Here is a 144179-nt window from a genome sequence, read left to right on the forward strand (position 1 = left end):
TTTATGTGCTAATTTAGTTGTACATTTGAGTAACATTGGATTGGAATACACTTGTATAGGCACACATAACGTATATATATGGAGGGAGAGAGAATGAACCAAATTCTCAGGTATTTTGATTCCATAATACCTCTATCATTAAAAAAACATATTTTTTCCCATTTAAAAAAAAATGTCTTTATTGACTGGCTGCTATGAGAAGCCATCTTTGCATTGTTCCTGTGGCTTCCTCTCTGCTCGCTGCAACCACCTCTGCCGCGCGCCTCCTCCACCGCCGTGGACTCCAGCAGCTTTTTTGCCAGAGTCCTCCAACTCTCGCTTTTTTAAAAAAAATCCTCTGCATAGGACCACCAGCGTGCACTACCATGTCAGACACGGCCGTGGACACCAGCTCCGAGATCACCACCAAGGATTTAAAGGAGAAGAAGGAAGTTATGGAGGAGGCAGAGAATGGAAGAGATTCACCTACGAATAGAAATGCTAATGAGGAAAATGGGGAGCAGGAGGCTGACAATGAGGTAGATGAAGTAGAGGAAGAAGGAGGGGAGGAGGAGGAGGAGGAAGAGGAAGGTGATGGTGAGGAAGAGGATGGAGATGAAATGAGGAGGCTGAGGCAGCTACAGGCAAACGGTCAGCTGAAGATGGTGAGGATGATGATGTTGACACCAAGAAACAGAAGACGGATGAGGATGACTAGACAACAAAAAAAGGAAAAGGTAAAGGCCTCCGTGACCAATTCACCTTCCACTTCCCGTCTCAGAATCTAAACATGGTCACCTTCGAGTAGAAACTCCCCCCCCCCACGCCTGCCCACCCGCCACCACAGGCAGCGCCACCTGCAGACCACACTCGCTCTTCACCACCCAACCAAAACCACAACATGAATTTGCAACAGGGGAGAAAAAAAGAACCAAAACTTCCAAGGCCCTGCTTTTTTTCTTAAAAGTACTTTAAAAAGGAAAATTTGTTTGTATTTTTATTTACATTTTATATTTTTGTACATATTGTTAGGGGTCAGCCATTTTTTATGACCTTGGGATGACCAAACCAGCCTTTGGAGCATTCTCTGTCCTATTTCTGACTTTACTTGTGGTGTGACCATGTTCATTATAATCTCAAAGGAGAAAAAAAAAAAAAAACATTGTAAAAAAAAAGCAAAAACAACAACAAAAAAACCAATCTTATTCCAAGCATTTCAGTAACTTTGTGTATGTACTTAGGTGTACTATAAGTAGTTGGTTTGTATGAGATGGTTAAAAAGGCCAAAGATAAAAAGATTTCTTTTTTCCCTTTTTTTGTCTATGAAATTGCTGTTTATTTATTTATTTATGTATTTATTTATTTAGTTATTTTGGCCTGTTTGATGTATGTGTGAAACAATGTTGTCCACAATAAACGGGAATTTTATTTTGCTGAGTTGTTCTAACAAAAAACAACAAAAAATGTCTTTATTGATTAAGGTATTACATATGTGTCCTTATTCCCCCATTTCTCCCCACATCGCCTCCACTCATGCCCTCAACCCCTTGTTGTCTGTGTCCATTGGTTAGGCTTGTATGCATGCGTACAAGTCCTTTGGTTGATCTCTACCCTTACCCCCATCTTCCCCTATCTTCCCTCTGAAGTTTGACCATCTAATCGATGTTTCTCTGTCTCTGGATCTGTTTTTGATCATCAGTTTATGTTGTTCATTATATTCCATAAGTGAGTGAGATCATGTGATATTTATCTTTCTCTGACTGACTTATTTCCCTTAGCATAATGCTCTCCAGTTCCATCTATGCTGTTGCAAATAGTAAGAACACCTTCTTTTTTACCGCTGAATTCCATTGTGCAGAAGTACCAAAGTTTTTTAATCCACTCATCTGCTGATGGACACTTAGGCTGTTTCCAAATCCTAGCTATGGTCAATTGTGTTGCTATGAACATAGTGGTGCATATATCCTTTCTGATTGGTGTTTCTAGTTTCTTGGGATATATTCCTAGAAGTTGGATCACTGGGTCAAATGTGAATTCCATTTTTAGTTTTTTGAGGAAACTCCATACTGTTCTCCACAGTGGCTGCACCAGTCTGCATTCCCACTAGCAGTGCACGAGGGTTCCTGTTACTCCACATCCTCGCCAGCACTTGTCCTTTGTTGATTTTTTGATGATAGCCATTCTGACAGGTGTGAGATGGTACCACATTGTTGTTTTGATTTGCATCTCTTGGATGATTAGTGACTTTGTGCATGTTTTCATATGTCTCTTGGCCTTCCTTCTGTCTTCTTTTGAAAAGTATCTATTTAGGTCTGTTGCCCATTTTTTGATTGGGTTTTTCATCTTCCTTTTGTTATGTTGTATGAGTTCCCTGTAAATGTTGGAGATTAAACCCTTATCAGTGATAACATTGGAATATATGTTCTCCCATGCAGTGGGCTTTCTTGTTGTTTTGTTGATGGTTTCCTTTTCTGTGCAAAAGCTTTTTATTTTGATGTAGTCCCATTTGTTTATTTTCTCTTTAGTTTCAATTGTCCTAGGAGCAGTATCAGTGAAGAAATTGCTTCAGCATATGTCTGAGATTTTGCCGCCGGTGGATTCCTCTAGTATTTTTATGATTTCCCGTCTTATGTTTAAGTCCTTTATCCATTTTGCTTTTATTTTTTTGTATGGTGTAAGTTGGTGGTCTAGTTTCATTTTTTTGCATATATCTGTCCAATTTTCCCAACACCATTTATTGAAGAGACTGTCTTGACTCCATTGTATGTCCATGCCTCCTTTGTTGAATATTAAATGGGCATAATGGTTTGGGTTGATTTCTGGGTTCTCTATTCTATTCAATTGATCTATATGTCTGTTCTTGTGCCAGTACCAGGCTGTTTTGAGAACAGTGGCTAAAAGAACGTATTTTGATCCTGATGCATAGCTAGTGTTGAGTAGCTTTGCTTTGTTGTATTTTTCCTGAATTAACGAGTATCAATTTATATTGAGAATATATATTAAAAATTTTATAACTATGAATATTGACAGATATTATCTAGATATATTGCATAGAACATTTTGCAATACATCCAAAGTATTGGATCATTGTGTTGAATACTTGAAACTAATATATGTTATTATACCTCCATAAAAAAAGAAAAAAATAATATAACAATAAGCAATCAATGGCAAAAATGAAAGACCACCATGGACCAGTAAGTCAACAACTCAGAATGTAAATGGATCAAAAGTAACTTTAAAATAGGAATAATGAATTTACCTTGAAAACAATATGGTAAGTAAAATAAACTTGTCACAAAAGATTATACACTGTATATTTTCATTTATTGAAATGTCCAGAAGAGGCAAATTTTTAGAGACAGAAAGTAGACTAATGGTTGTCTAGAGCTTAGGAGATGGATGGGAAGTGACTGCTAATTGGAATGGATGTTTGTTTTTTGAAGGGATTGATGAAAATGTTCTGAACTTAGATTGTGGTGATTTTTGTAGTATGCTAAGAATATCCTAATAAATAAAAGAAAATACAGAGGGTGGACAAAAGTAGGTTTACAGTTTTTCCTATGGAAAATAATACAATAATTAATAAATAATAATATAAGAGACACTATTTTGCATACTCACAATTATAAACCTACTTTTGCCTATCTCTGACATATACTATGGTCTTCTCATGTTGGAAATAATGGCTATGCTCAACAGCAGCCTGAGGAAAATATGTCAAAGAAACATAAATGTTTTCAGAATTAATAGTATTCTCAGTATCCCTTTTTGAATCCTTATTCTGCTCCTGACAAACTGCTACCCAGATAATATTCTTGGAGCTCATTGTACCAGAATTTTCTCCTCGGTGAACTGTTAGCAAAACTGTATGAGGATTCAGCAAATAAACCTTTATTCAAGAATTTTCCAAGATATATTCCTCAAAACATTAGTTCAGAGGTTGTTTTTAGAAAGCATTCTATAAAAAAATTTTTAAGATAAAATATGTTTGGGAAGTGCTGACTTAAAAAAAAGGTAAACAAGTTTCTTTAATGAAAGACCTCTCAAATAATTTAATATGCAAGGGGTGCATTGAGAGTGGGCAATACCTCCACTTATTTGATCATAGAATCCCCTTTTGATAGGGAATATATTGATTGAGGCCCTAGGGTTCCAAATAAGGCACTTAGAAAAGCATTACCTCCTGCTGTTCTCTCTTCCTGGATACTCTAATTTCAGTGAGAACTCTTAAAGGCTAGAATCCTACATATCCTAAAGGTATACATATGTCACAATTGGACTTTAGACTCCGTAAGAGGCTAATGAGGGAGATGTTATGGAGCAGAAGGCATTCCAAGTACTTTCAGAATCACACCTGAAGTCTTTCCTGATGACTTGCAAAGTTAGCTTTAGTGTTTAGTCTTCACCATCAATCTAAAAATCAGATAAAGCTCTTGTATCCTAATGGAATATTGGCATATATGGAAATATGTTCCTGTTTTAACTTAAACCAGAGTGAAGCTGCTTAGTGTTTTGTGGTACCATCATGCTACACATTGCCTCAAATTACTTCACGTGTAAGCAGTCTCAAATAGTTTACTACCCACAACAGAAACCAGATATTGGAAATGAAGCCATTTAATTCTAATGCTCTGCCAGATGAATCAGAAAAAAAATGGGAATATTTCCTCAGTGATGCCCAGGGGCAAATGGCAATAGAAAGACGAGGAATGCTAAAATCAAATTCCCTTACCAAAGTTGTTTGACATAGAAGCACACCTTGTTTTATTGAGCAAGGCTCTAACTCTCTTTAAGTCTGTCAAGGCTGAGAGAGGTGAGGAAGCTGCAGAAAAAAACAACAACTTTGAAGCTAGTAGAGGTTGATTCATGAGGAAAGATGCCATCTCATTAATATAAAAGTTGAAGGTGAAGCAGCAAGTGCTGATGTAGAAGCTGCAGCAAATTATTTAGAAGCTCTAGTTATAATAATTAATAAAGGTAGCTAAACTAGACAGCAGATTTTCAATATAGATGAAACAATCTTGTATTGGAAGATGATGTTATTAAAGACTTTCTTTCATAGCTACAGAGCAGAAGTCAGTGGCTGGCTTCAAAGCTTCTAAGGACAGGCTGATTCTTTTGGTAGGTGCTAATGCAGCTGATAACTTTAAGTTGAAGCCAATTCTAATTTGTCATTCCCCAAATCCTAAGGCTTTTAAGTATTACAATAAATCTACTCTGCCTGTGCTGTATAAATGGAACAACAAACCATGGATGAAAGCACATCCGTTTGCAACATGATTTATTGTATATTTTAAGCCCACTGTTGAGGCTTACTGCTAACAATATAAGATATCTTACAAAATATTATGCTTAAGCACATAGTGCCCAAAGCACTCTGATGGTGTGTACAATAATTGGGTGAATATATACTGAGAAATGTTCATGTCTTCTTGATGTAGTGTTCCCTTTGTCATTATAAAATGTCAATATTTGTCACAATGGGATTAATGTTGTTTTTATGCCTGCTAATACAGCATCCATTCTGCAGCCCATGAGTAAAGAGTAATTGTGACTTTCAAATGATATTATTTAAGAAATATATCTCAAAAAGCTATAGCTGCCTTAAATAATGATTTATCTGATGGATCTGGGCAGTCAATGAAAACCTTATAGAAAGGATTCACCATTCTATATGCCAGTAAGAACATTTATGATTTGTGGAAATTGGTCAAAATATCAAAATTAACAAGAGGTTGAAGGTTGATTACAGTGGATGATTTTCAGAAGTTCAAGACATAAGTAAAAGGAGAAAGTGCAGATGTGGTGAAACAATCAAGAGAATTAGGATTTGAGGTAGAGCCTGAAGATGTTACTGAATTGGTGTAATCTCATGGTAAAATATCAATGAATGAGAAGTTTCCTGTTCTGGATAAGCAAAGAAAAAAAATTTTTTTGAGATGGAATCTACTCCTGGTGAATATACCCTTGTGAACGAAAGAAGCCACCTGCTAACCTGACAAGCTCAAGGGAGGCCTGTGTGGCAGTCTTGAAAACTCAGAGACCTAAAATAACCACAAAAGATGGTCTGAAAATTAAATATTTAACTACAAACAGGTTATAGTGGGCAGTCATTCCTAAGCTGATATCTTCCCTGACAAAGATCAACTTAGATCTTCTTTCCTGAGCCCATTTGCCTTTTTGCCTCTAAGATAACATATCTGTGAGATGTCTGGGTAACTTGTAACTTCCTTCTTTTGCTGGAGCCCCTGGGGCACAACCAAATGTTGTGGGCGCCAGGACAGATGCCTCAAATTCCTTCATTATCATGTTAATTGTTCCTGTACCCACCTAAGTATGTGTCCATCATTTTACTTTTTATCCAATCCCAGGGGTTTCCCACCGTTTGACTTTATCCCATCTCCTTAATCCATCACCAATGAATTTCATGTAGCCCACCTATGTCCCTCCTTTGATGGCAATGTATAAAAGTAGATGTAACCCTGCATTCTCCGGAGCATTATCTCAATTCATTGAGGTTCTGCTTCCCGGCATATGTCGACAGTTTGGCTCAAATAAACTCACTAAAATTCTTTACAGGTTTCAATGTTTTTTTTTTTTCATTAACACCCTGAATATTGTTAAATCAAAAACAAAGCATTTAGAATATTACATACAGTTAGTTGATACAGTGGCAGGGTTGGAGAGTATTTAAAAAGTTCTACTGTGAACAAAATGCAATCAAAAGCATCACATGGTACAGAGAAATCATTTGAGAAAGGTAGAATCAATTGATGCAGCAAACTTCACTGTTGTCTTAAGAAATCATTGCAGCCAACTCAGTCTTTAGCAACATTGAGTCAAGACCCTTAACCAGCAAAATGATTGACTCATTGAAATCTCAAATTATGTTTAGCATTTTATAGCAATACAGCACTTCTAATTTAGGTGTGCACATTGCTTTTTATGCATAACTAGGGGCCCAGTGCACGAATTTGTGCACCTTGAAAGGAACTGTGGGCCACGAGGCTGCAGTGGGCACAAGGGGGGGGTCTCAGCCCATTCTCTGCACCCCCTCCCGTCCCCTCCCACCACGGCCCCCAGTCCTCTGTCTGCTGGCAGCCCCGCTTCTGCTGCTGCCTCTCCCACACGCTGACAGTACTGATCCTGCTCCCACTCGCTGATGGCACAAAGTGATTGGGGCAGGCATCAGCAGCAGGTGCGAGTAGTGGCTGCTGCCCCGATCACACCTCAGGAGCAGGGGGAGGTGGATAAGCCCACAGGGGCAATCGGGGCTGGCAGCCACCGCTTGCACCTGCTGATAGCATCGAGCGATTTGGATCAGCACTGGATGCCAGCAGCGGGGGTGAGTGGTGGCGCCAGCTGTGGGTGCAAGTCGGGCTGGTGCTGGCAGTGGGTGTTAGTGGGGCTGTCATCAGCAGTGAGTGCGAGAAGTGGCTGCTGGCCCTGATTGCCCCTAAGGAGCAGGGGGAGGTGGAGTAGCCCTGTGGGATGATCGGGGCATCAGCTACCACTTGCACCCACTGATGCCACCAAGCAATCGGGGTCGATACTGAGAACCAGCAGCAAGTGTGAGCGGTGGCTCTGGTGCCAGCAGTGGGTGTGAGTGGGGCTGGTGCTGGTGCTGGCAGCAGGTGCAGGCACTGGCAGCAGGTGTGACTGCCCAGTGGGACTGCAGTGTGTGGGAGCAAAGAATTTTCAGTAACCACCAGAGGCTCTCCCTGAAGACAGTGACCAGTGCCCCGCCTTCATCTGGTGCCCCCACTCACCTGCTCCACCATCCTGCCATGGCTGATGCCTGCCATGTTCTGCGCATGCCCCCTGGTGGTCAGCACACATCATAGCAACAAGTTGTTCAGTTGTTTGGTTGTTCCGCTGTTCAGTCTATTCGCATATTCGGGTTTTATATAGATAGATTAAATTGCACACATTATAAACAACAGCATAATGTAAACATAACTTTTATATGCACTGGGGGGAAAATTGTGTGACTTAATTTATTGTGATTATTTGCTTTATTGTAGTGGTTTAGAAGCAAATCTGCAATATCTCTGGAGTATGCCTATATTATGTAGGTTTCTCTTAATCTTACATGCTAAGTCAGCAAAGTCCAGACTGGAATTTAAGATATGAAACCTGGAATTAATGTTTCCTGGATCCCAGGTATTTAGACACATAATATGTGTGGATATTTATCCATTTTTTGCCCAACATACTAAGAATGGCATTCCTAATATAATTTTTTTAAATATATTTTATTGATTTTTTACAGAGAGGAAGGGAGAGGGATAGAGAGTTAGAAACATTGATGAGAGAGAAACATCAATCAGCTGCCTCCTGCACACCTCCTATAGGGGATATGCCCGCAACCAAGGTACATGCCCTTGACCGAAATTGAACCTGGAACTTTTCAGTCCATAGGCCAATGCTCTATCCACTGAGCCAAACCGGTTTGGGCTCTAATATCATTTTATATCACAACATTGCAATCATAGGTGATAGCCTTAGGCAGTGGGGAGTTTGTTCATTAGTATATTCTGTTACAAACAATGTATTTTATTTAACAATCAAGTGAATTCATCTATTTTATTATTTGTTAGAAAATATTGAAAGGCTCTTGATTCTGCCAGCTTTCTCTTTCTTTTTTCTGAAGGAAATAAATAAATTTCATATATATTAAAATATTTCAAAGTAAAATACTTCCTCTGACTTATGGTGATGCAAAATCCTATCTAATAAAAAAGTAATATGCAAATCGACCGTACTCCCCTACACCCACAAGCCATGCCCATAAGCCACGCCCACCAGCCAATCAGGAGTGAATATGCAAATAAACCCAACCAAGATGGCTGTGGCCATAGAAAACAGGAGGGAGGCTTGGGTTTCCCTGGCAATGGAGGAAGCCAAGCTTTACAGCTGCCCTTGCCGGCCTAGGCCTCCATTCAATGTTACAAAGTTTCAATAATAGAAGATAATTAAAAACCAACAAAAATGGTGGCACCCACAGAGCTGGAGAGAGCAGGAGGCTAGGGTTGCCCCCAGCGATGGAGGAAGCCAAGCTTCTGCAGCCCTGGCTGGCCTAGACCTCCACTCCAGGCTACAAAGTTTCAGTTGTAGAAGATAAATAAATTCCAGATACCAGGCCCTTCACTTGGGTCTCTGGGGGGCATGGCCAGCCTGCAAACCACCACAGGCCCCTCGCCAAGGCCGCCCCATGCCCCAAAGGAATGCCCACCCTGATCCGGGACACCCTTCAGGGCAAACCAGCTGGCCCCCACCCATGGACCAGGCCTCTATTCTATCTTATAAAAGAGTAATATGCAGATTGACCATCACTCCAACACACAAGATGGCTGCCCCCATGTGGTCAAAGATCCTGTCCCCATGTGGACACAAGATGGCCACCACAAGATGGCCAGCAGGGGAGGGCAGTTGGGGGTGATCAAGCCTGTAGGAGAGGGCAGTTAGGGGTGACCAGGCTGGCAGAGGAGGGAAGTTGGGGGTGACTGGGCCTGAAGGAAGGGCAGTTGGGGGGACCCAGGCCTGCAGGGGAGGGCAGTTAGAGGCAAACAGGCTGGCAAGGGAGAAGTTAGGCATCAATCGGGCTGGCATGGGAGTGATTAGGGGGAGATCTGGCTGGCAGGAAGAAGCGGTTAGGGGCAATCAGGAAGGCAGGCAGGCGAGCAGGTGGGAGCCAGCAGTCCTGGATTGTGAGAGGGATGTCGGGCAATCTGACATCCCTTGAGGGGTCCCAGATTGAAGAGGGTGCAGGCTGGGCTGAGAGACACCCCCCCATGCACAAATTTTGTGCACTGGGCCTCTAGTTTTATATATAACCTGCAAAACTAGACACCATCTATAATAATGTATGTGATCTGATTTAGTGCTAGATTCATTTGCTTTGCTTTGCTTTGATTTTTACCTTTTTTTTTTTTTCTTTTAGAAACATGCATCAGAAAAGTAAATTAAATGCCTTAGAAAGGAAGGCCAACTTCTGTGAAGAAAGTGATGACATCCTATCTAGAGTCTGATGGACTCAAAAACAGACAGAATACTTCTTGGTGTACTTTCTGACTTCAAAGTCATTCAGGGAGCTTGGGCATTAAAGGCTTCTGTTTTGTAGATAGTAATAAGGTGTCTATGCTCATCCAACTTTTCTCCCTCACAAACTAATCAAATTTTCTAGAGAGACTGCCTAAATGCACAAAAATCTCATGTCCTCTATTTTGACCCTGGAGGACTAAATACCCCAGTGTTCCTTATAGTTACACTGAGACTATGTGACTATCTTCTGACCTATAAAATATATCAGGCAGTATTCAAAATGGATAAGCCATGAGTTAGAAGAAGGTCTCTGAGACAAAGCTGGAAGAGCTGAACAAGAAAATCGCTCCATCTGATGTGAAGGAAGAGTAAGTTGTTGTATTAAAGTCTCTAAGATTAGTTCACATGATTTTAATGACTGGCAATTCTGAAATTTGTAGGTCTGACTGACTGGAAACTCAGACAGGAATTGATACTTCAAACTTGAAACTGAATTTTTCTTCTATGGGGAACCTCTGTTTTTGTTTCAAGGACTTTCAAATGAATAGACATGGCCTATCTGCATTATCCAGGGTGAACTGATTGTAAATTTTAACACAACTACAAAATACTTTCATAGCAACATGAGGATTACTGTATGGTTAAATAACTGGGTGCTATAGCCTAGCCTATTTGACACAAAACTAACCATCACTTCCCACTCACCAACAACTTGGTATTTATTCAAAGTTTGAGATTGTAGCTTGGTTTAAACTTTTTTTAGTGTTATATATTTTATTACTGTAGGCACAGATACACTAATAGTCATAGGGCAATGACCAAGTCATAGACCATAAATCGTGTTCATTTGTGCTATATTTAAACCATACCTATCAGTTATTGACCTCATAAAATACAGAGTTCTGTCATCCTGAAATTTACGATGATAAAGCATACTTACCCCACAGCCCCACAGGGGTATGACAAGTATTTTAATATGCCAGAACTATAACATTTTATGTAGAGAGGCAATAAAATTACAGAACAATTCACAATGTCTAAGCATTTGTATTTTTTTGCATCAACATTAATTTCTCAAAAATATTTGAGTTGGACAGCCTTTGTTAAAAAAAAATTCTCAATCCAATTTGGACACAAAACAAGTATTTCATTCATTTTGTTTTTATTTAATCTTCACCTGAGGACATTTTTTCCATTGATTTTAGAGCATGGAAGGGAGGGAGGAGGAGGAGGAGAGAGAGAGACAGGCAGAGAAACAGACAGAAAGAGAGAGAATCAGAGAGAGAGAGAGAGAGAGAGAGAGAGAGAGAGAGAGAGAGACATCGATGTGAGTGAGACATATCAATTAGTTGTCTCCAACACATGCCCCAGCCTGGGTCAGAGGTCAAACCTGCAACCCATAGACACAGACAATAGTATGGTGAAGGTCTGGGGTGGTGGGTGGGATGGATTTATATATATATATATATATGTGTGTGTTTATATATATATATATATATATATGTGTGTGTGTATATATATACTATATATATATATATATATATATATATATATATATACACACTAGAGGCCCAGTGCACGAAATTCTTGCACTTGGGATGGAGGGGGTTCCCTCAGCCTGGAGTGTGAGAGGACGCAGGCCAGGCTGAGGGACCCCACAGGTACACAATCAGGGCCGAGGAGGGATGTGGGAGTTTGGCCAGCCAGAGAGAGACCACAGGAGGGCTCCAGGGTGTGTCTGGCCGGTCTCACTCAGTCCCGATTGGCTGGACCCTAGCAGCAAGCCAACCTATCGGTCAGATCGTCTGCCTCCTGGTGGTCAGTGTACATCATAGCAAGCGGTTGAGTGGCCTTAGCATATCACTATCATAATATGCTTTGATTGGTTGAATGGACGATTGGGTGACCAGACACTTATATATATATATATATATATATATATATATATATATATATATATACATACACACATATATACACTGAGTGGCCAGATTATTATGATCTCTGGATGCATAATAATCTGGCCACTCAGTATATATATTAGAGGCCCAGTGAATGAATTAATGCATGGATGGGGTCTGGCCAGCCTGGCCAGTGGGAGGGGACATGGGCGGTTGGCCGGCCTGCCTGCTGGTCAAACTCCTGGTTGAGGGGACAATTTGCATATGAGCCTTTTATTATATAGGATATACACTGAGTGGCCAGATTATTATGCATTCAGAGTTCATAATAATCTGGCCATTCAGTATATGTATATATATTTACTGTATATATAGGTGTACTGGTTAATGTGGATTTTGTAATCAAAGAAAACATGAAAATTTCAAGAGAAACATCAAAAGTGCTTTATTCCAAGTAATGTCCATCACTTGCTACACATTTCCCCCATCTTTCAAGTAATTTGTGGATACCATCCCAATAGAACTTTTCTTGTTTTGAGGCAAACCATTCAGAGACCCAATTTTCAACTTCTTTCAAATGCAGAGCATTGTCTTATTTTGGAAGCAATTTGGCCTTGTAGTCAATGTTGATGATTGACCTGGATCAACCTATGATTTTGTACATTTGGGATTCTCATAATAAATCCACTTTTCATTGCCAGTCACAATTTGATGGGAAAAAAAAGACTTTCTTTCATGCCACTGAAGCAACATTTTACTGATAACTTTCTGGTTTTCCATTTGTCTTTCATTCAGTTGGTGGGGCACCCATTTTCCTTCCTTTAAAATCTTTCCCATTGCTTGTAAATAATCAGAAATTGTTTGCTGAGCAACGTTTAATCTTTCTGCAAGTTGTTTTTGAGTTTGACATGCATCTTCCTCCAATAATGCTTGTAATTGTTGGTCTTCAAACTTTTTTGGTTGACCTGGACATTCTTTGTCTTTCACATAGAAGAAGTCATCACTTTTTAAAAAAAAATTTGTTGTTTAAGGTATTACAAAGAGTAGTACATATGTCTCTTTTTTCCCTCCACTGACATGTCCCCATCCTCCCCTACTCCCTGACACTTACCCTCACCCCCCTACCCCCAGTGTCTTACATCTGTTGGTTGTGCTTATATGCATGCATTTAAACCAGTGTTCACAAGTATCTTAATATGGAGCATGTTCACCATAAGCTTCCCAAAGTATATGATAACTTTCAGCAGCACTTTTCTTCAAAATAAAGTAATGAATTAAAACTTCCCACAAATGCTCTTTTTTTGGCATGAAATTCAACATTTTTAAGCATAAAATATCTATGATGTTAACACATTCAGCAAATTTGACATATGAAGTTTTGAAGCTTGCTGTCAATACAACAAAATAGCATACATATGTTAGAAATAAGGCGAGCCCCCCAAGTCAAGGGTTCTGGTAGAATACAAAACATACTCAGGAGCCAGGCAGCAAGGCAAACATCTTTACTTCTACATAGAAGGGTGCACACACATGGTCTGGAAGCACATGCACACCAAGCAGGTGGGCTGTTCAGCTTTATAATACCTGATGCACGATTGGCTAATTGAAAGGGAGGGGCTGGCCTTTGCTGTTTCAAGATGGTGGCCCCCAGGGGAGCTGCAAGCCATGCGGCCAACATGGTGGCTGCCAAGTCACGCAGTCCAAAATGGTGGCTGTCTAAACTGTTCTTTGGCAGAAAAGATGATTTGTTTATTCTCACAATTCCCCCCTTTTCTTTAGTTAAACTCTTTTTCTTCAAACTTTGCTGACATTCATTGACTTTCATGCTCTGCAGTGTCTAGGAGGAGACTAATTTGCTGTTTGGTCAATGCAGTTTCAATTAACCCTTGTATAAGACATGGGATGATGTGACATCCCATCACTGTAGCTCCTAATCAAAGGGGTGAAGTGGACACCATTTCTCTAGTGCATCAGAGAAAGGACCCTTGGTCCCAGGCTCCAGCTCACTCGTCACTAAAGCTGCCAGTGCCTTAGGCTCAGTGACAGTCCATCTTCTGTGTTGTCAAGGATGAATGTACAGCACTGGCCCCAACATTACACATCTTCCTCGTTCTTCTGCCTGTTCTCCCAGGGCACCCTGCTGCTGGCATCTAGCTGTTCACTATCCCTTTAACTGCGTCTCGAGTGTAGTTAACCAGCCCTTGCTGGTTCTAGAAAATATAACTAATCCACCACATTCTTGTTCACAGTGGGCCACCAACACAGGACAGACTCAAACCCTGCAGCAATCTGATTTCTAGCCTTAAACTCCTTGACACTCCTTCTAGAACCCAAATGTGTGTATATGGGGATAAAAGGAACCCCCTAGACTCTCTTTCCTCTTCCTAGTCTTTCTGTCCATTGAAAAAGGCTTATGATATGCCAACATGAAAGGGATAGCCAATTGTATCAGAGCACAAGGTCTACTCCATTTGCTGGGCAAGGCCACAATTCAGGGTCTTCCATGACACCACCAGACATCAGCACAGGGTACCAACAGTGCAGCACAATGGGCTTCTGAGGATGCCATTTACGCCTCCGGGTACATTTCTCATAAACTCTGAGCACTTCCCAACCCCCACCCCTTGAGAGGCAGGCGGTATAGTTTACATCAGAGGACAGGCAGGATTTTTTTTTTTTTTTTTTGGGGGGGTGGTTCTAGCTTTTTACCTCTGTTGGATGGGAACAACAGGGCGAGAGTATTACAGGAAGCATTTCCTCAGGTGGTTTCCTCCTGGTACAAGGCAAGCACATATTCCATCCCTTTACTGTCTGAGGTCCAACCAAATGGGAATAGGACCACTTGGGCCTCTAGCCTTCCTGCTACACAAGCGTAACAGTTGCTTTTATTCAGGGTGTGTACAGAATATTTAATCCATTCCACCCAGGCATTTGTTCCCTTATATCCTACTTCTATTTGCATGGTGGTGGCAGTGGCCTAAGGTATCTTGTTCTGTGACATCTACTTCTAAATCTAGTCCTAGCCAATCTTTTGACCTAAAGGCTGAAATATCCAAGTCATTCAAGTTATCTATAACCAATAACTTAACTGGGAAAGCATAATCCAGATTGTACACATTTCTCCAGCTCACATTGTAAGCCTCTGCAATTTGCCAGATTCCTTAAGCAAATAGAGCCCAGTACATGATGGTTATTAAGACAGCTCACAGTTTTTAGCATCAGTTTCAAGGGGATATGTCCTGGTATGGCCTCACCCTGTGTGTGATGGGTCCAACCTCGCTCTGCAGTCTGAACAGCAGTCTCTGTGGTAAGCAAGACAGGTAAGGTCCTTCCCAGGAGGGTTCCAAATTGCTTTCTTTCCAAATCTTGATTAGAACAAACGTAGTCTTCTGGTCAATGGCGATAAACCAGAAAACTCAAGAGGAGGGCCTTGGGTCAGGATGCCTTCTAACCTGAGAGAGATTAAAGTAGAAGAGATACCCAGTACATAGTTCTTAAGAAATTGGTCCCTAGTTTCCATTGTAGGAAGATATTGAGGCATTCCAGGGCCTATTGGAATCACCTACAGCCAATTTTAGGTTAAAAAAAAAAAAAAAACTTTTCTTAAAATTCAAACCCTAGGAAGGTTGTCAAACTTGATTTTACCAAAAGATTATATATTAAAGTGTATTAGACAGGAACATAGGCCAGCAAACTTCAGTTCCTATGATTAAAAGATGGTCTTTTTATTAAATACCCAATTAATATAACATAATTATTTTACTAGAAAAGAACTAACCAAAATAAGGCTTATTTTCTAACTTTATTTGTCCTTGGGTGTGGACAACAAATGACACTAATTGGATTTCTCCCATCAGTCTTTCTGAGTACTTTGGCATAAGCTATTTACCCTCTGTTTAGGGAGACAAAATACAAATCATTGACTCTTAAGTGTCCTTGGTTTAGGGAAGACAGAGTTTTCTAGATGGTTGCAAACTGCTGTTTTAATATTTAAGTTTCCCTGCTCTGTCCGGGCTTACTGGCCTGTATCATTTAATCAATTTCCTTTTAATATTTCTTTTTATAAACTTCTTATAATTTCCACAGACATTCTTACAACTTTCAAAAACATCTTTACAATTTCCAGAAATATCCACCTTTAGAAACCACCTTCTTTTTTCCTTCAAAATGCATAACCATGCCTCAGTCCTTCCATTAAGCATCTCCATTCCAATATTTTTTCTTTCTGTCACACCATAAGCAATTTGTACAGACCTTTTCTTTTATTTTTTAATGTATTAGAATTCTTCATTCTTAGAAACCTTAATTTTTCAATAATTTACCAAAAAGTAAACAGCCAGCATTTCTTTTTATTTTAATATATTTTATTGATTTTTTACAGAGAGGAAGGGAAAGGGATAAGGAGTTAGAAACATCGATGAGAGAGAAACATTGATCAGCTGCCTCCTGCACACTCCCCACTGGGGATGTGCCTGCAACCAAGGTACATGCCCTTGACTGGAATCGAACCTGGGACCCTTCAGTCCATAGGCGGACGCTCTATCCACTGAGCAAAACCAGTTAGGGCACAGCCAGCATTTCTTAGATTAACATTTATCAACACACTTTTTGTAATTATTTTAAAAGACATTAATTAAATTTGCCAAAACCGGTTTGGCTCAGTGGATAGAGCGTCGGCCTGCGGACTGAAAGGTCCCAGGTTCGATTCCGGTCAAGGGCATGTACCTTGGTTGCGGGCACATCCCCGGTAGGGGGTGTGCAGGAGGCAGCTGGTTGATGTTTCTCTCTCATCGATGTTTCTAGCTTTCTATCCCTCTCCCTTCCTCTCTGTAAAAATCAATAAAAGACATTAATTAAATTTAAACCAGTTTTAATATTAAAAATTTGGTTCAGACCAATAAATCCTCTTTTTTTATCAGGTCAATAAAATATTATATCCTAGGTGAAATTTTACCACACATATTACACATAAAGACTACAATATATTTTGAACTAATTTTTCCAGAGAAAATACAAAAACTATTTTTCTCAAAAATGAATTTCTATACTTTATGAATTTTTTACAACCATATAATTTCTCCCAACTTAATTTGAACTTTTAACTTTTAGAAACATCAAATTTTAGGTGGCAAGTTAAATAATTAGCATTTCTCAGATTAGTAATACATTTCTATTTTAAGGGTATATCTCAAATAAAGTACAAGACATATTTTATTAATAGATTCAAATCTATCCTCTAGATTTTTCATACGAGGCAAACTTAGATTTATATTTCATTTTAAAATACCTAGATATTTAATAATTTTTATTATTTAATTCAGCAAACTCCAAAGTTTTAAGTTACCAAAGACTTTGGGGAATTATGTATAAACTGCTACACTCTTCCTTAGAGATACATCACCTAAGGTTAGTGCTGCCGCTTCTGTTTCTGGCTCTCCTGGCCAGCCCTTCCCTAGGCCATTTTCTTGAGATGTCAAGCCAACTATTGGTGACAAAATGTAATTTATAATATTTCTTGGCCCAACAGGTCCCCTGGGTATGGCCCAGAGTACTTTCTCATTTGATAGTACATAGAAGGGTGCACACCGATGGTCTGGAAGCACGTGCACACCAAGCAGGAGGGCTGCTCAGCTTTATAATCCCTGATGCACGTGACCTGTCCCTTGCTCTTTATTGGAGTTTAGGCTCACAGTCTTTCACAATTGGCTAATTGAAAGGGAAGGGTTGGCCTTTGCTGTTTCAAGATGGAGCTGTAAGCCATGCGGCCAACATGGTGGCTGCCAAGTCACTCAGTCCAAAATGGTGGCTGTCTAAACTGTTCTTTGACAGAAAAGATGATTTGTTTATTCTCACACTTATCAGATCTTATATATATCAATATATGTATAACTCCATCTATTGAAAAATATCCTCATTATTTACTGGTACACCTGATATATATATATATATATATATATATATATATATATATATATATATATACAAACTTCAGTAAAAAAAAATCATTGCTGCCAATCTGGTGTGGCTCAGTGGTTGAGTGTCGACTTATGAACCACAAGGTCAGGGTTTGATTCCTGGTTAGGGCACATGACAGGGTTGTGAGCTCAGTACCCAGTGTGGGGCATGCAGGAGGCAGCTGTTCAATGATTCTCTCTCATTATTGATGTTTTTTTCTCTCTCTCCCTCTCCCTTCCTCTTTGAAATCAATAAAAAATTTTTTTTTCAAAAATCATTGCTTTCACACATTCATATAATAGTCAATCACATGGAGAATTGGTAAATTAAATATTTCCCCCATTAGTTGTATTCTCTACTATAGTTTCTTTTTGAAGTATGTTTGCATAAGTACAAAATCTATAAGAAATTCAGCTTTTATATTACCTGGTTATTCAAATCATAAAATAGAAAAGTCCAAGCATTATTTTAATCTTTTTATATTTTTATTCTTTTAGAGAAAGTAAATTTCAGGTGTACAACCTACTAATTTGATTTTGTATATATTGTAAAATGATCTAGCTAACATCTGTCACCATACATATTCAAAATAGTCTAGCTAACATCTGTCACCATACATATTCACAATTTATTACACCTGTGATTAGAATTTTAAAATGTACTCCCATAGCAGTTTTTTATATGCAATACAGTGTCATTGACTATATTTATTATGCTGCTCATAATATCTCTATGACTTACATATTTGATAACTGTAAGTTTATACTTTTTGATCACTTCACCCATTTTGCCCACCGAATACCCTGTGCATCTGACAACCACCATTTTTTAATTAACTTTATTGGGGTGACATTGGTTAATAACATTGTATACATTTCAAGTGTACAATTCTATAATACATCATCTGTATATTGCACTGTGAGCTCACCAACCAAAGTCTAATCTCCTTCTGCCACCATACATTTCACCCTCTTTACCCTTTTCAACCTCCCCCCACTCTTGTTCCTTTCTCATAACCACCATACAGAAAAACCACCAATTTGTTCTCTATATCTGATTTCAGTTTGTTTGTTTGTTTGTTTGTTGTCATTCCACATATAAGGGATATCATACATTAATTGTCTTCCTCTGTCTGACTTGTTTCACTTGGCATAATGCACTCAAGCCTATCCATATTATCACAAATGGCAAGGTTTTCTTCTGCTATATAAAGATTTTTAAATATATTTTATTGATTTTTTAAAAAATATATTTTATTGATTTTTTACAGAAAGGAAGGGAGAGGGATAGAGAGTTAGAAACATCAATGGGAGAGAAACATCGATCAGCTGCCTCCTGCACACCTCCTACTGGGGATGTGCCCACAAACAAGGTACATGCCCTTCACCGGAATTGAACCTGGGACCTTTCAGTCTGCAGGCCGATGCTCTATCCACTGAGCCAAACCAGTTAGGGACTGTTATATAGAGTTTTAACAAAAAACTAACCATCACATTCTATTTCCCTTATCCATTCATTCTTTTATGGGCTCCTTGCCATCTTTTGTGTTTTGGCTATTATGAGTAATGCTGGAATAAACATACAGATAAATAAAATTGAGTAGTGGAATTAATGGAACATATGGTAGATCTATTATTAAAATTTCAAGGTACCTCCACACAGTTTTCCATAATGTATGCACCAATTTTTGTGTCCTCCACCAGTACACAAGTGTCTCTTTCTCTTCATTTCCTTGCCAAAAATTGATATTGTTTGTAATTTTAATAATAGCCACTCTACCAAGCTTGGAGCAATATCTCATTGTGGTTTTGATTTGTATTTTCCTGATTATTAGCACCTTTTCATATACCTATACACTACCTGTATGTCTTTTTGAAAATATGTATATTTATATCTACATCCTCTGCCTATTTATTAATCAGATTGTTTGTTTTTATCCTTTTGAGTTATATGTTCTCTATATATTTTGTGTATACCAGTATATATGCACATATGTGTATTTATGTATATACTAGAGGTCCAGTGCACAAAATTCATGCACTGGGGGGGGGGGCGTTCCTCAGCCCAGCCTGCTCCTTCTCACAGTCCGGGAGCCCTCAGGGTATGTCCTACAGACAGATTAGACCCTCTCCCTGCTCCCTCTGCTGGAGGTGACCCTGTGATCAGGGGAAGGTGATGCCTCCATCATGCCCCTGCTGCTGACACTGCTGGCAACGAGGCTGCTTGAACCATGGTCATCGCAGCCACTGTGGCTTGCCTGAGCCTCACTAGGCCCTTATTGCCTGAGCCTCGGGCCCTCACAGTGACAGCGGCCATCGGCGGCTTGCTGGAGCCCCGGGCTGGCCCTGGGCAAGTGGCAGTGGCCATTGGCGGCTTGCTGGAGCCCTGGACCAAACCTGAGCAAGCAGCAGTGGCCATCGGTGGCTTACAAGAGCCCTGGGCCAGCCCTGGGCTCCATTGTATGCTCTTGCTTCCTTTGTCAAAAATTAATTGACCATAACAGTGTGGGTGGATTTCTTGGTTCTCTGATCTGTTTCATTGATCTACTAGTATATACCTGTTTTTGTGCCAGTACCAGGCTATTTTTATTACAATGGCTTTGTAAGTTTGATATCCAATATTGTGACTGCTCCAAATTTGTTCTTCTTTCTCAAGAATGTTGTAGCTATTCAGTATCTTTTTTGTTCCATATGTATTTTTGGAATATTTGTTCTAGATCTGTGAGATTTGCTAATCTACCTAATAAAAGAGTAACATGCTAATTGACCGTACCTTCACGATGCCCACCAGTCAATCCGGAGTGAGTATGCAAATTAACCCAACAAAGATGGCCTCTGGGCAGCATGGGAAGGCAGAAAGGCAGCTCTGGGCCAGAGTGGAAAGGCTGCTTTGGCCAGAGCGAAGGCCGTGCCAGCAGCCAGAGAAACAAAGGCCCATTCTTGCATGAATCTTCATTTGTGCATCAGGCCACTAGTCCTATCTAATAAAAGAGTAATATGCAAATTAACCATCACTTTGCGACAAAGATGGTGGCACCCATAGCCACAAAGATGGCCATGCCAGCCGGAACCACAGAGCCAGTGGACACACAAGCTCGCAAGGGGGGTCCGGACCCCAGCCCCAGCCCCACGGAGGCCACGGCACTTGGCTGCTGGGGCCAGAGCCAGCATACACACAAGGCTGCAGGGGTTCTGAATCCCAGCCCCAGCCCCATGGAGGCCACGGCACTGGGCTGCTGAGGCTGGAGCCAGTGGATAAACCCTGAATCCCTAGGTCCCCTCCTCTCATTTCCAGGAAATAAAATGTCTGCTGTGCACCCACCTTTTGGCAAAGCCTCTGCCCGCTGCGGGCACCCCCTCCCCCAGCAGGCAGCGCTGCACAACTCCAGGGCACCCGTCTTCCCATACCTTATATGGACAAATGCATGCAGGCAAAGTCAGGAATTCAGGCCCCTGACATCAGCTTCCAGTTCTCAGGGCACCACACAGGAGACCAAGGGTGGGGGTGGGGACAGTGGGAGGAAGAAGGGGAAAAGGCACCAAACAGCAGTTGCTCCAGCCCTGCCAAAGTTTTACTTTATGTCAGTGGGTTCACTCCCAGGCCCCATGCGAGCTTTCCCTGGATAAGTAGCTTTAGAAAGCAGGTGGACAGCCGGGCACTGCAAGGTTAAGGCTGGTTGCACAGTCCAGGGTGTGAGACATGCTGTGGGGCACGGGGCCAGGACTGTCCAGGGCTGGGGACAATGAGAGGGGGAGTGCCTGGGCACCTCCTCCTACGCCTTAGCCTCCGCCTCCAGATGCTGCCACCACTGCCACTGCCCCGACTGCCTCCTCCCAGAGGTATTGTTGCAAATTCTTCTTCCCTGCCCCCTTTGCCTGCGGGTGCCTCAGGAACCCCCAGCCTACCCTGGCATGAGTGCCTCTGGGGTGGCAGCAGTACGGGTGCAGGGTGTGGAGTGTGGCCCTGCCTGGGTGGAAGGGCCCGTGGTGCAGAAGTGCCAGCTGTGGTGCAATCACAGGGTACATGCCATTGATGGGAGACCCCAAGTTTTTTGAGAAGCTCAGATCGTGGTCTGGGCAGGGTTGGAGCCCTTCCCTGTGTGACCCCAGCCTGGGCCTTTCTGGGCACCCAGGGGCTGGGGCCACACCCAGCTTCTTAGAGCTTTCATGGAATCCCAGTTGTCACCATGAATGGGAACTAGGAATCCAGTTATCCAAGCCCCCATTTTACAGTTGGGGCAACTGAGGTCCAGAGAGAAGGAGGGCCTCCCCAGAAATCAGTCACTAAAGGCCAAACTGTAATGAAAATAAATGGCTCCCAATTCCTAATTTCCATTCTGCAGCATTTCTCCAGTGCCCACAGGCCAGCAGGGGGGGGGGGGGGGGGAGTTGGGGGCGATCAGGCTGGCAGGCAGAGTGGTTAGGGGTGATCAGGCAGGCAGGCACGTGAGCAGTTAGGAGCCAGTAGTCCTGAATTGCGAGAGGGATGTCCAACTGCTGGTGTGGGATTGGGCCTAAACCAGCGGTCTGACATCCCCTGAGGGGCCAGATTGGAGAGGGTGCAGGCCAGGCTGAGGAACCACCCCCCCATGCACGAATTTTGTGCACCAGGCCACTAATAGTATTATAATAGGGATTGCATTGAACCTATAAATTACTTTGGGTAGTATGAATGTTTTAATGATGTCAATATCTCCAATTCATGAACATAGTATATGCTTCCAATTGTATCTTTCTCTATTTCATTTTTCAATATCCTGTAGTTTTCTGAGTATAGGTCTTTTACCTCATTGGTTATGGTTATTTGAAGGTATCTTTTTTATTGTTGCATAGGTAAATGGGATCTGTTTTCAGTTTCTTTTACTGAGAGGTTTTTATTAGTGTATAAAAATGCCAGTGATTTCTGGATGTTAATATTGTATCCTCCTACTTTGCCACATTTATTTATTAAACTCATGGCCTGGTGCACAAAATTTGTGCACATTAAAAGGGAATTAATTAGAGGAAATATTTTAATAATGCTATTTGCCCTTTCTCTATAATAGAAGTGTCAGAGATGAAAGAAAATTAGTAAAATGTATATGAAAATATCCTTCCTGTCAGAGACTGGGGCATGGCCATGGGACCTAGAGTAAAGTTCCCATCCACCACCTGCACCTACTTTAAAAATGCAGGAGACCCAGACCCAGCCGGCCCCACCCCCGTCAAGCCCCTCCATGTGGGGGTTGCAGCCTAAGGTCCCCCAGCCTGGCGCTAGGGCTGGGAGTGCATGGCCTGAGGTCCCCTGTCAAGCCCTGCCAGATGGGGGGCATGACCTGAGGTCCCCCATCAAGCCCCACTGGGCGAGGGGTGCACCATGAGGTCCCTGTCAAGCCCTGTGGGGTGGGGGGGGGGGCACGGCCTGAGGTCCCTCGCCCTGGCCAGGCGCCATAAAGCCTTAGGTTCCTGCTGTTCGGTCGTGACGTTATGGCATCCCAGCTTATTTGCATATTCCTCTATTATATAGATAGATCTATTAGTTTTTTGGTGGAGTCTTTAGGGTTTTCTATGTATACATCATGTCATCTTCAAATAATGACATTTTACTTCATCCTTTCCAATTTGTATGCCTTTTATTTTTCCTTCATGTCTAATCACTGTGGCTACAATTTGGAATATTCTGTTGAGTAAGAGTGGTGAAAGTAGACATCCTTGTCTGGTTCCTTTTCTTAAGGGGAATGCTTTTAGTATTTGCCCATTGAGTATAATGTTGCCTGTAGATTTGTCGTATATGCTATTTATTATGTTGAGTTATAATCATTCTATTTCCACTTGGTTGAGAGTTTTTATAAAAATGAATGCTAAATTCTTTAAATGCATTTTCTGCATCTACTGATATAAGCATGTGATGTTTATCCTTCAGTCTATTTACATGGTGCATCACATTTTTTGATTTGGGAATATTATACCAGCATGGTATCCCTATAATACACCCGACTTGGTCATGGTGTATGACATTTTAAAAAAATTATTTATTGTTTAAAGTATTACATATAGTATTACATATGTCTCCTTTTTTTTTTACATCAATGATGAGAGAGAATCATTGATCGACTATATATGTCTCCTTTTTACCCCATTGACTTCTCCCCGGCCACTCCCCGCTACACATGCCCTCAACCCCCTAGTGTCTGTGCCCATTGGTTATGCTTATATGCATGCATACAAGCCCTTTGGTTGATCTCTTACCCACCTCCTGCCTTCCCTCTGAAGTTTGACAGTCTGTTTGATGCTTGTCTGTCTCTGGATCTATTTATGTTAATCAGTCTATGTTATTTATTATATTCCACAAATGCGTGAGATCATGTGATATTTATCTTTCTCCGATTGGCTTATTTAACTTAGCATAATGCTCTCCATGTCCATCCATGCTGTTGTGAATGCTAAGAGTTCTTTCTTTTTTACAATAGCATAGCATTTCATTGTGTAGATGTACCACAGATTTTTAATCCACTCATCTACTGATGGGCACTTCAGCAGTTTCCAAATCTTAGTTATTGTAAATTGTGCTGCTATGAACATAGGGATGCATATGTCCTTTCTGATTGGTTTTCTGATTTCTTGGGATATATTCCTAGAAGTGGGATTAGGGTGTCAAATAGGAGTTCCATTTTTAACTTTTTGAGGAAACTCCATACTGTTTTCCTCAGTGGCTACACCAGTCTGCATTCCCACCAGCAGTGCACAAGGGTTCCTTTTTCTCTGCATCCTCACCAGCACTTGTTCTTTGTCAATTTGTTTATGATAGCCATTCTGACAGGTGTGAGATGGTATATCATTGTCATTTTGATTGGCATCTCTCGGGTGATTAGAGACTTTTTAAACATATTAATGGATCTGACTTGCTAAAGTTTTTTGAGGTTTTTAGCATCTACATACATCATGTATATTGATCTGCAATTTTCTTTATTTGTAGTGTCTTTATCTAGTTTTGGAATAAGGATAATTCTGGCTTCATAAAAAGATCTTGGAAGTCCTCTCTTTTCTTGAAATTTTTTGGAATAGTTTGAGGAGGATAAGTGTCAGTTTGTCTTTAACAGTTTGGTAAAACTCACCTGTGATGCCATCCTGTCCAGGGCTTTGGTTTACTTAGAGTTTTTTTTTCCTTTTATTATAGCTTCAATTTCATTATTTGTTATAGACCTATTCAGGTTTTCTGATTATTCCTGATTGAGTTTTGCAAGATTGTATTTTTTTTCCAGGAATTTTTCCATTTCACCCACATTGTCCATTTTGTTGCCATATAAGTGTTCAAAGTATTTTCTCACAATCCTTTTTATTCCTTTGGTGTCAGTTGTTACTTTTCCTCTTGCATTTCTGATTTTATTTATTTGAGTTCTCTCTCTTCGTTTCTTGATGAGTCTGGCTAAAGCTTCCCAATCGTGTTCATCTTTTCAAACATCAAGCTCTTGGTATCATTGATATTTTGTACTGTTTTTTAGTCTCTGTGTCACTTATTTACACTCTGATCTTTATTATTTCTTGTCTTCTACATACTCTGGGCTTTTCTTATTGTTCTCTAACAAATTTTTTATTTGAATGTTTAAATAATTTATTTAACCTTTTTCTGGATTCTTGAGGTAGGCCTGTAATGGTATGAATTTCCTTCTCGGGACTGGTTTCATTGTGTCCCATAGATTTTGGCTTGGTTTGTGAAGGAAAAAAAGGTACACAAATTCAGGAAGCACAGGGAATCCCAAGCAAGAAAAATCCAAATAGGCCCACACCTAGACACATCATAGTTAAAATGTCAAAAATTAAACACAAAGAGAAAATCTTAAAGGCAACAACAGAAAAGCAATCTGTTACCTACAAGGGACCTCCCATAAGCTGTCAGTTAAGTTCTTAACAGAAACTCTAAAAGCCAGAATGGAATTGCATGAGGTGTTCAAGGTAATGGAAGGCAAAGATCTGAAACTAGGACTACATTATCCAGCAAGGTGATCTCTCAAAATAAAAGTGAAATAAAGAGCTTTTGAGCCAAAATAAAAATGCTAAAAGAGATTATTACTACCAAACCAGCATTTCAAAAAATATTAAAGGGACTGCTGTAATAATAATAATAAGAAGAAATATATATAGGGAAACATAGTCATAAAGAATAAAATTTATGCCCTAGCCGGGTTGGCTCAGTGGATAGAGTATCAGCCTATGGACTGAACGGTCCTGGGTTTGATTCCAGTCAAGGGCACATGCCCAGGTTATGGGCTCAATCCCTAGTAGGGGTCTTGCAAGAGGCAGCCAATCAATGATTCTCTCTCATCATTGATATTTCTATCTCTTTCCCTCTTTCTTTCTCTCTCTTAAATCAATAAAAATATTTTTAAAAAATAAAATAAAATAAAGGAAATTCTGACTATTAATCTAAAAATATTCAAACCTGTAAAGAATTTTTTAAAAATAATAAAATTTGCAATAAATAAATACTTATCAATAATAATTTTAAATGTAAATACATTAAATGATTCAATCAAAAGATTTAGAATAGCTAGTAGCAGCTCGAACTCAGCAGAGCAGGAAGCTCATGGTGAAGTTTTGTGGAATGGTGGTAAAGCCGACATATTTGGAGGACATGTTGATATCCTTGGGTAAACCTGGGGACTTGAAATATAAGTTCTGCATGATGGTGGCTGGGTTCCTTCTGAGACCAGGGATAATTCATAAATAAACCTGTCCTCAAATAATCCACTGGGAGGAATTGACCATAGGAATCAAGGGATCCAAGTGTCAGTTTGCCTGCACAACCATGGAAACAAGGTGGCAGCATAGGTAAACACCGTACTAACTGCCTCCCACAACCCCCTAAAAATTATAACTAAATTACAAAACAACCCTCATTCAGAATCACCTGAAATCTGACTGAATGGCAGTCCTAAAACTAGAGAAGTAAAGAAAAAAGCACATTGAAAATGGTAGGAGGAGCAGAGGCACAGAATGGACAAGACCAACACACAGGTGATAGTTTTCTTTAAATTGGGATAGATATCTTAGCTTCAGAGACCCCGGCCCCTGAGTAGTAAGGGGTCCCAGCCCCACACCAGACCCCCAGCCCAGGGTTCCAGACCTGGAAAGAGAAGTTCCCATAACGTCAGGCTATAAAAACCAGCAGAAATTGTGGCTGAGTGACATGGAAGCTGCTAGGGACCCAGTTATTCCTCTTAAAGGCTCTTTACACAAACTGACTCAGACTCGATCCCTCTGAGCTCCAGCACCACGTGGCTTTGGGGGACTCAGGGACATACGGAGGGGTGGCTAGATTGTCTGTCATCAGGGCAGGAACTCAGGGACACATTCTCCCAGACAAGGGTGCTTATGAGGGTCATTGTTCCTGTGCTGAGACCTCTCCTGTCACAGGGCTGACTGGCAGACATATCTGAGTCTCCCTTAGGCTGGCTCACATGGTTCATTCCACCCTGGTGATTCTCTGAGACCTCACCCCATCCAATTAGCAGGACCACCCAATTTGTTTGCAGCTGCTTTTCCATATGAATTATCTGTCCTGGCTCAGGCTGCAGACTTTGCTAAAATCTCTCAAGCAAGCAATCGCTGGTGTCAGTGTGCTCCAAACCTATCAGTGAAAGGCTCAAGACTCAGCACTATCGTCATTCCTGCCTTGCTTCACAGCTGAGCCTCAAAGCCTTGGCACTTCCAAGCCCAATACAAGTAGCAGCCAGCTACAGACCTCTCTATAGCTCCTGCAAGGTGGCTCCAGGCAGTGGATGACTTTGCATCTTTCAGGAGGTTCCAGAGCCAGTGCACCAGGTGGGACAGCTTTAGACCATACCAGATTAGAACTCTACACATCCATAATTGACACACTCATGGGGCAGATTCAGTGAGCACCAAAGCCCCACTAATGCAAGTCCTGCTCCATGGGGTGTCTCCTACACAGCTGCTCTTCCACTGTAGTCATAGCTGGTCATTACAGCCAACTGGCCTGGAGGTCAATTCCTCCCACTAAGGCCAATAACAATCAAGGTTCAACTACAAGACTGTGCACACAGCCCACATAGGAGCATACCTCAAGTGGCCAGTTCAGGTGACAGGGGAAGCTGAGCCACTGGGCCCTACATGACACCTACTACACCAGGCCACTATACCAATTCCAGGAGAAATAGCAGCTCTACCTAATACATAGAAACAAATACAGGGAAGCAGCCTAAATGTGGAGACAAAGAAACATGTCACAACTTAAAGAAACGGAAGCAAGGAAACTACTGGACACAGAGTTCAAAACCATGGTTATAATTTTAGTCAAGGAACTTAATAAGAGCTTCAAGGGACTTAGTGAGACTTTCAAGGATCTTGAGAATTTCAAAAACATGAAAAAGACCAGTCAGATATTAAGCATACATTAACTGAAATAAAGAAATATTTACAGAACAAAGATGGCGACCGGCAAGAAGGTAGAAAGGGAGGGTTTGTGAGAGAGTGAGGGAGCGATAGAGTAGTGTGTGGACATGTGTGGTGTGTGTGAGTGAGAGCTAGAGACAGTTATATCCTATAAGTCTTCCAAGGAGCTGCCAAACCGGGCAGTCTTAGACGGTGAAACCCCGCTGCCACCGCAAATACTCCAGGGAGGACACCGCTGGCACAGAGACCATGCTATCTTGAAGAACAGAACTGCTTGATTCTACGATCCTAGCCTTGCCACTACCCAATCTGGTCTCAGTTGCAAACCAGGACCCTACAGCCACTCGGGTAAAAGACTTGCAACCACAGCTGCAGACTCAGGGACACCAAGACCCCAGGAACTCTGGCTGTAGATTTCTGTGAGTCAGAGCCAATCCCCCTCCCCACAGGCCCTGAAGCAGTGGCATAGAAACTTCCAGAACCTCTCCAAACAAACAGGCCTCCTGCCCACACACAGCAGCAGCAGTTCTACCTGAATTTGAGCCTTGGTGTGCGGACAAGGGAAGTTTGTTTCCCGTGACCAGACTCCACACCCAGGCAGGGAGGCAGTGCTGAATTTGAGCCTGGGGGCACAAACTCAGGGAGTTTGTTTCCCATAACCAGACCCTGCCCCCAAGCAGGGAGGCTGTGCTGAATTTGAGCCTAGGTGCGTGATCTTGGGAAGTTTGTTTTCCACAACCAGACCCCGTGCCCACACAGGGGAGCAGTGCTGAATTTCATCCTGGGGGCATGAATTCGGGGAGTTTGTTTCCCACGACCATACCCTGCGCCCAAGGAGGGAGACTGTGCTGAATTTGAGCCTAGGTTTGCAATCTTGGGGAGTTTGTTTTCCATAACCAGACTCTGCGCCCATGAGGGAGGCAGAGCTGAATTTGAGCCTGGGGTCGCAAACTCAGGGAGTTTGTTTCCCGTGACCAGACCCTGCACCCAAGCAGGGAGGCAGTGCTGAATTTGAGCCTGGGTGCACGGACATGGGGAGTTTGTTTCCTGCATTGCACACCTACGTGACTAGACCCCATACCCACACTGGGCAGCAGTGCCACCTGACTTTGATTTAGGTCAAGCACCCACAGAAGGCTGTTTTCCTCAGGGCAGGAGTGGACCTCCTGCCAACACAGTGCAACTGTGCAACCCTGTCCCCCAAGCAGACTGGGGACACTGATTCTCCATGCAAGAGGCAGCACTGAGAACCAGTGACTTGACTCTCTGTCTCATCGTGAGCACATGGGATCCATGATTCCTGGTGCATTCACACTAAGAGCCAGTGACTAATTCTTGGTGCATGCAAACACAGGGACCCTGATTCTCGGCACAAGACCACACCAAGCAACAGAGACTCTGATACTCAATTCTTGGAGTGGACACAGGGGGTCTCTGACTCCTGACACACACTAGGAGACTCTGATATTTGGCACATGCCAGCGGGGACTCTGTTTCAGCATGGTTCATCAGGGTCCCTGATTCTAGGTGCATACATGAGGCCACACCAAGTGCCTGTGACTGTGATCCTAGGTGAGTGTGGATCCCACCAACCCATGGCAGCCAAACGTCTTGGTGTCAAAGCTCTTTAGTGGCACTCGGGTGTGCAAAGCTCACACTGCACATGGCCCAGGCCCCTGCAACTCAACATTTGAACCTTTGGGTGATAGTCAGAATGTGTAGACAACGAAAGAATCCCCAGAAGAAAGAAAAGGAGGAATCGCCAAGAAAGGAAATAAGTGAAACAGAGGCATGCAACATGACAGAAAAATAATTCAGAGTAATGGCCTTACAGTTCATACACCGGATAGATGAGACAATCAACAACTTATGCAAAAATCAGGAAGAACTCAAAAGTGATATAGCTACAATCAAAAACACCATGAAATGTTTCAACAGTGGACTAGAAGAAGCAGAAGAATGAATTAGTGAGTTATAAGATAAGACACAGAAACAAGCCCAATCTGAACAGCAACTGGAGAAAAAAATTAAAAAGCAGGAGGAGAGCCTAAGGGAGCTTTGGGACAATGCAAAACAAAGTAACTTACATATAATAGGGCTGCCAGAAGGACAAGAAGAGCAGCAAGGATTAGAAAATCTATTTGAAGAAATAATGACAGAAAAATTCCCTGATATAGGGAAGAAAAAAGTTACACAAGTACAGAGAGTCCGAAGCAAGATGAATCCCAAAAGACCCACACCAAGACATGTCATAATTACAATAGCAAATGTTAAAGACAAAGAGGGAATCTTAAAGGCAGCAAGAGAGAAACAGAGAGTTACCTACACAAAGGAACCTCATCAGATTATCAAATGATATCTCAACAGAAACACATCAAGCTAGAAGGGAATGGAAGGAGGTATAAAAGGTGTGGCAAAGCAAAGGACTGAAGCCAAGAATAGTCTATTCAGCAAGACTATCAACCAAAATTGAAGGGTAAATCAGGAGTTTCACAGACAAATATAGGCTAGGAAAGTTTATCATTACCAAGTCAGCAATGCAAGAAATGCTAAAAGGAATGCTATAAAAAGAATAAATAAAAAGGTAAGAAGGAACACAGGCTCATAAATAGAAATGGCTACAAACAAGTACCTTTCAATAATAACTTTAAACATAAACGGAATAAATGTTCCAATCAAAATATATCAAGTGGCTGAATGGATAAGAAAACATGACACATATATATGCTATCTACAGGAAACCCACCTCAGAACAAGGGACTCACACAGACTGAAAGTGAAGGGATGGAAAAATATCTTTCAGGCAAATGGAAATGAAAAAAAAAGCTGGGGTAGCAATACTTATATCTGACAAAATAGACCTCAAAGTGAAGGCAATAACAAGAGATAAGGAAGGCCACTTCATAATACTAAAGGGATTGATACAACAAGAGGATATAACCCTGATAAACATATATGCACTCAATGCAGGAGCACCCAAATACATTAAAAAACTACTGGATGATATCAAGGGAGAGATAAACAACAATACAATAATAGTAGGGTACTTTAATACAACACGAACATCCCTGGTTAAATCCTCTAGACAAAAAAATCAGCAAAGAACAGCATCTTAAATGACTCACTAGATCAGATGGACTTAATTGACATCTTAAGAACATTTCACCGCAAAGCCACAGAATATATGTTCTTCTCAAGTGCACATGGACATTTTCAAAAATAGACCACATATTGGGTCACAAGAAAATTCTCCCCAAATTCAAGAAAATTGAAATCATACCAAACATCTTCTCAGATCACAATGGATTAATATTAGAAATAAGCTACAATAAAAACAATCCAAAAAACTCAATCACTTGGAAGCTCAATAGCTTGCTATTAAACAGTGATTTGGTTACCAATGAGACCAATGAAGAAATTAAAAACATCATGGTAACTAATGACAATAAAAACACAACAATCCAAAATCTATGGGACACAATGAAAGCAGTCCTGAGAGGTAAGTTTACAGCTCTACAGGCCTACCTCAAAAAAAAAAAAAAAAAATGGTAGTAAATCACCTAACTCTAGAACTCAAATAATTTGAAAGAGAGCAACAAGAAAAGCCCAGAGTGAGCAGAAGGAAGTAAATAATAAAGATCAGAGCAGAAATAAATGACATAGAGACCAAAGAAACAATACAAAAGATCAATAAATCTAGTTCTTTGAAAGGATAAACAAGATTGATGAACCTCTAGCCAAGCTCACCAAGAAGCAAAGAGAGAAGACCCAAATAAACAAAATCAGAAATGAAAGAGGCGAAATAACAACAGACCTCACAGAAATACAAAGGATTGTTAAAAAATAATATTAAAAACTTTATTCCAACAAAGTAGACAACCTGGAGGAAACTGACATATTCCCAGAAAAATACAACCTTCCAAAACTCAATCAGAAAGAATCAATAAACCTCAATAGGCTGAAAACTATGGAAGAAATCGAAGCAGTCATCAAAAAGCTTCCAGCAAACAAAACCCCAGGGACAGACAGCTTCAGAGGGGAGTTATACCAAACATTCAAGGAAGAATTAAAACCAATTCCCTCAGACTATTCTAAAGAATTCAAGAGGAAGGAACACTTCCACGATTATTCTATGAATCCAGCATCATCCTAATACTAAGACCAGATAAAGACAACACAATGAAAGAGAATTATAAGACAATATCCATCATAAACAAAGATGAGAAAATCCTCAACAAAATTCTAGCAAATCGGATCCAGCAGTATATCAGAAAGATCATACAACATGACGAAGTAGGGTTTATCTTGGGGCTGCAAGTATGGTACAATATCTGCAAATCAATAAATGAGATACATCACATAAACAAAATGAGAGATTAAAATCTCATAGTCATATAAATTGATGCAGAAAAAGCATTTGACAAAATCCAACACCCTTTCTCGATAAAAACTCTCAACAAAGTGGGAATAGAAGGATCATACCTCAACACAATAAAGGCAATATATGACAAACTCACAGCCAACATTATACTCAATGGACAAAAACTAAAACCATTTCTCCTAAGAACAGGAAAAAGACAGGGATGCCCACTCTCACCACTCCTGTTTAAGATAGTACTGGAAGTACTAGCCATTGTGATTAGACAAGAAGAAGAAATAAAAGGCATCCAAATTGGAAAAGAAGAATTAAAATTGTCCTTATTCACAGATGACATGATACTCTACATAGAAAACCCTAAAGACTCTATAAAAAAATTATTAGACTTAATAAGTGAATTTGGCAATGTAGCAGGATATAAAATTAACACCAAGAAATTCATGGTATTTCTATACAGTAATAGTATAATAGAACTTTCAGAATGAGAGACTAAAAAAGCAATCCTATATACCATTGCACCCCCCCCCCAAAAAAAAATTAAGATACCTGGGATTAAACTTAACTAAGGCGGTAAAAGACCTATATGTGAAAAAGTACACGACTCTGAAAAAAGAGATAGAGGAAGACATAAACAGATGGAAGAACATACAATTTTCATGGATGGGTAGAATCAACATCATCAAAATGTCCCTGTTACCCAAAACAATCTATAGATTCAATGCAATCCCCAATAAAATGCCAATGGAATGTTTTAAAAACCTAGAATGAACTCTCCAAAAATTGATCTGGAATAAAAAAAGACCCCGAATAGCTGTAGCGATCCAATGAAAGAAGGAAAAAGTAGGTGGGATCTAAATACCAGATATCAAGCTGTATTGCAAAGACACTGTTCTCAAAACAGCCTGGTATTGGCACAAGAACAGACATATAGATAAATGGAATAGAATAGAGAACCCAGAAATCGACCCAAACCACTATGCCAATTTAATACTCGACAAAGGGGGCATGGACATACATTGGAGTCAAGACAGTCTCTTCAATAAATGGTGCTGGGAAAATTGGACAGATACATGCAAAAAAATGAAACTAGTCCAGCAACTTACACCATATACAAAGATAAACTCAAAAGGGTTAAAAGACTTAAACATAATACGGGAAACCATAAAAATACTAGAGGAATCCACAGGCAGCAAAATCTCAGACACATGCTGAAGGAATTTCTTCACTAATACTGCCCCCAGGGCCATGGAAACTAAAGAGAAATAAACAAATGGGACTACATCAAAATAAAATGCTTTTGAACAGAAAAGGAAACCATCAACAAAACAACAAGAAAGCCCACTGCATGGGAGAACATATTTGCCAATGTTATCACTGATAAGGGTTTTATCTACAACATTTATAGGGAACTCATACAACATAACAAAAGGAAGATAAACAATCCAATCAAAAAATGGGCAATGGCCCTAAATAGATACTTTTTGAAAGAAGACAGAAGGAAGGCCAAGAGACATATGAAAACATGCTCAAAGTCACTAATCATTTGACAGATGCAAATCAAAATGAAAACTCAGTACCATCTCACACCTGTCAGAATGGCTATCATAAACACATCAACAGGAGGACCAAGATGGCAGCATAGGGTGGATGCCTGTTTGTTGCCTACCACAACAATTTTGAAACTACAACTGGAAAACAGAGCAGACACCATCCAGAACCACCAGAGGGCTGGCTGAGCGAATGCTCTACAACTAGAATAAAAGAGAGGGGGACGCGGGATGATGCTGATGCCAGTGAGCCAAAGATCACACTTTAAGAACTACGGCTCTGGCGACACAATAGCGGCCTGGAACGTGCTCAGTGCGGTTCCCCAGGTGGTCTCTGGCTGAGGGGACGGCTCTGCTCACTGCTGAGCACGGACAGATGAGCCCCTGGGGGACATGGGGTGGGAGACTCCGCGCTTGATGACCTCCGAGTCCTCGAGAATCTCTGCGCCCCGAAAGGGGCCAGGTGCGCACTCCCGGTGACCGGCCGCCGCGACCGGCCGCCGCTGCAGATCTGAGCGCCATCACAGTGACCTCGGACCAGCCCGCCACAGCGCAACGGGCACACCGGAGCCTCGCCGAGTCCGCCGCACAGCGAGTTCCTCGGCAGCCGCACCGGAACTTTGAGAAAATGGCCGGAGGAATTGCTGAGAACGAATTGACAGATGGGAGTTGGGATTGGGAAGATGAGGCCCAGGTAGGTCCCAAATCCAGGAGCACTCGCCTGGCGACTGGTTGCCGTTGCAGACCCGAGTGCCGCTGCAGCGACCTCGGACCAGCCCACCGCTGTGCACCGGGTGCACTAGAGCTTCGCCAAGCCCGCCGCCCAGCATGTTCTGCGGCAGCCGCCCAGGAGCTTTGAGAAAATGGCCAAAGTAATTGCTGAGAGGGAATTGACCGACAGGAATTGGGATCAAGAAGACGAAGCCCCGCTGGGTCCCGGGTCCAGGTGAAGCCACGCGCCCCTGGGTCCAGGTGAGGCCACACACCCCTGGGTCCGGGCGAGGCTGGGTCCCGGGTCCGGGTGAGGCCACACGCCCCTGGGTCCGGGTGAGGCTGCATTCCGGGTCCAGGTGAGGCCGCACGTCCCCGGGTCCAGGTGAGGCCACACGCCCCTGGGTCTGGGTGAGGCCATGCGCCCCTGTGTCTGGGTGAGGCTGGGTCCCGGGTATGGGTGAGGCTGCTCCCCTGGGTCCAGGAGAGGCCACGTGCCCCTGGGTCTGGGTGAGGCTGGAACCTGGGCCCAGGTGAGGCCGCATGCCCCTGGGTCCGGGTGAGGCCATGCCCCTGGGTCCGGGCGAGACCAAACCAGAGGGAGTCAGACCTGCATTACCACCATATGTCCACCATCCAGAACTGAAAAGTCAGTGCTGACATGTACCCATAAGGAACTGGTGGAAATTGGGTCTCAAAAGAACTGTTGATCCAGAAAGAAACTCACTACAGACTGATTCATTTGCCTGTCAACATAACTATTATTGCTCGTCTCACATTCGGTTCTTATAAGTATATTTCTAGTAACACATGATCTCACTCATCTAGGGGAAATGATGAACAACATAGACTGATGAACAAGAACAGACCCAGAAACAAGGAGGCATCGATCGGACTGTCGGGCCTCAGAGGGAGGGGAGGGGAGGGTGGGGGTAGGGGGGATAGATTAACCAAAGGACTTGTGTGCATGCATACAAGCCTAACCAATGGTTAAGGACAACAGGGGGGTGGGGGCATCCATGGGGACGGGTGTGGGATGGGAATGGGGGAATGAGGACAAATATGTGACACCTTAATCAATAAAGAAATTAAAAAAAAAACAACAACACATCAACAAATGACAAGCATTGGTGAGGATGTTTAGAAAAAGGAACCCTCGTGCACTGCTGGTGGGAATGCAGACTGGTGCAGCCACTGTGGAGAACAGTATGGAGTTTCCTCAATAATTAAACATGGAACTCCCATTTGACCAGTAATACCACTTCTCGGAGTATACCCCAAGCAAACAGAAACACCAATCAGAGAGGATATATGCACCCCTATGTTCATAGCAGCACAATTCACAATAGCTAAGATTTTGAAACAGCCTAAGTGCTCATCAGCAGATGAGTGAATTAAAAAATTTGGTACTTTTACACAATGGAATACTATGCTGTGGTAATAAAGAAGGAATTCTTACCTTTTCAACAGCATGAATGGAACTGGAGAGCATTATGCTAAGTGAAAAAAGCCCCTGTCAGAGAATAATAAATATCACACGATCTCACTCATTTATGTAATATAATGAACAAGTAAACTGATGTTGTAATATAATGAACAACAAAAACAGATCCAGAGACAAGAAAGCATTGATCAGAAACCTCAGAGGGAAGGTGGGGGAGGGTGGAGGTAAGGGAGAGTGATCAACCAAAGGACTTATATGCATGTATATAAACCTAACCAATGGACACGGGGAACAGGTGGGTGAGGGCATGATTGGGGGTTTGGGAGGTATAATGGGGGATGAATAATACCTTATTCAATAAAGAAATTAAAAAAGAAGAAGAAATATTTACAAGGATTCAACAATAGAGTAGAGGATTCAGTAATTCAAATCAATGATTTGGAACATTGGAAGCAAAAAGCACCCAATCAGAAGAGCAAAAATAAAAAAGAATCTATAAATATGACAATAGGCCCTAGTTGGATTGGCTCAGTGGATAGAGCGTCGGCCTGTGGACTGAAGGGTCCCAGGTTTGATTTTAGTCAAGGGCACATGCCCAGTTTTCAGGCTCAGTCCCCAGTGGGGGATGTGCAGGAGGCAGCTGATCAATGATTCTCTCTTATAATTGATGTTTATATCTCTCTCTCCCTCTCCCTTTCTCCCTGAAATCAATAAAATATATTTTAAAAATAAAATAAATAATATATAAATATGAGAATAGTGTAAGGAGATTCTGGAACAACTTTAAGCATACCAACATTCACATTATGGTTGTCCCAGAAGAAGAAAGAGAGCAAGATATTGCAAATCTATTTGAAGAAATAATGACAGAAAACTTCCCCAACCTGGTGAATGAAATAGAGTTATAAGTCCAGGAAGCACAGGGAGTTCCAAATAAGAGGAACTCAAAGAGCCCCATACCTTGACACATCAGAATTAAAATGCAAAGGATTAAAGACAAAGACAGAATCTTAAAAGCAGCAGGAGAAAAGAGAAAAGGGAGCACCCATAGGACTGTCAGCTGATTTCTCAACAGAAACTTTGCAGGACAGAAGGGAGTGGCAAGAAATATTCAGTGATGAATAGCAAGGACCTTTAACCAAGCTAAGCTATATTTTTGAATTAATGATCAGATAAAGAACTTCACAGACAAGAAAAAGCTAAAGGAGCTCATCATCACCAAACTAGTATTACATGAAATGTTGAAAGGCATTATTAAAAAGAGGAAGAAAGAAGAAGAAGAAGAAGAAGAAGAAGAAGAAGAAGAAGAAGAAGAAGAAGAAGAAGAAGAAGAAGAAGAAGAAAAAGGAAAAGGAGGAGGAGGAGGAGGAGGAGGAGGAGGAGGAGGAGGGGAAGAGAACAAGAACAAGAAGCAGAACAAGAAGGGTAAGATAAAAATATGAACAATAAAATGGAAATAAACACACATCTATCAACAATTGAATATAAAATAAACAAACAAGAAAGCTAATGAACAAAATAAGCTGGTGAATAAAAAAAGAATCAGAGGTATTAAAACATGAAACAGACTGACGAATCTCAGAGGGAAGGGGGAGCAGGAAGAGATTAACCACAAAGATTGTATATGCATTACTTATGGACACATACAATAGGGTGGTGAAGGCCTGAGGTGGGACATGTACTAGGAGGAGGGGGGTAATGGGAAGAGAAAAGGAGGTTATCTGCAATATTCTCAACAATAAAGATTTTTTTAAAGAGATAGGGTAGCTGAATGGATATATATATATATATATATATATATATATATATTCTAGCTTTCCCGTTGCAGGAAAATTCCTGCAATGGGATTTCCTGCTGCACTCTACCCCGCCTCCGTTCTCCCTTGCCGCCCGCCTCGCCTTCTCCTCCAGCCCTCCTGTGTTTCCCTTCACCCCCGGCCCCGCCTCCGCCCCACCCTTGTCACCGGCCCCGCCTTCTCCTCCAGCCCACCTGCGTTTCCCTTTGCCCCCGGCCCCGCCTCCGCCCCGCCCTTGCCGCCCACCTCGCCTTCTCCTCCAGCCCGCCCGCGTTTCCCTTCGCCCCCGGCCCCGCCTCCGCCCCAGCCTTGTCACCGGCCCCGCCTTCTCCTCCAGCCGGCCCGCGTTTCCCTTCGCCCCCGGCTCCGCCTCCGCCCCACCCTTGTCACTGGCCCTGCCTTCTCCTCCAGCCCACCCGCGTTTCCCTTCGGCCCCGGCCCCGCCTCCGCTCCGCCCTTGCCGCCGGCCCCGCCTTCTCCTCCAGCCCGCCTTCGTTTCCCTTCGCCTATGGCCCTGACTTCGCTCCTCCCTTCTCCTCCCCCCGCCCCCCTGGCTTGCTTGCTTCTTCGAAGCTTTACTCCCCTTTGCAGCTCTTGGCTTCTTTCGACACTGTCTTGATATGCAAATTAGCCGCCATCTTTGTTGGGGCAATTTGCATACTCGTCCTGATTGGTTGGTGGGCGTGGCTTGGCTTGTGGGCGTGGCTTAGGTGTAGCGAAGGTGCGGTCAATTTGCATATTTGTCTATTATTAGATATATGTATTTCCTATAAGATACCCACCTCAGAAAAAATGATACACAAAGGCTGAAAGTGAATCCATGCAAATGGGAATGAAAAAAACAGAGGTAGTGATATTTATATCTGTCAAAATTAACTTCAAAGCAAAGACCATAAGAAGACACAAAGAAGTTCACTACATAATACTAAAGAGATTGATCCAACAAGAGGATATAATCCAGGTAAACATTATGCAGCCAATATAGGACCAACTAAATATGTATTACTCTTGGAGGACTTTAAGGGAGAGGTCAATAGCAATACATTCACAGTAGGGCACTTCAACACCCCAGTGACTCCACTGGATAGAAATTAAAAAAAAAAATCAACAATGAAATAGTGACCCTAAATGATACACTAGACTAGATGGATTAATTGACATTTACAGAACATTTCAAAACCAAAGCTGCATAATATACATTCTTCCCCAGTCCACATGGGTCATTCTCAAAGATAGAACACATTTTAGGACACAAACTAAGTTCAAGAAGATTGAAATCATATCAAGCATCTTCTTGAATCACAATGGCATGAATCTGAAGATCAACTACAATAAAAACCCTCAAAAATATTCAAACACATGGAGGCTAAATAACATGTTATTAAACAATGAATGGGTTACCAAGGAGATCAAGGAAGATATCAAAAACTTCCTGGAAACAAATGAAAATGAACAACAACCCAAAATACATGGGACACAGCAAAAGCAGTCCCGAGCCAGGCTGATGTGGCTCAGTGGTTGAGCATCAACTCATGAACCAGGAGGTCACAGTTTAACTCCTGGCCACGGCACATGGCTGGGTCACCAGCTCAACCCCTGGTATGGGGCATGCAAGAGGCAGTCAATTAATGATTCTCTCTAAACACTGATGTTTCTTTCTTTCTCCTCTCCTCTTTTCTCCTCTCTTAAATCATAAAAAAAAATACATTTTTTTTTTAAAAATCAGTCCTGAGAGAAAAGTTCATAATACTACAGGCCCACCTCAAGAAACAAGAAAAATGCTAATAACCTACCTAATCCTACAATGAAAATAATTAGAGAGAGTGAAACAAGAAAAGCCAAAGTAGAAGGAAGGAAATAATAAAGATTAGAGCAGAAATAAATGACATAGAGAGTAAAAAAAGAATACAAAGATCAATGAAACCAAGAGCTGGTTATTTGGATGAACCAGCAGCCAGACTCATCAGGAAACAAAGATAGAGGACCCAAAGAAATAAAATAAAAAATGAAAGAAGTGAAATAAGAACTGAAATACAAAGGATTATAAGAAAATATTGCAAACAACTATATGCCAACAAAATGGACAAGCTTTGCAAAATGGACAAATTCAGAGAAACATATAATTTTCCCAAACTGACTCAGGAAGAATCAGAAGCTCTGAAGAGACCAATAAGAACTAATAAAATTGAAGTACTAATCTAAAACTTCCCAACAAACAAAAGTACTGGACCAGATGGTTTCACAGGGGAATTTACCAAACATTCAAAGAAGAACTAATACCTATAATCCTCAAACTATTACAAAAAGTGTCAAGATGGAAGACTTCCAACCTATTTTTATGAGGACAGAATTATCCTAATTCCAAAACAAGATAAAAACACCAGAAAGAAAGAAAATTACAGGCCAATATCACTGCTGAATGTGTATGCCAAAACTCTCAACAAAATATTAGTAAATCAGATCCAAAAATATATTTAAAAGATTATTCCCCATGACAAAGTGTAATTTATCCCAAAGATGCATGACTGATACAGCATTTGCAACTTAATAAATGTGATACATCATGTAAACAAAATGAAAGATAAAAATTACATGATATTATCTGATTGTATCAATAGATGCAGATAAAGCATTTGACAAAATTCAGCACCCATTTTTGATAAAACTCTTAGCAAAGTGGGAATAGAGGGATCATACTTCAACCCAATAAATGCCACATGTGACAACCCACAGCCCATATCATACTCAATGGGCAAAAATTTAAAGCATTTCCCTTAAGAACAGGAATAAGACTGTGATGTCCACTTTCACCACTCTTATTCAACATAGTACTGGAAATCTTAATCACAGTGATCAGACAAGAAGAAGAAATAAAAGGCATCCAAATTGGAAAGGAGGAATCAAACTGTCATTATTTGCAGATGACATGATATTGTACATAGAAAACACAAAAATACCCACTCAAAACCTGCTAGATTTAATAAAATAATTTGGCTAAATATCAAGATACAAAATTGACATCCAGAAACCACTGACATTTTTATACACCAAGAATGAACTCTCAGAATGAGAAACTAAAAATAAATAAATAAATCACATTTACCATTGCAACAACTACAAAAAAGATACCTAGAAATAAATATAACCAAGGAGGTGAAAGACATATTTGGAAAACTACAGGCATTGAAAAAAGAAATAGAGGAAGATACAAACAACAGGAATAATATACCATATTCATGGATTGGTAGAATTAACATCATTAAATACTACCCAAAGCAATCTATAGATTCAATGCAATCCCTATTAAAATACCAATGGCATATTTCACAGTTCTAGAATAAACACTACAAAAATTTATATGGAACCAGAAAAGACCCAGAATAGCCACAGTAATCTTGAGAAAGAAGAGCAAAGTTAGAAGGGTTCACATTACCAGATAGCAAACTGTACTATAAAACCATTGTAATAAATGAAAAAAAGAAAAAAAAAAAGCCTGGTACTGGCACAAGAACAAGCATATAGATCAATGAAACAGAAGAGAGAAGTCAGAAATCCACCCATGCCATTTTGGTCAATTAATTTTTGACTAAGGCAAGAGCATACTTTGGAGTAAAGTCAGCCTCTTCAATAAATGGTGTTGGGAAAATTGGACAGGTACATGCAATAAAAAATGAAACTATATCTCCAACTTATACCATATTCAAGAATAAACTCAAAACAGATGAAATACTTAAATTTAAGTCTTGAAACTGTAACATCCTAGAAGAAATCATAGACTGCCAAATCTCAGTAATCTATTATAGATATATTTTTGCAGATACATCTCCTAGTGCTGTGGTCGGCAAACTGCGGCCTCGCGAGCCACATGCAGCTCTTTGGCCCCTTGAGTGTGGCTCTTCCACAAAATACCACGGCCTGGGCGAGTCTATTTTGAAGAAGTGGCGTTAGAAGAAGTTTAAGTTTAAAAAATTTGGCTCTCAAAAGAAATTTCAACCATTGTACTGTTGATATTTGGCTGTGTTGACTATTGAGTTTGCCAACCTAGTGCAAGGGAAACAAAGGAAACAATAAACAAATGTGACTACATACAAATTAAAGCTTCTACGTACAACCGGAGGCCCGATTCATGAAATCTATGCAAGGGCCTTGGCCCTGGCCCCTGCCTGCCTCCGTAGCCAGGGGCCTCTGCCGCCTCTGCTACGGCCCCCGCCTGCTGTGGCTTTGTCCAGAAGGAAGGACTTCCAGAAGGATGTCTGGTCTAATTAGCATTATGATGCTTTTTTTATTATAGATAACTAATACCTGGAAACTACTCAAAGGCCCATTAGTAAATGGATGAGTTGATAAGAAAGCTGTGGTACATTTACACAATCAAATAATATGCAGCTGTATAAAAGAAATATCTCTTATCTTTTGAAAAAGCATGGAGGGAACTGGATATTATTATGCTAAGTGAAAGATAAGTATCACATGATCTCACTTATATGTGGAATCTAATGAACAAAATAAGCTAATGAACAAATACTTTCAACAATAAAGATAGATAGATAGATGATAGATAGATAGATAGATAGATAGATAGATAGATAGATAGATAGATAAAAATAGACCCAGACACATGGAAGCATGGAACAGATTGATGAATCTCAGAGGGTGTGAGGGAAGAGAATAACCAAAGAACTTATTCGTATATATGCATAACTCATGGGCACAGAGAATACTGTGGTAAACTTGGGGTGGGGCTGGTGTGGTGTTGAGGGAGTTAAAGTATTGTAATACTTTCAACAATAAAGATAAATAAATAAAAATTTAGACTTTTTTGTTTGTGAAAATGTCATTGAAATTATAATAGACATTTTATTGAATCTGTAGAGAGCTTTATGTAATACGGACATTTTAAGAATATTCATTATTCAAATTCATGAGCATAAAATATCTTTCCATTTACTTGTGACTTCTTCAATTTATCTTCATTTTATTTTTATTTTTTTAATTTAAAATGTTTTAAATTACATTTTAGCCCAGCCAGCATTGCTCAGTGGTATGAACCAGGTCACAGTTTGATTCTAGGTCAGGGCATATGCCCAGGTTGCAGGCTCAATCCCCAGTTTGGCACATGCAGAAGGCAGCTAATTAATGATTCTCTCTCATCATTGATGTTTCTATCTCTCTCTCCCTCTTCCTTCCTCTCTGAAATCAATAAAACAATATATTGAAAAATACATTTTACATCCAATATTAATTTGTTTCTATTTGTTTCAGGAATACAGCATATAGTGATTTGGTAATAATATATTTTACTAAGTGTTCCCCCTTATATTTCCAGTACCCAACTAGAACCATTAACACTTACTACAATATTACTGACTACTATAGGCCTGGTGCACGAATTCATGCATGGGGGAATCCCTCAGCCTGTCAGCGATCTGGGTGGATCAGGGCCTTGGGAGGTTGGCCAGGGGGAGGGGCCGCAGGAGGTTGGGCGGCTGAGGGGAGGGGCTGTGGGAAGTTGACTGGCTGGCCCAATCGGGGCCATTGGGGCCAGCTGGCCATGGGGGGGGGGAACATGGGAGGTTGGCTGGCCAGTGGGAAGGGCTGCAGGAGGTTCCAATGGAGGCCATCAGGGCCAGCCAGCTGGGGAAAGGGGCTGCGGGAGGTTGGCTGGCTACGGGAGGTTGGCTGTGGGAGCTCACTGACCACCAGGGAGCAGCTCCTGCATTGAGTGTCTTCCCTCTGGTGGTCACTGTGCATCATAGTGACTGGTCGACCAGTCATTCAGTCATTCAGTTGTTCAGTCGTTAGGTTGCTTAGACTTTTATATATATAGATATTTCCTATGTTGTACTTTACATTCCCATGACTATTTTTGTAACCACCAATCTGCACTTTACCTTCCCTTCACCTTTTTCACCCAGTATCCATCCCACTCCCCTCTGGCAACCATCAGACTGTTCTCTGTATCTATGTGTACCAGTATTACACCTCCTTGATTAAGTATATTTTGAAGTATTTTACTCTTTTTGTTACAACTACAAATGAGATTGTTTCTTAAATTTTCTTTCTGATAATTTGTTGTTAGTGTGTAGAAACAGACTGATATTTGTATATTGATTTTGTATCCTGAAAATTTTCTGAATATATTTATTGCTTCTAGCAGATTTTGCTTTTGTAAGATTTGCTTCTTACATATATATGTGTGTGTGTATATATATATATATATATATATATATATATATATTACTCGGGCCAAAGATTTTATTGATTCTGTGTACTTGATTTACACATTGATGAAGTGGAGTTGTAAAGTACCCTATTATTGTTGTATTGATGTATATTTTTATATTTAATATTTACTTTGCATATTTAAGTGCTCCTATGTTGAGTGCAGTAATATTAGAAAATGTTGTATACTTTTTTTGGATTAATGTCTTTATCATTACTAATATTTATTGTATACAAAACACATAATAGTAATATACAGGATGTGGCAAAAGGTTTACAGTTTTCATATGGAAAATAATAGAATAACTAATTAATAATCATACAAGAATAAACCCTGTATTTTGTGTACTCACAACTATAAATATACTTTTGCCCACACTGTGTGTATATATCCAATCAATTAATAAAACAGAAATATGCAAATTGACAGTACCTCCGCTATGCACACTAGCCACACCCACCAGCCAATCAGGAGTGAGTATGCAAATTAACCCAACAAATATGGCAGCTGCTATGGAGCTGGAGCAAGCAGGAGGCTTGGGTTGCCCCCAGAGATGGAGGAAACCAAGCTTCCTGCCTGCCCTGGTGGGCCCTGGCCTCCACTCAAGGTTATAAAGTTTCAATTATAGAAGATAAATAAATCCCAATGAAAATGGCATCAGCCATGGAGCTAGAGAGAGCAGGAGGCTTGGGTTGCCCCTGGCGATGGAGGAAACCAAGCTTCCCACCCGCCCTGGCTTGCCCTGGCCTCCGCTCAAGGCTACAAATTTTCAATTATAGAAGATAAATAAATCCCAGATACCAGGGCCTCCACTTGGTTCGCCGGGGGCGTGACCAGCCTGCAAAACACCACAGGTCCCTTGTGCAGGCTGCCCCCTGCCCCAAGGGAACCTCCACCCTGATTCAGGACACCCTCAGAAAAACCAGCCGGCCCCCACCAGTGCACCAGGCCTCTATCCTACCTAATAAAAGATTAATATGCAAATTGACCATCACTCCAACACACAAGCTGACTGCCCCCATGTGGACACAAGATGGCCACCACAAGATGGCCAGCAGGGGAGGACAGTTGGGACAGACCAGGCCTGCAAGGGAGGATAGTTGGGGGGGATCAAGCCTGCAGGGGAGAGCAGTTAGGGGTAACCAAGCTGGCAGAGGTGGGAAGTTAGGGGTGACCAGGCCTGCAGGGAAGGGCAGTTGGGGGAACCCAAGCCTGCAGGGGAGGGCAGTTGTGGGGGACCAGGCCTGCAGGGGAGGGCAGTTAGGGGTGACCAGGACTTCAGGGGAGGGCAGTTAGGTGTGACCAGGCTGGCAGAGGTGGGAAGTTGGGGGCGACTGGGCCTGCATGGAAGGGCAGTTTGGGGGGACCCAGGCCTGCAGGGGAGAGCAGTTGGGGGGGGACAAGGCCTGCTGGAGAGGGTAGTTAGGGGCAATCAGGCTGGCAGAGGAGCAGTTAGGCATCAATCAGGCTGGCAGGGGGGTGGTTAAGGGGTGATCAGCTGGCAGGCAGAAATGGTTAGGGGCAATCAGGAAGGCAGGCAGGTGAGCATTTGGGAGCCAGCAGTCCTGGATTGTAAGAAGGGTGTCTGACTGCCAATTAAGGTAGGATCGGGCCTAAACGGGCAGTCAGACATTGCTTGAGGGGTCCCAGATTGCAGAGGGTACAGGCTGGGTTGAGGGACACCCCCCCCCCGTGCACAAATTTTGTGCACTGGGCCTCTAGTATATCTATAATAATAAAAGCACAATATGCTAATTAGACTGAATGTCCTTCTGAACATTTTTCCGGACGACCTTCCCGATGAAGCCGCAGCAGCGGGGACCAAGGTAGAAGTGGCCGTGGCAGCAGTGGTGGGGGCCGAGGTAGCCGCAGCCGCGGTGGGGGCCAAGCCCCTTTCATGAACTTCATGCATCAGGCCTCTATATATATATACAGACACATACATATATTCATATCATCTTTAATACAGTTTTATGTCTTAATTTCCAATTTGAATGACTTTGATTTCTCTGTCTTATCTAATTGCACTGGCTACACTTCCAATATTATATTTAATAAAGCTAACAAGAGTTGGCATTGTTGTTGTTTCTGAACTTAGTGAAAAAGCCTTCAGCTTTTTATCTTTGGGTGTGATGTTAGTCATGGTCCTGCTACATATGGCCTTTACTATGTTTGAAAGCTGTTTCCTCTATAGACACTTTGTTGAGAGTTTTGACATGAATGGATGCTGAATTTTATCAAATGCTTTTTCTACATCTATTGAGATGATTATATAATTTTAATCCTTTATTTTGTTAATATGGGATATCACATTCATTGATTTGCCAATGTTGAACCACTCTCGTATCCCTGGAATAAATCTGTGTTTATCATGTTACATGAACCTTTTAATGAATTCTTGAAATTAGTTTGCTAATATTTTGTTAATTATTTTTTTTGCAGATGATTTTTAAACTTTATTTTTATTGTTGACCCACCCAGCATTTACAATGGTGTACCTACTTACCCTATTATGTAGAAGATTCTGGTAGCATGCCACAAGAATAAGATATTGAATCAGACAGACCTAGGTCTAAGTGTGAGTTCCAACTCACTACTTATGTAATTTAGACACATTTATTAAAGTCACTACTTCTAAATTTTGCATATATAATTCCAACAGTTGTGGTCAATGTTTTCATTAATCTTGGATGACATCAACAAAGCTTCATACAAGGGTCCTGTTATTTATTTCACATAGATCAAGTTATTTTCATATTTCTTATGTTTCTCTTAGTAATTACTGCTTCCACTGAATTTGTTCAATTTCCAGATCATCTCACTTTTCTGTTGTTCCTTTTGTGTGTACTTTGTGCCTCTGCTAGATTGTACCTTAATTCCTTTGCTTCTTAAAGTAAGTTTACACTATCTGTGCAAGGGAAGAGAATATATTGAATTGAAGATATTTCCATTTTTACCAATTCTTTGGTTATTATAGTCACAGCAATTTTTCACTGGACATTTTTCTTTCTCTTCAGCTCAGCTGGACACCTTATTGTTCATTTTCAACTCTGCCTTCACTGATTCCTTCCCTCTCTTGTGCTCTGCCCCCCAAAATACTTATTGGCAGTGCTGAAAAAGGCACCAGATGTTAGACCTGTGGAGTCAGACTAGACTTTGGTTCAGCAACCTCAGCACTTGTGTTCAGCTAAGAATGAATTCAGAGCCAAAACTCAAACTACAAGAGAAAGTTTATTTAGAAATGAATCAGAAGAAATGGGCTCAGGTAGCAAGTTACAGAGGCAAAAGAAGGGGCCCTTGGAGCTTAAGAGAGAGAAGGCTAAAGGTAATGTGCCTGGGCGGGGCAGGGAGGGGGCGGGAAGAGATGGGGGGCAGGAAAAGTGCAGGCATGCTCCAGAGGGAGAGGCACACTGGGTGCTCTGTCCTGTGGGTGTTTATTTGGAGGTCTCAGGGAAGAATCCCAAAAGAATATTCATCCGTTTCCCAGGTGTGTCCTTTCAGAGTTGTGGTCTCTACTTACTGATTGGCTCCGGGGCAAGGGGTCATTAGTCAATGCAGCTGGTCCTGATGTTAGCTATGGTGTTGCTTGTCTATTTTTGGTGCTTTCCTGGGCCTGGAGCTGAAACACAACTGAGGTCTAGATATACCTGATATGGGTCAGAACCTCGTTGTTCTGGGGGCTTAATGCTTAACAGCTATTCTCTTACCTCCTTGTTTGTTCTCCCTCTAAGGGTGTGTAATCTGTGTGACTATCAACATGCTAGAAGAAGGAAGATCAGGGGAGGGTCTGAGCCACATGAGTGGCATTATGAAAGTGTAGGGAGTCCAAACTGCATGAACAGTGATATGAGAGGGGGGGGAAAGGTTACCCTGGGGATAAGGTTCTTGTTTTCCCAGTTTTGATTGTTGGTAGGCACCCGGGACTTTCTTTCCTGGTAACCTTCTGTACCTAACCCATTGTCCTTGCTCTGCTTTTGTCTGTCTAACTGCCTACCACATACTGAAGATTTTTAAGAAAAATGATTTCTTATTTTTCTCTTTCTCTTTAGCTCTTTATTTTCTATCACAAATCGTGCCTATCAAGGTATTTTCCTAAATAAACACAGTTCTATCACAGGAAGAAATATTTGGAGCAACTGTTCAAAATAACATTGGTCACTATCTATGTAATGATATTAATCTATACTCATTAAATAGTATTTAGTCAGGATTAAATAATACATATGAAAGTATTTTTGAAGCATTTAATAAACTATAAAACAACTTATGATGTTAGATATTGAGGGCAACGAGTTGTGTGGAATAAAAAAAAAATTATTGTCTTGATGCCAATGGTTGTTTGACTGTATTTTTAACCCTAAATATTTCTTCAGAACTTACCTTACCAGGACAGGTAGTGACTTCAGAATCTCCAAGAGTTTAAAAACAGTAATTCTTAATTCTTTTATCTGTTGGGTAAAAGAAAGAATCCCCTCATTTGGAAAGATTAGGTCTTGTAAAACCCCAATGAATAGACACATGTTAGCATATTTGTTTCAAAACGAAATTACTCTCACAGCTGCCCACTCTTTCCTTGCCTTTCCCTTCTTTTCAGTTCTCCTGATTACATATGGAGGAGAGAGGCATTTAAGTGCAAATGATCTAATGCACCACCCTTTATCTATTGCTAATTTCCCTTGTGACTGGAAGGGTAAATGGAAACATCAATAGAATTAGGGGGGGGGCAATGGGGGGATGAGGACACATTTGTAATACCTTAATCAATAAAGGGAAAAAAAGAATAAAATAAAAAAAGAAGCAGGTGGGAGATGGGGTCACAAAAGGGCAGTGCTATGGTTATTGGAAACTAAGGATTTGAATTTTCAAACAGCAGCCTTGCCAGGAGTGCTTACCATTTCTTTTCATAGAAAGGTTCAGACAATCATACACTTTATAAAGCGTTCCCCTGATATTTCTAGTACCCAATTGGCACCATACATAGTTATTACGGTATTATTGACTATATTCCCTATACTATACTTTACATCCTCATGACTATTTTGTAACTACCAATCTGTACTTCTCAATCCCTTCACCTTTTTCACTTAGTTTCTCTACCCTCCTCCCCTCTGACACCATTGGACTCTGTATTTATGAGTCTGTTTCTGTTTTGTTTGTTCATTTTTATTGTTATTTAGATTCCACATATACCCAGTAGGCTGTACACCTGAAACTAATATAAAATAATATTGAATATAAACTCCAATTGAATTTTTAAAAAAAAAATTAAAAAGGAAGTTCTTGGAGTAGGTTTCAGTAATAGGCCATAAAGGACACAGTTTGTATAATATTTGCTTGAGTTAATAAACAATGTCTAAAAACATGGATAGTATAGCTTAGTCTTAAGAATTTATACACTATAAAGTTGCAAAGATTAAAAATTCAGTAAAATCCACCAAAATTCTTAAAATCCAACCACTTCAAATGTTCTTGGCAGTACCTATGGGGATCTCATTTGCTAGATCCTTAAGAGACTAGTTTGAGACTTAAGAGCAGAGAGCACTATCAGTTCATTTGGCTCTACTTGCACCCAGGGAAAAAAAGCTACAGACTCGTAGCAAAAGCTGTCATCTATTATTCTCACTTTTCTGCCATTACCTTTCTCCAGGCAGATCAGAACCACCTGAACCATTGAGCCATTAAGGCTTGGGAACCCCTTCCAAATACAGAAGGCTGTGTGGTATAGAGAAAATAGAAACTTTGAAACTGGAGATCCATGTGTTTTACCATTAGCTCTGAGAAGTATTAGTGCTACAACCTTATTCCATCATTTGAATGATAATACTTCAGCCTTAGGCTCATAGCATGTACCAGTAAACAAAATTATCTTTTCTCAGTTATGCATATACTAGATCTCTCTTTTACATACTCTTTATTTATTAGCTATGATACTGCTATGATAATTTGTATATGTTCATTATTTTTCAATTTCTAAAAGTTATTTTGAACCAGTATATTTTATTCTTGTTTTTGATTATAGATCATGTGGCTTTAATCTTCTTGTTTTTTTGTTTTTCTCTTTTATATTTTTAACTCTTCCCGTTTGATTTTATTATTTTATATTTTTAAGTCCCCTTTGGAGGCTAATTTTGAGGAAGACATGTGTATGTATAATTCCTTTGAAACTGTGAAGAATTGTCAAGATTCTTGTATTGTCTTGGGCAGGTTCTTTTACAGTGCATGTTCTTAACGCTTCTTATTTTCTCATTCTTCATTTTTTCTTTATTGATGCAGTTTGTGTACAAGTATTATGTAACTTATGCATACTTCCAAATTCAATCACTCAAATAAAGAATATCTATATACATCCCTTTCAGAATAATTTTTAAGTGTGGAAACATTTGTGTTTCCTCTTTCAGGTCCAAGAAGACATTTTTCTTAATGGCAACATCAAGGTCAGTTTTTTTCTCTCGTTATATTCTTAGCCAGTATCATAGTGCCTGATGTAAAATAGGTACTCAATACATAATTTTAAGTGAATGAATAATTAACTATGTCTGTGCTTAGCATGCTGCTGTTTTCAACATTGATGTCGTTATTTGTTAGGTATTTCATAATTTATGGCTTGAGCTTTTTACCAGTTTCCTTCTTTAAGTGAAGGTGAACATTTTTTCAGAATGTTTTTATTTTAATCACTGTATTATGTATTTCAAAAGAAGAAAGTATTGTAAAAAAACACTTTTATTCCTCCAGTTTTAACCAGAAATGTTACCCATCCTTTAATGTTTAAGTGTTATCAGTCATTAAGTGCTACTCTACATGCATTATCATTTTTAATATTTATAACTCTATCATGTTGATATTATTATTGGGTAAACTAAGCCCAAATGAGGCTAAGCAATTTGCTAACTATTGCAGTAAAAATAAACGTTGAAGCCAAAATTCAAATCCACATTTGCTTGTTTCTAAACATTCAGTTCTATACTTCTGCCTTCTAGGAGATTGTTATACTGCCTCTTTTATTTAAGTTCGTGAAAAAGCATGGGAAGCATTTAGTCATGAGAAAGACACTTAGATTTTCCTCTAGGAACTTGTAGCCAGGTTAAGGAGATCAGCAGCTTTGACTAGAATGAACTCAACTGCAAAACAGGAGATGTCAATTAACATAAGAATAATGCTATGTAAATTCTACTGTCAGGAGGATCACTTCCCAATGAGCTGGTCCAGAAAAGCCCTTTAATGAGGAAATATGCTTATACTAAAGCTTAGTTGCAAAGCAAGTACCAGGTAAAAGCACAGTGTACTTGGTCAACTTAAAATTCTATGAAACTACTGGAAGTATATAGTCTTTATTTTTGCTGGGGGCATATGTTGTCAGATAAAAAGTATAAATATGATCGTTTTCCTCTAAAACTGTGTGTGTATGGGTATGTGTCTGAAATGTTTCTGCATTTATACTAAAACTAGTGGCCCGGTGCACAAAATTTGTGCACATTAAAAGGGGATTAATTAGAGGAAATATTTTAATATTGTTATTTGCCCTTTCTCTATAAGAGAAGTGTCAGAGATGAAAGAAAATTAGTAAAATGTATAGGAAAATCTTCCTCCTGTCAGAGTCTGGGGTGCGCCATGGGACCCAGAGCCAAGTCTCCGCCCACTCATGGTGCATCAAAATTGAGACCCAGACCCTGCTGGCCCCACCCCCATTGGGCGAGATGCAGACCTGGCTGGCTCCACCCTTATCAAGTCCCACTGGGTAGAGAGCACAGCTCAGGTCCCCTGGCCCAGCGCCAGGCAGGGGGCATAGCCTCAGGGCCCCCGTCAAGCCCCGCCAGGCATGGGGCGTGGCCTGAGGTCCCCTGGCCCAGTGCCAGGGGGGGATGGCCTGAGGGCCCCCCATCAAGCCGTGCTGGGCGGGGGGCACAGTCTGAGGTCCCACAGCTTGGCGCCAGGGCCAGGGAATGGCCTGAGGTCTTGGGTCAAGCCCCACCAGGTGGGGGGCGCAGCCTCAGATCCCCTGCCCCAGCCCAGAGCCACGCAGTCTCAGGTCCCTGCTTATTGCTCATTAAGGCTCGTTACATGAACTCAGCCTCCACTGTGAGTGCAGCCATCTTGTGTTACAGAAACCCCGCCTCCACTGTGGGCACCACCGCCTTTGTGATGGTGTGACAGTCAATTTGCATATTACCTCTTTATTAGATAGGATACTTAGCGAAGTTTACATAGTTATGACATGAAAGCAATGATATTTGAATGTCAGCAGTAATTGCCAGTGCAACTGTAATAGAAGCTTGGATTTCTTGCATGATTTGAGTGATTATTTTTCTCCACTTAGATTATCTGAATTTGGACATGACATGTATGTTTGTCTTAGTGTTGGATGCTTGGAACATAAAGTCTTCAGGTTCTGTTCTATTTTCCTCAGAATATAGATACAATCACAGAATACAAAAGAATACTCTACTCCCAGTAGTAAAGCTGTTTGATACCATTAAATTTGTGTCAGTTAACTTGAACACTAATCCTAGTTATATATCATGGAATGTTTGGTGATTTCAGGTGACCCTAGATTACAAATATCACTGAATCTTGGCTTCCTAAGCTGTGAAATGATAATAACACCTACTTTTCATTGTCATTATAATTGAAATAATTTATGTCAATATTTAGCATTTTGACTAGGTTATAGGTACTGAATATGTCAGTTTCCTTCTTTTCTTGGCTTGTTCCATATATTTTGTATCACTGTTTTTCCCCTCTTAATTATAATTATTTTAATTGTGTTAAAATATATATAACATAATATTTATAATTTTATCCATTTGTAAGTATATAATTTAATGAAATTAAATGCATTGCACAATTTTGTATAATTATCATTATTATCTATATCCAAAACTTTTCATCATCTACAATAAAATTCCATACCCATAAAATAAAGCATTTAATTTTCCCTTTCCTCCCACACCCTGGAAACCTCTATTTACTTTTGTATTTCTGACTATTAATTCACCATTTTAGACATAGCATAAGTAGATTCACACAATATGTAACTTTCTGTGCCTGGTCTATTTAATAAAGCCTGATACTTGCCAGGGCCATCTATTTTGTAACATATATCAAAAGTTCCTTTTTTTTTTTAAGTAAAAGATATGTTACAAGACATTGCTTACTGTGTGATCATTTGAGTATATGTAGTAGTAGTAGTTACAGTGGATAAACAAATATAAAAATACTAGACGCCCGGTGCACGAAATTCGTGCACAGGGGTCCCTCAGCCCAACCTGCACCCTCTACAATCCAGGAGCTCTCAGGAGATGTCCTACTGATGGCTTAGGCCCACTCCCCGTGGTTCTCTGCTCTCTGCGGGCCTGGAGGTTTCGCTGCAGCCATGGATATGAAGCCCCCATGCCCTGCTCTCGCTTTCTGCCAGCCTCCCCATGCGCCATGTGAAAGAAGCCCCAATGCCCTGCAGTATGCTCTGTCTGCCAGGCTGGGGTCTTTGAGGACACTGACACACTAAGGAAGCCCCCATGCCCTGCTGTCCAGGCTCTGTTTGCAGGGCCCGGGGCTTCCCCGCTGCCGCAGAAGCCGCCATGCCCTGCAGTCCCAGCCCGGCTCTGTCTGCAGGGCCCGGGGCTTCCCCGCTGCTGGGGAAGCCTCCATGTCCTGCTGTCCTGGCTCTTACTGCCATGTCTGGGGGCAGATCAAAAACCCCTCCGGAGGTGGTTCCAGCTTCGCTACTCCTGCCGACAGGCTGGACACTCCAGCAGTGGAGCTGAGCGGACAGGGCGCCGCCATTTTTGTCGCAGAGGTAGGTTAATTTGCATATCACTCTATTATTAGATAGGACTAGTGGCCCAGTGCACAAAATTCATGCACTGGGGGGGGGGTGTCCCTCAGCCCAGCCTACACCATCTCCAATCTGGGACCCCTGTGGGATCTGGCTTAAACTGGACATTCCTCTGGTCGGACATCCCTCCCGCAATCTGGGACAGCTGGCTCCTAACCACTCGCCTGCCTGCCTGCCTGATTGCCCCTAACTGCTTCTGCCTGCTAGCCTGATCACCCCCAAACTGCTCCCCTGCCGGGCTGATTGCCCCCAACTGCCCTCCTCTGCTGGCCTGATAACACCTAAGGCTTTTATTAGTGTAGATATGACCCTTCACAGAAAATTTCACTAACCCTGCTTTACAATAAGGGCTTGACGATTGAATTATTGGGGCCAGATACCAAGATTTCCTTTCTTTGAATAGAGGAGGGAATAATTATCTTGTCTTTAAGTTGCCTTGAACATCAAATGAAATAATGACTTAGAAAAGTATAAAAGCACCATATAGAGACAATTGTCTTTTTCATGTACTGAAAAGACAATAAAGTGATAAAATGAAAAACACTATTTTTATTCTCTCCCTTCCTTCCTTTACAGCCTTTATTTAAACTGTGAAATTTATAAAAATTTCACTCCTATTTTATTTTATTTACATTTGATATTATTTTGTATTAGTTTCAGGTTTTATATTAGTTACAGAATAGTGGTTAGACAATCATATACTTTACAATGTGTTCCCCGATATTTCCAGTATCCACCTGGCATCATACCATCATTACAACACTATTGACTATAGTCCCTATTTAAGTGACAATAGGTTTACAGGTTCCTTCCAACATTTCTTTTGTGTTGCTTGTCCTTTCTTTTCTTTCTCACTTCTTCCCTCATTTTCTTTATATAGTATTTCAATTGGCCCTCAAAACTCAGTGAATGCACTGGGACATGCTTAATCCATTTACAGACCAGGAAACTGAGGCCAATTCCAGTTGGCTGTGGAACGTGACTCAGTGTGCAGGGAGCCCTCACAGCCAGCTCTCCACCCTTCCTAAGGGGCAGTAGTGGGGCAGACAGAACAAATCTCCTCAACAGGCTTCTGAGCCTTGTTCTCAAGCACCTCTTCATCGCAGACGCTCCACATTCTTTTATCTCTCCCACCTCCCACTCCCATTCTTTAATGCCTCCCCTTCTTGAGAGCAGGTGGTAGGCTTCACACTCACTGCACAGGCGTGCGCCCCTGTGGGGCAGGGCAGGAACTGGGGGCAGGGTAGGTGCAGGCTTGCTTTTGGGCTGAGGTGGGAGCAGGAGTCACTGCCTCTCAAGTGTGTAAGCACCTGGCGGTTACTGGTCTTGCCATGGAGCAGAAAGGTGAGCATTGAAACGGCCTTCATCATGAGGGGCAGCGGCCACCAGGCTGAGGCCCGGTTAGCACTGGGATCTTCGCTGAACTGCCGCAGTCGGGTACCTGGCAGTGTGGCGCCCCTCCACTGAGGTGGCGCCACCCCTCAACCCCTGCCTCAGTGCTGCAGGGCTGTGCCCCTCCACCAGGGCATCCTTCCACATTGCCAGTCATCAGCCCTTGTTCCCTGCTGGGCTGACCCATGTCTTGGGGCCACTACAGAACCTCACTCTCTGTGAGCGAGGCAGATCCCCACTTGCTGTCCCCCTGTCCCGGCCTGAGCCCCCTCCAGTGCACCCCACCTAGGTGCTACTCGGTGCTTCTTGGGCCGCCTACCTCCTGGCCAGCCACTTCGCCAAAGCCATAGCGCTCACCCGGGATCTGCCCCTCAGGCGGAAGCCTGCCCATGTGCCTGTGGACCCCCGACCTGGGCCGCCGTGGCCCCACCCCCATCCCTGACACTGCAAGTCCCCGCCAACCTGCGCCTGCTGCGCACGCAGCCTGCTGATCAATCATTATTGTGATGGCGTCCCAACCAATTTGCATATTACCCTATTATTAGATAGATTAACCCTCATTATCTTGGTGAGATTATGGGAGAGTTTTATTTATTAATTTATTTTTTCCATCATTATTTATCCCCCCTCAAAATGTTAATTCGTTAAGACTGAATAATACGCTGTTTTATGTACATATCACATTTTGTTCATCCATTTATCTGGGATAGGTGGGTTATTTTCACCTTTTGGTTATTATGAACTAGAGGCCCAGTGCACAAAATTCGTGCATGGGGGGGTGTCCCACAGCCCAGTCTGCACCCTCTCCCATCTGGTACCCCTCAAGGGATGTCCGACTGCCCATTTAGGCCAGATCCCCGAACGGGCAGTCGGACATCCCTCTCACAATCCAGGACTGCTGGCTCTCAACTACTCGCCTGCATGCCTTCCTGATTGCCCCTAACTGCTTCTGCCTGCCAGCCTGATCACCCCCTAATCACTCCCCTGCCAGCCTGATTGATGCCTAACTGCTCCCCTGCCAGCCTGTTTGCCCCTAACTGCCCTCCCCTGCAGGCCTGGTCACCCCCAACTGCTCTCCCCTTCAGTCTTGGGTCCCCCCCTAACTGCCCTTCCCTGCAGGCCTGGGCCCCCCCCAACTGCCCTTTCCTGCAGGCCCGGTCACCTCCAACTGCCCTCCTCTGCTGGCCTGGTCATCCCTAACTGCCCTTGCCTGCAGGCTTGATCACCCCCAACTGCCCTCCCTTGCAGGCCTGGTCCCTCCCAATTGCCCTCCCCTGCTGGCCATCTTGTGGTGGCCATCTTGTGTCCACATGGGGGCAGGATCTTTGACCACATGGGGGCAGCCACCTTGTGTGTTGGAGTGATAGTCAATCTGCATATTACTTTTTTGTTAGATTGGATAGAGGCCTGGTGCATGGGTGGGGGCTAGCTGGTTTGCCTGAAGGATATCCCGGATCAGGGTGTGGGTTCCCTTGGGGCATGGGGCAGCCTGGGCGAGGGGCCTGTGGTGGTTTGCAGGCCAGCTACGCCCACCAGCGACCCAAGCAGAGGCCCTGGTATCTGGGATTTATTTATCTTCTACAATTGAAACTTTGTAGCCTGGAGCAGAGCCAAGCTTCCTGTTTCCTACATGGCAGCAGCCATTTCTGTTGGGATTTATTTATCTTCTATAATTGAAACTTTTTAGCCTTAAGCAGAGGCCAAGACAGGCCAGGGCTGCAGAAGCTTGGCTTCCTCCATCGCTGGGGGCAACTCTAGCCTCCTGCTCTCTACAGCTCCGTGGCTGCCGCCATTTTTGTTGGGATTTATTTATGTTCTATAATTTAAATGTTGTAGCCTTGAGTGGAGGCCTGGGCCTGCCAGGTTGTGTGGAAAGCCGGGGAAACCCAAGCCTCCTTCCTGCTCACTCCGTGGCCACAGCCATCTTGGTTGGGGTTAATTTGCATACTCACTCCTGATTGGCTGGTGGGTGTGGCTTGTGGGTGTAGTGGAGTGATGATTAATTTGCATATTACTCTTTTATTATATAGAATAACTAGAGGTCCGGTGCACAAATCCGTGCATGGGTGGGATACCTCGGCAATCGGGGCAGATCGGGGCTAGCTGGCCAGTGGGAGGGACCACAGGAGGTTGACTGTGGGAGTGCACTAACCACCAGGTGGCAGCTCCTGCATTGAGCGTCTGCCTTCTTGTGGTCAGTGCCTGTCACAGTGACTGGTCGACCAGTCATAATGGTCACTTAGGCTTTTATATATATAGATGTTACTATTATAAACATAGCTGTGCATTATCTGTTTGAGTCCCTGTTTTCAATTCTTTTAAATGTATAATACTAAGAATGAAATTGTTGGGTCATTTGGTAGTAAATAATTTTACATAATTTTACTCAGCTACTTTGATTTGTAGATTTCTATATATCAACAAATTTTGGAAGTTTTGAACATTGTTTTTTCAAATATTCATTTTGCCATTTTCTCTCTTCTCCTCCTGATATCTTTTTTTCTTTTTGTACCTTAGACAAAATTATTTCATTTGTCCTATCTTCAAGAGTACTGATATCTTTCTTCTGCTTGTTTAAGTCTCCTTTTGTGACCTTTAGTGTTAAACTATATTACATTCATATTTTTATACTTTTCAGCTTAAAAATTTATTTATGATTTCTTTTTATAAGACCTATTTATTGGTATTCCAATTTTTCATACATTGTTTTTCTGTCTTTGTCTATGTCTTTAACTCTGAGAATCTTTTAGTATTTGTTTTGTTTGTTTGTTTTTTTAAATGTGGTACAAAGCTTTATTTGCATGGAATTACATCTCTGGGTGTGCAAAGTCCCATTTCCTTTAAACTAGTCCTGGGAAATGTGCAGCTGTGGATTCAGAAGCACTAAGAGCAAAGCCGATATCCAAAGTTTCCTACCATGGTAGAGTCTGGTTTAGCATCAGGCTACTTTTAGTCCATTAGTCCATTGTATGTGGGGCCTACATGGCCTAAGGCAAATGAAGGAGCATGAGAGACCTGCAGGCCTGAAGTCAAGGCATGAGTAAGCAAAAGCTAGTTAGTTGTTTTAAGTTTGTGTTCCATAACTCTAATATCTTGACTTCCTCAGGTATATTTTCTTCAATTTTTTTGTTTCTTTGAGTGGACCATATATACCTTGTGATTTTATTGCTATTGTTGTAAACAGGACAATTGAATTTTATAATGTGTTAATTCTTGGAATCAGATTCTTTCCTTTCCCAGAGTTTGTTGCTGTTACTATGGTCATTATTGTTATTGTTATAGTGTGGTACTATACCAAATATCAACCTGAGGTTAAAACTTAGTACCTTCTCAGGTTTTTTCTGAGCTTCTGTTTTTAAAGAGCATGTATGGTAGAGTTTCTAAAACTCTCCATATATACAATTGGTTTGGTAAGCCCCCAAAAAATAGGTACAGTTTCTTTAAATCCCCTGAATGCTGCTTTAGCAATTTGGGAGTGAAACTATGGCATGTTGCCAGTTTATGTACCTGGATTTCAGGGAATAGAATCAGAATACCTTAATCAGAACACAGAACTCAAATATCTATAGGATAAATTCCTTCAATCCTACACTGATTTTTGCAGAACAATTTGTCAATATCCTCACTGCTGCCTGGCACAGGCCTGGGGAGGGGTAGGTGGTCACTATCACAATGAGGGTTGAAATTGTCCAATCCTATATAATAAAAGCCTAATATGGTAAGTGTCCGACCATTCGACCAGTCGCTATGACACACACTGACCACCAGGAGGCAGATGCTCAAACCTGTAACTTAGCTTGCTGCTGGGGTCCAGCCGATCGGGACTGGGTGAGATAGACCAGACACGCCCTGGAGTCCTCCCATGGTCCCTCCCTGGCCCCAATTGTGCGCCAGTGGGGTAACTTGGCCTGGCCTGTGCCCTCTCACAATCGGGACTCCTCAGGGGATGTCAGAGAGCTGGTTTCAGCTCAATCCCTGCAGGCGAGGCCAAGGGACCCCACCGGTGCATGGATGCGGGCCTCTAGTATTAACCATAATTTTCTAGCCAAGCTTTCCCTTGGGAACTGCATGGATTCTAGTAGAGTCCCGAATTCCAAAATGGTTGTTCCAAAAGATTGTGCCAGTACAATTGGTGTCTTGGTGGACATATTCATGGTTCCTTCTACTTGCCATCTTCCATAATGTCACTTCTTGTATAACACTGTATTTGTCGTACTTCTTCTTGCTTCCTAATCATAACTAAAAGGAGACAAACTACAGGCAGTATTTCAAGAGCTCCTTATAATTACTACCATGTGTTCCTACCCTAAATAAGCCCTTTCTCACCTACATATTGACATAACTATCCCTTACATGTATATGGTCTGGTATTTTATAGAACTTTAACATGAGTCATGGTTCTCCTATTAACTTTCTCCTGTACATATCAAAACTTCTATTCTATAGGACAGAAACTGAGGTTTAGAGAGTTTAATGATTTGCTCAATATCACTTTATCAATAAGAGTGCAAGGCAGGCTAGAGGGAATATCAGTTCTTGCTTAAATAAGGGCTTGACAAATGGAGAAGGGTAAAAATTTGATCTATTAGACCACAGAGTCTATAACCAGAATGAATGAGAGAAGTTGCAGAGATATCATATATAACTGGACATCACTAAATTCACTATCCTCCTCCAAACGTCTTCTGGTTCTATCCATAGATTTATAGAATTTTCTTACCTATAGTATTTACCTAAAATATCTTACTCAACTTTCAAGACCCAGGTCTCATATCATATATTTTATGAAGCATTTTTGAAATACCAAGAAATTTTCTTTCTTCTCAAATCTCCTCATTTTGATTTATGCAATTTTTGTTTAGATTATATCCTATTTTATTATAATTATTTGCTTACATGTTTCCCTTCTATTACATAGTAAAATCCATGAGATCAGTGACAATGTCTTAACTCATTTTGAATCTGTAATGCTTATCGTTGTGTTTTGTATGTAATATATGGTTAATAAATAATTAATGTGCCTCAGTTTCCTCATCTGTAAATAGGAATTATAATTATACCTACCTCTTATGACTGCTGTGAATAATAAATAAGATAAAATATATGTAAAATACTTAGAACAGTGTTTAAAATAGAGTTAGTGAATAACAATTGTTAATTGTTATTATAATAAATATTATCATAATTATTAAATTGATGTCCAATTATGCTGGCAAAGTAAAGTGAACCCTGTTCTCAAAGTTTGATGTGCATTCTATTATTCCAGCCTTCTCAGCTGTCTCTTGCTGTCCTTGGTTATTGTCTTCCCATCACTACTTTCTTGTGATACCTCAGCAGAATACCTCCCTCTGTGCAATCTTGGCCAATGGTAGAGACTCCAATACTCCATTTCTGTCTATGGTGTAGACAGGGAGTGACTGCAGGACCCTCCATCAGAAAGCCTGAAGATGCAACAGACCTTAGCCTACCTCCTGATGTTGGACATGGCACCTGCACATCCAGGAGAGCTCTTTGGAGTCTGTGGGGAACCCCTGGATATAAGCTTGCCAATGTCTTCTGCACAGACCCTGTGTACCTGCCCCTCTGACGTGGACCGCCAGGCCCACCCTCTGACTGTTGGGTAGCTAAGGTAAAAATTTCAAACCATGCTACAAAGCTATAATTATCAAACAGTATTTTATTGCCAGAAAACAGACACTAAAATCAATGGAGTAGAATTGAGAGCCAGAAATGAACCTGCAAACATGTGGAAAACTAATTTGGTTCCAACAGAGGAGCCAAAGACATACAATAGAGAATAAAAAGACTCTAATTGTATTGGTAAAACTAGATTGCCACATGTAAAACAATGAAACTAGACCACTATCTGAAACCATAAAAGGATTAACTCAAAATGGAGCAAAGACTTTAATGGAAGACCTGAAACCATAAATCTCCTAGAAGGGAAAAAAAAACACACAAAAAAACCACACGTGGCAAGCTCCTTGACATCAATATTAGAAAGAATTTTGTTGACTTGACTCAAAGGAAAAGTAAAAGCAAACATAACCAAATGAGACTGCATCAAACTAAAAAGGGAACCATCAATAAAATGAAGAGGCAACTAAGAAGATATTTGCATTTGATATTTCTGATAAGGGGTTAATATCCAAAATGTATACATATAACTCAATAAGTGAAAACAATCTAATTAAAAATGGGCAGAAGTCCTGATTAAACATTTTTCCAAAGACTATATACAGGTAGGCGATAAGCACATGAAAAAATGTTCATTATCACTAATTATTAGGGAAATACAAATCAAAACCACAATGAGGTATCACCTCACACCATTAGAATGGGTATTGTAAAAGAAACAGGAATTAAGAAGTTTTGGTGAGAATGTGGAGAAAAGGAAAGTCTAGCATGTAAATTGGTGCAACTACTACGGAAAGCAATATGGAGATTCCTCAACAAAAAGCAAGAAAAAACTACTATATGATCCAACTATTTCACTTCTGGGTATTTATCCAAAGAACATGAAAACATGGAATTGGAATTGAAAACATATATTCAACCCTATGCCTATTGCATCATTATTTACAATAGCCAAGAAATGGAAACAACCTAAGTGTTTGCTGGCCACAAATGGATAAAGATAACTAGAGGCCCGGTGCACAAAATTCGTGCATGGAGGGGGGGTGTCCCTCAGCCCAGCCTGTACCCTCTCCAATATGGGACCCCTCGAGGGATGTCCGACTGCCCATTTAGGCCCGATCACAATCCAGGACTGCTGGTTCCCAAATGCTTGCCTGCCTGCCTTCCTGATTGCCCCTAACCGCTTCTGCCTGCCAGCCTGATTACCCCCTAACCACTCCGCTGCCAGCCTGATTGATGCCTAATTGCTCCCCTGCCAGCCTGTTTGTCCCCAACTTCCCTCCTCTGCCAGCCCGGTCACCCCTAACTGCCCTCCCCTGCAGGGTTGATCGCCTCCAACTTCCCTCCCTTGCAGGCCGGGTGCCTCCCAATTGCCCTCCCCTGCTGGCCATCTTGTGGTGGCCATCTTGTGTCCACATGGGGGCAGGATCTTTGACCACATGGGGGCAGACATATTGTGTGTTGGAGTGGTGGTCAATCTGCATATTACTCTTATTAAATAGGATAGAGGCCTGGTGCAGGAGTGGGGGCCAGCTGGTTTGCCTGAAGGGTGTCCCAGATAAGGGTGGGGATTCCCTTGGGGTATGGGGCAGCCTGAGCAAGGGGTCTGTGGTGGTTTTCAGGCCAGCCATGCCCCCTGGCAACCCAAGCGGAGGCACTGGTATCTGGAATTTATTTACCTTCTACAATTGAAACTTTGTAGCCTGGAGCAGAGCCAAGCCTCCTTCATGCTCCACTGGCAGCCATTTCTGTTTGAGTTAATTCACCTTCTATAATTGAAACTTTGTATCCTTAAGCAGAGGCCTGAGCCTGGCCAGGGTGTGTGGAAAGCTTTGCTTTCTCCCTTACCGCGGGCAACCCTGGCCTAGTCTCTCCAGCTCCGTGGCTGCCGCCATTCTGTTTGAATTTGTTTACCTTCTATAATTGAAACTTTGTAGCTTGAGTGGAGGCTTAGGCCTGTCAAGGGCAGGTGGAAAGCTTGTTTCCCTCTGTTGCTTGGGAAACCTTGCTCTCGGTGGCTGTAGCCATCTTGGTTCGGTTTATTGGCATACTCGCCCTGATTGGCTAGTGGACGTGGCATGGGCTGGTGGGCGTGGCTTGGGTGTAGCAGAGGTATGCTTATTTGCATATTTGTCTATTATTAGGTAGGATGTGGTGCATATAAACAATGGTATACTACTAAACCATAAAAAGAAGAAATATTGTCATTTACAACAACATGGGTGGAACTTGAGGGTATTGTGTTAAGTTAGATAAGTGTGACAGAAAAAATTACAAAAATCATATTATTTCATTAATGTGTGGAATATAAAAAAAGAAAGCATGAACAAACAAAACAAAACAAAAATAAACTTATAGATACAACCAACATATTGTTACTTATCAGTGGAGAATGGTGTGAGGAGGGCAATATGAATAAAGGGGGTTAAATATATGGTGAGTAATGGGAACTAGAATTTGGGTTGTGAGCACAATTGTAGTATAAGAAATTATCCTATCTAATAAAAGAGTAATATGCAAATTTATTGTACCTCTGCTATGAACACAAGCCACGCCCAATATCCAATCAGGGGCGAGTATGCAAATTAACCCAACCAAGATGGCTGTGGACACAGAGAGAGCAGAAGTCTTGGGTTTCCCCAGCAATGAAGGAAGCCAAGCTTCCTGCAAACCCTGCCAGTCCTGGGCTCCGCTCAAGGCTACACAGTTTCAATTATAGAAGATAAATAAATCCCAGATACCAGGGCCTCCACTTGGGTTGTTGGGGAGGTGTGGCCAGCCTTCAAATCACCACAGGCCCCTCGCCCAGGCCACCCCATGCCCCAAGGGAACCCCCACCCTGATCCGGGAAACCCTTTAGGGCAAACCAGCCGGCCCCCACCCATGCACCAAACCTCTATCCTATCTAATAAAAGAGTAATATGCAAATTGACCATCACTCCAACACACAAGATGGCTGCCCCTATGTGGTAAAAAATGGCTGCCCCCATGTGGACACAAGATGGCCACCACAAAATGGCCAGCAGGGAAGGGCAGTTGGGAGGGACCAGGTCTGCAAGGGAGGGCAGTTGTGGGTGATCAGGCCAGCACGGGAGGGCAGTTAGGGGTGACCAGGCTTGCAGGGGACGGCAGTTAGGGGCAATCAGGCTGGCAGCATAGTATAAATATTTAGTCAAAGTATTACACAAGAGTTCCCACATCTGGGGTAAGTGATCAGAATTTACTGTTCCAGTATATTGAAATGATTCTGCTGTTTGTTCAAAACAAGCTAATCTCCTTGGACTCAATCTATACTAATAAAAAAGAAATATGTAAATTGACTGTCACTTTGTGACACCCACAGCCAATCAGGAGTGAGTATGCAAATTAACCCATCAAATTAACCCAGAGCGGTCACCCTACCCCTCAGTTTCTTCTTTTTCTTGTACCCCTTTGATGAGGATATTTTTATATTTCATGTTTGCCCAAAGTTCCGTTAAACAATCCTCATTCTTTTTTTTCTTGCTGCTCTAATTGGGTGTTTTTTTCTACCTTGTCTTCCAAATCGCTGTGTTGATCCTTGCTTCATCCAACCTACTGTGTATTCCTCCCAGTGTATTTTTGATACCAGATATGGTATTCTTCAATTCTGACTTGTTATTTTTTATGGTTTCTATGTCACTTTTCATCCTGTTTTAGTTCTCACTACGTTTCTTGAGCATCAATATAACCATTATCAGGAACTATTCATCTGATAATATGTTTTCTTCCATTTCATTAGCTCTTTTTCTAGAGATTCCTCCTGCTCTTCATTTGGCCTGTTACTTTGTCTCCCCATTTTGGCTGTCTCTTTGTGTTTTTTTTTTTTTCTTTCTTTTTTTTTCTTTTTCTTTTTTTTTAATCTTTATTGTTGAAAGTATTACATATGTCCTCTTTTTTTCCCCATTGTCCTCTCTCCCCTTTCCACCAAGGCTTTCACCTCCCACTGCCTGTCTATGGGTTATGCTTATACACATATGAGTTCATTGTTGACCTCTCCCCACCCTTAACTCTCCCCTGCCTTCCTTCTGAGGTTTGACAATCTGTTCAATGTTTCGATGTCTCTGTGTATTGGACAGAGCTGCTATGACTCCCAGTCTTTGGCTAGTGGCCTTATGTAGTAGGTGTTCTGTGGGTCCCAGTGGTGCCGTCTCTTTGATCTCTTGAGCTGGGTGATCTAGGAATGTTCCTTATATGGGTTATGTGGGCCCTTCTGTTGTATTTGGTCCTTGGTTTCTACTAGCCAGTTTGTGGGAGGGATTGACCCTCAAGCTGGCTGACTGTGAAGTTCCACCTGATTATGGCTTGTAAGCTGCTGTACAGGTGTAGTCTGGAGGTCTCTTGTTAGGCTCAGTGGCACAATCTTCCAGATCACCTGAGCTCTGTGCTCCAGGAAAGTTTCTTGTGGTTTATGTTCACCCCCTGTTGTAGTTGAGGTGTGATTGCTATTGACCCTTTCATGAGTGGAGGTAACTTTTCAGTGTGGGTGACTGTAAGGGTAAACTTTGATGACTGTGTATGACACACTTTGTAGAGTCTTCCTGCCCCCAGGCAGTGTTGTTCCCAGCAAGCTAAGGTGTGTGCCAGTATCCCCCATTGGTTGTGCCACTTAATGTTTTTTGTTGGGTCGAGCTTTGGTGTGGTCTGAAGCCCACCACTGGTTAAGTTGGTTCTGGATCCACTTGGATGTGGTTCAGGTACAAGTGTCTGTCAGACGTTGTGTATAACTAGCCTTGGGCTACCTGTCTGGAGCTACCATGCTGTTCACTGTCTTTGTGTCTACAGGATCTGTTCATGCATAGGAGGGGCTAGGCTGTATAAAAGGGTTGGCTTCCTCTAGCTTAGAGTTGGGGGCAGATCTGTTAAAGGACCAAGGACCCTTAAGATCTTTCTTCACCTATCAGTTACTCTGCCTCCCCTTTGAGGTTACTTGGTCTGCCTCCAGAGCCTTTTGTAGACAGATTTAGGATGTACCCCCGCTAGCTAATATATGGCTAGTAGGAGCCTTATTTGGGGAGCATACAGTTAGGCACTAAATGAGAGGAAAGTAGTCCCTTCTTCAAAGCAAAATCCCTCAGTCTCTGCCAGAATTTCCAACTCTAGTTCCCCCTGGAGGAGCTTGCTGCTGGTTCAGGTTGGATACATCCAGCTATAACCTCTGCAGGAGCAAAATCAGCCAACACAGCCTTAGGGGATAGAGCAAAAGAGTCTCCCATTGGGAATAATGCCAGCCCAGCCCTCATGAAGAGACTAATCACTTCATCTTAGTCCCAGATAATACCCTCCAATGGTCTCACACTCTGAATGTTCCTGCTTTGAGCCACTTTCCCTTCCCCTCACAAAACTGCACCCAGTGGTGGTATCTGGGACTTGGCAGGGTTGATAGAAACAGTCTCTTGTTGGGGTGGTGCCCACAGCCTGTAAGATTGGGGCAGGCACGTCTTCTTCCCAGGGTAGCAAAGGTTGAACTCCCAGGGGTCTTGGATTTGTCTCCCTGCAATGCAGCCACTGAGCCCAGCACTTGCCTGTCTGGCTCCTGGATAGAAAGAAGCCTTTCCAGGAGACAATAAAAAAAAGGTTCTGAGCTGCTCCTTGGCACCACTATGCCACAAAACCAAGCAGCATGGGCTGAAAGTCAGCCCTGCACTGCACTTCAATCTTTCTTCATGTCTGGTCTAAGCAGGGTGGAGCAAAAAATCCCTGCTCTACTCAGGTTCCAAACCCAGCAGGATGGTCTGAAAGTCTGGTTCCTCTGTGCCATCAAATCCAGCATGGGAGTCCAAAAATCCAAGCTCTGTGCTACTCCCCTGTGCCCAGGAACACAGAATGACAGGCAGACTGAGCAAATCAACAAATGGGAAAAGTGCCCCTGACTGTGCATTTGAGGTAGGGAAGATTGTTTCTCTTTCCCAATACCCACAATTCAGTCACTGTCTGGATCTCGCCACAAAACCTTTCCAGAAAATAGAGGGTCCATTAAAATCATTGCTGGGTGTAGTCAGAAGACCCCTCTTCAAAACTTGAGTACAGCAGTGTGGCCATTCCAGCAGTCAGAGTCCAGAGTGAACTCCCCAGGCCGGTGCTGCTATAGTAAGAGTGCTCCTTCCCTATGATGCTACTTTCCAAATCTCCCAGGTAGACAGTATCCCCATTGGTTCCCACTGTCAGATGCTATACAGGCTACTCTTCAGTTTGTGTTGCTCTGGGTGGGGGATCTCTTCATGTGGTTGAGACTCCACTCTCCTAAATGGAGGGAGTTCCACAGTGGCTTCTCAGATGCCCCTGCATCTGTGTGAGGGGGCTCTCCCTTTCTGCCTTTCTTACCAGTCACTAAGTGGATTCTTTAGTACTCATTGGTTATAATATTTCAGATCAGTTATCCTTCAATTGGTTTTTAAAGTTGATTGTTCTGTAATCTAGCTGTAAATGCAGTTTGGGGCTAGGAGCAAGTGGATGCAGCTTCCAGCCCACTGCAGGACCTACCAATTATTATCTACACTAATAAAAGAGAAAGATGCAAATTGACCATATCTTCGCAATGACCACCAGCCAATCAGGAGTGAGTATGCAAATTAACCCAACAAAGATGGTGGGTTAATTTGCATACACAGGCACCCAAGGGCGGGGCACTTGCGTCATTCTGTTGGTGCATTTCGCACCGCCCCAACCACTCCGGGCCTCTGGGCAGCGTGGGAAGGCAAAAAGGCATCTCCGGGCAGAGCAAAGGCTGTGCCGGCAGCCAGGGTAAGGAAGGTCCATTCTGCACAAATCTTTGTGCATCGGGCATCTAGTTATTCCATAAAATAAAACATTAAATTTTTTTCGATCTCTCTGATGATTAGTGACATTGAACATTTTTTCATATGACTATTGATCATCTGTATGTCCTCTTTGGAGAAGTGTGTATTCAGGTCCTTTTGCTATTTTTTAATTAGGTTGTTTGTCCTCCTCAGATTGAGTTGTATATATTTTTTTTATATATTTTGGATATTAACCCCTTATCAGGCACTTCTTCAAAGAGGGCATACAGATAGCCAGTAGACTTATGAAAAAATAAATGCTCAACATAACTAAACATTAGAGAGATGTGAATTAAAACCACAATGAGCTATCACTTCACACCTGCCAGAATGTCTGTCATCAGTAAATCAACAAACAACAAGTACTGGCAAGCATGTGAAGAAAAGAGAACCCTAGTACACTGCTGGTGGGAATTCAGACTGGTGCAGCCACTCTGGAAAATGGTATGGGGTTTCCTCAAAAAATATAAATGGAACTGCCTTTTGACCCAGTGATCTAATTTCTGGGAATATATCTTAAGAATTGCAAAAACACCAATCACAAAGACTATATACACCCCATTTGTTCATAACAGCATTATTTACAATAGGTAAAATCTGGAAATAGCCCAAGTGCCCATTGGTAGATCAGTGTATAAAAATGCTGTGGTACAATATGTAATACTTTAAACAAACAAACAAAAATGCTGTGGTGCATTTACACAATGGAATAGTATGCAGTTGTAAAAAGGAAGGCACTCTTACCATTTGTGACAGCATGATGGACCTGGAGATTATAATGTTAAGCAAAATAAGCCAGTCATAGAAAGACAAATACCATATGGTCTTACTTATTTGTGGAATCTAATGAATAATAACAACAACAACAAAAAATCCCTGAAAAACAAAATATAACCAGAGTCATGGGTACATGGTACAGACTGACAGATGTCAGAGTGGAGGTACGTATGTGTGTGTGTGTGTGTGTATGTGGGGGGGGGGGGGCGCAAGATGAAAGAGGGTTAAGAGAATAGCCAAAAAATATATATTCATACCCCATGGATACAGAGAACAATGTGTTTACATCCAGATGGAGGGGAAAGTGAGGTCTGGGTGGAGGGGGGAATAAAAGCGGAAAAATGTGGGACATCTGTAATAATCCTACCTAATAAAAGGGTAATATGCAAATAACCCCACTACACCCACGATTGGGCTGGTGGGAGGCTGGGGGGCGGGACTCGGGGTAGCCTATCCGGCCGTTGAGAGGTGTGGCGGGTGGGCCTATCTGGCCCTTGAGAGGCGCTGGAGGCTTTTGGCCTGGTGCATGAGCGGACACCCAGCTCCCCTGCCATTGAAAGCGGGGAGCTGGGTGTCTCTCTGTGCATACGGAGAGACTATAAGATGCCAAGAAAGAAACCATTACTAAGGAAAGGACTCAAAAACTGAAACTATGGAACTTACAGGTAAAGAAATAGGAGAAAATCTTTGCTACTTTGGAGGTAGCTAGATAGCTTAGAAAAACATAGGAAACACTAACCATAAAAAAGTAATTATTAGACTTGTTAAAATTAACATCTTTTCTTGAAAAAAAGACACCATTATGAAAATAAAAAGGCAAGTCATAGGGAGAAATTATTCACAATATGTTTGTCTGAAACAGACTTTTATGGAAAATATCTATGAAGCAGTCTTACAATTCAATGGTAAGAATACAGACAATGTAATGTTCAAAATGTGCAAAAGATTTGAACAGACACATCACAAAAATAAGATCTATACCATCATGTGATGATTAATATCATTAGTTATAAGGGAAATGTGGATTAAGTCTCAGTGATTTTCTATAAAACACACTAGAAAGGCTAAAATTTAAAAGACTGACAATAACAAGTATTGGCAAGTATGAGGAGCCACTACAACTCTCATGTAGGTGGGAGTATAAACTGTTGCACCCACTTTGGAAAATGTATTGACAGTTTCTTAGAAAGGTAAACATTCCCTTATCATAGACCCAGCAATGTTACCTCTTGGTATTTAAAATAAATCAATAAATCATAACATTTGTTCATACAAGGATTTGTACACAGATGTCCATTGTAATCCTATATAATAAAGAGCTAATATGCTAATTAGACCAGATGGCAGAACCTTCCAGAACAATCAGTGGGCGGGGATGTGAGGTAGCTGGGGCCACAAGGCAGCCGGGGCTTCAAGGGCTGAGTTCCTTGCACAAATTTTGTGCATTGGGCCTCTAGTCTATAATAATAAACATGTAATATGCTAATTAGACCAGACTAATGACCTTCCAGACGTCATTCCGGATGAAGCCACAGTGTTGGGCTTCGAGGCAGAGGCGGTTAGGGGCAATCAGCCAGGCAGGCGAGCAGTTAGGGGCAATCAGGCAGGCAGGCAGAGGGGTTAGGGGCGATCAGGTAGGTAGGAAGAGGGCTTAGGGGCGATCAAGCAGGCAGGCAAGTGAGTGGTTAAGAGCCTGTAGTCCCGGATTGCATGAGGGACCTAAACCAGGTCTGCGGGATCAGGCCTAATCCGGCAGTCGGACAACCCCGAGGGGTCCCAGATTGCAAGAGGATGCAGGCCCAACTGAGGGGAACCCCCCTCCCATGCATGAATTTTGTGCACCATGCCTCTAGTGTGAATAATAAAATAAATGTATTTCCATCCCAAATGTATGATATTTTAAGTACCTTGATATTAATATTGTGTGAGATTTTGTGTTATTTACAAGAAACTTCTTTATAAATTAATATATAATTAACTACTTTTAGACTGTTAAAGTGGATAACTTTGCCTTAATTATAAAAATGTCAAGGCTTTTAAATATAATGTCAACTTTTATGTAAAAGTTTATCATGAATACTATAGTTTATAATATATAAGAATCACTAATTAAATACTCCAGCCAAAACCAGTTTGGCTCAATGGATAGAGCATCGGTCTGCGGACTGAAGGGTCCCAGGTTTGATTCCGGTCAAGGGCATGTACATTGGCTGTGGGCACATTCCTGCTAGGGGGTGTGCAGGAGGCAGCTGGTCGATGATTCTCTCTCATTGATGTTTCTAGCTCTCTATCCCTCTCCCTTCCTCTCTGTAAAAAATCAATAAAATAAAAAAAAGTCTCTTTAAATACTCCAATGCCAAGAATGGAACAAGAGTTGTCAATTCAGAGGAGATATCAATGATTTAAGACAGTAATAAAAATCATTAGCATTGTTTACTCTTATTTTATGGATTTTAATTTAAATGAACAGGAATAATTACAAGGAAGTCAAGAGAAAGAAGATAAATATGATTAAAGCACAAAGGTTCCACTTAAAATTTCAGCCTCGCTTTCCCTTCCAAACATGATGTGTATGACATCTAGGGTAGAAATTATCTTTTCTTCCTATAGATTAGATATTTTCCATTATGATATTTGTTCTCTTCATTGAAATAAGTAGCTGAAACTTTGTTCTAATTTCCAGCTAAGATAAATGTTATTTTAAAAGCTGGTATTTTTATGGAATATGTCAAAGGAGACATAAATAGCATCTAAAAGGCAGGCTTTAAGTTTAGTAATACAGCACCAAAAAGTAAGAACTGCAAATTCTAACTATTGGGGGAGATGACTAAGCTGAGTAAATATATAAATATTTTTATTGGAAGTAAAAACTATTATCGTAAGTATTGTATTGTGATGACCAAACACAAACTTGGCTGTTCTAGGCAACTCAGCTTCTTTACTGGAGAATATTTTACCCTTATGTACTTTGGCAGATTTCCAGGGTCCCCTAGGAGAAAGCAATATCACCATTTACATATCAAAGCAAACCCCATTAGACCTCTCTGGGGATGTGAAAGTACTTTTTGAATAAGAAGTCTCAACAAATTTCCTTTCAAAACTAGGCTCCCTGCTTTGTCTCACAATGCTTAGCACACTGTAGTATCTCACAGAGAAGCAACCAAGATAAGCCTAAAAAGAGAGTTAAAGATGCTATGCAAATGTTTTTTGAATGAGTTTAAATAACTGTTTGGAGGTAAGTTATAGGCAAAGAAGGAGTCACTCTAAGGATCTGGGCTCATTTTAAAAATTTCACTTTTTCCCACACCTACAGAATTACCCAAGGAAGTAGTTAATTGCAGATCTGCACTTCATCCTACCTAATAAAAGAGTAATATGCAAATTAACCATCACTCCGCTACACCCACAAGCCATGCCCACCAGCCACGCCCACCAGCCAATCAGAGCAAATATGCAAATAAACCCAACCAAGATGGCTACAGCCACAGAGAGCAGGAGGGAGGCTTGGGTTTCCCAGGCAATGGAGGAAGCCAAGCTTTCCACCTGCCCTTGCCAGCCTAGGCCTCCACTCAAGGCTACAAAGTTTCAATTATAGGAGGTAAACAAATCCAAACAGAAATGGTGGCAGCCACTGAGCTGGAAAGAGCGAGAGGCTAGGGTTGCCCCTGGCAATGGAAGAAGCAAAGCTTTCTGCACACCCTGGCAGGCCCAAGCCTCCACTCCAGGCTAAAAAGTTTCAATTATAGAAGATACATTAATTACAACAGAAATGGCTGCTGGCCACAGAGCGAGCAGGAGGCTTGGCTCCGCTCCAGGCTACAAAGTTTCAATTGTAGAAGGTAAATGAATTCCAGATACCAGGGCCTCCGCTTGGGTCACCAGGGGGCGTGGCTGGCCTGCAAACCACCACAGGCCCCTCGCTCAGGCTGCCCCATGCCCCAAGGGAACTCCCACCCTGATCCAGGACACCCTTCAGGGCAAACCAGCTGGCCCCCACCCGTGCACCAGGCCTCTATCCTATCTAATAAAAGAGTAATATGCAGATTGACCATCACTCCAACACACAAGATGGCTGCCCCCATGTGGTCAAAGATCCTGCCCTCATGTGGACACAAGATGGCCACCACAAGATGGCCAGCAGAGGAGGGCAGTTGGGAGGAACCAGGCCTGCAAGGGAGGGCAGTTGAGAGGGACCAGGCCTGAAAGGGAGGGCAGTTAGGGGTGACCAGGAGAGAAGTTGGGGGCAAACAGGCTGGCAGTGGAATAGTTAGACATCAATCAGGCTGGCATGGGAGTGGTTAGGAGGTGATCAGGCTGGCAGACAGAAGCAGTTAGGGGCAATCAGGAAGGCAGGCAGGCGAGCATTTGGGAGTCAGCAGTCCTGGCTTGTGAGAGGGATGTACAGCTGCCCATTTAGGCCCAATCCCACCGGTTGGGCTTAAACGGGCAGTCGGACATCCTTCAAGGGGTTCCAGATTGGAGAGGGTGCAGGCTTGGCTGAGGGACACCCCCCACACCCCCATGTACAAATTTTGTGCACCGGGTCTCTAGTCAAAATATAAAAGGATGAATGTACCATAACCAAAATGTACATAACTTGATGTTTATTGACTATTGGATAATATTTTAAAGGACCCCCTCAACTTTTGCATATTTACTAGTATGCAGTTTCTATTTTGTATGATGTTTTAGCTTTCTACTATTTGTGCAGCCTGGTATGTATATTATAGTATGGAGAAAATAATGTTAAGCTAAGGTGGTGTTCAAAAGCCAGCTTATCCTAGATGCTTTATCAAGGCTCTCTTGCTTATATAATACTAAATGCTTTCTATGAAGATATAAAAAATAAATGAAGGTACATGTGATTAAAATAATCATAGTTCTCAACAAGCAGTACATAAAGCATTCATTAGGGGTTGATGTCTTTTTTCTCAGATATTTGTTTAAAAGGATTCCACTAGTGTTCAAAAATTTCCTTTCACAAACAAATGTTTGTGAACATTCTAGCACTGCATTTTCTCCTTCACTGCATCTAATGAACAAGAATTAAGGGTGTGTGTGTTTATATTTTTTTCACTTCATTTTCAATTCAAAATGCCCTGCATTAGTTAAATGTCATTCATAATAGTAATCATGATAATTCTTCATATTTATAAAATAAATTTGCTTTATGATAAAATTCCTTTGAAGAAGGTAGAGAAGGGACAAACAGTTACTGCAGACCATACAGAGAGGAGCTCATGTCTTCCCTTTCATCAAGCACACTTTTTCTTGTTACCCTCCCCTCATCTCTCTCTCTGTCTCCCTTACCCTCTCCTTCTCCTCCCACTTGTCTTTCTCCCTCCCTCCCTCCCTCTCTGTCTGTCTGCTTGCAAACATTGAATGAGTTCTGAATGGATATTTCATACATTAACTTCCTATCTATCTATCTATCTATCTATCTATCTATCTATCTATCTATAAAAGCCTAAGCAACTGCTCCACCATTTGACCGTTCCACCGTTCAACCATTCAACTGGTAGCTATGACACGCACTGACTACCAGGGGGCAGATGCTCTGACTTGCTGCTGGGGTCCAGCCAATTGGGACTGGGTGAGATGGGTTCCTGCAGTCCCTCCCTGGCCCCGATTGTGCACTGGTGGGGTTCCTCGGCTTGGCCTGTACCCTCTTGCAATCCAGGACCCCTCAGGGGATGTCGGAGAGCTGCAGGCCAGGCTGAGGGACTCTACCGGTGTACAAATCCATGCACCAGGATTCTAGTATATTCACAATCTTGTACTACAGTGATATAGTTCAGTGTTAAGAATGTAAGGACCATCTTTGGGGTCTTTGTTCAGAGATTGTTTCTTTTGTCATAGCTACAAACATTTCTTGAGCATAAATTATGTGTAGGGCCAATTGCTAGATATTCGAAATTCCCTGCAACTTGTGGTAAGTGGATAGCACAAACAATATCAATGTTTTCTGTTTTTGTTTACAAACTCCTAAATTTTTGTGACTTAACACCATATGAGCTGGAGTAAAGTGTCAAAGTACCAAAGACACTTAAGTTGTTGAAAATATTCAATTTATATTCTTTAACAAATATATATTGAGCATTTACCATGTGCCTAGCACTGTATTGTATGCTGTAGATATAAATGTATTAAAACAAAATCCCTGATCTCAAGAAATCAGTCTTAGTGAAGAAAACTAAATAATCTAAAACAAAGTCTAAACAGGGTGTTATGGGAGAAATAGGAAAAAGCACTCAATTTGAGGTGGATGATGAGTCAGAAAAAGGTTCACAGAGGAGGTGGGTTTTAATGGTGAAAGAATTTTTCAGGTAACTAATAATAATAATAATAATAATAATAACAATAATGGCTATCCTTTTTACTGAGCCTCTACTAGGTCTTAGGCATTAGGCTAGGTATAGTGATTATTATCTCCATTTTAAAAATAAGGCAACTGAGTTCAGGCAGTTAAGTAGCTTCTCCACGGTTACACAGCAAATAAGTAGCAGAGGCATAATCCAAACCCAGTTTTATCTTATTTTATCTACATCATGCTACCATAATTATCATCATTTTATAGTGGTCTTTCTAATGTGGTCTTGTGAAATGTATTTTTTAACATGTGATCATATGTTTGCCAATTTTTACATTTATATTGTGCTTTTATTGTAAGTTTTTCATTCAAAATCACTTATTTTGTGTATGTACATTATGTTTAATAAATATAATAATACCAATGCTGCCTATCTAACAAGGTTGTTTTGAGGATCAAATGATATAAAGGCTTTAGAAAATTCTTTGAAAATTTGACAAACAGAAAAGTTCAAGTTATTATTTATGATAGATATTTTCAGCTCCAAAAGTTATTAAGTTTTAGGTTAACTTTTGCTTTCACTTCAAGTATGATTTGCTTATGTCTGTTGATTTTCTATTTTCATGTGTAGAATTTTTATGTTGTGCTTCTTTGCAATTATATTTAATTGATTTATACTTAGTATTCGGATTTGACAATAATTACATGACTATTGGTGTATAATATCAATTAAATTAATTATCTGTAAACTGGCTACTATTGGTTACTTTCATTTTCCACTTCTATAATTTTGTAGAAGTGCGTGGAACTTTTAATGTATTACACCATTACTAAAGTCAAATTCAACTAACCTTAGCTTCATTTTAGGTCAATGGCATGTGCATGCAATAAATTTTGTCTGCGACATTCCTTAAATTTTCAATATGGTTGTGGCACCAGCAATTTCTTTCCATGCTTATTAGTTTGAATCCCATTTTCTAAAGAAGTGGTTATTTTGGGGACAGTTTCTCTGAAATTTACCAATAACTAATCATGTCTTTGTGCATTATTAATTTTTATATTAAAATATTTATTTCTGTATTATTGATGAGTATATTGTTCTCAGTCTGTCACCATCTAGATTCTAAGAATTGAGTTACTACATTTACTTTAAAAATAATAAAATTTTTGTGATATCATTAATAATTATAATAAAATGATCATTTATTTATATTGTATTTTTTATATTTACCTCAAAAAGTAATAATGACTGTTAATTCCAAAGATATGGGAATTTAAATATATAAATATATAGATAGATAGATAGATAGATAGATAGATAGATATTAGATATTTTTATTATGCATTTATTATTTTCTCTGCATTTCTTAGTATTTACAAATTTTAAATATTAGAATTTTAGAATTTTAGGGAATTATAGCTATATGCTTTATTGATCCTCCCTGAGCAAGATAATGACCATACTATATGCAGGGTGAGAATGGAGTAACCTATACTTTTCAATCTATGCAATTTTCATTAAGTTAATTCTTTTCAGATATTTTCTCATATACTGGACATAATTATTGATTGGTCTTATGAAGTGTTTTATTTACTCGAAAACACTATTATTGGTTTAGTATTTCCATAAAAAAAACTTAGTTTCACTTAAGATGTTTTCTCCTAATTAGTAAACAAACTTAAAAAGTGGCAAAATAGATGATTATTTTTATTCTCCATGGATGTCTTCAGTTAGATAATAGCATGATCTATGATTGAGCAATAAACTGTAAGCTAGAAAGTGACATTTTAGAGTACTTTAATTATCTGTATATAGTTAAGTGTATAGAGTCTTGACTTATAATGTTCTCCTTCTCCTGCACCCTGAGATGTTAAAATAAAGATGATACTATAAAAACCTGGTGTGAAAAAACAAACAAACCTGGTGTGCATTCCTCTTTGTGAAATACAAAAATAATATAAAGGGAAAAAACAACTCTATCAAGTACTTTAAAAGTGCACCCCACATTCCCTTTCACTATGTCCTGGCAATTTTCTCTAAATTAACTAGTTTCAAACACAATTAAGGAAATGTGTCATAATAATTTGCATTTTGACTTTATGATGAATTGCCAATTTTTATATTGTGATAACTCAGCTCATTCCATCACTTTTCTCTATAGAACGGAATTTTCTCTCTTGTATCCACATCAGAGCTGCTCCAAAGGAACATATTAAAATATCTAAAACACCTCATCGTATGATAGCCTAACCTACAAGGATGTAGCATAGAGCCTGTGGACCTCTTTTGAAGTAAGCAACAGCAGATGGCTTGCTATCTTATATTAAGTACTTTCAGGAAAGTTTGGATAGATCATTTCCATTCTAACCCAACAATTCTATGTTTAAAAATAATATGTAGGTGAGAAAGGGTGTTGTTTTACTTAAAAATGAACACAAACAGGAAGTGCCAACGATGAGAAAGTTTTTTGAGCTATATAAACACACATAGCATTTTTCTAAATTTTCAGGAGAAAATAAAGAGAAGACAAAAGATTTGTGAAGAGATTTTCTCTTTTTGGTTCATAACCACCACATGGTACATTGCCACATATAGTACCCCTTAGATTTAATTTGAGTTTCTGTTCAGAAACGTGTATTCTAAGCTTTCCAGTGTCAACACTTCTTTGTAACATTCCAAAAAATACATGGATAAGTAGATGATAAATAGTCTTGGGCAATTAAAAAATGGACTCTGTACCCATATTATTACTGAGAGAAGATTTAACACAAAATAAGATCCTTCTTACAAGCTAATATGTTAGATTTAAAAACCTGAACAATTAAATGATATATTTTCATCTGACAACATGAAATTTATTCCACATCTATTTAACACAGATTTACTAAGTGGACACTACAAGCAAGTTTCGGACCTAACTTCGGTGGGACACAAAGGCGCATATAATATGCATTCTTTCCTTAAGGTACTTCACCATATGTGAAGACACCAGATAAATATGCATTAATAGCTACTGAACAATTAATGAATAAGTATAAGCCAGCACCACAAGGCATGATGTTATATTAAAAATCAAACATGAGGCTTAGATGATGCATGAATGTGTTCAAAGAAGAGAGTGCTATGTGGGTTGAAGTAATCAAGGAAGGGTTCCTGCAAGAGAGGCGATGTGAACTGAGACATGCAGTGGTTCTAGAAGGTAAGGAATTGTACAGATAAGAGTAAGGAGTGAATATTATTCCATGTTTGAAGAAAAGTAAATACTAAAGTCTTCAAAGCTGTAATTAATAGTTGCAGGATTGCTTTTTTGGAAATAAACATTAGGGAAGAGCAGCAGTGGATTATCTGCCATGGACCCCTAGTTTAAGATTTATGTTACCCTGGCTTGAACATGGAGTGATCTTATCATCATAATTCCTACATTCTCAATTTAGTCTGCTCGGCCAATTTTATTATTCCCTACTCCTAATTTATCATAAGTCAATCAATTACCATGCGGCATGTTTTACAAATTAACAAACGCCTTACATCTGAGCACATATTATATGGTACATTTTATGTTTGTGAACTAGCTAGCCCTATTTAAAAGGTTCACCCACACATGTTTCCCAGAAGGAGATGGGAAAGAGAAAGAAAGAATTCCTCCCAATGAGAATATATTTAATTATTCTTACTAGGTCATCTGTGTGTATGACGCAAGCAGTGCAAAAATATTAATTTTAAATGTGGCATAATCTATACAAGTCTATAAACAGAAAAATATAGGCAGGCCAGTGAATTAAACAGATATATTGGAAGTTACTTGTCATCTCAGTGTTTTCGAGGTATATCTCCCTGGGTTATGGGTGGTTAGTGAGGACAATTTCGTACTACCTAAAATGTCAGAGGTGGTGAACTTTCTCCCCTTACATTGCAGAGTAGAGGGGCATAAGTCCCCAAAAGTCCACCAAGCTAAAATAATTGATCTGACAGTAGCCCTTTGTCTCCTGGAATTTCAAATAAAGCATTAAATCGAGTGGAAACTGACTAAAATTTTCATTTCCTCAGATTGAAAAAGCAGATTCATGAATCTTTTTCCTTTGTGCCCACTGCTTAGCATCTCCTCTAGCAAAGGACCCTAGGGTTTCAGAATGTTCTTGGTGGATCTAGTTTTAAACTTATCTGGTTACAAAGACCCCTGACATATTCCAAGCTAGCAAAAAGGGCAGACTTTACCTCTTGAGGAAGACTAAGTCTGGGCTATCTCTGAAAAAGAATCATTTACTCTAAGAATTCTTCTAATGATGCTGGAAGGTGAATAGGAAAGATATAAATGTATATATAATTTTGATCTTTAAAAATTGCCTTTGAAAGAAAAATACCACATGATCTCACTCATTTAGGGATAGTAAAGAACATTATAAAGTGGTGAACAAAAAGATAGATACAGAGACAGTAAAGCATCAAACAGACTTTCAAAGTACAGGGGGAAAGTTTGGGAAAGGTGGGGGAGTTATGAAATCAAACGAAGGACTTGTATGCATGCATATAAGCATAAACAATGGACGCAAAACTCTGGGGGGGGAGGGCATGTGTGGGTGTGGGGTGGGGGGGTAATAGTAAGATATGTACACATATAATACCTCAATAAAAATATTTAAAAAAAAAAATAAAAAAAATAAAAATTGCCTTTGCTTTTATTTTCTAAATCCTCTTCAATCTTATACTATAAGCCTCTAAATTTTTGTTCACTCATAGTGGTTAAATAACCTTTATTGAGAAGTAAAATAAACATTTCCCAATTTAAGTGACCTTTGAAAGGTAAAAAATAACATGTTTTGAACATTTACTTTGTAGTAGGTTTATTCTAAATATTCTAATGTGTTCTCATTTAATTCTTACAACATCCATGGGACATAGTACATCTTGAACTTACTAATCTTTAATCAGACCACACTTAAAAATTAATTCCACAAGCACAGTGAGTTGAAGTTACGCACAATAATGAGCATTATAACAAAGTGGACTTACCCAGAAGCACTATAAATTTATCAGTTTTCCAGAATGTGGAAAATGCAAAAGTGAGCTGCCTTCCAAAAAAATAAATTTACTAGAATTTTCCCAGGATACTTTGCAGAAGTCATCCCTCTCAGCCTTCTGAACTTAGAGATGATTGTTGTTTCAGTGCAGGTATATGGATAGTGTTGTTAGAAGACTTTGTTCTTTTTTTTTTCTTACTAACGGTGATGGTAAAGCTGTTGTTATAAACCTCTCTTAAGTATAAAGAACATGAGTTATAGTATTTGCAACTTCCTGCTGAGCAGATGTTTTGGCATTCTTTATTTCTGGAGTCACAACAGAATTTTTTGGCTGGCACACATGAGAGACTATATTCGCTGAGTGTTAATATAATGGTGTATAATTTATTTTATATAACATAATATTATATATACACACACATACATATATACCTTCACCTTCTAATCCAAACCCCTAAACCTTTGCAAGTGTCATGTAGACAGTTCACAGCATTCAATTTTATTAATGTGGAAACCAGATGGGGTAAATTTTAGGTTGAAGTTGCAAGAGTCCTGCTTTCACTTTTGTTCTTATTCAAATCAGTCAACACAGAAAATTTAGAAAATCTGTGGGCTATCTGCTATTTTCCTTACTTCTATACTGCTTTTATAATCCAAGGAGCTAGAGAAAACATAAAATGTATTATCTATCCAGGATAGAGCTTCTGAGAAGGTTTCTGTCTGGCCCTAGCTATGGGAAACCAGCTTTGCTCATCAGAACCTGTATGGACTACCACAGCACAGTCATCATTAATACTTAGCTCAGTAGCTCTCATTTTCCACTGCAAAAAGCAGATAAATGCTTTTTTTCTCATAAATTTCACACATTGACTTTATGCATAGTTTTTCTAATACATCAGTAAGTGATGAGGAAACATGTGGATACATCATGATAAAACGGTATTAATACAGTGGCCTATAAATACTGGTTTTCTGATAACACACAATAAAATGGAACAGCTATAGTTCAAGTTTGGCTGATTTTCTATTTTGCTTATTGGATATTATTTTCCTTCATAGCGCCCAGAGAAGGCAATAACTGGAAAATATGAGTGAAACATATTGAGATCAATTGTGGTGTACTCTCTACATTTTATAAAACTACTTTTTTCCAGCTACGGTATTATTCCTATAATCCTTTTGAATGTAGATGTTAAAAAATTTTATTTGATTTTTTAAAATGAACTTTAACTCTGCTCTCATGAGTCTTGTTATAGTAATTTGGCTGTTGTTATATGCCAAATACTTTAAGATATGTTGCCTTATTTAATATTCAGAAAAAGTTCTAAGGCACTACTGTAGGGTTCTCTACTAGAACCTTAATTTTTTTTTTAAGTATCACTTCCCTCCTTAAGTTTTTATATTTAAGGAAAACAGTGCCCTTTCTAATGCAGGGGATAAATGACATTGCCTACGCAAGATTAATTACGTAATTTTCCTGGTCAGGAATTGGTTTAGTTATAGACATAGGATGCACTTATGACCAATGAGACCCGAGAGGAAGTCTGGGAGCATCCAGGAAAAACATTCCATGATGATTAAGTAAAATAAAACAGATACATCCAAGAAACAGGACATCTTTTTCTTGTTCTGGATATGTTTATATCTGTATCTTATTCTTAAAAAATATTTCAGCTATCTTGCCCCATGAAAAGACCTAAGCTTAAATACTTAGAATGGCAGAGTAAAATCTTAGCAAGAAACTTGGTATTTCATGCTGTCACCAAGCCACTGAATAAACTAAAATCCTAAAAACACTTTATCTCTGGATTACTTATTATGTCAGGTAATATCATATTGTTTAAGCTGTTTGAGTCAAGGTTTTCTGTTACTTTAAATCAAAAGTAATCTAAACTATTATAAATGTATATTAACTTCATTTTTCTAATGAAGAATGTGAGGTCCAGAGAGGATAATCTAATTGAGTTGCCCATTTAGAGCTAAACATTGGGAGGAGGTAGAGTTGGATCAATGTTTTCTATTATTTTCACTGTGACACACAAATTCCCATTGTATAATATAACATTCATATATTATTAAGTGAATTGTTCCTGTAATACCTTAATTTAATACTTAAGTAATAAAATCTGGAGAAAATGCTACCCAAATTTGTCAGCTAATATTATCCTATCTAATAAAGAGAGAATATGCTAATTGACCACCACACCCTCAAAGATGGCGGCACCCACAGCCACAAGATGGCGGCACCCAGTCCCCTCAGCCCTGCTGGGATGGTAGGTGCGCAGCATGGCCAGGCCCATCCCCAGGCGGGTCCAGCTTCTCTGTGCACCTGCCTCCAGAATCCCCCATTACCATCAGTCCCCCAGCCACCCAGGGCCAGCCTGAGGTGCAGGCAAGCCTCGGATGTCAGCTGCCTGCCCAGGGCCGCCCGAGGCTCAGATAACCAGGGCCAGCCAAGGCTTGAGCAGCCAACAGTGGCAGCAGCAGAGGTGTGATGGGGGCGATGCTTTCCCCTGATTGCCGGGTTGCTTCCCGCCCCTGAGGGGCTCCTGGACTGTGAGAGGGGGCAGGCTGGGCTGAGGGACACTCCCTCCAGTGCATGAATTTTCATGTACTGGGCCTCTAGTATCTATACTAATAAAAGAGTAATATGCTAATTAGCCCAGCAGACCTTCTGGAGACCTTCCAGAAGTCCTTCCAGACAAAGCCAGGGGTTTGGCCAGCCTGCAAACCGACCCTAAACAGCCCTCAGCCCCTCACTCAGGCCAGCCACGCCCCTCAGCAGGGACCCTCACCTCAATGGGGGTGTGGCCAGCCTTCAAACACCCATCAGCCCCTCGCCCAAGCCGGCCACGCCCCCCAGCTGAGACCCCTAGCCTGAAGGGTGTGGGCCAGCCTGAAAATTGCCCTCAGCCCCTCGCCCAGGCTGACTACTGCCGCCAGCAGGGACTCCCCCCACCCAAATGGGGGCATGGCCAGCCTGCAAACCACCCCAGCCCCTAGCCCAGGCTGGCCACACCCCCCAAAGGGACCCCCACCCTGATCAGGGACCCTCTTCAGGGCAGACCAGCCAGCCCCCACCTGTGCACCAGGCCTCTATCTTCTATACTAATAAAAGGGTAATATGATAATTAGACCGGGAGACCTTCCAGAAGACCTTCCGAATGTCCTTCTGGACAAAGCCATTGTGGCAGGGCCGAAGCAGAGGCGGTTAGGGGTGATCAGGCCAGGAAGGTAGGGCAGTTGGGGTGAGCAGACTGGCAGGGGGTACAGTTGGGGGCAAGCAGGCTGGCAGGGGTGGCAGTGGGAGTGAGCAGGCCGGCAGTGAGGGGCAGTTGGAGGCGATCAGGTCAGCAGGGGGGCAGTTGGGGGTGAGAAGGCCAGCAGGCAGATTGATTAGGGGGCATCAGGCAGGCAGGCAGGTGAGCAGTTAGGAGCCAGCAGTCCCAGATTGTGAGAGGGATTGGGCCTAAACCATCAATTGGACATCCCCCAGGGGTCCCAGATTGGAAAGGGTGCAGGCCAGGCTGAGGGACACCCGCCATGTGCACGAATTTTGTGCCTCGGGCCACTAGTCTATTATAATTTCTGACCATTATTAGCTAAGATACTTTCTTTCCCAAAGTCTGGAGCTGATGACCATCATACTGTACTTCCAACAGCATATTGGTCCAATATTGAAATCACCATTTTTATGCAAAACTTGTTACACATTCTATATTCTCATCTTAATTAATTTTATCATATTTTTCCATGGACCTAAACCAGATACCTTGAAATCATTTGCAACATGTCTGTCACTCCTATATCTGTTTCATAATAAGATTTTGTCATTTTTATCCTATAAATAAATATTCTCCACATTGTTCATGTTTACTGCCCTTAGACATTGGGATGCATGCTTTGGAGCATCTTCCATATTCAAAACATGATAATAAATTTATTAAATAATATATGGACCTAGCTATATCTCAAGATTCAGTCCTCAGAGCTGACAGCATTTACTAATAATTTCAAACATCCAATCTTACAGCTGGAACAATTCAGGCCCCAGGGAAACTCTCCTCTACATTCCTTACTCTATGTCCTTGAATCAAACCATGACTATATTCAAACGCCTTGAAGGTTTGTGGATTGTACCAATGTTAGAGATGGGCACTTCTTTGGACTGTGAGGAAGAATCAGGTAGTGGAGACACTTAAATAAATGAAAATGTAACTTAAATTATCACATACTTTCTCTCAGTGTGATAATTGTCATAGATACTTGCATAGCAAAGTATAATTTATTTGTGGTGCTAAACATCTATTTTTTGCTTCACGTCACAATGCATGGTTCTAGAAGTATTCATGAATTCCCATAGCATGCACATTTATCAGCTGAGGAATATTTTGCAATAAACAATTCAGTGCAATTTGTTGAATAATTCATATTACTCATGTATTTAGGTTTGTAGTTCTAGGCTTCACATGAATCAAACATGACATTGAATTTTTGGCAGCTAGACAAATATTAGAATGCTAGAAATATGAAGAACTTTACTTTATAAAATTGATAAGATTTAGTTTCAGAATTTAAATACAAATATTTCAAACTCATTTGAGTAACTTTGAACTTATACCCTTGATATTCATTAAATAATTTATATTCTTTTGTCAATTCAATAAATTATTTTTAATATTTTAGAAACAAATTAAAGTACAAATATTTAATTTTAGTTTTTATATTTGCTAAAATTTACACTTTTGCTAAGAATATGTACAATTTTATACCCTTTGAGTACACCTATATTTTTTAATCTTTTAAATTACTAACATGAGGAAACATTCAGAAAATAAAAACAGATGCTATAAAAGTGTAACATAAAAAAGAAGTAAATACAAAAATAAATAGACTTTTTGTTTGTAATTCTTTTTTAAAAATAGAAACAATGACAGTGAGCAAATTTATAGTATGATTCTCACAAAATTCATTAACAAAACAAGAGGATATTAGACATTATTTAATGTACAGATAATTCCTGATCAAAACAAGAAATTTGAGCAAAGTAATTATTCTTATTAAGTCCACAATTCAAATAGGTCGGATGAAATAACTGAATAATTTTTTAACTATATGGCGATTTAATTAGTGATAAAAACAATGAAAAAAAGTAAAAGTACTCCTTTCAGATTCACAACTCAGAAGCAACAAATGCAACTCTGTCCACGCCATTAAATGATGAAGAAACTTATATTCATAAAATCCAGAAAATTGAAAGATGAATTCTGAATCTTATGTTCATTGGATTATGATCATGGAAAATGGCTACCAAGTCCTTAGGACAACATGAAAATGTTTCTTAATAAAATTTATATTAATTATTTATATTAATGTTGTATTTTTCACCAATTAGATGAGCATAGCAGAACATTTAGTATTTCATTTGCACCAAAATTATTTTTAATGGATAAATAAAATGTGGAAAATGAATTTTGTATACTGCCTTCAAAAACAATATATTTTGTCACTGTAGTACAGTCATGATTAAAAGAACACAAAATGTCACTTGCATAAATACAATTATGTAAACTGAGAGAAAAACTTTTCAGTAAACACCATTAATCAGCATTCAATGATGACAAATAAATACAAATACAGAACATTCTCATGATGTTGTTAAAATAATATGTGTCTCTAATATTTAGCAAGCATAGTAGTGCACAGTATTTACAGAAAAACAAAAAAAAATGTTTTATTAGATGCTATTTTGAAATCTCTCAGTTAAACCTGAAACTGGATAAAAATAAATAAAATAAATAATCATTAGCCAGGATGGGAAATTGAAAATGTGATTTTTAATTTAATAGATTGGAAAATAAGAAAATAAATAATCTACAACTTAAAAAGTACACTTTATCCCGTACAAATAAATTATAGCAGGGAAAATCATGTTGAATAAATAATATTTAATATAAAAAGTACAGGTTTTTATTTTATAAGCCACTGGAAAATAAACCATTTTTAATTTGTGGTTTAAATTTAAAAGACTGTTGAGGATGAGCCTATGTTAATGATACAAGTTTGTTTTTGTTTTTTTAATTTCTTTATTGATTAAAGTATCACATATTTGTCCTCATCCCCCCATTCCCATCCCAAACCCCTCCCCACGCATGCCCCCAACCCCCTATTGTCTGTGACCACTGGTTAGGCTTATATGCATGAATATAAGTCCTTTGGTTGATCTCTCCCCCTTACTCCCACCCTCCCCTACCTTCCCTCTGAGGTTTGACAGTCTGGTCGATGCTTCCCTGTCTCCGGGTCTGTTTTTGTTCATCAGTTTATGTTGTTCATTATTTCCCATAGATGAGTGAGATCATGTGATACTAGAAATACACTTATAAGAACCGAAAATGAGACAAGCAACAAGTTTGGTTTAAAAAAATGGTATTGAGACAAAATTGTAACTGAAAATACAGAAGCATTTTGTGTGTGTGTGTGTGTGTGTGTGTGTGTGTGTGTGTGTGTGTGTGTGTGGCTATGTACAGAGCACATATTGAACATATTGAATTTTATACTGGTAGACGTGGCCTCAACTATGTTGATAGTAATGACATATTTATTTAAAAATTGAAAAGTTATACATGATAATTTCTGGATCTATCCTAAGATAGAACATCTTAATTTAACAGACATTATTTTTAACCTTAAAACTATCCTTAGATACATTATGGGATGTCAACTAAATGCAATTAAAATAATTACATTTAACTTAGTCAAAATAAAAATTCACTACAAGAATTAACTGGGGTCGGGAGAGGGGACAGAAGATCCTTAAATAAAGATCAACTAATGGTCTCGAGTGGAAAACAAAATTAATTTTGAATTTACACTTCTAATTTTTTTCTTTGAGAAGCAAAACAGTCATTATCATTAAAGGAGTTAAAATGCAGAGGTTAGTGAAAGGGAAATTCAATGTTTTGTAAAGCACAGATAACTACTAGATTCTACAGCATTAAGAATTATTGTATAGTGTTACTGGCTTTCAGAGAGGCCTTTGGCTTTTAGACCACTTAAATTGAAATGCATGTATTTTAAAATATGATCAGCTTTTGACCCATGCCAAGGCAGAAAGACTGGAATGATAGAGTTCTTTTGGTACATGCTTTTGTTGGATATTTTGTCCTAGTACATTTGTACAAGAATCTCAGGTTACTAGGAGTAGCTGAAAGAAATATCATTGCTTTTAAGAATTCCCTTACATTTCTAAATCAAATTCTACTCTATAGTAATTATCAGGAAATGCATTTACCACGATTTGAAAGTGAAATTTATAAAGCCACTTGTGAAGGACTTCAGGAGGTGTGTCCTTATGTATAGTATACACTGTTGTAGACATAAAACCCCAGATATCTGTGCTTTAACTGAGATGTACTCTATTATACTTATTAAGACTGAATAGCTGTTTGTTCCATTTGAGTCCATTTCAGGGAGGTTGCTTATACTACAGAACTTCTGTGCCCTGTGTTTAAATTTTATGTTTAAGACAATATTGTGTCTCAACTAATAACAACAATAAAAATAACATGTATTCAGTTCTGATATGAGGCTCAGAAATGTTAAGTGATTTATCCAAGATCATATAGCTAGAAGGTGATGGAACCAATACTTGACTCCAAATCATTCTAAATCTAACGTCCATGTTCCTAACCACAATGATTCCACTTTTTCATCATATGTTCCTGTTGGGACCTGACGGATAAAGGAAAATTCTCCCAATGTTAAACATTTTTTTCTGCCCAGCTATGTTTCTAGACATATGAGCCATGGATTTTAATTAAAGTATTACCATCTAAAGAAAAATTTATTTCAAAAGAATAAAGAAAATAATTTGTTTCACTATAAACAAATAAGCTAAGTTACTATATCATTAACATTTGAATGTGAAATAGATAATCACATGCTTTTCAGATTTAACTAGCATTCATTGAGGTACTCACAATGTTGTAGGCACTGGTCAGACAAGTACACTTTGAAGCATTGGGGGAAAAATAATCAAATAACAATAGTTAACATTTATTGAGTGTATATTATATGCTAAGCAATTTAGTTAAATTTTACATTTTTTAATTTAATTATCTAAACATCTCTGTGAATTAACTACCCTAATCAACAAATGAGGATATATATTGAATATCAGAAAGAATTAGATATTTCTCTGAGTTCACAAAGGTAGAACGTTGGGACAGCCTTTTATTTTAAAGCTCATGGCCTTATTCCCCAAACTCGGGTATGGGTCAACATTGCTGTTTTGGCTCTGACTGAACTTATGTACATGTATAATATAGTAATTTAAGATGGTGTTAATTTAGCAGCTTTTTCTCCAGCAGATGTTATCTTCACAGCTCCTAACATATGAAAGCAACGGGGGGGCCAATTGACAGCATAAAGGAGGCTGGGACAGGCATCAAAGATACTTACCTATTTACCATCTTTGCCTAGGTCAGTTCCTAATAAAATGATCTTCCTGTTTGCATATATTTTCCTCTGATATTCCTGTTCTTTGCTCTTTATACATGATCTAATCACGTTCAAACACCACCTTGTTTGGAATCAAACAGGCTATTAACAATGAGGAGATGGGAGTTGCAAATTCATAAACCACTTTTCTTTCAGCTTTAGCACATTTTAGACATTTTACAGAACTACTGTGTAATTCTTCCCATCTGCTGGCCTTCTTCTTCATTGTGAATGATAAGTCAAAATTATACAGGTAAATCTCAGCTTTTTATCTTAATCTTAAAATGGATGTGAAGAGCAAAGAAAGCAACATGTTTCGTTTAACAATCTTTAGGGAGAAAAAAGTCTTTTAGGGAGACCACTGAATATAACAAAATAATACAGCATTTTTCACATTCCTGAAATTGAGTGTCTTGCCCACTAGTTACATTGCATTAAAATTGGTTTGCATTCATCTATTGATTTAATTATTGAAATTTCCTAAGGAAATAAAGCTGCAACCACTTTTCTCAAAGCTTATTGTTTCGGCAAATATATTGAGCATCAGTTAAGCAATTTCAGCCTCTAATTTATTTAATGTATTACAGATGGATATCTGTTTAAGTCATTTCTGCCAACAGGCAAGCCCTTCAGAGTTTAGCGGGAGGAAATACATGCATGCTTCATGAATCCTTAATTTAGTGTGAGAGCCTCCATCTTTTATCTCTGGAAAACAGTTCTGTCAGCAGGATGAACCTCTCTGTAAGGAAGTAAATTAGTAGAAATCCCACTATCTAATGCTTATTGTCTCTCCAAATCCTGATGCAACATACCACACTACAAAAGAGAAATACTAAGTTAATGCAACTGTAAGCATCTTTCAGCAATACTTCTAACCATTCATTAACAATTAATTGTACACACAATTTTTCTTCAACTATCTGGTGAAAGTAGTCTTTAAAAAATGTTTTTATTTATTATAGAGAGAGAGGAAGGGAGAAAGAGAGACAGAAGAAGGAAGAGAGAGAAACATTAATGTGACAAAGAAACACTGATCAATTGCCTCCCATACCCATCCCAACTGGGGATTGAACCCACAACCTGGGCATGTGCCCTGACCAAGAATAGAACCAGTGACCTCTTGGTGCACAGGATGAGGCTCAACCAACACCGGCCAGGGCAAGTAGTCTTTTGTTGTCTTCCCTTTTCCCACATTCATGATTCTAACCAAAGTTCACTTTGTCTAATTTACTTTGTCATGTGGTTCCATGTTTCACAAATTTTGGCTAAATCTATCCTAATAAGTAACTGAATTAAAATGAAAATTTTAAATACACATATTTAAATAATTGGTCTTTTTATTTGCTAAAAAATTGACAATCCTGATTATATCTTTGAGATCAGAGTATGATTTTGTCGTATTTCATTCACAAATCTGGCTTTCTAAGTGTAGTTATTATAAAAGATCTAGAACAAAATACAGAGGATATATTTAAATAATCTTGGACTAATTAAGGCTTTTTTTAACCAACACACAAAACCTAAAAACAGTTAAAAATTAGGTAAATGTAACTTTGTAACATTTTACATTGCATGCATTGAATAATGAAACATGAAAATGTAAATGACAAGGTGAAAATAGAATATAAAATATACCAGTGACAAAGCATTATTTCTTTATTAAACCAAAAATTCTAAAAATCAATAAGAAGAAGCCAACAACCCTGTTCAAAAAGAAGCAGAGCACATATTAAGACAATTCATTGATATTCAAATGTTTTTAAACATATAAAATGAAGCACAATATCAATAATATAAAATATATACAAATTAAAACTATGAGTTGCCATTTTGCCTTTAATTTTAAAATGTTTGATGATATACTGTCTCATAAAGATTGTGGGAAAACAGGCATTCTGACAAATTGTTTGTAGGACTTAAGTTGACATATCTTCTTTGGAGGACAACTTGGCAATATCTACCAAAGTAAAAAAATACACATAACATGAACCCTGATAATTCTACTTCTAGTAATTTTTCCATAGATATATGCATGTGTTCATATACATAATTTGCAGTTGCACATTTGTATTCAAGTTTATATTAATATAGAATATACATATGCATATACACGCATATACATACAGCATTTCCATCATATGAACACAATAACAAAATATCCTTGGATGGATATACTAGAAACTGGTAAGAGTGGTTACTTTTTTCCCAAAAAATATATCTTTATTGATTTCAGAGAGGAAGGGAGAGGGAAAGAGAGGTATAAACATCAATGATGAGAGAGAATCATCGATTGGCTGCCTCTTGCATGTCCTCTACTAGGAAACAAGCCCACAACCCAGGCATGTGCCCTTGACTGGAATGGAACCTGGGACCCTTCAGTCCGCAGGCTGATGCTCTATCCACTGAGCCAAACCTGTTAGGGCAAGAGTGGTTACTTTTGAAGAAAGACAGTAAGCATGAGGGGTGTGGTTTATGGAGAACTCAGGGATAAATATTCATTGATAAAAAAGAAACTTGCTTTTCACTCTATTTCCTTTTGTATTATTTTATTTTTAACATACGCATTATATATTAAGTAATATATATTTACTTATGCATTTGTATAAGTATTATCTGTTTTAAATATTTTTAAAACTAAGGGTGTCTATTTTGGGTGACTAGATATCTGAGCTTTTAAACTAAGAAATTAATACTGTGTGTTCGGGAGCCTCGCCGAGCCTGCTGCCCAGCGAGTTCCGCTGCAGCCGCCCCAGAACTTTGAGAAAATGGCAGGAGGAATTGCTGAGAGGGAATTGACCGACAGGAATTGGGATCAAGAAGACGAAGCCCCGCTGAGTCCTGGATCCGGGTGAGGCCACGCGCCCCTGGGTCCGGGCGAGGTTGGGACCCAGGTGAGGGTGAGGCTGAGTCCTGGGTCTGGGTGAGGCTGCGCGCCCCTGGGTCCGGGAGAGGCCACACGCCCCTGGGTCCAGGAGAGGCCATGCGCCCCTGGATCCGGGTGAGGCCACGCACTCCTGGGTCTGGATGAGGCTGGGTCCTGGGCCGGGGTGAGGTCGCACGCCCCCGGGTCCGGGTGAGGCCGTGCGCCCCTGGATCCGGGTAATGCTGCTTGCCCCTGGGACCGGGTGAGGCCGTGCGCCCCCGGGTCCGGGTGAGGCCACGCACCCCCGGGTCCGTGGGAGTTGGGATCGGGAAGACGTGGCCCAGCTGGGTCCCGGATCCAGGTGCGCTCACCCGGCAACTGGTCACCGCTGCAGACCCGAGTGCCACCGCAATGACCTCGGACCAGCCCGCCGCTGGTCCAGGTGAGGCTGCACACTCCTGGGTCCGGGTGAAGCCAGATCCTGTGTCCGTGTGAGGCCGTGCGCCCCTGGATCCGGGTGAGGCTGGGTTCCGGGTCCAGGTGAGGCTGCGCCCCTGGGTCCAGGAGAGGCCAAGTGCCCCTGGGTCCGGGTGAGGCTGGATTCCAGGCTCGGGTGAGGCCGCACGCCCCCGGGTCCGGGTGAGGCTGCACCCCTGGGTCCAGGAGAGGCCACGTGCCCCTGGGTCCGGGTGAGGCTGGGTCCTGGGCCCGGGTGAGGCCGCGCGCCCTTGGGTCCAGGAGAGGCCACGCGCCCCTGAGTCCGGGTGAGGCTGGATCCCGGGCTCGGGTGAGGCTGCATGCCCCCAGATCCGGGTGAGGCCGCGCGCCCCTGGGTCAGGGTGAGGCTGGAGCCCGGGTCCGGGTGAGGCTGCACGCACCTGAGTCTAGGTAAGGCCGCGCCCCTGGGTCCGGGCGAGACCAAACCAGAGGGAGTCGGACCTGCATTACCACCATTTGTCCACCATCCAGAGCTGAAAAGTCAGTGTCGACATGTACACATAAGGAACTGGTGGACATTGAAATTGGGTCTCAAAAGAACTGTTGGTCCAGAAAGAAACTCACTACAGACTGATTCATTTGCCTGTCAGCATAACTATTATTGCTCGTCTCACATTCGGTTCTTATAAGTATATTTCTAGTAACACATGATCTCACTCATCTAGGGGAAATGATGAACAACATAGACTGATGAACAAGAACAGACCCAGAAACAAGGAGGCATCGACCGGACTGTCGGGCCTCAGAGGGAGGGTAGGGGAGGGTGAGGGTAGGGGGGAGAGGTCAACCAAAGGACTTGTGTGCATGCATATGAGCCTAACCAATGGTTAAGGACAACAGGGGGGTGGGGGCATCCGTGGGGAGGGGTGTGGGATGGGAATGGGGGGATGAGGACAAATATGTGACACCTTAATCAATAAAGAAATTAAAAAAAAAAACCTGACCACACTCAGCTACAATAAAAAGGATTGTTGATGTAAAAAAAAAAAAATACTGTGTGTGAATTTAAACAATTATTAAAGCGAGAAGGTCAAATTGGAAATGAAGAGCTTAAAAGTAAACAACTCTTATTGTGGAACTGGTGTGATAAACAGATGGTGGTTTTGATGAGAAAATTATATGGAATTAATATTCAAACAAATTTTTGCCTAAAATGCTAACTCTTCTATTTACTAAATATGCAGTTTCACTAATCTCTATGACCTTCAGTTTCCATATATGTGGCACTGCCATGATAATGCCTATATCATAATGCATTCCAAATAATTCAATAAAACAATCTCTAAATTGCTTAATACAGGGTTTGTTTTATGATACACACCAAATAAATGCTCATTTGTAATTTTAAAAATTATCAAAAATATCACCAAACAATGCTTTAAGATATGTAAATTTACCTTAGTTCTGTCCATAATTAGGCATATATAATGTAAGCCACTTATTTAAAGACTCTGAATCTCAAGTTCTCATTTGTAAAATTTGAATAATTATTTCAATCTCACCTACCTCAAAGAGTTTTGAAAGAATGATATGAGGTTATATGTTTGGAAGGGCTTTGAATATTACAATACCTAAGGGAATTATTAGTAACTCTCAAAGATTACTTTATGCTCTTTTATAGATCTCTGTTGAAGAAGATTCTATAAACTTCCCCGGGATATTTTGAGGCTGTCTTTGGACTTCCATTCTGTTTATGATCACTGGTAGAGAGAATATGTTAAGGCTCTATATGAATAAAGCTCCTTTCACAGTGCTCATTCTGTGGTATATTTCCTTTCATTCCTCATGCTCCTTTTCAAGATCTGAAATAAACAGAGGTGTTTGACTCCATCCTTAACTGCCTTGCAACCCTTAATTGACTATATAGATAAAGTCACTGACAGAACCCACATATTTTATCTGTTTGTATAAAACCATTAACCCATTATAACCCACTTTGCTTAGATTATTGTCTGAATTGATAGCACATAAAAAAATAGTAAACAAGACTAGGGAAGAAGTCTAAGAAAGGAACAGAGCATGAAGTCTGCCAGGAGAGATCTGAGCTCCTAGTGGTGGGTGAGATAAAAGTGGGTGTTTATTGGGCAGCAGAAGGTAACAGTGAAAGATATTACATCAGAAGAAAGTAGTATTGAAAAATAAGATGAATTACCTTCACGATTTCACACAGGAACACACCCCAGTTTCCAGATCTTTGAATACCAGAGGCCCAGGAATTTGTGTGTAGATTTAGAATATGAAGGGACACTTGAGATTTGTTATAAACTGGATGTTTGTTTCCTTACTAAATTCGTATGATGAAACCTAATCCTAGATGTGATGATATTTGGAGGTGGCCCTTTGGGAAGTATTTAGGTCATGAGGGCAGAATCCATATGAATGGGATTAGTGTCTTTGTAAAAGAGACCCAGAGACTGATAAACAAAATCAGATACAGAGACAAAGAAGCATGGAACAGACTGTCAAACTATAGTGGAAGGCAGGGGAGGATTAGTTGCGGGGCGGAGGGGGTGGCTAGAGATCAACTGAAGGTCTTGTATGCATGCATATAAGGATAAACAATGGACACAGACACTGGTGGGAGGGCGGGAGGATGAGGGCATGTGCCGGGGATAGGGGAGGCTGGGGGGAGGTCAATTGAGGGAAAAGGAGACACATGTACTACTATTTGTAATACATTAACAATAAAAAAAATAAAGAAAATTTTAAAAGAGACCCAGAGAGCTCCATGTCCCTTTCCCATTTGAGGGCACAACAAAAAGGCAGTATCTATGAACCAGAAAGTTAACCTTCACTAGACACTGCATATGTTGGAAACTTAATCTTAGATTTATAGCCTCAACAACTTTGAGAAATACATTTCTATTGTTTAAGCCATCTGGTTTAGGGTATGTTTGTTATATCAGCCGAAATTGGACTAAAGCAAGACACTTCAATGCCTTCCTCCAAAGCTTGAGTCCCCTCTAGAGCATTTTAAACATGTGAATGTACAGTATCATTGCTTGATCACTTTTATTGACAGAAAACTCACTAATTTCCCAGGCAATAAATTCTGTTTGTTCTCCTCATGAACATTGATATTTTTCTTTTTATATGTGGTAATATAGGTTTTATTGTTTTCATATAACAGTTCTTCAGCTATCTAAATACAGAAATTAAAGGCCCTTGGATTTATTAACATTTTTAGTTTCAAGTTCTATCAATTTTTCCTACTCTGACATGCTTTCCAATCTTTATACAATTCCAGACATTTTCTTATAAATGGACTCTTGTTTGTCAATATCCTGTGTAGTGCCCATAACTAAACATAATTTTCTGGGTGTAAGTGTAGTAATATAAACTAAAAGTCCATGAGCTTCTTTATTTTAGAAAACTTTCTTTTATTAAAGACTAGTGGCCCAGTGCACGAAGTTTGTGCACAAGGGCAAGGGGGTGTCCCTCAGCCTGGCCTGCACCCTCTCCAATCTGGGACCCCTTGGGGGATGTCCAACTGCCAGTTTAGGTCACTGTGGGATTGGGCCTAAACCGGCAGTCGGACATCCCTCTCACAATCCGGGATCACTGTCTCCTAACCGCTCAACTGCCTGCGTTCCTGATCACCCCTAACCACTCTGCCTGCCGGCCTGATCGCCCCCAACTGCCCTTCCTGGGCAGCCTCATGGCCCCCAACTGCCCTCCCTGGCCGGCCTCATGGCTCCCACCTTCCTTCCCTGGCCCACCTCATGGCCCCCAACTGCCCTCCCGCCAGCCTGATCACCCTTAACCACCTCTGCCTCAGCCCCACCACCATGGCTTTGTCCAGAAGGATGTCTAGAAGGTCTCTTGGTCTAATTAGCATATTACTCTTTTATTAGTATAGATTGCTTTAGCATCTTAGAAGCCAAGATATGTCCTTCTTCTTTCTCACATTGAACTTACTGTTAATAAACACCCTTTGGGTTTTATTACATGCATTTTGGCTATGCTATGTGTAATGTCTTTTACTCAGAAAAACTGAAAAGAGGGCATGGTATTTTCATATATTCCTGGAAGAAAGAGAGAATACTACATAGTGAGTATGCTGTAGGTGCTTAGGATCTTGAGTTCTAGAACTAGACAGCCTACATCTGTAAGTCACTAGCTTTGTAATCCAGATTATTTAATCTCATTCTGTGCTTTCATTTTTCAATGTATATTAAATGAAAGATATTTATATAACCTGCCTCATGATGTTATTGGCAAAATTAAATGAGCTAATATAAGTGAAGTTTTTACACGAGTACCTACAACAAAGTAAGCCCTCAACAAATTATAAATATACTATGGGAACTTGAACTGGTGTATAATAGAAGATATAACATTGGACTTGCTAAGATACAAAATACTTAACATGTTTTATGGGAATATGGACCCTGGTCATTGAGAAGAACTCGAAATATGTGCACTTCTTATCTTTTAATATATGATAATATATTTCCCTATTCCTTCATTTCCCTTCCTTCCTTCCTTCCTTCCTTCCTTCCTTCCTTCCTTCCTTCCTTCCTTCCTTCCTTCCTCTCTTTTTCATTTTATCTTTTTAAGTTTCTTGATTTATTTATAATTCATTTTGTTTAAAATACAGAGACTTTTTATCTTGAGATGAATATGGTACATATTTTTTTTTACTTGACTGTATTAAGAAATTTAGATACTTCTATCTCAACTGTGGGCATACTAGTCATGCACTTAGAAATCTTATGCCAACTGGATAACTTAGATTTTTAAAATTTTCTTCACATGCATATCAAGACACCAATGAAAGAGCTGATGCTTTTTCTTTCCTTATGGTTTCTAGCTTCAAGTAGAAGCAGTAGTTCAAAGAGAAAAGTGATCAAAATGTTTAGGAGTTTAAGGAGAAAAAAGCCCAAACAATGTAGTTTCCACTACTGATGATTTATATTCTTTAAAAGCTTCTTTTAAGCTCATTTGAAGACTGGTTCACATAGCACAGTGTATAATCTTCACTTAAGATGAAATCACCCCATTCATGCTCCATCACAAATAAAAGGATTGATGGTGAGGATAATTAGGACTTCCTACTTATTTGGGGTGGTCTGGCCAGAAATGAAGCTATCTGAGAGAGCCCTACTCAAATACTTTACTGAATGTAGCACAAAAGGTTTGAAGTTCTTTTATTCTTGTCCTTATATCCAACCTATTCCAAATATCAACATAGATTTTAGAACTCCCACAATGGTTTCTAACATTTGACCTATTTCATTTTCATTTTCTGTGTGGTCTAAGTGAAGCAGTGTGGGCATGTGAAAGAGCATTGGACTGACAATTAGGGGATTTGTTTCACAGCCTCAAGGGGTTTATAGAGCTGAAATATATTTGAAGGCTTGGGTTTTTCCCGCTTAACCTTACTAGGTAGGTTAGGAAGATTTCACTTCCCTGAGTTTCCATTGCCTCTACTAAAATACCGGCATGATTATACAACTAGATGAAAATCTTTAGAATATAAACTCTGTATCATAGTTGGTTATAGAAAACAACTTCTAGCATAACACATTATACTCAATGGAAAATATTTGTATTTAGAAATACTTGTTCTACCTTTTCAAAAGATTGTTGTAAAGATAAATTGAGGTAGTAGATGTAAAAGTGCTTTAAATAACAGAATTATATAACTGACAATGTAACCCATAATGATTTAACTTATATGTGGAATCTAATGAACAAAATAAACTAACAAACGAAATAGAAACAGACTAACTCTTAGCTACAGAGAATAGACTAACAACTGTCAGAGGGGAAGGGATGGGGGGCTATGTGAAAAAAGTGAAGGGATAAAGTAAAAAAAATTCTCATAGGCAGACAACAGTAGGGTGATTACCAGAGAGAAAGGGAGGTATATGGGGGATACTGGTAAATTGTGATGGAAGGAGACTTGACTTTGGGTGGTGAACACACAATACAATATTCAGATGATGTATTATAGAATTGCACACCTGAAACCTATATTATTTTATTAACCAATTTCACCCCCAATAAATTCAATAGAAACTATTTTTAAAATAATAACTAATGTTAATTTTGCTTTTCAAAGTGGTTTCACATAAAGTTTCTTTCTTAATCCTGACATTGATCATGTTAGGTGGATGTTCTTATTTAGTTAATGGATTTAGTTAATTGAGACAGTGGATCACTGATTTGGCCATGAATTGAACAGAGACCCTAATGCAGGATTTCTAAAATTGCCTCAAATTTGTTTTTTGATAGTTAATATTTTGGTAAATCTTATACTTAAACAAGCACATGAAATATGTAATACTTGACCCAAAAGATGAAGATCCATCTATGTTAAAGGAGATATGGAGTTTCATTGTTCCCTCTTTACTTCACCCACACATCACTTTTGAAAGTCATTGTGAAAGCCACAGCATTTTTAAAGATGGAACTCGTGATTTGCAGGGCCAGAATTGCACACTGACAAGGTAATCAAAACTGATAGAGGGTAAATTCTTAACAGTAAAGGGGAAAAAGTCTTCTTGCTCTAACGTGTAAACAACATGACTCTCATTGTAAGTTTCTCAAAACTTATAGGAAAAAAAATGTCATATCAATTTTTCAGGTTAAGTATACTTGTGTCTCTTGCCTGAATTCAAAAGGGAAAAATACTTTAACTTCACATAAACTAAATTTTTAATGTATTATTATTATTTTTAATGGCCAAGGACTTATGCTTAATAGTCTATGAAGTAGTGTCTTTTAATTTCATAGTGTACACTACCCTCCTTTACTTGCCATCTTGGGACAAACAAAACAAAATAGCATTTTTCTCAAGTCAAGGACAAAACACATGCTTGATGGTGAATGATTGTAAAAGACTGTTGTTTATTTCAGTGCTGCTTTATTTCTCTTGAATCTCATGTCACTCAGAGGGGGAAAAAATGTTTCTTCTCTCCAGCAAGGATACTGTTTGCAATGAGCATTAAAAGATAGCTTTAAAGCCATCCACAATTATGACCTTGACTAGGAAAATGTAAGTTAATAAGGCTTCAACAAATTATGGCATTTTTAGTCGACTTGCCTAGTGAGGTGTTAATTGTAAAACTGAAAGACATTATGTTCAGCTTTCTCTATCACATCTTTTGTGTTTTAATAGTGACACTTCATTGAGTGCAATTAACAAAGCCTAGGAGATTTATTAACACTTCTTCATGGCCAATGATCCATTCCACTTAAGACATAACACTGTAAAATGCACATTATCTCCTTTTGGCACTTACAATAATGCTTCATGAACTAGGAAGGCATATGTTAAAGCAGATAAAATAGCATTATTAGCTGACAAATCTTACAATTTATTAGACAGTTAATTTATCAGCTTAAAAGACACTTAAAACAGCTGTGCATTTAATGTCTTTTTAATGTATCCAGTAAAACTTGCATAATTGCCTGTAGTGCAATTTATTTTTAGCTATGTTGCAAAATGTCTGCATTTACTGTTTACATCTTCTTTAATTTCTCCTGCAAGGCTCATCACATCTCTGCCTGAGCCCTAATGGCCAGGGCCAATAATCAGACAAAAAGCCTCTTCAAACAAATGGTTCCCTGTGAATGAACTATTCAAAAGTGAATGCTGCTTGGGACCCAGGGAGTGTTTGCATTTTATCTCTACACCAAGGGCAAAGGATGAGGTTCAAAAATAAATAAGTAAGTAAGTAAGTAAGTAAATAAATAAATAAATAAATAACACCAGGGTGACTCAAATCATTAGGGCTGTTTCAAATATTCACATTACAATCAGACAACAGCAGCCTTTTCTAAGCATTTTAATTTGGTGCCCATTCAAAACTACCGGTCTGGAGTGGGAACTAACAAGGCTTTCAAACTTCATTAACTAAGTTGTTTCACTTTATAATTAAGGTAAAAGCTCCCTGCTGATTAATTGGTTTATATCTAAGTATTGTACTAGACGAGGAACAGGAGCAAAGGAGAAAAGTGTGAAAGATAAAACACATTACACAGATTTGACTTGAATTTGGTTTAGTTTTTTGTTACCCCTTAATTTAATGGAAACTTTGTTAAAGCTTTCTATTTTCTACAGAATCTTTCCCAGTAATTATGTCTGGGGGAAATGAGTATAGTTATTATTAAAACAAAAAGTCATACAGTGCAAGTGCAGTTTGTCCGTAATGAAATTACAATTTAAGATTTGGTCTCTGGACTTCCAAGAGTTTGAAGTAGTCTACTAAGAGAGAAATTATTTTTCTCATTCTAAAATTTAAAGTTCCACCTCGCCTCCCATCTGTTGTGAGATTTCCCACAGCTGGAAGGCAGAGGCATGTGTTCATTTTAAAGATAATGAGTGGTACCCAATTTCAACTTTTCCTTTCTACTGCGTTACATATTCCTTATAATTTCTGAGGTTAATCTAAGTCCTTTAAGATGTTTTCAGAACTTAATATTACAAGAGAGAGAGAGAAAGAGAGAGAGAGAGAGGGAGAGAGAGAGAGAGAGAGAGAGAGAGGGAGATGTGTGTCAACATGCATGAGCACACAACATTAAAATAACTTGCAGGATTATAAATGTGTAGGGATGAAGGAAAACATTTTTCACAAAGATTAGCCAGGATCTCAGTATAAGATAGACTTTTTAAGTCTGAAATAAATTACTCTGATAAAATTCTTACCTAATTGAGGATTAGGTACAGATGAGGCTCAAAAATCTTGTTATATGGATAGTAACTTTATTATTTAGTCAGAATAATTAAAATTGTTGTTTAACTTAATTTACTCTTATTTAACAGGACTGATTGTTAGAAAAATAGAGGCCTTTCATGTGTCTAAACTTATATGTATTTGCATCTTACTTGATATACTCACAATAGCCCTGTGGGATAGATATTGTTATCACCATTGTATAAATTACAGGAAATTCAGAATCAAAGCAACTTATCACATAAACCTCAGAGCTGGAGTGAAAACTCACAACTGCCTCTTAATCCAATTGCTTTCTTCTACACCATTGCTGCCTTAGACTGACTACTTAGACCCATGGTCGGCAAACTGTGGCTCGTGAGCCACATGCGGCTATTTGGCCCCTTGAGTGTGGCTCTTCCACAAAATACCACGGCCTGGGCAAGTCTATTTTGAAGAAGTGGTGTTAGACGAAGTTTAAGTTTAAAAAATTTGCCTCTCAAAAGAAATGTCAATCGTACTGTTGATATTTGGCTCTGTTGACTAATGAGTTTGCTGACCACTGACTTAGACCAATATAAATAATACTACCTAGACTGAAGTTCAGGCTGAAGGTAAAACAAAACAAAATTCACACAAAGAAAGTGTCACATCATTATCTCTACAAAAGATCTCTAGCATGTATCTGATTCATTTTTTTTATTAATTATAAACATTTAATAGCATATTTCATAAGAAAATGGATTATGCATTCAGTTCTAACTCTTTGAAAACACATTTAATTTTGGTCACTTTGGGAAAAAAGTTGTCATTTTTATTTCTGAATCTGTTCTCTATGAACATGTTGAAATATTTCACCAAGTTTTGGCTAAGAAACACAAATCTACATTAATCTTATAATATATTTTATTTTTCTATTGAGAAACATTCCCCAACATTAACAGGAATTGGGCAAAAACACTACTCATGGAAAAATGCTCTCTTCATTTGTAAGTTCTAACAGCATATTTTACACATCTGCTTGTTTTCAGATTCAAGTATTCAAAAGCCATAAACTACTGAGTCCCAAGTACTTGTTACTCTGTCTCCTTCATTCCAGGTGTGTAGATGTACTGGTTCTTTAAAGCATACATTATTGATAGTCTGAGCATGTGTATATGTTTATGAGTGCATGTGTGTGTGTACATTCAGGCAAGTGCATGCTCAAATTTAAGATGTAAATACTAATGTATTGAGTTTAACAACAAAAGTTATGCCCCTTACTTACGTGCACTAAAAGAAAGCATTTATATGATTCATTTTAAACTAGTTATAAACATTTAATTGCATATTCTTCACAAAGATGAATCTACTAATGATAATTGCTTTGACATCTGATTAGGCCACATTGTGGACAAATTTACTGCTACAGTGAAAATGGTAAAGGCTCCATCATTTTCCTCATTGTAGTCTAATTACAATTTGATTTAGACAGTTTCTTTTAGAGAAATCATTCTGCCAAGTAGTGACTCTAATAGGGATATGTTAATGAAAGGAATGAAGTTTTAAAGAAATGCACCATCCCACATAATATCGGCACTATAAACCTAACATTTATTGAGTTTAAAGCTAATAATTTTCATAGCGCTTCAATTACATACCAAAAATTTCTATATATTTGACATGGCAACCAAGCAAAGTAATAACTTAAGATCTCAGGTGAAAACAAAGTAACATATTTTTGGTTCTTTGTATTTTGAAGAAGATAATTCATTTTTCCTCCAAAGAAAAGACATAATCCAAAAATACATTTGAGTTATTTTAGGTGCTATATGTCATGGGAAAATCATATACATTCCTTGTCTTTGTGTTGCATGAATTAAGAATGAGAACATCTGCTAAAAGCTATAGTTCTTGGGAATCAAGATTCTCATAATAGTGAAATCATCAGTGAACATTGAAAGAATATAGGCTGACTTGTCAAGGGACCAGTTTAACCTTGAAAGGGAAAAATGACTTAAATTCTCTATCTGTTTATTTAGCTATCAAAATGTGAGGACCAAAGGGAAAGGATTTGAAACTTTTAAAACTAACATAACTATGTTCAGGTGAATAATTTAAATTGCCTAAATTAGTTCAATGCATTTTAATTTTAACTTTAAAACTGTTTTAAAACATATAATTGTATTGACTCATTATTCCCACATTACAATAATCTATTTTTAATTAACAAGCTATCTGTGGTTATTTATACTAAAATAACATAGATATGAAATATTGTTCTGTCCAAATTTTAGACAATGTTGTTAAACTCTAAAGCCATAAATATTGTGGATGCATTCTGAGCATGGTGATTGTGATATTATAGTTTGTCTTTATATTCCAAATAGAGGCCCGGTGCATGAAAATTCATGCACTGGAGGGGGGTCCCTCAGCCTGGCCTGCCCCCTCTCACAGTCCTGGACCCCCTCAGGGGAAGGAGGCAACTCGGTGATCAGGGGAAGGCAATACCCCCATCACACCTCTGCTGCTGCCACTGCCGGCAGCTCAAGCCTCACCCGGCCCTGGTTACCTGAGCCTCAGGTAGCCCTGGGCAGCTAGTCAGCCGCTATTCAAGGCTTGTGGCAGTCAATTAGCATATTACCTCCTTATTGGCTGTGGGCACCACCATCTTTGTTAGGGCATGATGGTCAATTAGCATATTCCCTCTTTATTAGATAGGATATTTATTTATAAAATTACTAAATAAACTACTGGTAAATAATATTACTATTTGTCAGTTTCTTACAAAACTAAATATGTTTTTACCATACAAGCCAGCAATTACACTCCTTGGTTTTTATCCAAATAAGTTGAAAATTTATGTCCACACAAAAACCTGCACATGGATTTTTACAGCAAATTTATAATTGCCAAAACTTGGAAACAACCAAGATGTCTTTCAGTAGGTAAATGGATAAATAAATGTTGGTTCTTCCAAGAAAAGACATGGAAACCTTAAATGAATGCCTCTAAGTAAAAGAATCCAATCTTAAAAGGGTACATACTAGCCCTAGCTAGTTTTGCTCAGTGGATAGAGTATCATTCTGCAGACTGAAGGGTCCAAGTTTTGATTCCAGTCAAGGGCACATGCCCAAGTTGGAGGCTCGATCCCCAGTATGGGGCATGTGAAACTCTTCTGTATTACACTACAATGACAGATATGTGCCATTATGCATTTGTTAAAACCTATAGAATGTTCAATGCCAAGAATGAACATTATATAAACTTTAGAGTTGGGGTGATAATTATGTATTCATGTAGGTTGGCATGGCTCAGTGGTTGAGCATTGACCTATGAACCAAGAGGTCATGGTTAGATTCCTGGTCAGGGCAGATCCCCAATGTGGGGCATGCAGGAGGCAGCTTGATCAATGATTCTCTCTCATCATTGATGTTTCAATCTCTTCCCTTCTCCCTTCCTCTCTGAAATCAATAAAAATATGTTTTTTTAAAAAGGTACATACTATATAATTTCAAGTAAATAACATTGTGGAAAAGTCAAAATTATGGAGATAGTAAAAAATAAGTGGTTGTTAATGGTCAAAGCGTGGGTGAGAGGAATAGGTGGAGCACAGAGGATTTTTAGGGAAGTGAAACTATTCTGTATCATACTACAACTAGAGACCTGGTACATGGGAGTGGGAGAGAGGGTCCCTCAGCCCGGCCTGCACCCTTTCCAATGCGGGACCCCTCGGGGGATGTCCGACTGCCACTCGCAATCTGAGACCACTGGCTCCTAACCGCTTGCCCGCCTGCCTGCCTGATCACCCTTAACCACCTCTGCCTGCCTGCCTGATTGCTCCTAACTGCTCCCCTACTGGTCTGATTGCCCATAACTGCCTCTGCCTCACCCTGCACCCAGGACCCAGGATTCTCTCCTCTGGCCGGTCACAGACACCCAGGACCCGGGTTTCCCTCACTCTGGCTGGCAGCAAGCACCTGGGCCGGCTTTGACTGGGCCCCTGCAGCCTCAGGGGACTATGAGCAGGTAGCTTGTCCCTCTCCCGGGCTGCAGGCACAGGCGCTGGCACCCGGGACCATGGGGTGGGCGAGTTGTCCCTCTCCTAGGCCACAGGAGCAGCTGCTGGCACCTGGGACTGCAGATACTGTGGAGCATGCGGATTGTTCCTCTCTTGAGCCACAGGTGCAGGCACAGCCATTGTCCCTGGACTGCAGGAGGGCAGCTTGTCCCTCTACTGGGCCACAGCCTGGCTGGTACCCATTCCTCTCTCCTCATTTTTAAGTGTCTGAGCCCTTAAGGTGTGAAGGTGTAAGGACCATTTGCATATTAGCTCTTTATTATATAGGATGGCAGATATGCGCCGTTATGCATCTGGTAAAACCTATAGAATGCTCAATGCCAAGAACAAACCCTATATAAACTTTAGAGTTGGGGTGATAATTATGTGTCCATGTAGGTTGATTGACTGTAACTAATGCATCATTCTGATGGAGGGTTTTGATAATGAAGGGGCTATGAGGAGGTTAAAATGGAGAGGAATATGTGGAAACTCTGTAGTTTTCATTCAGTTTTTCTGTGAAACTAACTCTTCTAAAAAGTGAAATATATTTAAAATAAAACAAAACAGAGTAAAATGATAAAAGAATATGATTTAGTCAATGGCATCCTAGGGGAAATTAAACATGGGTTATTTATTCTAACACTAGAGGCCCAGTGCACAAAATTCATGCATGGTTAGGGTCCCTAGGCCTGACTGTAGATCAGAGCTGATCTGTGGGGCAACCATCAGGGTGATCGGGGGGCCCCCGCTGACACCCACCTTGGCCGGCCTGCGATTGCTGGCCCCACCCCCAGCTGCAGCTGCCATTCACCTCGCTCTGAGGGAGGCAACCAGCGGGTGAACCTTCAGGGCGATCATGGGCCCCCCTGGCACCCACCTTGGCTAGCGTGGGGCCTGCAGGCTGGGGTAGCTCCTGCATTGAGCATCTGCCCCCTGGTGATAAGTGCACATCATAGCAGCTAGTCATTCTGCCAGTCATTCTGCTATTCAGTCAATTTGCATATTAGGCTTTTATAATATAGGATTGTTTTTAATATAATGGTTATTTCCAGGCAGTAATAACCAACATTGTATTTGGAGAGGATAACATGTTTTTTTGCCAAGACATGAAAAAAGCCTCCTGCATCTAAACTATGTTCTTGTCTTTTGAGCAATGGGAATCATAAGCCAATGAATTGCACTTTTAGTGGTTGTTATGGGCTGAATTACGGTCCTCTCATTATTTAAACATTGGAGCCCTAAGCACCAATTCCTCAGAATGTCACTGTATTGGAGACAAACCAAGATGGCAGCATAGGTAAACACCTGAACTTGCTGCCTTGCACAACCACTTCAAAACTACAACTAAAAGACAAAACGGACATAATCCAGAACCACAGGAAGGCTGGCTAAGTGGAAATTCTACCACTAGAAGGGAAGAGAAAGGCACACTGAGACTCAGAAGAGCTGCATAAGTAAAGTGCAGAGGTACGGAGGTGCATGTGCGGAAAGGGCTAGCAACTGAGTGCTTGGAGCTTACTAGTTATCAAGAACAATTGTGGAAGGAAGTGGGAAGAGATTAAGGAAGGAAGGGAGGGAGAGAGGGAGGGAGGAAGAAAGGATCGCTCTTTTGAAAATACTTTGAAGATAGAGACCTGTTTTCTATCCCCTAGTACCAGCTCTTGTCATTAAAGTAGTTTGGGATGTAAAGTCTCTCCTTTCCTTCAGGTCTGATATATTTTGTTCTACCTTAATAATGTCACATCAGGAGAGTAGGAAAAATGGCGACTGAATAAAGACGTGTTCTAAGATTGGTCCTGGGGCGGAGAGTAAGAACAGCTGAGATTCGCATGGGGAGTGTTGGCAAGCTAAGGGACAGCTAAACTCCAGAAGAAGGTGGAAAAGTGCTAGGCAGGGTTCCTCTGACCTTGCAGCACCCACCACAGCTGGGTCCCCTCCTGGAGCAGCGGGCTCAGAGGAGGAAAACTCGCCATCTTGAAAGGAAAGGAGGGTTTTATTGGAGGCCTGACTTTCCGCGACAACGGCGAACACTGAACAGCTGTGAGCACCAGAACACTGGCCTCCAATCTGCTCAAACACTCGGATTCAAAGGAACTCTTCACTGCACCAAGAAAAGACGAGATTTCGCGGGGATAAGGAGAGAGAGAACTATATAACCAGACATCCGGAGAAGAGAGACCATGGGGAGACAAAGAAACAGCCCCCATAGGAAAGAAAAGTAGGCATCACCAGAAAAGGAAGTAAACAAATTTGAGGCAAGCCACCTATCAGAGAATGAATTCAGAAAAATGGTCATAAGGTGGCTGAAAAGAATGGAAGATAAATTCGACAATATGAGTAAGAACCAAGAGGAAATGAAGAAGAACCAAGAAGAAATGACAAATGACATCGCTGCTGTAAAGAACTCAATAGAAAGCATCAAGAGTAGACTAGAAGAAGCAGAGGACCACATCAGTGAGCTAGAAGACAAGATGGAAAAAAATACCCAAATAGAACAGCTTCTAGAAAAAAAAAATTAGAAAGCATGAGGAGATACTAAGGGAACTTCAGGACAACACGAAACAAAACAACATCCAAATAATAGGGGTACCAGAAGGAATGGAAACTGAGCAAGGAATAGAAAACCTGTTTGAAGAAATAATAACAGAAAACGTACCTGATATAGGAAAGAAAAAACCCACACTAATCCAAGAAGCTCACAGAGTCCCAAGCAAAATGAACCCCAAAAGACCGAGGTCAAGGCACATTATAATTAAATTGGCAAACACCAACGACAAAATAAGAATCTTAAAAGCAGCCAGAGAGAGACAGAAAGTTATATACAAAGGAACCCCCATCAGACTAGCAACTGATTTCTCAACAGAAACTCATCAGGCAAGAAGGGAATGGAATGAAATATACAAAGTCATGCAAAGGAAGGGTCTGAATCCAATAATACTGTACCCAGCAAGGCTATCAATCAAAATTGAAGGTCAAATCAGGAGCTTCACAGAAAAAAAGGACTAAGGGAGTTTATCACCACCAAACCAGCAATGCAAGAAATGCTAAACGGTCTGCTGTAAAAAAACAAAAAACAAAAAAAAAAGAAAGAAATAGGAAGCAAAGAAGGAACATAGGGGTATAGAAAAAAATGGTGACAAATAAGTACCTATCAATAATAACTTTAAATGTAAATGGATTGAATGCCCCAATCAAAAGACATAGGGTAACTGAATGGATAAGAAAACAAAACCCATATATGTGCTGTCTACAGGAAACCCACCTCAGAAAAAAAGACGCATACAGACTGAGAATGAAGGGATGGAAAAAGGTTTTCCAGGTGAATGGAAATAAAAAAAAAAGCTGGGGAAGCAATACTTATATATGACAAATAAGATCTCAAAGTGAAGGACAGAACAAGAGATAATGAAGGCCACTTCATAATACTAAAGGGAGGAATCCAACAAGAAGAAATAACTCTTGTAAACATATACGCACCCAATACAGGAGTACCCAAATACATAAAAAATCTCCTGGAAGATATCAAAGGAGAGATTGACAGCAATACAATCATAGTAGGAGACTTTAATACTCCACTATCAGCATTGGACAAATCCTGTAACCAAAAAATCAGTAAAGAAACATCAATCCTAAATGACTCACTAGACCAGATTGAATTAATCGACATCTTCAGAACATTTGACCCCAAAGCCACAGAATATACATTCTTCTCAAGTGCACATGGGTCATTTTCAAAGATAGACCATACGTTAGGACATAGGCAAAGTCTCTCCAAATTTAAGAAGATAGAAATCATATCAAGTATCTTCTCAGATCACAGCAGCATAAAACTGGAAATCAACTACAATAAAAACAACCCAAAGAAATCAAATATTGAGACTAAACAGCATGCTATTAAACAATAACTGGGTTACCAAAGACATCAAGGAAGAAATAAAAAACAGCATGGCAACAAATGACAATGAAAACACAATCCAAAATTTATGGGACACAGCGAAAGCAGTCCTGACAGGGAAGTTCATAGCTCTACAAGCCTACTGCAAAAAACAAGAAACAATGGTAATAAATTACCTAACGCAACAAATCAAAGAGTTAGAGAGAGAGCAACAAGAAAAGCCCAGTGTAAGCAGAAGGAAGGACAGAATAAAGATCAGAGTGGAGATAAACGACATAGAGACCAAAGAAAAAATAAAAAAGATCAACAAAACCAAGAGTTGGTTCTTTGAAAGGATAAACAAGATTGATGAACCTCTAGCCAGGCTCACCAACAAGCAAAGAGACAGGACCCAAATAAACAATATCAGAAATGAAAGTGGTGAAATAACAACAGACCCCGCCGAAATTCAAAGGATTCTTACAAAATACTACGAACAACTCTATTCCAACAAACTGGACAACCTGGAGGAAATGGACATATTCCTAGAAAAACATAACCTTCCAAAACTCAACCAGGAAGAATCTAAACAGCTCAACAGGCCAGTAACTATGGAAGATATTGAAACAGTTATAAAAAAGCCTTCGGCAAACAAAAGCACAGGGCCAGACGGCTTTACAGAAGAGTTTTACCAAACATTCAAGGAAGAACTAAAACCTATCCTCCTCAGACTATTCCAAAAAATTCAAGAGGAAGGAACACTTACAGGCTCCTTCTATGAAGCCAGCATCACCCTAATACCAAAACCAGATAAAGACAACACAATGAAAGAGAATTAAAGACCAATATCCCTCATGAACATAGATGACAAAATCCTCAACAAAATTATAGCAAATAGGCTCCAGCAGTACATCAGAAAGATCATACACCATGACCAAGTAGGATTTATCCCAGGGATGCAAGGATGGTACAATATCCGCAAATCAATAAACGTGATACATCACATAAACAAATTGAGAGACAAAAATCACAGTCATATCAATAGATGCAGAAAAAGCATTTGACAAAATCTAACACCCTTTCTTGATAAAAACTCTCAACAAAGTGGGAATAGAAGGATCATACCTCAACATAATAAAAGCTATATATGATAAACCCACAGCAAACATCATACTCAATGGGCAAAAACTAAAACCATTTCCCCTAAGAACAGGAAAAAAACAGCGATGCCCTCTCTCAGCACTCCTTTTTGACATAGTAGTGGAAGTATTAGCCATTGCAATTAGACAAGAAGAAGAAATAAGAGGCATCCAAATTGGAAAAGAAAAAGTAAAACTGTCCTTATTTGCAGATGACATGATATTGTACATAAAAAAACAAAAAGACTCCATCAAAAAACTAATAGACTTAATAAATGAATTCGGCAATGTAGCAGGATACAAAATTAACGCCAAGAAATCTATGGCATTTCTATACACCAATATTGAACTTAAAGAAAGAGAGACTAAAAAAGCAATCCCATTTACCATCACACCAAAAAAACTAAGATACCTAGGAATAAACTTAACTAAGGAGATAACTAAGATACCTAGGAATAAACTTAACTAAGGAGACCTATACACGGAAAACTACAGGACACTAAAAAAAGAGATAGAGGAAGACGTAAACAGATAGAAGAACATACCATGTTCATGGATTGGTAGAATCAACATCATTAAAATGTCCATACTACCCAAAGCAATCTATAGATTCAATGCACTCCCCATCAAAATACCAACAGCATATTTCACAGACTTAGAAAAGAACTCTCCAAAAATTCATCTGGAATAAAAAAAGACCCCGAATAGCCACAGCAATCCTGAGAAAGAAGAATAAAGTAGGAGGGATCTCAATACCAGATTTCAAGCTGTATTACAAAGCCACTGTTCTCAAAACAGCATGGTACTGGCACAAGAACAGACATATAGATCAATGGAACAGAATAGATAATCCAGATATTGACCCAAACCACTATGCTCAATTAATATTTGACAAAGGAGACATGACCATACAATGGAGTCAAGACAGTCTTTTCAATAAATGATGTTGGGAAAATTGGACAGATACATGCAAAAAAATGAAACTAGATCATCAAATTACACCATACACAAAAATAAACTCAAAATGGATACAGGACTTAAACATAAGACAGGAAACCATAAAAATACTAGAGGAATCCACAGGCAACAAAATCTCAGACATATGCCAAAAGAACTTCTTCACTGACACTGCCCCTCGGGCAATGGAAGCTAAAGAGAAAATTTACAAATGGGACTACATCAAAATATAAAGCTTTTGCACAGCAAAAGAAACCATCAACAAAACAAGAAAGCCCACTCTATGGAAGAACATATTTGCAAATGCTATCACTGATAAAGGTTTAATCTCCAACATCTACAGGCAGCTTATGCAACTTAATAACAGGAAGATAAATGATCCAATAAAAAAATGAGCAACAGACCTAAATAGAATCTTTTCAAAAGAAGACACAAAGAAGGCCAAGAGACACATGAAAACATGCTCAATGTCACTAATTATCCGAGAGATGCAAATCAAAACAACAATGAGGTACCATCTCACACCTGTCAGAATGGCTATCATCACCAAATCAACAAACGACAAGTTTTGGCGAGGATGCGGAGAAAAAGGAACCCTCGTGCACTGCTGGTGGGAATGCAGACTGGTGCAGCCACTGTGGAGAACAGTATGGAGTTTCCTCAAAAAACTGAAAATGGAACTCCCATTTGACCCAGTAATCCCACTCCTGGGAATATATCCGAAGAAATTAGAAACACCAATCAGAAAGGATATATGTACTCCTGTCTTCATAGCAGCACGATTTACAATAGCTAAGATTTGGAAACAACCTAGGTGCCCGTCAGCATATGACTGGATCAGAAAACTGTGATACATCTACACATTGGAATACTATGCTGCCAAAAAAAGAAGGAATTCTCATCATTTGCAGCAACCTGGATGGAATTGGAGAACACTATGCTAAGTGATACAAGCCAGTCAATGAAAGAAAAATACCACATGATCTCACTCATTTATGGATAATAAAGAACATTATAAACTGATGAACAAAAATATAGATACAGAGACAGTAAAGCATCAAACAGACTGTCACATTACAGGGGGAATGTTAGGGAGAGGTGCGGGAGATAAGAGATCAACCGAAGGACTTGTATGCATGCATACAAGCATAACCAATGGACACAAAACTCTGGGGGGTGAGGGCATGTATGGGTGTGGGGTGGGGGGACAATGGTAAGATATGTACACATATAATACCTAAATAAAAAAAAAGTGGAAAAAAAAGGGCTGGCAACTGAGTACATGGCTGGCTTTTTCAATCTGCAGGGAGACACAAGCTCCTAACTGCTCTGAACTCCATTTCCTGGCAAGACTCTGGGGACCCAGACTCATACGGGGAGATACTGGACTGTCTGGCAGTGGTCGGAACTTGAGGGCAGCTTTCTCTCAGAGGTGCTTGCAGCGATTACCAAGGGACACTGAGACCCGGGGTCCTCTTTGGGCAGGGCTGATGGGAAGCCATTGCTGTTTGCTCCACCCTGAGACTCTGTCCCACCCCAGCTGTGTGCAGAGGGTTTTGCATATGAATAGTCTGGTCCTTTGAAATCTAAACTTACCTAACAAACTGCAGCTGAGTCAGAGTGACACAGAACATCCAAAAGAAGGCCCAAGGCCCCACAGCAGATTGCATTGCTTCACAGCTGGGTCTCATCTGGGCACCTCCAAAACCCAAACAAAGAAGAGGAATCTTCAGATCTCTCCATAGCTCCTGCTGGGTGGCCTCAGGCAGAGGCTAAATTAGCACCTCCTCGTAGATCCAAGAGCCAGTGAACCCAGGGGTCAGAGTAGGACCATCCAGATTACAACTCCTCAGATCCATAAGGGGCACACTCAGGGGGTAGACTCAGTGAGCACCAAAGCCCCACTGAATCCAGTCTTGCCTCATAAGGGTATCTCCAGCACAGAGGTTCTCCCATCATGGACACAGCTGATCCTTGCAGCCAATAGGCCTGGAGGTCAATTCCTCCCAGTGTTACCAACAACAATCAAGGCTTAACTACAACAAGATAGTGCACACAGCCCACAAAGGGGTGCACCAAGAGTGTCCACCTCAGGTAACTGGGGAAGCTGAGTCACTGGACCCTATAGGACACCTAGCACACAAAGCCACTCTATCAACACAGGGAAGCAGCCAAAATGCGGAGACAAAAAACAGGTCACAAATGAAAGAAATGGAGGGAAGCAAACTACTGGATATAGAGTTCAAAAACATGGTTATAAGGTTTTTCAAGAATTTTCTAGAAAAGGCTGATAAATTTAGTTAGACCCTCGAGGATAAGAAAAAAGACCAACTAGAAATTAAGCATACACTGACTGAAATAAAGAATAATATACAGAGATCCAACAGCAGACTAGAGGATCGCAAGAATCAAGTCAAAGATTTTAAATACAAAGAAGCAAAAAACACCCAACCAGAAAAGCAAAATGAAAAAAGAATTCAAAAATATGAAGATAGTGTAAGGAGCCTCTGGGACAACTTCAAGTGTACCAACATCCGAATTATAGGGGTGCCAAAAGAAGAGAGAGAGCAAGATACTGAAAACCTATTTGAAGAAATAATGACTGAAAACTTTCCCCACCTGGTGAAAGAAATAGACTTACAAGTCCAGGAAGTGCAGAGAACCCCAAACAAAAGGAATCCAAAGAGGACCACACAAAGACACATCATAATTAAAATGCCAAGAGCAAAAGACAAAGAGAGAATAATAAAAGCAGCAAGAGAAAAAAAATTAATTAGTTACAAACAAGGGAGCACCCATATGATTGTCAGCTGATTTCTCAACAGAAACTATGCAGGCAGTATGGGAGTGGCAAGAAATATTCAAAGTGATGAATAGCAAGAACCTACAACCAAGATTACTCTACCCAGCAAAGCTATCATTCAGAATTGAAGGTCAGGTAAAGAGTTTCACAGATAAGAAAAAGCTAAAGGAGTTCATCACTGCCAAACCAGTATTATATAAATACTGAAAGGTATTCTGTAAGAAGTGGGAGAATAAGAAAAAGGTAAAGATAAAAATTATGAACAACAAATACATATCTATCAACAAGTGAATCTAAAAATCAAGTGAATAAAAAATCTGATGAACAGAATAATCTGGTAAATATAATAGAATCAGGGGCATAGAAAGGGAGTGGACTGACAATCTTTGGGGGGAAAGGGGTGTGGGGGGTGCGGGAAGAGATTGTACAAAAATCATATGCCTATGGATGAGGACAGTGAGGGGGATTAAGGGCATGGGGTGGGGTGGGAACCAGGTGGAGGCAAGCTATGGTGGGAAAAAAGAGGAACAACTGTAATAATCTGAACAATAAAGATTTAATAAAAAATAAAAAAGAATGTCACTGTATTTACACAGAGGATATTTAAAGAGGTAATCAAATTAAAGTGAGACTATTTTGTTTATCAGTTTACTTTGTCCATTGATTCCACATATAAGTGAAATCATATGGTATTTCTCTTTCTCTGACTCACTTATTTCCTTAGAATAATACCCTCTAGGCCCATCTATGATGTTGCAAAGGTTAAGATTTCCTTCCTTTTTATAGCCAAGTAGTATTCCATTGTTTAAATGTTCCACAACTGTTTTACCCACCCTTCTACTGATAGGCACTTGGGCTATTTCCAGATTTTGGCTAATGTAAATAATGCTGTAATGAACATAGGAGTGCATATATTCTTTTGAATCAGTGTTTCGAGTTTCTTTGAATATACTGTATTCCCAGAAGTGGAATTGTTGCTCGGTCATAAAACTTAAATATATATATATATATATATATATATATATATATATATATATATGTAACAGACTGACAGCTGTTATAGCGGAATGGGGTTACGGTTTTGGGTGAAAAATATGAAGGAATTAAGCAAAGAAAACTCATAGATACAAACAACAATATGGTGATTACCAGAGAGAATGGGGGGTGGGAGAGGTAGAAGAAGGTAGAAAGGGAGAAAAAATGGTGACAAAAGGAGGCTTGATTTTGTGTGGTGAACACACAATACAATATACAGATGACATATTATAGAATTGTACACCAGAAACCTATATAATTTTATTAACCAATGTCATCCCAATACGTTCAATAAAAATTTAAAAAAAAATTATCATTCCTAGAAAAAGTTAAAGTGAGGCTGAGATGGACCCTAATCTCCTCTCACTGCTGTGTTTATAAGCAGAATAAATTTGGACACAAAGGAAGACAATCTGGACACACACATAAAGAGGAAAGATCTTGTTAAAATACAGCAAGAAGGTTGCTACCTGAAAGTCAAGGAGCAAAGCTTCAGAAGAAACCAAACCTGTTGACATCTTCATCCTGGACTTCTAACCTCCAGAACTATGAGAAAATGCATTTCATTTAAGCCACTTAGTCTTCGGTATTTTGTGAAGGGATAACTAGCAAACTAATACAGTGATATTGGAGTTATCAAGTAAGTATGAATGCATGAATGAGAGGCTTGAGAAACACAGAGGCAAATTATTCTTACAGAAAAGAAACAGGCAAGAATAAATTCTGGAGAGACGCATTGTAGTTTAGAAGAAAAGCTCACATGAATATGGCAACTTTGCTACCAGAATGTGATTCCAAATTGTGTTTTAGTACGATTCAATTACTTATCTACCTCAAATGCTTAAAGAAGGCCTCTTCAATAGTGTACAAACACCGCTATAAGTAGGACTTTGTTCTCAGAAACTCAAGCAGTTAGCAAAGCCTGCCAGAGAGCAGCATTCACTAAATTCTTCAAGTTTCTCATGTATTGTCTTTTGTTTACTTCAGGATTATATGCCTTGGTTCTTTGAAATATCCTTCTAAATGTTAATGTAGGCAGGCACACTGAATAAAAAGAAAAAAAAAACAGTTATTGAGCATTGTACTAACCAATTTATATGAATGATCTAATTTATTCTAAGAAATCCCAATAAACTAAATATTATCATATCCATTTACAGTTGAAGACACTGAGGTTTAGAGACATTAAGCGATTTTACCAAGGCTATGTAACTATTATATGACAAAGCCATGGTATGGACTAGAATCAGTCACACACTAAAGCATGTATTCTTAAACACGTTGCTACACTGCCACACATTTTCCAATTCTATGATTGCCAGATACAGCAAATAAAAATACAGAATGTCCTGTATCTTATCTGTCATACATAACTTGACTAATAAGTTTAGTATTACAATACATTTTATTTGGGCCAAAAATAAAAAGGACTTTTAGAAAATCAGGTCAAATTTGAGTTTGGGAATTGGGCAGTAACAGCTCATCAGTAATTACTGATGGAAAGTAAAGGACTGATAAAGCTTATGGAAAAAATTGGAGAATAGACAATGCTTGAAAGTTTTGCTCCATCATTTTAATTTTCCACATTCTCAAGAGAGTCAACTTTAGTCAAAAGAGGCACTCCCCTTCCTTTTTCCCAAGATTGTTAAAATCTGCAGAGTATGAAGAAATCAATGACAAACACTGTTTCATTTCATACTAAGGGAATGTGACTGCTGTATCATATAGTAGCTGGTGATTATATTTTCTCTTCCCAACTGCCTAGGGAATTACATCACACCATTATTAGTGTAATTTTCATTTTCATGACATGTGGCAGGAATATATTGAATGTCAACAATATACTGGGTACTAATTAGAATCAATAAGTTATTAAGATAATTTCAGAGAACAGTAAGGCTTAATGAATATGGCCAAGAGTTATAGTATGATTTATACACTCACCCATCTCAGGGAAAACAAGAGGTCATGGTAAGACCAGGTTCTTAAATTTCTGATAAGAGACACAAGGGAATATTTAAGAGATATAATAGTGATTTTCTTATCTTGATGAAGAGTCATTTTCAGAATAGTATGTGTGACCAAATGTCAAGAAACTAAAGCAAGGTACAAGACACATTGCCTTGATTGAAATTGGGTAGATATACATGTGTTCCCACTATTGGGTCTAGCAGATAAAGTAGGTAAATTCAAAAAGAATAAACATTCCTTCTTTTCAGGGTAACAAAGTGCTTGATGTGAATATCTATAAAGTGAGAACTAACATGGGACACAGAAGTATTTAGTTACCTTAAGAAATGTCATATGCAATAGCAGGTTGATCCCTACCTAGATTTATTAGGAAGGCCTACAATTAGCTGTGCATACCCTGTTATATTGTAGATATAGAACCATTATGTTATTATAAAGAATACTATTCATTAACATTTCTTTATTCTGTAAATATGCAAGTAAGAGTAATGGGGGATAGAGTGAATAAAAAGTGGAATGCAAAAGGTCCTAGAATAATATAATTTCATTCAACATTGCTTTTGTTATATCCTTATTGAGATTTTAAAAATCAATTTCTGGTGGGGACACTGTGTGGAGTTTACAAGCTCTCCTCATATCTGTGTGGGTTTACTCCTGGTATTCTGGTATCCTACCATAACCCAAAGATGTGCATGTTTATGTTAATTAGCTTGTCTAAATTGTCCCAGTATAGATGAGTGTGGATGTATGTTTGAAGGCATCCTGCAATGAAATGATGTCGTGTCGAGGATTGGTTCCTACCTTTTGCCCTGAACTCCCTGGATAAGCTTGGGCAACCTGTGACCCTAAACTTTATATAGAAATTTGGTGATGTCGTTTGATCAGGAATATTCTGTAGGAACTTAACTCTTGCTTAAATCAAGTAGCCTACAGCAAAATTGGTTTCCTTTTGTGTTGTTTTGCTTAAACTCACAGTTTCCAAGAATTCATGAACAACATTAAGTGAGGACTTATTGTACTCTAAATATGGGGAATTTAAGATTTGGTCTACAATCTTAATACCCCAGGAAAAATTAAAATTTAGATTAATAATTTCTGATATAATTTCTGAAATCTCCTATAATTTGCCTTCTAGGAGCTTAGAACACTCAGACTTTAGTATATCCAGGTCAGAGCTCTCTGTCTCTGTCTTCCACATTTCAGTCCTTCAACTTTGTCCTCAGATTTTAAAACTTTTATTTCAATGCCTTTGGAAGAACTGAGTCTTAAGAAGAAAACACTTGACTTAAAAGTAGAAACTACTGATAACATTTTATAGTATGAGAATTACTTTCCAGAGGTATTTGAATTTTTAGAGAATATTTGTTTTTAGCATCAAGAAGTGAATCCTCGGCTGTCTTCGCCGTCGCGCAGTCCCCCCTCCCCCCCCCCCCCCCAGGTTCCCACAGCCACCACCCCAGGCATGGCCCAGGGCCTTGCCTCACTACGGCAGCAACAAGGCACAGCACACTGGACTTCATACTCGGCGACAAAGAAAACATCTGTTCTAGCCAAGGAGGATTGAATAATTTCAAAGCGGGACCATCCTAAAAGGACTCCAGTCCATTTTCCAGGAGCAGGGGATGACCGAGTCGGTGCACACCTGGCAGGACCATGGCTACTTAGCGACCTACATAACAAAATAAATAAATAAATAAATAAATAAATAAATAAATAAATAAAGACAGCTTTGCCAATCTGAGAATTTATCCACATGGATTGGTGTTGCTGGACCTTCAGAGTTACGACGGCGATGCACAAGCCAAAGAAGTTGACAGTCTTTTGAATAAAGTAGAAGAAAGAATCAAAGAATTGAGTCAGGACACAACTGGGTGGGTGAAGCGATTACCATGCATAGTTCGAGGAGGGACCATTGACAGGTACTGGCCCACTGCTGATGGCCGCCTGGTTGAGTATGACATAGATTAAGTGGTGTATGATGAAGACTCACCTTATCAGAACATTAAAATTCTGCACTTGAAGCAATTTGGAAATATTCTCATCCTTAGTGGAGATGTTAATCTGGCGGAGAGTGATTTGGCATATACCCGGGCCATCATGGGCAGTGGCAAAGAAAATTACACTGACAAAGACTTGCTGATTCTGGGAGGTGGAGATGGGGGCATTTTATGTGAAATAGTCAAACTGAAACCAAAGATGGTCACTATGGTAGAGATTGACCAAATAGTGATTGATGGATGTAAGAAATACATGCGAAAAACATGTGGTGATGTCTTAGACAATCTTAAAGGAGACTGCTATCAGGTTCTAGTAGAGGACTGTATTCTGGTACTGAAGAGGTATGCCAAAGAAGGGAGAGAGTTTGATTATGTGATTAATGATTTGACAGCTGTTCCAATCTCCACATCTCCGGAAGAAGATTCCACATGGGAGTTCCTCAGACTGATTCTTGATTTCTCCATGAAAGTACTGAAACAGGATGGGAAATATTTTACACAGGGGAACTGTGTCAATTTGACAGAATCCCTGCCACTCTATGAAGAACAGCTCCGACACCTGTATTGTCCTGTGGAATTCTTAAAGGAGATCGTCTGTGGAATTGTGGGTATTTTACATTGTTTGGAAGAAAGCTAAACCCTGAAGATCAATATCCCCTCATCACATGTGCTACAAACAGCCTTCCTGACCTTCACATGCTATACATTCCATCAAAACGAGTCAGGCAATTGATTATGAATTCCTTCAAGTTTTCTTTTTAAATTATTTTTTAATTTAAAAAGGCAAATGGAAAATGTATATTTTGATGACCTAGGGTGTTGTTTTTTGAAAGTCAGCTGAAGGATGATTAGCTAGCATAGCAAAGGCTGCTAAATGCACTGAACCCTAGAATGTGATATTTTTTTTTTAACTTTTTTTTCCTGAGTGGGCTGTTTTCGTTTTTGTTTTTGTTTTGGTAGACTGAATTTGGTTGTTTGGAAGAATGAACATTGTTTTATTCTGGAGGGGAGTTCTTGATGGTGTTTCCAAAAAATGAATTGACTTACATGATTAAACTTTGGTGCTTTTATGAAAGTTAAAAAAAAGGAAGAATTAGAAATGCTTTGATTAAAATTACAAATGATAAAACAAAAGGAAGTGAATAATCAATGGAAGAATTTAAATAAGGACACACTGTAATCCAGGAGAGGGTTTAAAATCTTTACTGTTGAAAGTATTACATATGTCCCCTCCCCCCCATTGACTCCTTCTAGCCTGCCCCTACCCCCGACCCCAGGCCTTCACTACCCTATTGTTATGGATATATGCATACAAGTTCTTTGGTTGATCTCTTCCCACCTACCTTCCCTCTGAGATTCAACAATCTGTTCTATGCTTCTATGTCTCTGGATCTATTTTGTTCATCAGTTTATTTTGTTTATTAGATTCCACATATGAGTAAGATCATGTGATACTTGTATTTCTCTGACTGGCTTATTTTGCTTAGCATAATACTCTCCAGGTCCCTCCATGCTGTCTCAAAGAGTAAGAGTTTCTTTTTTGCTGATGCATAGTGTTCCATGGTGTAGATGTACCACAGCTTTTTGATCCACTTATCTATTGAAGGGCACTTGAGCTGTTTCCTGATCTTGGATATTGTAAATTGCACTGCTATGAACATAGGGGTGCATATATTTTTCATGGTACTCTTCAAATCACAACACACATCTATGAAGATCCATGAGTGAGGCCATTCCTATTAATTGCAATGAAAGGTTTTAAGTCCTTTTGAATTCAGCAGCCAATAAAGCATTTTAAGCAAACTGTGGATTTAAATATCATGAGCACAAAGATCCACAGCCTATGTTTATCTGCCTACTGAAAATACAGATAATGTCTACACCACTGGTTCCTAAATGGCAGTCTTCAACTAGGTGCCAAAAGACCTGTGTCAAAGTGAAATACAAAAAAAATAAATAAATAATAGGAACAATGATGTGGGTAATATTTTTATTTGATAATTGGTCTATGTTACTTTTGTTGGTGTTAAATAAACATTTCTTGTATCAAGTATAAGTAGATAGCATTAAATATCTAATTATTTGGCAGAATAGAAAAATGAGTAGCCTTGCAGCCTTATTTTGGTTAAATAATCCTTTCTTGAAGCTGAATAATCAATAAAATTTCAAAATCTTGGAATTATTCTTCTCCACAGCTCTAAGGCAATTCATCAACTCTGGAAATACCATAAGTTATATTAAGGGGTGCAAATGGGGTGCTCAGTGGTAAGCAGTGGGCAGAAGAACTGGGAAGAAATTAGTCAAACTGTCAAAAAGACCGATGAACTAAACTGTCTCTGAAAAGAGTTTGGCTGTCCCAGTCTCTAAAGATCCCTAAAGTGTCTGTCTTTGGACTTTAGCACTAAAAGGTGCACTTGTCATCCTTCACTTGCACCATCCATTTTAAGGGCTTTGACATGCTAGAACATTTACCCTGAAAATAATTTAAAAATCTATACTAAGTGAAATAAGCCAGTCAGAGAAAGATGAATATCATATGATCTCACTCATTTGTGGAATATAATGAACAACATAAACTGATGAACAAAAACAGATCCACAGACAGAGAAGAATTGATCAGACTGTCAAACCTCAGAGGGAAGGTAGGGGAAGGTGGAGGTAAGGGAAATAGATCAGCCAAAGGACTTGTATGCATGCATATAAGCATAACCAATGGACACAGACAACAGGGGAGTGAGGGCATGAGCAGGGGGGAGAGGGGGGGCCATGGGGGGATAAAGATACATATGTAATACCTTAATCAATAAAGAAAAAGAAGAAAAAATAAAATGTTTCATACCATAAAAAAAATAAAACAATCCTATCTAATTAAAGAGGAATATGCAAATTGACCATACCTCAGCTACACCACAAGACACGCCCACCAGCCACACCCACCAGCCAATCAGGATCAAATATGCAAATAAACCCAACTAAGATGGCTACAGCCACAGAGAGCAGGAGGGAGGCTTGGGTTTCCCAGGCAATGGATGAAGCCAAGCTTTCTGCCTGCCCTTGCCGGCCTAGGCCTCCACTCAAGGCTACAAAGTTTCAATTATAGGAGGTAAACAAATCCAAACAGAACTGTTGGCACGGAGCTGGAAAGAGCCGGAGGCAAGGGTTGCCCCCGGCAATGGAGGAAGCCAAGCTTTCTGCACACCCTGGCTGGCTCAGGCCTCCGCTTAAGGCTACAAAGTTTCAATTATAAATTCCAACAGAAATGGCTGCTGCCACGGAGCAAGAAGAAGGCTTGGCTTCTCTCCAGGCTACAAAGTTTCAATTGTAGAAGATACATAAACCCCAGATACCAGGGCCTCCACTTGGGTTGTCAGGGGGCGTGGCCAGCCTTCAAACCAGCACAGGCCCCTCGCCCAGGCCACCCCATGCCCCAAGGGAACCCCCACCCTGATCCAGGACATCCTTCAAGGCAAACCAGCCGGCCCCCACCCGTGCACCAGGCCTCTATCCTATCTAATAAAAGAATAATATGCAAATTGACCATCACTCCAACACACAAGATGGCTGCCCCCATGTGGTCAAAGATCCTGCCCCCATGTGGACACAAGATGGCCACCACAAGATGGCCAGCAGGAGAGGGCAGTTGGGAGGGACCAGACCAGCAGAGGAGGGCAGTTGGGGGTGACCGGGCATGCAGAGTAGGGCAGATAGGGGGGTGACCCAGGCCTTCAGTGTAGAGCAGTTGGAAGGAACCAGGCCTGCAAGGGAGGGCAGTTGGGGGCGATCAACCCTGCAGGGGAGGGCAGTTAGGGGTGACCAGGCTTGCAGGAGAGGGCAGTTAGGGGAAAACAGGCTGGCAGGGGAGCAGTTAGGCATCAATCAGGCTGGCAGGGGAGTGGTTAGGGGGTGATCAGGCTGGCAGGCAGAAGCAGTTAGGGGCAATCAGGTAGGCAGGCAGGCGAGCAGTTGGGAGCCAGCAGTCCTGGATTGTGAGAGGGATGTCCGACTGCCCGTTGATCCCAGTGGGATCGGGTCTAAACGGGCAGTCGGACATTCCTTGAGGGGTCCCAGATTGGAGAGGGTGCAGGCTGGGCTGAAGGCCCCCCACCCCCATGCACGAATTTCGTGCACCGAGCCTCTAGTCAAAATAATAAACATTTGCTATGAAAAAAATCTATCAAATATATAGGGTATAAAAAAGAAAGAAACTGTGGGAAGAGGGGGAAAGCAGAGATCTAGCTGCCTGACTCTTTCCAAAGAAATTTGGGAGGAAAGTAAGTTTGACTTGGGATACAGAGATTTTAAAATAACCAGTCCTTTCCATTTGGACTTTACTAGCCTAGTCAATAGCTCTTGTCATTGTCTCACTGATTCTGCTGCATTAGAGGTTGGGGATGGTGGTGCTGGTTTAAAAAGCTGAGGCTGGTCACTGTAGGCTCATTCACCCCTCTTAGTAAATTCACCTTTGGGCAATTTTCCAGAAGGCATTGCATGGAACAGAGGAGTAGTGGGAGGAAACATGTTGAAGCTATAGCTCACAGGGGTAGTCCAATCCAGATGTCTGTTGTGAATGTCTTGCTGGTACACCCACACAACTGTTTATTTTTGGCAACTAATCTGGACAATTGACTTCATATAAATTGGTGCCAAACACCTGCCTTCAGCCAATACAGACAGCTAGGAACAGAGGCAGAATAGCCAGCCATCAATGCAAGTGTATTTTTAGAGATGGCAAGAAAAAGCCAATGACAGAAAAATATACACATATGTGTATGCTCATGTATTTTATCCCTTTACTATCAATCTAAGTTCTTTTGCTAGAGTCCTTTCATTTCACATTGAAATATTAGCCTTTAACTGCAAAGTCATTATTTTTTAAATATTTTTATTGATTTCAGAGAGGAAGGGAGAGGAAGAGAGAGATAGAAACATCAATGATGAGAGGGAATCATTGATTGGCTGCCTCCTGCACGTTGGACCAAGCCCACAACCCAGGCATGTGCCCTTGACCAGAATCAAACCTGGGACCCTTGGGTCTGCAGGCTGATGCTCTATCCACTGAGCCAAACCAGCTAGGGCTTTGCAAATTTATTATTAGGAGAGAGAAGACATTTATACTAAGCTGTAAATGACTAATAGCAGAACCTTTCTCCAAGATAGCATCTTTTAAAAATATTTTTTATTGATTTCAGAGAGGATAGGAGAGAGAGGGAGGGAGGGAGAGAGAGATAAAAAATATCAATCATGAGAGAGAATCATTGATTGGCTACCCCCTGTATACCCCACACTGGAGATTGAACACACAAGCTGGCATGTGCCCTGACCAGGAATCTAACCATGACCTCTTGGTTTATAGGTCAGTGCTCAACCACTGAGCCATGTCAACTGCCCAAGATAGTATTTTGAGAGGCTTATGCTGATTAAACACTAAAAAGGAAGAAGTTTTAGTCTCAGAGGAAGAAAAAAGATAAAGGGGCAATAGAGTTATAGTAGAAAACTTTTAGCTAGTTTGACAAGTGTCAGCTTCATGAACAAAATGTGATTTAGTAGTATCAGGAGATGGAAAGTATCTGGCCAGTAAATATGGATTATTATGGGATATAAAAATGAAATAATTTAATCTATCATTAGCAATCCTATAATCAAAAACAATTGGATTGCCAACCTTTTTATTTTGATGACACACATAAACTAATTACTAAAATTCTGCAGCATACCCAAAATATATTTTTTTACAATCTGTCAAAAAAATAGGTATAATTTTCATTAGTCACACTGGACATTGTGTTGGCTGTTGTCGTTATTTTACTTTATTTTATTTTTTCATTATGTTGACACTCTAAGGAAAAAGATGTCAGTGCTCCTGACTAAATTGTTAGGTATTGCATGTTTTATAAATTCTTGTAGCATACTGGTGTGCAAATTGCTGATCTAAAATAATAATGTTATATTTCTCTATCTTCTTACCACATGGTCCAAAAAGAATTTGTCAGAAATAAAAGATATAAACCAACTTCATGTTTCTATAACACTTTATAGTTTGCAAGATTCTTTAATATTTATTCTCTCAATTAAACATAATTGAAGATGTCACATCGCCATAAACTGAATGGAATTTACTGAAAAATAATAAAACAAAATTAATTATTTGCCTGAGAATGTTTCTAAACCAAGAAAATTATACAGTGTCCTTTCTTTTAAAATACTTGCACACTTTCTGAACTTTTGTCTGCGGTTTTAACTTGCAATCATAGATGATGAACCTGTTATTAAACTTGCTTGTGGCTAATGTCAGTTTATCCCCAAGCATCAGACGCCAGATGTTTTCAGTAAGAAGAAAATTAATGGCCTAAATAATGAATCAATTGAGGAGCAGTGGCCATAATCCATCTGCTCTTTAAACCCAGGCCCTAAGTCAGGCTGGCTTCTGGCTACACAGAATATTAATCATTTGAAGAGTTAAATGGAGATCTCAAAAGCCATTGAAGTAAGATGCCTCCAGGCGCCCCCGAGCCACTCCTTCTATAGGCTGGGCTTTGTACTAGGAATGAATAGGGAACAAAAAGCAGGAGAAAGAGAAAGAGCCACATAAAATGGATAATTTGGATTGACTGACCTTGTGTACCCAAGGAGAGAATTACTAAATATGGACAGTTGGAAATCCAAGCCAACCCTCCTCTATTTGGATGAAATAACATTCCCTAAATTTATAATCCATTTTGAAGACAGCTAAATCATTTATTTATTGGATTTTATCTCATTTGTCATTGTTGTCCTAATTCCGTTAGCATTCACTTCCAATATAACTACTGATCTTTTACTGTGGTTTGATGTGATGAAGCAGTGTGTATCGAAAAAAAATTATATATACTAATTTTCTGAGAATTTGAGGCTTCAAGCGTATGTCCTTTTGCTTTTTATTTCTATTTCTTTTGGATATTTGAAAAGCAAGCAGAGGGAGGCAATGGATGACATAATCTGGCACTTTCTGAAACGGTGATATGTGACCTAATTGTTTCCCTTTGTTAACGAAAAAACCATTGAAACCTGTAAAGAATTTTAGTGAGTTTATTTGAGCCAAAATGTCGACATATGCCGGGAAGCAGAACCTCAATGAATCGAGGCAATGCTCCGGAGAATGCAGGGTTACATCTATATTTATACCTTGAAATCAAAGAAAAGGGACGTAGGTGAGTTACATGAAATCCATTGGTGACAGATTAGGGAGGAGGGACAAAGCAAAGCGGGGAAACCTCTGGGATTGGGTGAAAAGTGAAATGATGGACATGTGCTTCTCTTACAGAGATAGATACAGGATACTTTAACGTAATTAACAGTTGACAATTAACTTGATAACAATAACAATGAAGGAATGTCCCGGTGCCATTTGTTGTGCCCTGAGGGGTCCGGGGTAAAAAGGAAGTTACAAGTTACCCAGACATCTCACAGACATCTCACAGATATGTTATCTTAGAGGCAAAAAAGGCAAATGGGCTCAGGAAAGAAGATCTAAGTTGACCTTTGTCAGGGAAGATATCGGCCTAGGACATGACTGCCCACTATAACCTGTTTGTAGTTAAATATTTAATTTTCAAACCATCCTTTGTGGTTATTTCAGGTCTCTGAGTTTGCAAGACTGCCACATAGGCCTCCCCTGAGCTTGTCAGGTTAGCGTGTGGCTCCTTCCGTTCACACCTTTTAAAATCCAGAAACAACTTATTTCATAGGCTGTAAAGATATCATACAAAGTGGCTTTGATACTTCCTTTAAAAATTTTAAAATATATATATGATGGAAAAAGGATAGCTAGTAAGCCAGCTAGATAATTGATGATAGATAGATAATGATACAGATGGATAAATAGATATGATGGCTATAAATATGGAGAGTTCAGAATCTAAATTACTTGATCTCAACTTCTATTACCTCAAATCTTTCAAAATTTCTGAGAACAGTTGAAATGGTGGTGCTTGAAAGGTTTGCGACGCAGGAAACAAGACACAGAGTCCAGGCCATGGAAAAGGGGGGGAGGTTTTAATCTTGCGCTCCCGGGCGAAACTCACCGGTCCGAGAGTGGGCCAGGGGAGTTCGCGCCAAAACGGGGGCTTAGGTACTTCCTTTATACAGCCGTTTGGTGAGGGGAGGGTGGAGGGCATGAGAGGTGTGGAATTCCTGCCTCGGGCAGGGGCCTGGGAAGGCTAGCAAGGGTCTGGGAAGGCGCCAGTTATCTTTGTCACCATCTACCTTGCGGATGCTTGCATGGCTGTGGTCTTTCCCCCATGCCTCAACCTAACATCCCAGCCTTTTTGGTGATAGGGGGCGCCGAAATCGTCCTGGCTACTTCCTGCTGACCAGGGGCGAAGAGGGTGGGGGATGTTAAAGGCCAGGGTCAGGTAGAGGCAGGTTGAGGGGCAGCCGAGTGTAGGGATGGAGCAGGAGCTGGTTTACAGTCACCGGAGACATTTCTGCGATCCGGGAGCGGATGAATTTGAGGAGGCAGGGAGCTAGGGAAAAAAAGACACAGATGAGAATTGGGGGCCCTATCAGGGGTAGGGTCCAGGTAGCTCTAAAGAGAGTTGTTCCAGGAGTGTCTTGCACGTAATTCTTCATTCAGCTCAGTCAGGGTCTGCACGTTCTGTTCCACCACTCCGGACTCGTTGATGTAGTAGCAGCATTCTTTCTGAAGGAACATGCAGGTTCCTCCTCTTTCCGCAGTAAGAAGGTCTAGGGCCCATCGGTTCTGCAGGGCTATTTGGGCTACCGATGTTACTTGCTGCTGCAGGGAGGCTGAGAAGGTAGTAGTAGACTCCAGGGCTATCTGGAGTCTGTCATTGAAATCCTGAGCAGAGATTATGCTGTTCCCGAGGACCCCCCAGCGAGGCCTATTGAGGCAGCGATACTTACCCCCAACATGACAGGGAGGAAGGCGGCCCTGTGGGCCCAGGGGTGGGATGAAGGGAGCAACCAGGCAAGCTCTCTCCATACAAGGTTAGCTGGGGAACTACTGTGACCCCGAAGCAAGGCCCGGGGTCAGAGGAGTTTATGCAGTTGCTCAAGGTGCCGTTGCACCAAAAGAAGGTACCCGGGCTGGCCTTGGTGGGACCGGCTGCAGTGTGGTTTTGGGTACAGTGCCAAGTGACCCGTCCCACAGTTACCGGGTTGCTGGTTGGGTAGCATATCCGCAGGGGCAAGGTGGGCTCTGGAGTTTCGGGTTCGTAGAGGGGAATGCCAGCCAGGGGAGGCTGACATTCACCATGTCCTTGAGTTCCTGGAGGAGTCATGAGTGGGACGGCAGCCAGCAAAGGTCTTTGGAGAGAGACACATAAAAAGCAGTGCGAGACATTGGGCAGGGTGCGGGTCTCCTTAAGGAATAGTAGAGTGTGTTGGATAAATTGGAGCCAAGAAGACAGGACTTCTACCCGGGGGGGGGAATCAGGCAGCTTCCCTTTAAGGGAATTTTTGGCCTGTAGGATGCTTTTGGAGACCTGGATTTGGGCCTCCTGGGCCATGACATATTCCCGGGAGATGTAGATGGTCCCTGAAGGGGTTGAGCTCCAACCATCCCCATATAGTTTTCCCATAACGCCTGCAACTCATCGCTGGTCCCAGGGGTCCCGGACCCTGATGTTGAAGGTCCCGTCCTTCCAGAAAAAGGGACTAGACCTGACCTCATTGTAGGCATCATGGATGACACAGCCTGACCAGCGGCAACCCCCACAGGTGTTGACGTCTCGATTACACCTGTCTGGGTTCCGCTGGTCGTAAGCAAAGCAGGCGTATGGTCGGCCACCATTGGACACTGACCGGAGGTTGACAGCAATCAGGATCTCCGCCTGGCATCCGGCCAGAGGGCAGTCCTGAGATCCTACCTGTCGGGTGACTTGTGTGCTGTCCTGGTTGTAGGTTTCATGGACCTTGAACCTCCACACATAAGCAGGTGTAGGAGGGTGTAGGTTGCCCAGGGCTGGGAGGAGAAGAAGGAGGGGGAGGGCGGCTAAGGCGGACCTTAGTGGGGCCCAACACCTCACATTTATAGAAGTCATGCTGCTCCGGGGTCCTCTTGAGTCTGGAGAGGTGGTGCCACGATGGATCTCCAAGTAGTTTGGCTGCAGTGGGGGTTGTGAGGATAACTGTGTGAGGTCCCGTCCACCTGGGTTCCAAGGCCTTGGGATGTAGATTCTTAAGGAGAACTGAGTCCCCGGGCTGGAGGGGTGGTCCTCGCAAGCCTTGGTTAGCTGGTTCTGGCCTGGGCAGAAACCTGTCAGCGTGTTCCCGGAGCAGCTGCCTGAGTAGAGACAGGTATGGAAGATAAGAGCCAGGAGAGGAGGGTCAGTAGGGAGACGATGGTTGAGCAAGAAGGGTCTCCCATATAGGAGTTCAAAAGGGCTTAAGAAGGTGGGGCTCCTTGGTGTAGCCCGGATTCTGGTCAGGGCCATGGGCAGGAGATCCGGCCAGGAGCTGTGAATTTCTAGAGAGAGTTTTGTTAGATGGTCTTTAAGGAGGCCATTGGCCCTCTCGACCTTACCCGATGATTGTGGGCGGTAGGGTATGTGCAGTTTCCAGGAGATGCCAAGTGAGGTGCTAACCTGCTGAACGACCCTTGATATAAAAGCCGGGCCGTTGTCTGATTGTATGGAGGTGGGGAGGCCGAACCTAGGGATTATGTGTGTTATTAGGGTCTCAGCCACAACCTCAGCAGTTTCCTTGCGAGTAGGGAAGGCCTCTACCCACCCTGTCAGGGTGTCTACCATGGTAAGCAGATATTTGGTCTTCTTGTGGGGAGGCATATGGGTGAAGTCTACCTGCCAGTCCTGCCCTGGGAGGTGTCCCCTCATTTGATGGGTAGGAAAGTTGGGGCGCATTCCTCCCTGGGGTGAGCAGGAGGAGCAGGCACTTGTGGCTGCCTCTGGCAGTGTGGACGAGGTAAAGAGGGATGAAGGCCGTATCCAGGGTCCGCTTGAGTTACTATCGCGTAGGAGGCTTTCTGACGTCCCTGGGGGTCTAGACAAGAGCTTCCATCCACAAACAGAGTTAAATCAGGATTAGAGAGAGGAAGATCTGAGAGTCCTGCCAGAGGTTGAGTGAGGGCCTCTGACGACCTCGGGGCAGGAGTACTTTGCTGCAGGTTGGGTGGAGGCAGCAGGAAGGAGTGTGGCTGGGTTCAGGGCTGGGGACTGAGTTAGGGAGATGTCAGGACTCTCCAGGAGCAGGAGATGGAGTTCCTGCATGGGAGAGGGGGCAAGGAGAGATAAGGACCGATGTGACAGAAGATCTTGGAGAAGACCTGTAAGGGTTGCTGGAGGCAAATCTTCTGGGCCTCCTTGGTGAGAGCAGCAGCTGCAGCCAGAGCCCGGAGGCAGGGCTGTCATTCCCGAACCTTGGGATCAAGCTGTATGGTCAGGTAGGCTGCGGGGTGAAGGCTGGAAGAATCCTACCAGCGGAGGCCAGCTGTATGCCTCTGAGACATGTCCAGGGAGGGGCTGCAGAGAAGGAGATCATCTCCATACTGGAGGAGAGTGCTGGGTTCTAATGAGCATTGTCGGAGGTCTCTGTTAGGCCTGGCCAAACAGATGAGGGCTGTCTCTGAGCCCCTGGGGCAGGACCGTCCAGGTGAGTGGGTCCTTTTAAAATCCTTGTCAACAGTTAACTTTAAAACTTCTTGGAACAGGCCTCTAACTGCTTGAATTCAGAACTGAGTTTCTGATAAGCCTGTGCTAGCAAGAAAGTTGTTCTCTAGGGAGGGAGGAGAGAGGAGAGGGCGGGGTGAGAAGGCGCTGAGGCCAGAGCATGTTTGCCATCACTACCCATGACCGAGATCGTGGAAGGGGCAATGGCCCGGAAAAGGAGGGCAAGAACAGAGACATAGCCCCTGTATGATCAGGAAGGAGATCTGCTTACCCACTACCTTGAGCGTTTACCTGGGGGCCCGGCGAGGGTGATGGGTCGTCAAGTCCTGCCATCTTCAGCCTTCAGCCAGTTCCAGCATGGCCAGCGGCGGGTCATGACCTGGAAGGACGGCCCCTCTACGTTGAGAGGCAGAGGGCCCATCACTTTTCCAGGGGCAGTCACTTTTCCAGTGGCCGCTTTGACCGCACGCCGGGCAAGGCTGGGCTGGAGCCCGGGGTTGGGGGCACTGTGGCCTTTGTTTCTGCACTGGAAGCATCCTCTCGTTGCACCCCCACCACGCACAGTCCCTCTTGGACCATGTGTGGCTGCCGCCGGCCCCAAAGGTAGCAAGGTTTGGGTTTGCAGACTCATCTCCTGTTGAAGGCGGGCATACTCTGCCTGCTCCTCACCGGGCGTTGAAAACCTTAAATGCCATATTCACCAGATCCCGGACAGGGGTCTGAGGGCCACCTGCCTTTTTTTTTTTTTCCGGATATCTGGGACTGACTAGGAAATGAAGTGAGTGGCTAGAACTGTTGCTCTGGCCGGGGACCCAGGGTCTAGGCGAGTATATAAGGTCAGAGCCTCAGTCAGCCTGTTAAGGAAGACTGCGTGGTTCTCAGCTGGTCCCTGAGTAACTTCCCTCAGCTTGTCAAAGTTAACTACCTGTGGGAGACGGCCTGTAGGCCGGCTATTAGGCACCTGGTCGCGATGTTGGCGCCCTTCCGGGGTATCTAGTGGGTACACCCAGCCTGGTTCCTGATGAGGAACGGCCTGGGGAGGTCGGGGAGTGAGGATGGGGGAAGGGAGGGAGCAGACGGCAGGGCAGAAGGAGGCAGGGCGGAAGGAGCCCTGTTGCAGGGAGGCCGGCGAGTCGGAGGGGAGGAGGAGGAGGAGGCGGGGCCGCGGACCCGGGGGTTCGGGGGTCCGAGCCCGGTGCTGTCCGGGGCGTCCTGTGCCTGAGTCAGCGGCACTGCCCGCCCTCCCCACGCCTGCTCCCTTGCCGCCTCCGCTCCCCCACCCCGGAGCGCGGGAGCCAGCTGTTCGGAGCGGCTTGCGGGATGGCGGGCGGGCGGCTCTCCTGCTGTGCGGCGGCGATGGTTGCGGCCGCGGGGAAGAAAGCGCAGCGGCGGCCGCGGGAGGGAGCGGCGCGGTCTGCCACGGGGAAGAAAGGGAGCCGTGGCGAAGAAGGAGGAAGAGGAGGGGGCCGAAAGCGTTCGGCGGGAGGAGGAGGGGTGGAAGTGAGAGAGCAGCTGGATCCAGAGTCAGAGATAAGAAGGAGCAGAGGACAGAGTCAGAGAGAACAGAGGAGCAGAGGGAGGGACGGGAGCGCAGATTGAAAAAGGCCTGGACACATGGAACCTCCAGCCCCTTCCCAGCTCGTTGGCAGAAGTTGTTAAGGTCGGTCAGGATGTTAAAATCAAAGTCCCATGTTCAGGCCACTGTGACCTGTTGTCCAATTCATACTGAGGCCATGCCACGGTACAGAAGCAAAGAGGCGTTTAGGACGCAGATCCTGGGACAGGCCCAGCTTAGCCAGATTGGTGAGCAGGCACCCAGTGGCGCCTGCGAGTCAGTTTTGGATTTCTGATGCCCATTTTGAAACCTAGGGTCAGTAGCGAGGCCCAAGGATCAGCGTCCCAATCGTTGAGCCTAGGCTACGGACGGAATCCGAGGGATGGTGGGAGACGTCTCTCGCCGACCCCCTGGGATCAGAGTGAGGCCAAAGGCCGGAGACCGAGGTGGAGTAGGAACGTCTTCACTACACCCCAGGGTCAGAACCTTTCCTGGAAAGGTCCGGAGGGCTACGCCCGGAAAGCAATCTCTGACGCGGACCGCGATTTACGGACAGAGACGCCGACGGAGGACCCTAGGAATCAATAGGGACTGGGACTCACCCACTGACGCTGCCGAGCTGGAAAGAAGCCTGAGGGTTCCGGGAGACAAGTGGGGAGGGGTACCCCAAATGGGATACACACTCAATCCCCACCCGGGTTTCGGTACCAGATGAAAGGTTTGCGACGCAGGAAACAAGACACAGAGTCCAGGCCATGGAAAAGGGGGGGAGGTTTTAATCTTGCGCTCCCGGGCGAAACTCACCGGTCCGAGAGTGGGCCAGGGGAGTTCGCGCCAAAACGGGGGGCTTAGGTACTTCCTTTATACAGCCGTTTGGTGAGGGGAGGGTGGAGGGCATGAGAGGTGTGGAATTCCTGCCTCGGGCAGGGGCCTGGGAAGGCTAGCAAGGGTCTGGGAAGGCGCCAGTTATCTTTGTCACCATCTACCTTGCGGATGCTTGCATGGCTGTGGTCTTTCCCCCATGCCTCAACCTAACAGTGCTGAGCATACTGGAAAAAATTTGCAACAAGTGCTTTCTTTACCTATTGCTGCTTTCACATGCAAACTATTTAGGTATCAAAAACAGAAGAAATTAGAAAAAAATCCAACCAAGATTGCTAGAGAAGGAAAAAATAGAAGATAATAAAAATTAATAGAAACAATTTGCCTTTGTGGAGCCACTGACCAGAAAAATGAATGCAAGGTAAGTGACTAAGTGCACTGTATGGGCACCATGTCAAACCATGCAGGACAGGAAGCTAAGACCCATGACCTTTAGGATAGCTATGTAGATTAATTTGTGTAATATTGCATGATGCCTTTAAGTGGAACTGATGCCTCTAGGCCAGTGATGGGCAACCTTTTGAGCTTGGTGTGTCAAACTTCGCCAAAAAACTGAGCATAACTCAGGTAGTGTGTCACTTTGAGGAAAAAAAAAACATTATTTCACGATATTTATGGTTTAAATAACATAAATGTATAATTGTTATATATAGTTGTATTTAATAAACCAAAACTAAATATTTAACTTACCTGCTTAGTGACTTCTTTTTTTTTAATATTTTATTGAATTTTTTACAGAGAGGAAGGTAGAGAGATAGAGAGTTAGAAACATCCATGAGAGAGAAACATCGATCAGCTGCCTCCTGCACACCTCCTACTGGGGATGTGCCCGCAACCAAGGTACATGCCCTTGACCGAAATCTAACCTGGGACCTTTCAGTCTGCAGGCTGACGCTCTTTCCACTGAGCCAAACTGGTTTCGGCCTTAGTGACTTCTTTGTTCATCCATCAGTCAGTTTCTTTTGTTGGTATTGATATTATATAGCTTGTGTGGGGTGCCATGAACTAAGATAAGTGAGGGGGAAGGGGAATTCTTTAACTAACCTACTTATTAGTGACTTTTTTGTTGCTGAATTTCATTGGCTAAATCTTCAATTGAAGGTTGGTATTTTGTACACTTCAGGCCCAAGCAAGTGCTACTAACTTCATCTGTCAATCTGTTTCTTTTGTTGGTTTTGATATTATTTAATGCTGAGAAAAAGGCCTCACAAAAGTATGTAGAGGGAAAAATTGTGAGTAAAGCCATTGCTATATTTTTCAGGGTGCTAAAAGTGTCTGGTAGTCAGTTCTAGGCACTCCAAATTTCCTGTTCGTAGTGGCACTCCTCTTGATTCTCCAAGCGGCACCTTTCCAGATTCTCAAGCTTTGACCTCAAGTCGACAAACACCTGAGCCCAGATACTGTCTTGAAATTCTGCAAGTTGCATCTCCAAATCATCAATGTGCATCCATTGGAAACCATTTAATTCCAAACTACTGTAGACTACTACATCAGAATACTTAATTATTTTCATGGTCTGTTCTTGAATTCTAAATTGACTAAATCTATTACTAAACTGGTCAAGTAACGAGTCTAAAACATGCTGGTACTTCATATGCAAGAGTTCCATTTCATTTTGTACAGCTGCACTGGCCTTCTCAAAATATTTTGTTACTCGAGGAAAATACTAGTAAGTTTTAGTTTCTACATCTCGCTTGAAAATTTTTACTTTCAAAAGCTTTTATGTATCCAAACATAACGTCAATACTTTTGCCAAAACCTTGTAACTTTAAGTTCAGTTCATTAATATGAACAGAAAGATCTGTACAAAACATCACGGTGTTGACCCACTTATCATCATTAAGCTGAGGAAAGTTTCCCAGATCCTTATCGTCAAGAAATACCTTAATTTCTTCAAAGCACTCCACAAAGCGCTCAAGAACTTTGCCTCTGCTCAGCCATCTTACATTATTGTACATCAGCAGTCCACTGTAGGTGGAATCAACCTCCAGTACAAGTGCCGAAAATTCTCGCTTGTGAAGGGGGCGAGCAGCTATTAAATTAACTATTTTTGTAACAACTGACATTAAGTCGTTTAAGTTGGTGAATCCTGCCTTGGCACATAAAACCTCCTGATGGATAATACAATGAAAAGGCACAATCGGATGTCCAATAGCTTCTGTAAACAATTTGACAAATCTGACTTTTCCCCCCACCATATTTGGTGCCCCATCTGTTGTCACTGACACAACTTTAGAGATATCAATGCTTAGGTCACGAAATGTTTGTATAACAGCCTTACATATTTTGCTTCCTGATTTACTTGTTGACACTGATACTAACTTTATCAACTCTTCTCTCATTGTGAGACCATCAGAATATCGACCAATAATGGCCAACTGAGCATGGGATGTGACATCAGTAGTTTCATCAAGAGAGATCGAAAAATATTTACACTTCCTTATGTCTCTCTTTAATTGATGTTGTACATTTGTGTTCAGTCTCATTATTCGGTCTTTTATGATATTGCTACTGAGTGGTAACTCAGATATTCTCTTTTTTTTTTTTTAAACATTTTATTTATTTTTTTTATATACATTTTATTGATTTTTTATAGAGAGGAAGGGAAAGGGACAGAGAGTTAGAAACATCGATGAGAGAAAAACATCGATCAGCTGCCTCCTGCACACCCCCCACTGAGGATGTGCCTACAACCAAGGTACATGGCCTTGACTGGAATCAAACCTGGGACCCTTCAGTCCACAGGCCGGCGCTCTATCCACTGAGCCAAACCGGCTTTGGCTCAGATATTCTCTTAATAATTGCATCTTTATTCTGCATATCATGAAATAGAACTGGTGCACATCTTAGGAGAGTTTCTTTAATAAATTCTCCCTCACTGAGCGCTTTTCCATGCTGGGGTATAGAGTGAGCAATGCTCAAACTTGTAGATGTTAAATTTGTAGAGCCTTTCATAAATTTAAGAATGGAATTAGATTGGCTCTTATAAAGGTGTAGCTGCCTGGAAATGTATTCCTTCCTTTCACCCTCACTTTTTTCCAAGAGCTGGGAATGATTAGTTTCAAAATGTCTATTTATATTCCACATTCTGCTTACTACTGTTTCAGTACATAGAACGCAAAATGATCTGCCATTTGTTTCTATAAAGCCATACATCTCGGTCCATGTCTCTTGAAAGGGTCAGCCACTGCTACTACCACTTCCTTTACTTAACCTTAGTTTTTTTATTTTTTGGGTTCTCCATCAGGGGGGCAGTGACAGATGATAGAATTATAGATAGCTTGTTATGCCTGCAGGCAATTAGGGGTTAACTAGCCTAACTAACCACAAAATGGTGTATATAACTGTCTTTTAGGAAAGGGCAGGGTTAATAAGCAGAAATAGGGGTTAATAAGGATGCACAACAGTAATAGTGGTGAAATGGAGTCTGCACTATGGAGCAAGATGGTGTTCCTTATGTGAATTAAAATGGCTGCCGCTATTTCTAATGGCGGGAAACGGCACCCATAGCACGCCACAAACCCTCGCCTCTCCCAGCCTCCCTCTCACTTATCTCAGTAATGATGGATTAGAAATCCATGACCCCCCCAGAACAGTAGATAATGGTTGCTGTGGTTAACTGTTATTTGGTTACTGGTAATGGCAGGGCCCCCAGAGATGCGACCCCCGCTGTGTTCCACTGCTCCCTGCTCTTCCAGTGGAAGTGAGGGCAAAGATCCCGGCTTAACCAGACATCCCAGAACTAGACGCTCTGTGCCGAACTTCTGTTGTTTTGGCCTAAGGACCTCCGGCACAGAGTGTCTAATAGGGGAGGATGAAACATTTGCGACTAGAGTCTTGGAGTTAGATACCAAGACTCTAGTCACAAATGTTTCATCCTCAGGAGCCGCAAATGTTTCATCCTCAGCATGCAGCTGCCTCAGCGGCCGTGTGTCATCAGAAATGGCTACTCGTGTCAGTGCTGACACACATGTCATAGGTTCGCCATCACTGTACTAGATAAAAAACTATTCCTAAAATATTAACAAAACTTTATTAATAGTTCATCTCATAGTAAAATTACTTAACATAAAATAAATCCAAAGCAGTCATATTTCTGTCCAAAAATTTAAAATAAAATGTTATCAAGACTACATTAAAATATTTTACAAAAACCTCATAATAATACAAAAAAGAGATTAATAGAATAATATCTTAGAAGAAATATCATGTAAGCAAATTCCATCAAGCCTTAATTGTTTTAAAATTTTTACTCAAATATTAATTTTCATTTATAATACTAATAACATAACACCCATAAAATCTTATAGTGTCAAAATAAGCCAAAGGAAAATCATTTAGACAAAAATCAAAAGGATCCCAAATCTAATTTACAGAAAAGATTTCTTTATTAACCTTTGGTCAAGAATATGTTTGTATATTTCCAGAAAAGCCCATATGGATTCCTACAACAACGGATCCCAGAGAAGACCTAATAGAACTATTCCAGCCACAGAGTGGGCAGTGGCCCACAAGAACAAAGGTAAAATAGTCCAGAAATAAATATAGTAAGGACGCCTTACCACACTAGCAGTCAGCAGCTATACATTACTACAGGTTGCCCAGGACCAAGGACAAGGAAGGTCGGTATGCGTGCTTCCAGATCATGTGTACACACCCTTCTACATAAAAGTCAAAATGTTTAATGTTTTGTATTCTACCGGGAACCCTGACTTAGGGGCTTACTTTATTTCTAACATAGGGAATAGTATTAACTACCACATTAAAGGAATCATTACCTCAGGAATTAACCATTTTTACAGATAGATCCAGTTCTAGAAAGGTTAGATCTACTACAGCAGGGAAGCAAAGGTCCTTCGAACCCCTTATATTTCAGTAGAAATACAAGCTCTTATTTATGCCTTAACAGATTTTACTACGGAGTCCATAAACCTATAGTAATAGTACTTATATGGTAAATATAGCAAAAAATATTAAAACAGCTACTATAAGGCACACTAATTCAGAATAATTTTTCATTTAATTTTCAGTCTTTAAAATGTTATTTAAGAATGACAATTTCCATATTTTATTAGAAGCAATATTCTCAGTATATTATCCACCTTCCTGTACCAACTTTAGGGGTAAATCCCCAAGGACTTAAATCTAGTCAAATCTGGCAAAATATATATCACTCAATTGTATAAAGAACTAATCATACTCTTAAAATCATTTACTAAAAAACAAAAAGGGGGAGACAGTTGTTATGTGTCACCTCAAGAGAAGCTCAGTCATGCTTTTTAGACTTTAAAAATTTTTAAATTGTGATACAAAGGATCGTTCAGCTGGTGAAAGGCATCAGGCCTCCTATACAATAGCCTCCACCGAGTCAGCTAGGTGGAAGGAAGCATAAACCAGAAAAGAGTTTTATCAGATTCAGTAATAATGTGGGGAAGAGGTTGTGTTTTATATCTTTCCAGAAGGAGCAATGTAGCCAATTTGGGTGCCAGAGCATTACGTGTGTCACCACAATGGACTCAGACAAGCTCCTGTGTCCCTTCACTCAAAAGGACTAAGTACTACCCTAATGACAGCAAAGTGGAGGAAGAAGAAAACTAAAATCTATGCAAGGTGCCAACATAGAGTCATCTAAAGAAGTTAACGACTCAAGTGCAGCAGATTATAGAAAAGCAAGAAGTTGAAGCTATTTATTCAACCATGTTCCTGAACATGCTAGCATCTGTTAGCTACTAGTCTTATGCAAAGTCTTGCGAAAGGAGAAAATGGCGACGGAATAGAGTCGGGTTTGGAGTCTGTTCCTAGGGCGGAGAGTCGGAGCAGCAGAGGCTCAAAGAGGGAGTGTATGTGGGAAAGCCAAGGGACAGCTAAACTCCAGGAGAAGGCGGGGGAGTGCTGGGCAGTGTTCCCCTGACCATGCAGCACCCACAGGGGCTGGGTCCCCTCCCGGAGCTGCGGGCTCGCCGGGCGCCTCGCCATCTTGCAAGGAAAGGAGGATTTTAGTGGAAACCTGACTTTCTGCGACAACTGCAAACACTGAACTGCTGGGAGCACCAGAACACCGGTCCCCTATCAGCGCAAACATTCGGATTCAAAGAAACTCTTCACTGCACCACGGAAAGGTCAGATTTTGTCTGAAATAAGCTGCGGTTTCTAATCCCCGCGGTGGGTGAGGGAAGCGCTGGGTGAGGGAAGCGCGGCAGCCGCAGGACCAGCAGGAGCCAGGAGGTCTGTGCCTAGAAAAATCAGCGGCAGTTGGAACTGCCATGATCCCTGAATGAGGAGGGGGGTCTTCTGAGCTGCTAACAGAAGTGACCTCTTGAAAGCAACTCATTTTAATCTGACGAGGAGGGTCAGACTAAGAATTTTCAAAGGAGTGCAGGCTCCTTAGTCTGGGGCACAGACCCACGGTCCGCACACCTGGGCTCTTTCCGACTCTGATTGCTAAGCCCAACACATAGAAAAACCCAGGTGGAAACCCTGAAAGACTGCAGGGGGAAGGTGTTTTTTCGGAACCTGGGGACCAGAGCTGCGTGTAACCATCAGAGAGGCAGCTCTGAGGCGCATACCTCCACAAATCGGTAGTGAGTGCCATAGAAGGGGAAAAAAAAAAAAAAAGAAAAAAGAACTAGAGAGGCCTGGAAGTCAATTCAGAAACACTGCCACCCAGGGGCTGAAACGCTAATTGTCTCTGGTGTAATCAAAAATAAATACGAGAAATTAAGACACGGCTGGCTTAAAAAGCAGGACTGGCTTCCAACACTGAGGAGCCCTGGAATGAAGCTGAACTGAAATACCGCCCAGACTGGGAAAAAGGCGTACCAAACAGAATAATAGAGGAAGTGAATGACAGCCGCTACTGCACATTTTAGTCTTCCTATTTTTTAATTTTCAATTCTTTTTTCAATTTTTAAAATTTTTTATTCTCATATTTTTTATTTTCATTTTTTGCATCTTTTACTTAAGAAACTAATTTTTTTTCTTTTTCCTCACTCGATTTTCACCTTTTTAATTATTACATTTTTATTTTCAATCAGCACTATTATTACTATTATTTTACTTTTTTTTTTAATGTCATTTGATTTTCTCTTTCTTTTTTTTTTGGATTAGTGTCCTACATTCGATTTGCATCTTTCCCTTACAATCGCTTTACCCTATCTCAAAGCTAACATTATGCAATCACTCTCCTCCTAACCTTTCCCATTTTGGTCCCCAGTTTATCTTAACCCTTTCTGGCTTTAGATTTTCCCTACTTTTTCAGTTTACTCCCTGCTAAAACTTCACCCTACTTATATATCTAATTCCCAACCCCCTGCTCCAAATCCATACAAACCTCTCTCTACGCTACCTTAAAAAAATTATTTTTCTCTCGGGCCTTTTGTTGTTGTTTGCTTGAATGTTGATTAGATTGAATTTTTATGCTTTTTTATGAGATTGTTTTGATTATTCTTTTTGTTGGTTTGGTTGGTTCTTTTGTTTGCTTTGTTTTTGTTTGTTTTTTACTTTTGTTTTCCCTTGCCTCACTTGATATTAGCTGCTGTTGCAGTTTGTATTAATCTCCAGGCTCGTGTTGCTGGAATTTGCTGGGAATAGTGGTTGTTCTAGTGGAGTTTACTCCCCATATATATAATTTGTTCCCCTTTTCTCTCTTAGTTTCATTCTTGTCTCTCTTACTTTTTTTTTCTTTTCTTTTTCTTTTCTGTTATTTCTTTTTCTTTTCTTTCTTTCTGCTCTTTTCCCAAGTTCAGATTCACACTCTTTGTTTTTTGTTTTTTTTTCGTTGTTGTTCTTTCTTTTTACTCTCCCTCTTCCACTCCTATTCCCTAATTTGTCTTTCTCTGGTGGTTACCTTTATTGGAGGTTATTAATATCGTGAATACAATTCTGTTCAGTGCCTTGTCTGTTGTGCCTGGTTGTGTTGTATTTTATACCTTTAAATCAACGCCAGAGAGAGAAATCTATATAACCAGACATCCGGAGAAGAGAGACCATGAGGAGACAAAGAAACAGCCCCCACAGGAAAGAGAAGCAGGCATCACCAGAAAAGGAAGTAAACGATTTAGAGGCAAACAACCTATCAGAGAAAGAATTCAGAGAAATGGTTATAAAGTGGCTGAAAAGGATGGAAGACAAATTCGACAATATGAGTAAGAACCAAGAAGAAATGAAGAAGAACCAAGAAGAAATGAAAAATGACATCGCTGCTGTAAAGAACTCAATAGAAAGCATCAAGAGTAGACTAGATGAAGCAGAGGACCGCATAAGTGAGCTAGAAGACAAGATGGAAAAAAATACCCAATTACAACAGCTTCTAGAAACAAAAATTAGAAAGATTGAGGAGAGCGTAAGGGAACTTCGGGACAATACAAAACAAAACAACATCAGGATAATAGGGGTGCCAGAAGGAAAGGAAACTGAGCAAGGAATAGAAAACCTGTTTGAAGAAATAATAACAGAAAACTTCCCTGATATAGGGAAGAAAAAACCCACACAAATCCAAGAAGCTCACAGAGTTCCAAGCAAAATGAACCCCAAAAGACCGACGCCAAGGCACATTATAGTTAAGTTGGCAAACACCAACGACAAAGTAAGAATCTTACAAGCGGCCAGAGAGAGACAGACAGTTACATACAAAGGAACCCCCATCAGACTAGCAACTGATTTCTCAACAGAAACTCATCAGGCCAGAAGGGAATGGAATGAAATATACCAAGTCATGCAAAGGAAGGGTCTAAATCCAAGAATACTGTACCCAGCAAGGCTATCAATCAAAATTGAAGGTGAAATCAGGAGCTTCACAGACAAAAAAGGACTAAGCGAGTTTATCACCACCAAACCAGCAATGAAAGAAATGCTAAAGGGTCTGCTGTAAAAAAAAAAAAGAAAGAAATAGGAAGCAAAGAAGGTACACAGGGGTATAGAATAAAAATGGCGTCAAATAAGTACCTATCAATAATAACTTTAAATGTAAATGGATTGAATGCCCCAATCAAAAGACACAGGGTAACAGACTGCATAAGAAAACAAAACCCAGATATCTGCTGTCTACAGGAAACCCACCTCAAAAAAAAGGATGCATACAGACTGAGAGTAAAGGGATGGAAAAAGGTTTTCCAGGCAAATGGAAATGAAAAAAAAGCTGGGGTTGCAATACTTATATCTGACAAATTAGATCTCAAAGTGAAGGACATAACAAGAGATAATGAAGGCCACTTCATAATACTAAAGGGAGAAATCCAACAAGAAGAAATAACTCTGGTAAACATATATGCACACAATACAGGAGCACCAAGATACATTAAAAAACTCCTGGAAGATATCAAAGGAGAGATTGACAGTAATACAATCATAGTAGGAGACTTCAATACCCCACTATCACCATTGGACAAATCCTCTAAACAAAAAATCAGCAAAGAAACATCAATCCTAAATGACTCACTAGAACAGATGGAATTAATCGACATCTTCAGAACATTTCACCCCAAAGCCACAGAATATACATTCTTCTCAAGTGCACATGGGTCATTTTAAAAGATAGACCATATGTTAGGACATAGGCAAAGTCTCTCCAAATTCAAGAAGATAGAAATCATATCAAGTATCTTCTCAGATCACAGCAGCATAAAACTGGAAATCAACTACAATAAAAACAACCCAAAGAAATCAAACACTTGGAGACTAAACAGCATGCTATTAAACCATGACTGGGTTACCAAAGACATCAAGGAAGAAATAAAAAACATCATGGCAACAAACGACAATGAAAACACAACAATCCAAAATCTATGGGACACAGCGAAAGCAGTCCTGAGAGGGAAGTTCATAGCTCTACAAGCCTACTGCAAAAAACAAGAAACAATGGTAATAAATTACCTAACCCAACAACTCAAAGAGTTAGAGAGAGAGCAACAAGATAAGCCCAGTGTAAGCAGAAGGAAAGAAATAATAAAGATCAGAGCGGAGATAAACGACATAGAGACCAAAGAAACAATACAAAAGATCAACAAAACCAAGAGCTGGTTCTTTGAAAGGATAAACAAGATTGATGGACCTCTAGCCAGGCTCACCAAGAAGCAAAGAGAGAGGACCCAAATAAACAAAATCAGAAATGAAAGAGGTGAAATAACAACAGATCCCGCTGAGATACAAAGGATTGCTACAAAATACTACGAACAACTCTATTCCAACAAACTGGACAACCTAGAGGAAATCGACATATTCCTAGAAAAATACAACCTTCCAAAACTCAATCAGGAAGATTCTAAACAGCTCAACATGCCAGTAACTATGGAAGAAATTGAAGCAGTCATCAAAAAGCTTCTGGCAAACAAAAGCCCGGGGCCAGATGGCTTCACAGGAGAGTTTTATCAAACTTTCAAGGAAGAACTAAAACCTATCCTCCTCAGACTATTCCAAAAAATTCAAGAGGAAGGAACACTTCCAGGCTCCTTCTATGAAGCCAGCATCACCCTAATACCAAAACCAGATAAAGACAACTCAATGAAAGAGAATTACAGGCCAATATCCCTCATGAACATTGATGCCAAAATCCTCAACAAAATTCTAGCAAATCGGCCCCAGCAGTACATCAGAAAGATCATACACCATGACCAAGTAGGATTTATTCCAGGAATGCAAGGATGGTACAATATCCGCAAATCAATAAACGTGATACATCACATAAACAAATTGAGAGATAAAAATCACATAGTCATATCAATAGATGCAGAAAAAGCATTTGACAACATCCAACACCCTTTCATGATAAAAACTCTCAACAAGGTGGGAATAGAAGGATCGTACCTCAACATAATAAAAGCTATATATGATAAACCCACAGCAAACATCATACTCAATGGGCAAAAACTAAAACCATTTCCCCTAAGAACAGGAACAAGACAGGAATGCCCACTCTCACCACTCCTGTTTGACATAGTACTGGAAGTATTAGCTATCGCAATTAGGCAAGAAGAAGAAATAAGAGGCATGCAAATTGGAAAAGAAGAAGTGAAGCTGTCCTTATTTGCAGATGACATGATATTGTACATAAAAAACCCAAAAGATTCCATAAAAAAACTAATAGACTTAATAAATGAATTCGGCAATGTAGCGGGATACAAAATTAACGCCAAGAAATCTATGGCTTTTCTATACACCAATAATGAACTTACAGAAAGAGAGACTAAAAAAGCAATCCCATTTACCATCGCACCAAAAAAATTAAGATACCTAGGAATAAACTTAACTAAGGAGGTAAAAGTCCTATACACAGAAAACTACAGGACACTGAAAAAAGAGATAGAGGAAGACTAAAACAGATGGAAGAACATACCATGTTCATGGATTGGTAGAATCAACATCATTAAAATGTCCATACTACCCAAAGCAATCTACAGATTCAATGCACTCCCCATCAAAATACCAACAGCATATTTCACAGACCTAGAAAGAACTCTCCAAAAATTCATCTGGAATAAAAAAAGACCCCGACTAACCTCAGCAATCCTCAGAAAGAAGAATAAAGTAGGTAGGATCTCAATACCAGATTTCAAGCTGTATTACAAAGCCACTGTTCTCAAAACAGCCTGGTACTGGCACAAGAACAGACATATTGATCAATGGAA

At 40.7% G+C, this 144179-nt stretch overlaps 1 protein-coding gene and 1 pseudogene across 1 annotated transcript; both read left to right on the top strand.

Annotated features, from left to right (window-relative positions):
- The first annotated feature begins 365 nt into the window (after positions 1-365).
- LOC129149129 (prothymosin alpha-like) lies at positions 366-697 on the top strand (annotated as a pseudogene).
- Positions 698-20112: 19415 nt separating this feature from the next.
- On the top strand, positions 20113-119163 carry LOC103304817 (spermine synthase-like). The gene is given in 6 exon segments (XM_054715351.1): positions 20113-20315; positions 34655-34892; positions 98290-98471; positions 118077-118182; positions 118220-119094; positions 119096-119163. Coding segments are annotated over 6 exon segments (1650 nt in total). The 3' UTR covers positions 119142-119163.
- Positions 119164-144179: the final 25016 nt, after the last annotated feature.

The sequence above is a fragment of the Eptesicus fuscus genome, chromosome 1 (assembly GCF_027574615.1).
Source record: "Eptesicus fuscus isolate TK198812 chromosome 1, DD_ASM_mEF_20220401, whole genome shotgun sequence".
NCBI lineage: Eukaryota > Metazoa > Chordata > Mammalia > Chiroptera > Vespertilionidae > Eptesicus > Eptesicus fuscus.